The 144,179-nt window shown below is 37.0% G+C and overlaps 1 protein-coding gene and 2 pseudogenes across 4 annotated transcripts; 2 read left to right on the top strand and 1 right to left on the bottom strand.

Moving 5' to 3' along the window:
* The first annotated feature begins 28,421 nt into the window (after window positions 1–28,421).
* LOC138142411 (spermatid perinuclear RNA-binding protein pseudogene) lies at window positions 28,422–30,162 on the top strand (annotated as a pseudogene).
* Window positions 30,163–32,324: 2,162 nt separating this feature from the next.
* On the bottom strand, window positions 32,325–140,382 carry BCLAF3 (BCLAF1 and THRAP3 family member 3). 4 transcript variants are annotated; one of them, XM_069063452.1, is made up of 13 exons: window positions 140,366–140,382; window positions 139,279–139,389; window positions 110,221–110,295; window positions 106,942–107,520; window positions 105,908–106,567; window positions 97,431–97,549; window positions 92,594–92,708; window positions 91,443–91,506; window positions 87,010–87,128; window positions 78,000–78,114; window positions 74,165–74,266; window positions 64,655–64,810; window positions 32,325–32,722 (listed from the first exon to the last, which is right to left on the bottom strand). In XM_069063452.1, the coding sequence occupies exons 2-13, from the start codon at window positions 139,320–139,322 to the stop codon at window positions 32,693–32,695; spliced, it is 2,178 nt and encodes a 725-aa protein (XP_068919553.1). In that variant the 5' UTR covers window positions 139,323–139,389; window positions 140,366–140,382; the 3' UTR covers window positions 32,325–32,692. The 4 variants fall into 4 exon arrangements, with proteins under 4 accessions (XP_068919553.1, XP_068919556.1, XP_068919555.1 ...); XM_069063455.1 differs by lacking the exon at window positions 140,366–140,382 and adding an exon at window positions 140,043–140,332; XM_069063454.1 differs by lacking the exon at window positions 140,366–140,382 and adding an exon at window positions 140,043–140,177 and having other exon boundaries at window positions 91,443–91,503.
* LOC138142371 (small integral membrane protein 15-like) lies at window positions 68,251–68,561 on the top strand (annotated as a pseudogene).
* Window positions 140,383–144,179: the final 3,797 nt, after the last annotated feature.

Genomic DNA, 144,179 nt, shown 5'->3' with positions numbered 1-144,179 from the left:
ATCTTAATTATACTGCATCAACATACAGGCATGGGCATATTCCTTAAATATCTCAGAGTATATATTTTATGATCCAATCAGGACTATAACTGCTACTCTGTGGAACATCCTATGACTAACAGGTACACTCATAAAGCTTTTCCAAGATGGGTCAGAAGAACTTTTGCCATGCCAATTATTCTCCATTTATAGTTCCAAAAGCTGGTTTGGAGCCAACCCAAACCTACCTCGATTCAGTCTCTAAGAGGAGTCACTAATCTCCTTTGGGTTGGCAATATCTCAGTTTAATCCCTAACAAACAGCTCAGAAAAGGATGAAATTGGATTATCTTCCATGTCCAAAGGGCAATCAAACTGCATACCCTTTGATCCAGCAATACCACTACTAAGTCTGTGTCCCAAAGACATCATAAAAAAGGGTAAAGGACCCACATATTCAAAAAATTATTTATAACAGCTCTTTTTGTGGTAGCAAAGAATTAGAAACTGAGGTGATGCCCATCAATTGGGGAATGGCTGAACAATTTATGATACATGAATGCAATGGAACACTATTGTGCTATAAGAAATGAGGAGCAGATGAACTTCAGAAAAACCTGGAAACACTTACATGAATTGATGCTGAGTGAAGCGAGCAAAACCAGGAGAACACTGTACATAGTAACAGTTACACTGTGCAATGATCAACTATGATAGACTTAGCCTTTCTCAGCAATACAATGATCCAAGACAATTCCAAAAGACACATGATGGAAAATGTTATCCATATCCAAGGAGAGAACTGATGTAGTGTGAATGAAGATCGAAGCATATTCACTTTCTTTGGGTTTTTGTGTGCGTTTTTCCCCTTTTGTTCTGTTTCTTCTTTTACAACATGACTAATGTGGAAATATATTTAAGGGAAGAAAAAAAGAAGAAATTTGATCTTCTTCCAAAGGAAACAATGTGAATTAAACAACTTCACCTGTGTTCCATATTGTGCAATATATTGGGGACAACTAAGCTGGTTATAGGGTGAAAGTCAGGAATGAAGAGTGTTTTCTCTAGAGGTACAAAATTATCGGTTTTCTGAGAAAGATTATTAGAAGGATTTTATATCTGTTTCATGTTTTAGAGTTTTGTCCCAATTTGAATGACCATCTCGAATTACATAGTGGCAATTGTACTTACTGTTTTGGTCTTAAATTTTCTTTGTTTTTGTCAAGACCTTTGATTTCAGCAGCAACAGTTATAACTCCCCATGTGGAAACTCTCTGCAACATGGAGATTCGTATCTTATCTTGAACAGTTACACAGTGTACTGAGAAGTTGTGGTCACGTAGCTAGTAAGTGTTTGAGGCTGAATGTGACCTGAGGTCCTCCCCAAGTCCAGGTCTACCCCTCTATTCACTGTGCCTATATCCTATTACCTATATCCCTCTTAGAGAAAGTAGGAGACAATAGCTATGGTTTTCACCAGAACACTTGTAGAAATGAGTTTCCATAAACACAGGAAGCAAAGGGAATAGTCCAATAGAATCTTGGAGAGATTGCTATATTTGCTGCATAGTAGACAAAGTGCTAGATTTAGATGATATCATTTAGAATTCTACCTCTGACACTTACTGTGTGATCATGGACAAGTCATTATATGAGCTTCATTTTCCTCATCCATAAAATGGGGATGATACAACTCTTGGTTGTATGGTACCTCTCTTATAATGTAAGGCTTGAATAATATAATGCATGTAAAGTGCCTTACAATCCTTAAAATAATATATAAATGCCAGTTATTTTTGCTGTTATTTCAAAGCCAATTAATAATTGTATAAAGTGTCCCAAAAGTCTTAATGCAGCTTTAAGCTTTGATAACAAAGAGTATAGCTGCTACAGAATTAATGTAAAAAAATAATCTGAAAGTTTACTTACTTGAATTTCTTGTACATTTGTTTAGTGTAGAAGATGGAGCACCCTCACATGCAATGCATGTGTGACAGTTTCTGAATGACACTTTCTCAGACTGATGGATCATGGTTAAAGGAAGTCCTCTTGCTGGGTCACTTTGGTCACATGATCTATCTCCAATAGACCTTTTCTTATGGATGGATGGTGTTATTTCAAACCTGTCATACATGCATCAAAAACTCATTCTTTGGATGATTTTAATTAAGGCTAGGATTACAAATGCAATTCCTTCAGCCATAGACCAACAGCTCATCAAAGTTTTTACAAAGTTCAAAATCAACAAGAGTGATGCATAACACATAATGGTGGTTACATTGAATTTTTATAAGAATTAAATCACTGTTTTAAAAATTCAAATAATCTTTCAAATGTCTTTTTGTAAGTTTGTAGCATTTATACTTCTGAAGTTATTAAAGTTTACAACTTCTAAGACTTTTGGGACACTGTAAATAAGTTTTTAAATGGCTAAATATAGATACACACATGAATCCAAAGTTCAAGTTGGTTCCCCTGCTTAAGGAGAATGAAGTGTTCCTTAAAAGACAAGACGAAGGTTGGCTAGGTGGCGCAGTGAATCGAGCATGGCCCTGGAGTCAGGAGGACCTGAGTTGAAATCTGACCTCAGACACTTAACACAAAAACTAGCCGTGTGACCTTGGGGAAGTCACTTAACCCCAATTGCTTTACCTTCCACCCTCCAAAAAGGGGGGGGGGAGACAAGATGAAATGCTTTAAGAGGAAAAATGGGCAGGGGGGAGGGGGAGAGGAGAAGAAAATATTGAGAATTTAATGAGACAGAGGAGAATCCAAATCTGTGTTAGGAGGATAGAGAGTAGAAGAAAGTAACAAAGTAAAGAAAAGGAGAGGACTACTAAACTATTAGGACTACTTTATAGATTTGAAATTCAAGAACAGTCGCTTCAGGGATTAATGATCATAGCTGAGGTTGTTATTGCTGCTGTTTGACCTTTGCTTTCAAAAAGGACAGTGACACCTTGAGTGATGTCTTAACTTGTTCATGAATTGGTTTGAGTCAGAGTTGCACAAAGTCATCAGATTCTTTTCCAGAGTCATTAAAGTCTAGTGGCAAGACAAAAGTCAAGACAACTGGCAATAGACTGGGCTGCAGTAGATGACCATGGTGTCTTCAATGTCTGACCATGCTCTAAGCACTCACACTAGCTGCTTCAGCTGTCTTCATGGCCATTGGAACAAAATGTTCTCATCTTCCATCAGGGGAAGTCTTTATATGCTTGGGATAGCCACCCTCTAGCTAACCAATGGGTTTGAGGTCCATTGGTTACCCTCAATTTGGTTTACCCCATCTACTAAGATGGTTTTCACTAGTGCATGACCACTACACATGCTATAGTTTCTTGGAGCCATAGGTGAGAGCTGAGTGCAAAATACACCAAAGGTGGATGAGCAGCCCTGCAAAGGGCTCAGCAAGCTCTTATAACTAGCAATGCTAATCTTCCTTGAACACAGTCTGCACTCCCATAGCTGTTGCCACATAAATGCAAGTTGAATATTTACAAAGCACTTAGCATAAATGATCTCATTTGTTTTTTCTCCTTAATAGTATTTTCCCCCAATTACATGTAAAGATAGTTTTCAACGTTCATTTTTATAAAATTTTGAGTTCCAAATTTTCCTCCCTTCCCCCTCCCCAAGACAGCAAACAATTTGATACAGGTTATACATGTACAGTCACGTTAAACGTATTTCCACATTAGTCATGTTGTGAAAGAAGAATCAGAACAAAAGGGGAAAAAACCATGAGAAGTAAAAACAAAAAAACAAAGCAAAAATAGTATGCTTCTAACTACATTCAGACTCCATAGTTTTTTCTCTGGATGTGGATAGCATTTTTCATCATGAGTCTTTTGGAATTGTTTTGGATCACTGCATTGCTGAGAAGAGCTAAGTTAATTATTATGTAATGTTTCTGTTGCAGTGTACAATGTTCTCTTGGTTCTGTTCACTTCACTATGCATCAGTTCATGTAAGTCTTTCCAGGTTTTTCTGAAATCATCCTGCTTGTCATTTTTATAGGACAATAATATTCCATTACATTCATATACCACAACTTGTTCAGTCATTCCCCAATTAATGGACAACCCCTCAATTTCCAATTCTTTGCCACCACAAAAAGAGCTGCTATAAATATTTTTGTAGATGCGGGTCCTTTTCCCTTTTTTATGATCTGTTTGGGAAACTATCTCATTTGCTAAAGCAGTCCCTCACACAATCTAAATGGAAGAGTGAGTCTATAAGATGGTGAGATGGCCCAGATTCTCCTGCTTGCAGATGACATTATGTTTATTGCACAAAGCTATAGAATTTGAGGAGATCCATAATTTTTCAAAAGAGCTTGACCTAACTATCTACACGGGAAAAACCAAATGGATGAATAAGATCTATTGTCCAGATTATGATATGTGCTTAGATGGACACCCCACAGAGCTAATTCATCAGAATGTATTTCTACTTGAGATAGATGCTGCTAACAGCCAATAAGTTGGCCCAGTATTGAACAGAAGGAGGTTAGAAGGGTGGCTTATCATTGGAAAATTAAAAGTTCTCTAAATGATGTCCAGCGTCTTCTTAAAAACAAAGGCACATCTGTTAATGCTTTCCCTCTTATTTTGCACTCACTAAAATCTAGATTCCCCCAGAAGATACTATGTTCCTAATTATCTTACCCAGTACTGGTTGCATTCTTTTTCTTGCTCTACAACATGCATTCCTGGAGTGAAAGTTAACATAATCCTTTTTCTTCCTGGCAAACTAATGAGAGGATGTGGAGGGTTCTATCAATGAAACCAGATGCCATGGGGTCTGATGAACCCAGAGGGACATTTTATTTCTGAAGCGGCTGTGGTGAAAAAGGTACTTTCTTCTTACCTTGTCTTAGAGTTGCAAGGAGAAAGCAAGGAGTAATAAACACTCATAGGACATAAGCCTGAGTCACAGTAGGAGTCAGGGTTAGCACACAGGCAACCTGTCAGTCAGTCAGTCAGTCAACATGAAGTTATTCCATGTGCCAGGCACTATGCTAAATGCTGAGGATGCAAAAAAAAGGGGGGGGTCCTTCTTTTCAAAGAGCTCACGGTCTACTGGGGGAGGCAACATGCAGACAACTACGTACAATCAAGGTATATCCAGGACAAAATCAGGATGGTCTCAGTAAAGGCACAAAGATTACGGACGACTGGAAGATGGGGGGACTTTGGCTGAGACTTGAAGGAAGCCAGGGAAGGCAGGAGGCAGCCATGAGGAGTGTGTTCCAGGTGTAGGGTATGTTCCAGGCATAGCCAGTGAGAACCCTCAGAGTCATTAGATGGAGTGTTGAGTGCAAGGAATAGCAAGGAGGCCAATGTCACTGAATCACAGAGTACATAGAGTGTAGAGAGTTGTAAGAAGGCTGGAAAGGTAGTAAACAGCCAGGTTATGGAGGACTTTAAAAGCCAAGGAGAGGACTGAGTTTATATCTGATCCCAGAAGTCATAAGGAGCCACTGGAGTTTATTGAAGAGGGGAGAGGGGCAGAACATATTCTGACCTGCATTTTAGGAAGATCAATTTAACAGCTGAGTAGAGGACTTAAGCCAGTTATTGCAATAGTCATGGCATGAGGTAAAGAGGGTCTGCACCAGGGTGGCAGCAAAGTTAGAGGAGAGAAAGGGGCATAGAAGACAGAAGTTATGAAAGGAGAATCAACAGGACTTGGTAGTTGACTGGATATTGGGGAGGTAAGAGAGCATATGGAATAGAAGACAACAGCTACGTTGTAAGCCTGGGTGCCTGGAAGGATGTGGTAGCCTTCACAGCAACAGGGAAGTTAGGAAGAGGGGATAGTTTGGGTGGAAAGATAATGAGCCTGGTCCTGAGCCATGATAGGAGACAAGTACCCCTGTAGCGCCACAACCAGGTAGCATACACACTGATGAGAAAAAGTCAGGGCAGCTTGGGGCGGCTAGATAGCCCAGTGAATAGAGCACTAGCCCCAGAGTTAGGAGGACCTGAGTTCAAATCCTGCCTCAGACGCTTAACACTTACTAGCTGTGTGACCTTGGGCAAGTCACTTAACCCCAACTGCCTTGCCTTCCCCCCTCCAAAAAGCAAAAGCAAAAAAAAGTCAGGGTAGCACCTGGAAAGCAAAGTTCCGAGGGACTGATAGAAGGCCCTGCCAGCACAAATAAAATCCGTTTAGAGTCTCTCAGGCTTGCAGTAAGGGATGGAACCAAGTCTGTTTACAGGACTTTCATGGAAAAAGAGACAGAGAAAAACCTAGGCCAGAAGCTAAGTAGAACCACAAAGACTAAGCCAAAACCCAGAAATTACTTACATAAGATGGTACCTAGTCTTAGTCACTATATCCAGGAACAAACAGGGAAATGTTCAAGTACCCAAGAGGACAGGAGGGAGCAGTGTCTGACCTAACCACAAAGGCCTAATTCAAAAACTGAAGCTGGAGTAAACAGAAGAAAATGTCTAACATAGTTAGGAGATATTATGGACTGAGAGAATCCCAAAAGGTAAACCTAGTCCAAGTAGAATCGCAGAGAAAAGAATAATTTATTAAGCTCTATCAAGGGCTCCAAGTTAAAGAAAAAAATACTGAACATGGGTAAAAAGTCAGAGTTCAAGTACCAAGGGGCCAGTCAGGATCAGCCCCCAGATAGGAATGAAGAGATTGAAATATGAGATGACAAAGGTTTATAAGAAGAATAACTTACTGGCAAAACTATTCCCACAGGAGTAAAAAAGGAATCTTTAATGAAATAAAGGACCTGAAAGCATTTCTGGTATTTTTTTTTAAGTCAGAACTGGGTAAAAATTTTGAAATTCAAGAGTTAAGAGAGAAAGAAAAGTCAATAATTATCTGATTTTTGGAGGAGATTGTGAAATCATGAATTTTTTACATTATAAGAGAGGGAGAAGAAGCAGACATTCCTTTAGAACCCTTAGCGTCTACAAGATTCACAAAGAAAATTAAATAAGACAGACAATGGGGCTGGGGGGGGGGAGGTTGTTCTATTTTGGTGATTTCAGGAGAAGAAAATGAGAGGGAATGGTGAACATGCTGTGGAGGAATGAAGAAATAAAGGGAGGGAACTTACTATTTCATATAACAGGGATTGCACAACATGAAAAGTATGCAAACATGGGGGAATCAATAGGGTAAATAGGCATCCCGTGGACTTCACTTTCACCTAAACTGAACAAAGGTTGAACAGAGAGAGACAGAAACAGAGACAGAGAGGGGGGAGGGGGGAAGGAGGGAGGGAGGAGAGGGAGAGAGAGAGTCTAGTGTAGAAACATAAAGCTCAAAGGAGAAATAGGTGGCAATAGGCTCAGTATGAAAACAGTCATGGGCAAAATGAAACACACTGTAGTATGGAACATGAAGGGGAATTTAATAAGAAGATTCTTAGATCATTAGAGTTACACAAACTCCCACTTTACCATCTTCTTTGTAAAGTGGGGGGGGGTGTAGTAAATAGAAAAAAGTACATGAAAACAGGAGAGAGATACACAATTAATAGCTATAACTGTGAATGTGAATAGTTTAAACTCACCCATAAGAGAGGGTAAAAGAATGGATTACAAAGCAGAATTCAGCAGTATGTTGTACATAAGGAACACATTTGAAACCAGAGATTCGCATTCTAGAAGGGTCTAGAGCAGAATCCATTCTTTCTTTTTTTTTTTAATCTTTTTAAAAATTCCATTTTATTTTATTCTCAGTTCCAAATTTGTTCCCTCATCCTAGCAATCCCTGATTTAAACTATACTACAAAGCCGTAATCATCAAAACAATTTAGTACTGAGTAAGAAACAGAGAAGTTAATAGTGGAACAGGTGAAGTACACAATAAACAGAAGTAAAAGAAACCAATAACCCAACATGTGATAAACTCAAAGATCTCGATATTAGAGCAATTAGGACAACAGAACAACCCACTCTTTCTTATTCAATACCAAATTGTTTTGATGATTACAGCTTTGAAGTATAGTTTGAGATCAGGTTCCTTGTCCTCCTTTGCACTTTTTTTTCCCATTAATTCCCTTGATATTCTTGACCTTTTGTTCCTCCAGATGAATTTTATTATTTTCTTATCTAGCTCTATTCAGGAATCCTCTGGTAGTTTGGTGTGGCACTGATTAAGCAAATTAATTTAGACAGTATTGTCATTTTTATCATATTAGTTTTGCCTACCATGAAAAAATTAATATTTCCCCAATAACTTAGAACTGTATTTGTGTACAGAGTATTTTATAATCATGATCATATGGTTCCTGTGTGTTTCTTGGCAGGTATATTCTCAAGTATTTTATACTAACTTCAATTATTTTAAATAGAATTTCTTTCTATCTTTTCTTGCTGAATTTGGCTGGTAATATACCAAAATGCTGATGGTTTGTGGGGGTTTATTTTCTATCCTGGAACTTTCCTGGGATTTTTGGATGTTTCAGGGAGTTTTTTTTTTAGTTGACTTTCTAGGGTTCTCTAAGTAAAACATTACATCATCTGCAAAAGGTGAAAATTTTGTTTCCTATGTTTATTTCTTCAATTTCTTTTTAGTGTCTTATTACTGATTGTTCAGGTTTTGATGTCTCAGAGGGAGCATGAATAGCAATTATTTCCACTCTGGCCAGAAACTCTGAGGGTCTTCCCCTCCCAGATTGATTTTTCGAAGTCAAACTAGGCCATCTTTTGCCTACATTCTTACCTAGACTTTAATTCCTGAATGGACGTAGTTACCTCAGACAAGCTGAGACCTGGGAAAGACCTTAGGTCAAAAAGGTCAAGATCTCTCATTGAATCCAGAGCCATCACCAGTTGTCCTGACCTGTGTTTCACCACTGGACTCCAATGACTCTGAAGGGGAGAATGAGGGTGATGACTTTGCACAGCCCTGTCTCACTTAAATCCAAATCATTTGCAAGTCAAGACATCACCTTCCTGATGCCATTGGTCCTCTTCTAGAATAAAGGACAAACAACAAGAAGTGTTATTGCCATAGCTAGCATTTATAGCCCAATATTGAATAGTAATGATGATAATGGACATCCTTACTTTACCCCTGACTTTTTTTTTCTTTTGGTAAAGGTCTCTCCCTTATTTGTATTACATGTAATTCTTGCTCTTGGTTTTAGATGTTGTTGTGTCTAACTCTTTGTGATCCTGTTTGGGTTTTTCTTGGCAAAGATAATGGAGTTTACCATTTCCTTATCCATTTCATTTTACAGATGAGGAAACTGAGGCAAATAGGTTAAGTGACTTACCTAGGGTCACACAGCTAGTAACCGTCTGAGGCCGAATTTGAACTCAGAGAGTTGAGTCTTCCTGACTCCAGGCCCAGTAAGTACTCTTACCCACTTCACCACCTAGATGGTTTTAGATAGATACTACTTATCATTTTAAGGAAAGCTCCATTTATTCTTGTGCTTCCTAATGTTTTTTAAGAGGAATGAGTGTTGTATTTTGTCAATAGCTTTTTTCTTCATCTATTGATTTAAACATGCTTTTTGTTGTTTTTGTTCTTACTAGGACCAATCATGTTTGTAGTTTTCCTAACATTGAAGCTGTTCTGCATTGGTATATATCCAGTCTGCTCAGAGTATATGTTCTTTGTAATATATTGTTGTAGTCACTCTAGTCTCCCAGGAGGATCCCTGGAAATATGACAGGTAGATGTAGCCTTCCTCTGTTTGGAGGAGTGAAAACAAAGCTTGTGAAGTGTTGATGTGCCAACCCCATTAGAAAACAGGACCCATAAGAATGGAGATTTTGTCAACTTTCAGCTTAGCGCAGTGCCTGTCCTCTAATAAGAACTTAATAAACGTTTGTTGACTGACATGACAATGCCAGTGTAGAGTTTAAATATAGAATGGCTAATTAGGCAGCTAGGTAGAATAGTGCTGGGCTTTGACTCAGGAAGAGCAGAATTTTAATCCTGCCTCAACAATTACTAGTTATTGTTACCCTGGGCAAGTCACTTAACTGCTCTTAGCCTTAGTTTCCTCATCTGTAATCACAGAAAATTATAGCCCATACCTCACAGAGCTATGGTGAGGATCAGACAGGACAACTATGTAAAGAGCTTCACAAACCTTAAAAAAGCATTATTTAGATGCTAGCTATTAGCTATAATAGTCATTAGCAGCAGCCTTGCAAACTGTGGTCTACTGAGGCCTATGTAGTGGCCTCTCAGCTGACTATACAAGAAGGAATAAATTAGGTTACCGAACAATTGTTTGTACTGTGCGATGTTATTGCTGTGATCTCTGTGGCTATCATTGTTTCCAAGTGGAAATAAAAGGAATGGAGGGATTCTAGAGAGGTCAGGAGGAGGTACCCTAGCCTAGAGCCAAAGATGAATTTGTTCCTTAAGAATATAAGATGGGGGAAAATAAAGAACCAAGGAGCTTAATATCCTTGAGTGCAGGGACTAGTTTTGCTTTGTTTTGTATTTCCAGTGCTTAGCACAGAGCCTGGCAAATAGTAGGTGCTTAATAAATGCTTGCTGACAGACTATTGAGAAGTCAGGCAACCCTAGAACAATAAACTCAGGCAAATCACATTGATACATAAAGGATAGGAAAGGCAAGTTACCCTCAAATGAGTGGTACTCATCTAGCAACTGTCCTAGAACTATACAAAGGGAGGCTTCAGTGGAGAGATCCAGAAATGAATCATATAAAAACAAAAAAGCATCAACAAAACTATTAATTGAATGAACAAACAAAATTTGTCAAAAATAGGAGACATGATATCCCAATTTGTCCATTAGATGGTGCAAGAAATCCTTAGGAGTTTGTAACTGGCTGCTGAAGAAAGCAAATTATACAGAGTGTATAATACCAGAATGACTCAGAGTAAGTAAGCAATCTCCTTTGCATGAGTAGGATTAAAATCTTCTCATCTGAGAGGTGTCTAGAAAACATCTAGGAGAGGCTATAATGATGTGTCTCAGTGTTTCACAACCTATAGTCAGAAAGTTTTCCCTAACACCTTATAAATCTCTCTTGTTGAAATGTAGCCTGATTTTTCCTTGGTTCAAAATTCAGTGGAACTGAGGAATAGTGAGACCTCACCTTCCACATATTTTCATATACTTTTTTATATTTTTGAATTGTTATTCAAAATACTCTATTATTATTTCTCCTACACTACTATTATTTCTCTAGGAAAAATAAATAATCATTATAATTCAACAAACATTAAGCATTCATGCTTCCCTCTCTTGCTCCATAATATTGGAGGTATGTACAGGTCAAATTCATGTTAACTCATCCCAACTGGGTCCTCACTATTGCAAAAATTAATGTTATAAATAAATAAATGAATGAATAAGCAAATAAATAAATGGATGGTAAATTTTGTGGCATCATAGATATCCTCCAAAAAATTACTAGGAAGGACCAATAATATAGCGAGTGAGGGATGACCAAGTGTTGCACTGGCACTCAGAATGAAAATGGCCTAAGGAAAGGCCACTAGCATATTGGGTGAATCCCAATGGGAGTATTTGGACAAGATTCACTCACATAAGCTGAGTAGCATGGGTGGGATGGTGTAATCAGTATCTACAGAAGGACTGGTCATATTCATGGCTCTTTTTTCTCTTTTTTCATTTTTCCTGTGGTTGTAATTTCACTGGTATTGAGAGCTCCCAGTAAAGAATTTCCTGTACCAACATATCATCATCTCTGGAATTTAGTCTTAGAGAAATGCCTGATGCTTTGAGAAGTGAAATGATTTGCCCAGAGTCACACAGTCAGTCTGCATCAGAAGTAGGACTAGAACTTAAGTCTTCTGATGGCAAGGTTGCTTCTCACCCTGCAATATAGGGGTAATAGCAATACTTTCAACTACATAATGATTATACAGTAAGAGGACTTTTAAAAATGTAACAGAACTCACACATCCAAGTCAATATTATTTTTCAAAATAATTAGCTTGGGAAAATACACACCCATGCTAATGACAACATTGGTCGAAGCAAAGTAATTCTAGAAATTCCTCTCTTAAAACTGCTCTTGGAACCAGTCTTGTGGAAAAAAGAAAAGAAAAAAGGTACATTACTTAATTGTCCTTCCAGTTTTGGACTTGATCACATACTGTATTATCTCTGGCTCCTAATGACTTTTAATTTTATAGAAATAATTGAAACCAGGCTCCCAGGAAAAAGAAACTGCTGTCACTGAGGCTATTTGGTAATTCTATTAAGATAAGAGGTTCCAGGGCTGCTAGGTGGCTCAGTGAGTAAAGCACCGGCCCCAGAATCAGGAGGACCTGAGTTCTGTTGGATCTGGCCTCAGACACTACACACACACACACACACACACACACACACACACACACACACACACACACACACACACACACACTAGCTGTGTGACCTTGGGCAAGTTACTTACCCCAATTGCCCTCCAAAAAGAAAAAAAAAAGATAAGAGGTTCCAAAAATGCTTGGTAAGCCTTCCATGGTAACAGAACTAATTTTGACTTTTTTTCATGTTTGTTTAAAAAATGGTGGCCTCATTACTTATATTCTCACCTGATACAGTGTCTGAATCTGTGAAAAACAGTCTTTTCTTAACAGAGGTCCTAAGCTAATAGTAGACCTGAGTTTCAGTCTGGTTTTGCCACTTTCTGCCTTGATGGCAAGTCTCTTGAACTCTCTAGACTTTAATTTCTTCCTCTATCACATGGAGGTAGAAATGCCTGTCTGGCCTCCTGTACTATGAAGATTCATTTTCCATTTGCATAGTTTTATATAAGTAAGAGGTGTTAAGTCATGTAAGTGGGGGGGACTGACCTAAAAAAATCAATGTTTTAGGAAGTATGGCTTGTTTGGCAGAGGGAAGAAGGGACCCTCTCAGAGCCTGGTTTTGATTTTGTTGTTTAAAGTCTAAAATATAAAGGGACAAGCAGTAGATTAGAATAGAAACACTGGGCATGTGGAGGAAAGGACAGAGAGGGCAGATGTCCCAAGGATTCATGAACAGCAGATGGCAGCAGAGTGACATGGAATGGAGGGAACAAGCCAGCAGGGTCAGATTCCTCTTTGAAGTCCCCGACAGCAAGAACACTGGGGCCTTTAACAGAAGGACGTTCAACTGGGGAACTGATTAGGGTAGGAAGAGAAATTCAATTTTAAACAGGCTAAATGTGAGGATCCATCAGAACCTCCAAGAAGAAGAGGCATTTTGAAATGCAAGGTTAGAATTCTGGTGAGCTGCGACAGCTTTTGTTTAGACTGAACAAAGATTTGAGAGACATTAATGTAGAAATAATTCATGATCCAGGATCAATTTACCAAGGGAAAAGCACATCAAGAGAAGGTCAGTGTTGCCCTGAAGTTTGAAAAGTTATTAAAGCACCAGCTTAAGCAGTACTGCCCTATTTTTGTGCCTACCAAAATTCAGACTGATGCATTTCTCTAGATCTTTGTCTTTGAAGCATGCAGGATGAGCTAGACTTGAATGATTTCTTTCACTCTGCCAACTAGGCCCCATCCCCATCTCATTTTTTGGTACCTCTAATAAAGTCTATCTTTAATGTCTCATCACTATGTGTGTGTGCGTGTGTGTGTGGAGAGGAAAGGGGAAGGGTGACCCTTAGATCCTCATGACTGATTCAGCCCAAGTCTAATTATGCTAACTTTATCACCTGGAACCTAGACATTAGGTGATTAAATTTTTTTTTTAAGCCTATGGCAACTCATGAAACCATCTACTAAAGTATGGAAAGGTTATGATTTAAATTGGTGGAGGATTGACCACCATGTATCATTTGAAATACTGTAGAATTATATATGCTCATATTGAGAAGTATGGTGTAGATCAGTAGTGTCAAACTCAAATAGAAAAGGGGCTCACTGCATAAGGATAAAAGGGGTCCAGTACATAAGGATCCCTGTGGGAAGCATACTGACTTAGAAAACTGAACATGTTTATCTATTTCTTTTTTTATCAGATAAGGAAAGAACTTCATTTTAATCTGGTTTAGGCCATATTCAAGAGTGTGGTACTGCCCATGGGATGCATATTTGACACCTTTTGTATGGGAGACAGAGTACTGGGCTTGGGAATACAGAACGCCTGGGTTCAAACACCAGTTATGGGACTTTAGGGGAAGTCGTTTAACCTCCAAGCCTTAGTTTCCTCATCTGTGATAATTACATCTACTTCACAGGCTTCTGGAAACTTTAAAGCACTATAAACATTGATGATAATGATGACCATTTTCTTGTCCTTCAAAAATATTCTCAACCATAACATTTATTTTTTCTTTATTTTTTGTCTTTTTGGAGGGAGGAAGGCAGGGCAATTGGGGTTAAGTGACTTACCCAAGATCACATAGCTAGTAAGTGTTAAGTGTCTTGAGGCCAAATTTGAACTCGGGTCCTCCTAACTCCGGGGCTAGTGCTTTATTCACTGTGACACCTAGCTGCCCTCATAACATTTATTTTTTAAACTGAATTTTATTTTCACATCTGCATTCTTTCCTTCTCCCTCCTCTCCACCCCACCCCCAAAAGAGAAAGCAAGAAAAACAAAATCCCTGCTACAAACATACATAGCCAAACAAAACAAATTCCCGAATTGGCCATCTCCTAAAACAAAGTCTCAAGCTGTATTCTAAACCTATCATTTCTCTATCAAGAGACAGGTAGCATGTTTTATCTTGAGTCTTCTGGAATTGTGTTAGACATAACATTTCAAAGACAGACATGATCTCAAAATCCAACTTCATTTTACAGATAACCAGAAACATGAGGTTCTATACTAACAGTGTGCTTTTCCCATTATATCCATTACCAACAATTAATTTTGAGCTTATTAAAAATACTGATGTTTCCCATAATTGCTACCAAAACTATCTTCTGAAACAAAATGGAAGCTCATTAATTGGGGAATGTCTAAATAAGTTGTGGCATATGAACATAAAGAAATTACTGTGAAGAACTGATCAATCTGATGAATACAGAGAAGCATAGGAAGATATGAAATGATGCAAAGTAAAGTAAGCAGAAACAAGAAAACAAGATGCACATTGACCACAACCACGTAAATGGAAAAAACAACAAAACAGAAACAAACAGAAATGCATGAAATTATCATGACCAAGCTTAGCCCCAAAGAAATAAGAGAAAACACCTTTGTTCACTTCTTTGTAGAGGTATATGTCAGGGTCTACTGCATATAATGTCAGACTTTTTCAATATGTTGTTATCATGGCTGTCCTTTTCATCTTCTTTGTTATTCTTTATTATAAGGGGTGGCTCTTTGGAAGAGGATGATGGAGGGACACAGTGGGAAATATAAATGTATTCACTTGTTTCATCTGTGTCCCACTTTTCATGACCTCTTTTGGGATTTTCTTGACAAAGATACTGGAGTGGTTTGCCATTTCCTTCTCCAGCTCATTTTTACAGATGAGGAAAATGAGACAGAGTTAAGTGACTTGCCCAGGGTCACACAGCAGGTAAGTGTCTGAGGCCGGAATTGAACACAGGAAAATGAGTTCTAGTTTTCCTGTGGGAAATGTAGGTTATGTAAAAACAAAATATGTCAACAAAAAAATTTATTTTAAAAAAAGTCTAGTTTTCCTTATCCCACGACTACGCATTTGATTTTTGGAATTTAAATGCAAGACTTGATACCTGTACTTGTTAAACTTCATTTCCTTGATTCCAGTTATATTTTCAGTTGGTAGACTTTTTTGAATCCTGATTATGTCATGCAGCGTAGTGACTATTTCTCTCAGCTTTGTTATCTATTAAAATTCTCCATCAATAGTTTATCATGGTATAGAGGTGACCCGGATTGTCAGGCAGAACACAGTCCCTTGCAAGTTCGACCAAACTCTGAAGGTTTTAAACAGAGGCCCAGTGATGGACTATTCTGATATCCAACAACTACACTAATTAAGTCTAGAGTAGATCATCACCAGTCTGATGGCATGTTAATTTTTTTTTGGTCATAATAAATCTCAAATACAATCTACTCAATTATAGTGTTGTATTTGGCACTGATAGAGCATCTTCACCAATGAGATTAGATTCCTGAAGTAATCTGTAACTGGAGAATTGGATAACCATGCCTGCTGTGCTTTTACCCAGGGCCCCAACAGGTTCCAGAAACTACAAAATTTTCTTAAGGCTTACACTAATCAGATAATCAACTTCACTTATTTCAATTTTGCCTCAGGTTGTCTCTATCCTTAGTGAGAAGTCCCATGTTTAGATTAAATAAAATATTCCCTGATGATGTAGGAACAAGTGGAATGGATCACAACTATTTTGTCTTTAAAAAGAGAAGCTTGGATAGAATAATTGTAAAGATCCTTTCCAGTTCTAAATCTTATGATTTCCTAATCACAGACTGGGAATTCTCTAAGAGCATTGCAAATTTTTGCCATTGGACATGAATTTCCAGTAAGATATATTATAAGAGATCTCTCTTGCCCAGAAAATATTTTATTTGAAAAGTAGTTGGACAAGAATATAGAGGAATCAAAGGTTAACAGACTGCCCATCCAAACACCTCAAGGAAGGTCTGTAATCTTATAGAGCACTTATGGGAGAACATGAACAAGAATAATCCAGACAAATGTATGAAATATGTCTATCATTAAAAAGACACCTTTTATTTGTTTTTCACTACATCTTGGATTTTTTTCCCAATCAATTAAAATCTGCCTTCTTCCCATCCCACTTAACAACCTGCTTCCCATGAGAACTAAGGAAAACAAGAGACTTGTTACAAACACATATAGACAAACAAAATGGATTTCTGCATTGTCCATGTTAAAATATCTATATCTATCTGCCTGCCTACCTATCTATCTATCTATCTATCTATCTATCTATCTATCTATCTATCTATCTATCTATCTATCTACCTATCTATCTATCATTCAGTCCTCTGAGTCTTTACCCTCTCTTTTTAGGAGGTGGGTAGTAAGTTTCACCATTAGTCCTCTAGAATCATGATAGGTCTTTACAATGATCAGTTAGCTAATTCTTTCAAAGTTACTTGTCTTTACCATACTGTTGTCTGTAAAAATTGTACTATTGTTCTGTTCACTTCAGTCTTCATAAATTCATGTTTTCACAGGTTTCTCTTAAACTATCCCCTTCATAATTTCTTTTCTCTTTTTCTTTTGGAGGGGGGAGGGCAGGGCAATTGGGGTTAAGTGACTTGCCCAAGGTCACACAGCTAGTAAGTGTTAAGTGTCAGAGGCCAGGTTTGCACTCAGGTCCTCCTGACTCCAGGGCCTGTGCTCTATTCACTGCACCACCTAGCCTCCCCCCCGCCCCTTTCATCACATCTTACAACACAGTAGTATTCTGTCACATTTAAGTACAGTAACTTATTCAGTCATTGTCATCCTCTAAGATTTCTATACTTTGCTACCTCAAAAAGAGCTTTATTTTTGTATTTTTAAATTAAATTTTATGTTTATTTTTCGTTTACATCATTCATTTCCACAAGATTTTGAGTTACAAAATTTCTCCCCATCTTTCCCCTACCCATCACCCCAAAACAGAGATCCCACTAAATACCCCCTCCCCCACTCTGCTCTCTCCTATATCCTCCCCCATTCCCTCTTTGACTTTCCAGTAGGGCAAGATCATTCTTTATATCCCAGTGCCTGTATATCTTATTTCCCAGTTATACATAATAATAATAATATTTTTTTAAACATTTTATTTTAAAACTTTGAATTCCAGATTCTTTCCTTTCCTCCTTCATCACCCACCCTTACTGTGAAGATAAGCAATTCAATATAGGTTGTACATGTGTAGCTACACAAAACATTTCCATAGTGAATATATTGTGAAAGACTGACTATATTTCCCTCCATCCTATACCACCCCCACTTGTTCTATTCTCTACTTTGACCCTGTCCCTTTTCAAGTGTGTGCTTCTAATTTCCCTATCCCCAATCTGTCCTCCCCTCCATCGTCCCCCTCTCATCCCCTTCCCCTCTACTCTCCTGTAGTTTGAGATACCCTATTTAGTGGGTATTTCATTCCCTCCCTAAGCTAAATTCAATGAGAGTAAGGTTGACCCATTCCCTTTTGCCTTCCTATTCTTCCCCTCCATTGTAGCAGTTTTCCCTTGCCTCTTCTATATGAGATAATTTGCCCCATTCTGTCTCTTCCCATCTCCTCTCATTATATTCCTCTCACCTCTCAATTTCACCTTTAAAATATCATCCTTTCCTATTAAATTGGTCCTGTGCCCTCTATGTATACCGGTACACATACATACACACATTCACATATGTATTCATATGCCCATATACCCTCCTATGTAGATATACATGTATACACACATTTCTATTCCCCTCAATTATTCTCACACTGAGAAAAGTTTCATAAGTTACAATTATTGTTTTCCCATGTAGGAATATAAGTAGTTCAACTTTCATAAGTTCCTTATGATTTCTTTTCCCTGTTTACCTTCTCATGCTTCTCTTGCTTCTTGTATCTGAATGTCAAATTTTCTATTCAACTCTGGTTTTTTCATCAAGAATGCTTGAAAATCCTCTATTCCACTGAATGACCATATTTTCCCCTGAAACATGATACTCAGTTTTGCTGGGTAGGTGATTCTTGGTTTTAATTCCAGCTCCTTTGACCTCCAGAGTATCATATTCCAAGCCCTTCGATTCCTCAGTGAAGAAGCTGCCAGATCCTGGGTTATCCTGATTGTGTTTCCACAGCATTCAAATTGTTTATTCTTGGCTGCTCGTAATATTTTCTCCTTGATCTGGGAACTCCAGAACCTGGCTATAATATTCCTAGGAGTTTTCTTTTTGGAATCTTTTTCAGGAGGTGTGATGGGTGGATTCTTTCAACCTCTATTTTGCCCTCTGGTTCTAAAACATCAGGGCAGTTTTCCTTGAGAATTTCTTGAAGGATGATTTCTAGGGTTTTTTTTTTATCATGGTTTTCAGGTAATCCAATAATTTTAAAACTATCCTCTTGGATCTATTTTCCAGGTCAGTGGTTTTTCCAATGACATATTTCACATTGCCTTCTATTCTTTCATTTGTTTGGATCTGTTTTGTAGTATCTTGATTTCTCATAAAGTCATTAGCTTCCATTTGCTCCAATCTAATTCTGAAGGATTTATTTTCTTCAGTGAGCTTTTTATTTTCTTTTTGGAGGGGGAAAGGTAGGACAATTGGGGTTAAGTGACTTGCCCAAGATCACATGGCTAGTTTTGTGTTAAGTGTCTGAGGCCAGATTTGAACTCAGGTACTCCTTACTCCAGTGCTGATGCTCGATTCACTGTGCCACCTAGCTGCCCCTTCAGTGAGCTTTTGAGATTCTTTTTCCATCTGGCAAATTCAACTTTTTAAGGCATTCTTCTCCTCATCAGCTTTTTGAGCCTCTTTTGCCATTTGAGTTAGTCTATTTAAGGTATTATTTTCTTCAGTCAGGTTGTTGACTCTCGTTTCATGATTTTCTTGCATCATTCTCAACTCGCTTCCCAATTTTTCCTCCACTTCTCTTATTTGGTTTTCAAAATCCTTCTTAAGCCCTTCTATGGCCTGTAACCAGTTCATATTTTTTTTGGAAGCTTATGGTACAGGAGTTCTGACTTTGTTGTCTTCCTCCTGTTCCATGCTTTGATCTTTTTGTCCCCAAAATAGGAATCTAAACTCGATTGCTGTGCTTGCTTTGCTTCCTTTGCTTGCTCACGTTGCCACTCAATTACTTGACTTTTGAGCTTTTTGCCACAGTAGAACTCTGCTTCCAGAGAGGAGAGCTTGGTCCCAAACTGCTGGGATTTTCACAGCTGCTGAAGTTGGGTGCCCTCTCTGAAGCCTCCACCAGCTCTGGCACCTGGTCACACACCTCAAGACCTCCACCCTAAACAGCAATCTAGATCCAAGCAGGTTAAAACAAGAGTGGTTACTCCTCAGAATGGTTGGTTGGTCCCCCTGCAATCTGCAGACCAGGAGCTCTGAAGCAGCCACATGGCGACAGCCACTGCACCTCAGCTGCTTCTCCCTCTAGGGGCAGAGGCCAGACCATACTCCCAGACCCCTTGTTCCCAAAGTCCACACCGACCTATCACTTTGTCTTTTGCATTTATTGATTGATAATTCTGGAAACCGCCATAGTTGCTGGTGATTCACTCTCCTGAAGTCCCTCCAGCTGTGGGTCACTGGTTGTGGCTGCCTTGAGGCTAAAACCATGGGCTCATGTGGGGCTGGGCTCTGCTCCCAGCCCCCTGCAACGGACCCTTCTGTCCACCTGCCAGGCAGCCTTCAGTGGGAGATTTCTCTCTGTCACTTTGTGGGTTCTGTAGCCCTAAAGTTTGTTTAGAATGATTTTTTATGGGTATTTGAGGTGGTTATGGGAGGAGCACATGGAATTTTCCTGCTTCTATGCCACCATCTTTGTTCTGCCCTATTTTTGTATTTTCATATCTTCAAGGTTTGTTTTGCTTAATCTATCCTCCTTCTAATTCTCTCTTCTCTCATCTCTCCTTTCTTTCCATTTTCTCTGTTGAATGAAATCTATTTTTGTATTCATCTGCATGTTTGTGTGTTTTTATGTATGTATTTATTCTCCCCTTTTTTTGACCAGGTCAGATGAGATTCACGTGTCACTCCTCCCTCCCCCTCCTTCCTTTTTTGTAGAGATGTCTACTTACCTACCTTGATTAAGTGAGATATATTTCTTTTCCTTCACCCACCCTCCAGTATATTCTTCTTCCCTTCCCTTTCTTCTTTTTTGATCATCAAGACATAACAGAACTACTCCCAGGCCTTCTAATTAGACTATCTTTATGACCTCTGATAATGATAGGGTTCAAAGGGGACACACATATTATCTCCCCATATTAGAATATAAGCACCTTGTCCTTCTTTAGTTGTTCATTATTTATTTGTGCTTACCTAGTTATGATTCCTTTAACTCCTGTGTTTGAACTTCGGAGTTTCTATACACCTCGGTTCTTTTCATCAGAAATGCTTGGGGGGTGGCCAGGTGGCGCAGTGAGTAAGAGCGCTGACCCTGGCATTGGGAGACCTGGGATCGGTGCTGGCCTCAGATACTTGGCACCCACACAAAATAACTGGCCATGTAACCTTGAGCAAGTTACTTAACCTCAATTGCCTAAAAAAAATGCTTGGAAATCCTCTATTTCATTAAAAATTTATTTTTTTTCCCTATAAGGTTATATACTCAGTTATGCTGGTCAGTATTCTTGGTTATAAGCCTATATATCCTCTGCCTACTGGAATATCATACTACAAGCACTCTAAAGCTCCTTTGGTGGATGCTAAATTATGTGTGGTCCTGACGGTGGTTCCTCAGTCAGTACTTGAATTCTTTCTGTTTGGATACTTGCAGTATTGTTTCTTTGATCTGGAAGCTCTAAATTTAGGCTAGAATCTTCCTGGGAGTTTTCATTTTGGAGTTTCTTTTGAGAGGTGAATGATGGATTCCTTCTATTTCCACTTTGCCCTCTAGTTCTAAGAGATCTGTTATTATTAGCTCTGAAATTTTCTTCATCTGATCACAATCTATTGTCATTTCACCTCTCCTTCTGCCTTGCAATCCCAGAACCTGTTCTCTATCTGTGACCCCCAATATTTCTACTCCTCAGTTCTTTCCAAGGGCCTTTAATATCTCCCCTCTACTGCCTGCTTCCCTGCTACCTCATTCTTACCTCTCCCCCATACTCACAGGCTAACCTCTTTGAGAAGGCTATCTACAACAGGTGCTTCCACTTTGTTCTCACTCTCTTAACCTTCTAACCCTTAAGGCTTCTAACCTTCTCATTCAAGAAAAATTGCTCTCTCCAAAAGTTATTAATGCTCTCTTAATTATCTAATCTAATGGCCTTAAACAATCCTCCTCCTTCTTGACCTCTCCATAGTCTTTACACTGTTGACCACCCTCTTCTCCTTGATGCTCTCTTCTCTCTAGGTTTTCAGGACATTATTCTCTTTCCTGGTTCTCCTCCTATTTACCTGACCTACTCCATTTCCTTTGCTGTACCTTCATCCAGATTATACCCACTAACTGGGGGTGCCCCACAGGGTTGTGTCCTAGGTCCTCTTCTCCCTTTATCCTGTTTCACTTGGTGATATCATTAGCTCCCATAGATTGAATTTTCATCTCTATGGTGATGATTCTCAAATCTCTTTATCTAGCCCTAACCTCTCTGCTGACCTCCAATCTCACATCTCCAACTGCTTACTGGACATCTTGAACTGGATGTCCCATCAATATCTTAAACTTAACATGTTCAGAACTTAACTCCATCTTTTCCCCAAACTGTCCCCTCTAACTTCTGTATTATTATTGAGTATACCACCATCCTTCTAGGCACCTAGGCTCTGTAGAACCATTGCAATATTTACAGTGCCCATGATGATGATAAAGACCGTGACTATAAATATCGCATGACGTTTGATCACAAAATATACCAGATTCTCCAGGTAGAGGACAGAACTGAAGCATTTATTTAGATACCAGAAAACCAAATCCCCAAACCAGTAAGCCAATTCCATCACAGTACCAAAGATATTCAGAAGCCATAACACTGAGAGCCACAGCATCTTTCAGCCTTCCCACAACCAATACAAGGTCAATATCTACTCAGGAGCTTATTTGACTCCTTGCCTGAGCATCCTCTCTCCCCCAACATCTTGCTAGCTCTAACTACCAGCTTCCTTGTGGGCTCTGCTTCTCTTAGCAAACTCCTCCCACCACAGGCTCCATGGGATTACATTCAGCCTACTGGGGGGCCCGAATTTACTTTTAAAGCAGGGGAGGTCTTCAAATTCCTCCCTAGGTCTATTAAGAGGCAGGGAAGATCTTCAAATTCCCATTCTCATTACAGGCTCACAAGCTAGGTTATCATCTTCAGCTCCATACCTTCTCTCACCACTACCCCCACATCCAATCTGGTGCCAAGGTCTGTTAATTCTACCTTTGTTAATAATCTTTGCATATACCCTCTTATCACCTCTGACACTTCCACTCCTCCCTCATTTGTTGCAATACTATGCTGGTTTGTCCTAAGTCTCTCTCTACTCCACTACATCTACTCAGTCCTCAAAATGATCTTCCTAAAGTCCACCTAACCACATCAACCTCTGCATTCCCCCACTCAGACTCTAGTGGCTCCTTATCACTGCCAAGAACAAATATACAATCCTGTTTAGTGTTCAAGGACCTTCATGAATGGTCTCCCCACCCTTACCTTTTCCCTAAGCTTTACACTCCACCAAAAGCTCTTAGTGTGGCCTCTTCAATGTTCTCCAAACAAAATACTCCATCTCCCAACTCTAGGCATTTTCCCTAATGCATTCAATGCTCTCTCTTCTCATTTCTGCCTCTTGGCTTTCCTGATTTCCTTAAAATCACAGCTAAACTTTTGCCTTCTACTGGAAGCTTTTCCTGATCTTCCTTAATTCTTGTGCCTTCCCTCTGGTTATTATTTCCAATTTTATTTTCCCATTTATTTATCATTTGTAAGTAGTTGTTGGCATGTTGTCTCTCCCAGCAGACTGAATTCCTTGAAAACACATACTTTTTCCTTTCTTTGTGTCCTTAGCACTTAGCTCAGTACTTATCTGGCAAATACTTGGTGTTGATAATAAATGTTGTTTGATTACAAAATAAAATTCATACCAGCCTTTAAGACCCTCCAAAATTTGCCTCCCATTCTCCCATCCCCAGACTTACCTTTACAGCATTCCCCTTTGCATACATTCCAGTTGATTCGAACCAGCTGTTCTCCTGCTGAATGTTAGTATCCATGCCTGGAAAAGCCACCTTCCTCTACTCACATTCCTCCTTAGTTCCAAAGTCCAGTTGAGGCATCATGACTTTTGATCCAGAGGGCCACTTTTTTCATTCTGCCTCACATTTTTCTTGCTTCTGACGTGTTCATTTTATTCAAGCTGTTTGTCTTCTCTGAAATGCCCTCCTTTTTCTTTAAATCTTACCCATCAATTCTTTCAAAATTCAGTAAAAAAAAAAAAGCCTGTTTATTACTAAAAACCCTCTTGAACTAACTCCAAACTACACTGAATTTTTTTTTGCCTTTTTTTTTGGAGGGCAATTGGGCTAAGTGACTTGCCCAAGGTCACACAGCTAGTTTTTTTTGTGTGTGTGTATGTTAAGTGTCTGAGGCTGGATCCAAACTCAGGTCCTCCTGACTCCAGGGCTGGCATTCTACTCACTGCGCCACCTAGCTACACTCCCAACTACACTGATATCTTAAGAAATCTTTGATCAATTTAGGATAGCACAAAGCATCTTGCCATTGTTTTGGTCATTCATTGGTTCATATGTCTTACTGCCCCCAAAGAAAGAAAAGTTGTTTATTGGTCAACAAAAAGCTTTTCTACTCTTTTAATGCTCAACTCAGTAGTACTTAATTGGTAGTGCTGTGCACATAATAAAATGTATGCTGAACAAATGAATATAATGAAAAAAGAGACTTTAAAAATATTTGGGAACGTTATTAATCTACTTAAAGAAAGTTGAATAACTGCAGTTGTATGTACAGCATCCACTGAAGAGCACCTAAAATATTTCATCAGCCTTAAGTGCTGAAGAGAAATTTTTAAAAATCAAGACACTTCATGGCAACATATAAAGTGATTTTGGGGGGAAAGGAGGCAATGACACCTTACTTTAAAACTTATTTTAGCTTTAGTTTTCCTCCTCGTCTCCTCCCACTATCTATCTCTTGCTTTTAGAATTCCAGACCAGAGTACGACTAGAGCTGTGATGGGGAGGGGTTTGGGGAAGGAACACATAACAAGTAGCCTGTGCCTGCCCAAGGGAAGACCTCTAATTTCCAGCTGTATTCTGATCTTTGTCATTTCTGAGCAGGGGCAAGAGACTAGTGATCCCTGAAAATGGATGTTTCTAGTCTTGGAGATGAGCTATTTGATAATCTGGAGTTGAAAGGCTCCCAAGTTTCAGAGTTGGGCTCCCAATAGAGTAAGATTTCCTTAGCATATTTCTAAGAGGAGGAAGGCAGGCTCCTGCAGAGAAGGGCCTTGATTGGTCAGTCTGGAGCATAAGGTAAATAGGAAAGATTTGTTTAGCGATTCCACATAGTGCTTATTCTCTGGGGAGTGCGCTAGTGAATCTAACATGATATATGGGTGGCCTGTTACTCTATTTGTTCATAGGTATCTGTGAATCTGTTAAGTCTTATGACTTAGAGTCATACCTAATCTTGATGTAGATTTTCCCTGAGCTTCTGAGCTGGGAGAATAATCTAGAGACAAATTGATGCCTTTAGATCAGCCGCCAGGATCATACCAAGGTCTATGTGAACCCAGTCCTTTGGTGGATCCAAGGCTACAAAGCCATTTATTTACCTTTCCTACAACAGTCCAATCTGTCATCTACACACACAGACAGAGTAGCACTCTCCACAAGCAGTCACCCAAGTCATTATACCACTGGATTGACAGTGGGAAATTTTTCTTTATGTCAAATCTAAATTTGCCTATTGGCTTCCAGTTCTGTCCTCTTGTACAAGTCAACCCTTTCAACACCTGAAAACCTTTCTCATGGCTCTTTTGGTTTTCTTTTCTCTAGGCTAATGATATCAATTCTTTTTTTTTTTTAAAGCCATTGGAGTTAAGTAACTTGCTCAAGGTTCCACGGTCAGTTATTTCTGGGTGTGGTGCTAAGTATCTGAGCCTGGATTCGATCCCCAGGTCATCCCGACACTGGGGCCAGTGCTCTTACTCGCTGAGCCACCTGGCCGCCCCTAAGCAACTGGGGTTAAGTAATTTGCTCAAGGTTACACGGCCAGGTGTTTCTGGGTGGGTGCTAAGTGTCTGAGCCCGGATTCGATCCCCAGGTCATCCCGACACTGGGGCCGGTGCTCTTACTCGCTGTGCTATCTGGCCGCCCCGATATCAATTCTTTCAATGAATCCTCATATGGCCCAGGTTTTTGTCCACCCTCATCCTAGTTACTATCCTTTGCCAACATTTTTTAGGTTACAGACCTTCCTGAATTCTGGTGTCTAGATCTGAATACAATACTTCAGATGTAGTTCAGACCAGAACAGAGTAGGGGCACTTGTTCAGTCATTTCAGTGGTGTCTGACTGAGTCTGTGACTCCACCTGAAGTTTTCCTGGCAATCATACAGAAGTGATTTGCCATTTCCTCCTCCAGTTCATTTTACAGAGGAAGAACTGAGGCAAACAGGGTTGTGACTTGCCCCGGTTCACACAGCTAGTGTCTGATGCCAGATTTGAACTCAGAAGGATGTCTTCCTGACTCCGAGTTCAGTGCTCTATCCACTGCACCACCAAACTGCCATACAGAGGGACAACCACTTATTTTCTAAATGAAGCAGCACAGGATCACATTAGCTTTTGGAGCTGCTTTATATAAAGGATGACTCAGAGAACCTGCAGCCCACTAAAAACTCCCAGAATGTTCCCCATGCGAACTGCAGTCTACCCACATCCCTGTTATCTTGTATTCTTGAAGCTGAGGTTTTTGTTGTTTTTTGCCTTTTTGGAGGGCAATTGTGGTTAAGTAATTTGCCCAAGGTTACACAGCTAGTTTTTATTGTGTGGGTGTTAGGTGTCTGAGGCCGGAACCGAACTCTGGTCCTCCTGACTCCGGGGCCGGCACTTTTACTCACTGCACCACCTAGCCACCCCAAAGCTGAGTTTTTCAGTATGTGGAATATGCAATTATAATTAGGAAGGGATTGCTTTGGGAAAACTTCACAGGATCACAGATTTTGGGCTGGAAAGGGCCTTACATGTCATGTAGTCACTCTCCCAACTTCACAGGTGAACAAAGAGGCCCAGGGAGACCAAGCTGAGCAAGCTAAGGTCACTGAGAGTAAATAGCACGGACAGCATTCATACCCAGGTCCTTTGACTCCAAGTTTAGCCCTCCTTTTGCTATACTGGGATCAGAGATCAGAGACTTTGAGCTGGAAGGGATTGTAAGAGAGGATCTAGCCTAATCCACTCATATTACAGATCAGGAAACTGAGGTCAAGGGAAAGAAAGTGGCTTGCTCAAGCCCATGCTGGGGTGTTCAGCTGCACAGCCCGCTTATTAAGTCTCTTCCTGCCAAGTCCACCCCTCATGACTTTACCACATGTCACTTTTCAACTGAACCACTGCAGTAGCTTCTGGGGGGGGGGGGGGGTCTGCCTGCCTCAGGCTCCTCCCCACTCCAATGCCCAAACAATTTTCCTAAAGCACAAGTCTGATCACATCACTCCCCCAATCCAATAAACTTCACAGATTCCCCATTCCCTCCAGAATCAAATACAAAATCCCGTGCCTGGCACCTAGTGTTTCACAACTTTCTCCTTTCCCCATTTTTGCTTTCTACATTTTATCTACCTGCACGTATTTCACAATCCAGCAAGTTTTCTTGCTTTTCTTTGCATAATGCCCCATGTCTGGTCGTCCCATGCCTGGAATGCTCTGCCGCCACCTGCATGTTTCCCTACTGTTCTTTAAGACTCAGTTCCAATCCCGTTTCCTGCAGGCTTTTCCCAGACTTCCCCTGGCACACTAATGACTTCCCTCTTCTCTGTACGTATTTTGTATGTTACAGCTGTTTGCACGTTTTCTCCCGCATTACTATGTGGGCTCTTTGAGGATAGAGACTGCTGTTTGCCCTTCTGTGCTTAACAGTGTATGGCACGTACTAAGCTGAAACTTCACGCATAAACTGGCTTCCAACTCAAAAGTATTCATCAAGTCTGCCAAACTTAGGAGTTGTTTTAATAGAATTAACTTACAATGTTAAGAGACAGACAGCTGAAAAAACAAACTATTGGGAGCCTCTCAACCTACACTTTATCTCCTCTTCCAAACCACCTTTCATACAGTCATCAATTGAGATTCCTCCAGTACCAGTCTCACGATGCCACTCTCTAGTTCATGGCACCATGGTCATGGTTCTCTTTCTTGCATCCTTTGCTCAGATTTTAAACCCTTCATAATCTGGTTGTCTCCCTTTGCAGATTTACTGTCCACCATAATTCAAGTGACCTATTATCAAGTCTCCATATATGACATTCAATGTCTCCTCTTCATGTCTTTTCAGAGGCCATCAGTCTCCCAGTGTAGAATCCCCAACCTTCTTCAAAGCTTCCCTTCATCACCTTCCCTGGAAGTCTATCCTGATTCTCCCCCTCAACTTGTTCATGCCCTCTCTCCAGAGATTACTTTTTCATGTATTTTTAATTATTTATGGACACATTATTTAACTCAATAGATTATAAACTTCTAAGAGTAGGCATTCCATTTTTATCTTTTTATGCTCCAAGTCTAGAAAAGAGCATGGTATGTAAAAAGCACTGAACTACCTATTGAATAGACTATAACGGGAGGGGTGGTGAATGGCAGGTGCTGTTTAAATAGTTCATTAAAGGTCACAAAGGGTTTCACCACAATCACGAATGGTAAGTGTAAGCATTGTTTCCATCTTACAGAAGAAACCAAAGTTCAGAGAGGTTGACTAGCTTACACACAGCTGCTGTCAGAAGTAGGATTTGAACCCAGGTCTGCAGGACTCTCTTCATGCCTCTATATTGCTTCTCCAGAGTTAGGAAAAACAGTGCAGGAACTGAAGCATTATTTAGCATAGTTCCTTGCATGTAAGTAGGCACCCTCTTTTCTGAAGGTAGTTATCAGAGTAGAGGAGAAATTCCCTATTGCTTAAAAAAAAAGTTGAGAAATCTACTCCTGGAGCTTGGGAGATCATTAAGGACATTTGAAAAAGACACTCAAGGAAGTTGTTCTGACAAGGGTTATTTCAGATAGGTGCCTTTCCCTTCTATTCCTCCTCCCTTTCTCTACAGTGTATGGTCATATTTTATAGAATGTTTTCCCTTTCTTGTTTCTGCCCTCAAAGAACTCACTTTCTGATACAACATGCATACAACTATGTTTTGTTTTTCTTTTTTGGAGGGGGGAAGGGCAAGTCACTTAGAGGAGTTAAGTGACTTGCCCAAGGTCACACAGCTAGTAAATGTTAAGTGCCTGAAGTTGGATTTGAACTCAGGTCCTCCTTACTCCAGGGCCAGTGCTCTATTTCACTGCTCCACCTAGCTTCCCCCATGCTATCCAACAGGCTCTGATGCAGATATTGAATGTATGAGCTCTGATGAAAAGTCAGATAATGAAGGCAAAAATGAAATGGTGTCTTCAAACTCAAGCAACAATACTGGAAATTCTACAACTGAAACCTCCAGTACCTTAGAGGTAAGAACTCAGGGCCCTATACTTACAGCAAGTGGTAAGAACCCTGTCATGGAGATCAATGGAAAAAAGAAGAGGTCTTAAATATGAACTCATCTCTGAAACAGGTGGAAGCCATGATAAGCAATTTGTTATGGAGGCAGAAGTAGATGGACAGAAATTCCATGGTGCAGGTCCAAATAAGAAGGTAGCAAAAGCCAGTGCAGCATTAGCTGCCTTGGAGAAGCTATTTTCTGGGCCCAATGCAGCAAATAAGAAAAAGATTATTCCTCAGGCTAAGGGTGTAGTAAATACAGCTGTGTCGGCAGCTGTCCAGGCAGCTCAGGGGAGAGGAAGAGGAACCCTTGCAAGAGGAGCTTTTGTTGGCGCTGCAGCTGCCCCTGGTTACATAGCTCCAGGTTATGGCACACCCTATGGCTGTAGCACAGCTGCTCCGGCCTATGGTTTACCCAAGAGAATGGTTCTGCTGCCCATTATGAAATTCCCAACCTAACCAGTTCTCCACTACTCATTCTTTTAGCAAATGGCTGAAGCTAATTCCTATTGATTGAGCAACAATCCAGTCCAGTCCCGAATATTAGAAGAGAGAACAAGCCTTTTTATCCGGTTTCCTTTGAACATATAACTTGCACAAAAATGATTTGTAAAGAACATCTTTTCCTACTTTTTATTTTTTGATTTTAACAAATGCAAATTTAGTTCTCTAAAACTTGAAAAAAAAATACACAAAAACCTTCCATTCCCTTACCCCCAACAAAAAACCTAGTTCTGTGAAACGTTACCTCATTTTCCCCTTCTGTTCTAGGGGACAAACTAGCCACTCAAAGCTTGTTTTAAATGAAGTCTCAGATTATGTAAAATTAAATTTGTGAAGGATGTATAGAGTATAAAACAAGGATCACAAATAAACTGTTTTTGTTGTAAAAAAAAAAAAGAAAATCAGTAAGCTTTGGATTTAGAATATCATTGTAGTCGTCTGAAGATAAACCCTAGCCACTAATTTGCATTTTACAACAATGTAAAAGGGGATGGTGACATTTTATCCAACTAAACATTTCTAAGCAATTAAGACTATCTTATCAACAAATATTTAGTCTATTGTTTTACCTATTATATAGGACAACTAGAACAAAAGTTTAAAAGTTGGCAAAAACAACCCAAAAACTTGATCAACTATTCATTTCTATATTAAATATGCAAGGCCGTTAACAATCTCTAAGTATCTGCAAGTGTCTGAGACTCTTCTTGACTAATGTAAAAAAGACTTCATTAAATGCAGCTGAAAAATCAATTATAAGAAATCCTTTAAAGTTCTGATACTTTCCAATTAGTTGCCTATAAATATCCTCAATAGTTGATTCCTGTATCATAACATGAAAAGCAGCTAGGTGATAAAACGCTGGGCCTGGACCAGCCTAAAGTCCTGAGTTCAAATTCAAATCCAGACACTTAATATGTGGATGTGATCCTGGGTATATCATTTAACCTAACTCAGTTTCTGCAACTGTAATATGGAGGTGATAATAACACCACCATGCTGACTGTGAGAACTGAATGGGATATTTGTAAAGTGCTTAGTACAATGTACTAGGGTACATAGTAGGATCTGGATAAATGATTATTTCCTTCCTTACTAGATAGGTGATACTAAATATATTAAAGAGTATAAGAAAGGATAACATATTTATATTTATTATGTGATTAACAACAACCTAAGAGTTCTCTTCTAGTAGTGAAGGACTCAAGTAAACAAGTCAGTTGCACTTTTCAAAGTATGTTAAAAGTAAAATATTGTTATATGTAACTCAGTCATCAAAACTTTAAATCTCATATTTGCAAAAAGAATCAAGGTATTTGCCCTATTGTCTTCAGTGGGGAAAAAAAAGTATTAAGTATTTACCTTTATATGCTCATGGTACTCTATTTCTGAAACAGTGCATGTTTGTTTCTTTTTTCTTAAATACACTGCTTTGGGTTTAAAAGCAAATGTATTCCTGTGTCTTTAATGAAGAAATAGTAATAAGATCTCTAGTTCAAATACAAATCTTAATTTAATAGAGAACTGACTCTGTAGAATCAAACAGCTATGAAAACTTAAAATAGTAGAGGAAGCATGGCATAACGAATAGAGATAACCTTACAGAATCAGGGAGGGTTCAAGCCCTGTCCCTCTCTGTCTCTCTTAGACTGACCCTGGGCAAGTCACTTGAACTATCAATGCCCTAGGAAATTCTCTAAAATTATAAATCTAAAAGAAAATGCCACTTTGCATTGACAGAAGTTTATCTTGGGGAAGCACTTTACCACTAATGAAATCATTGATCCAGTCAAAAATGAAGTAAAACAAAAATCATGAAGTAATGGTACTGAAATATAAACTTTTGTCTTAAACTCAGCTGACATCTTACACTGGGATTAGCTTTTTTTAGATTTTTTATTCACCATCATATCAATTCAAAATAAATGTGCTTTTAAAACTTAATGGATAAAGACGGCACATTAAAAATTTACCTAATGGGGGCAGGCTAGCTGGTGCAGTGAATAGAGCACTGGCCCTAGAGTCAGGAGGACCTAAGTTCAAATCCAGCCTCAGACACTTAACACACAAAAAACTAGCCGTGTGACCTTGGGCAAGTCACTTAGCCCCAATTACCCTATCTTCCCCCCTCCAAAAAAAAAAAGGAAAAAAAAATTTACCTAATGTACCTGATTGTGAAACATATGTCAGAAAAAAATACCCACCTAAATAATATAAATTTTACAAAATTTTTTTTCCAGTGACATGCTGAAATCTGACAAGAACAAATATTAGTCAGAAAAAAAAAAACAAAAATCACCTAATATACAAACATGAGTGTTTTTAAAGTTAGATACAACTACCATGAAGGTTTGAAATGGTTTTCTAGGTTTCTTGTAGTATTTACAATGTAGGATGTGTGAACTGTAAAGTCAAAATTCTCAAGACACTTAGGAAAATCTGAAGTCACAAGGTAAGCCACCACAGGGAAAGGAAAAGAAACACAACATAAATTTCAATGCCTTTAGGCGGTTCAAGACTTAATCAGGTACAAACTCCAATACAATTCAGAAACACTTCAAGGTTTTCTGTAGGTTTTTTTTATTACATAAGCAATAAACTTTCAACATATAAACTTTTAGATATAACAACTCAATAAGGTCTATCCATAAACCCATGCTCAGAGAAAATGTTATCAATAAATAAATCCCCTTCGAGTGATTTCTTGAGGCTTTTTCAAGAGAACCATAGTTACAACTTTCAAATTGAATGCTGTAATTTAAAAGCAATTGTTAATTGTAAAAAACTTGCAGCATTCCACTACTGAAAAATAAAGTTATTTATCAAGAAAGTTACAGTATTAGTTTCAATTCTCTATTAACTCCTGACAAAGAGATGTTGCCAAGCAGAAATCCTCATATAATGTTCACTCCTAGCTGTTACAATCGCAGGTTAGGTTTCAGTAGTGATGTCCACATACTCCTATTGAGAGAAAACACACACAAAAAATCTAGTAGTCAAAAACAGAGCCAAATAAAAGCTAATAGTTAACCCACACCCTTGTTTATGCCATAAATCTTCATGACGAATATTCAATTTACAAAGTACCATCCTGACATTTTTGAAAAAAAAAAAACAGGGCACACAAAAGAGGAAAAACACCATTTAATAAACAAACTAAAAATATAGTATAAGACAGGCTGGCAAGACTGAGAAAATACTAAGGTCTCTACTAGATTGTATTAATAAGTTAATAATAAAAAAAAGGACTCTGCCATGTGGGCCTCATGATCAACCACATCACCAGGAGTCCAACTAAAGTTGCTGAGGCTTGGAAATATCCCTGTCATATAGGAATTACTTCCTGAATCCTAGTCTTATATTTCAAGCAAGAAACCCAAATGGCACTTTTCCATCCTACTATTGGCACCTATTACAGAAACCGTGCTCTTATTCCCAAGGAATAAACAGCCAGAGCTCTAATACTGTTTTTTTTTCCCTCCTTAATATCATTTTTACTGTAGTTCCTCATTGGAAAAAGATGATTGGGCAAGCTGCTTACCTATATATTCCAGTTTCAAGATGCTCTAGCAACTAATATACTAGTACTAATAAAAAGACTGGCTGTGAGTGATGGGCACAGGCACACGTTTGTGTCTCACCTACTGTGCCACCACAGTGTCTGGAATTTTTTAAAAATCAAAGTTGTGACAAATTTCTCTTGGACAGGTAGAAGTGGGGGGTAAAGGAGGTAAGGAATGAATGACGACCTCTGACAAAAGCCAGGGGGAAAGGTACAGGTCAGTTGGCTCTGACAAGAGGTGATAAGGCAAGCAAGGCTGCCATGGATTGCAAAAGCCTTAGCAACAGATGCTCAGGATCTCTGAAGGTATCATTAAAGTGGATGAATTGTAGTACAGGAGTGCCATTAATGAAGTCTTATCATTACTATCCCACTATTTAGAAAACAAATATTCATTTGGTTTTATTTGTCACATTGTCTTTCTTCCCCCACCCCTCCCAACTCAAAATAAAGATTTTACAGTAGACTGTTCTTGATGACTGTTTCAATATTCTCTGTGGCTCGGCATAGCAGTACAATTATTTTTCTCATATTAAAGTCTAAAAATGTCATGGAACATCTAACCTGACTGAAGGCAAAGAAGCTCCTAAGGGAACACATTTTAAATGTTTGTTAACAATATATTATGTGTACTTGGATTATAATACAAAAGAAGCTTTCAGTAAGAAAGACGTCAGTTAACAGAGCAGAATTACATGAATGAGACCATGATTCAAGTATAATGAATATGAAAATCTACACTACGATAAAAGCTGAAATACTAAATTGCTAAAACACGAGTTGGAGACAAAGTCACGCAACTTAAACAAGTGGAAAAAGTGGAATGGCACATTTTTTGGGGACACTTAAAAAATTAAGAACGCATATCCTTACCTGTATTACTAGCACGCACCTTACATAATTACAACTGAAAGAAATTTAAAAGTTGATTGATTTTTTTTTTTTTTGCCATTTACCTGTCTGGAAAATTTTAATTTCAAATACAATGATGGTGGTTATTATCTCATTTTTATCATTTCTATATGAACTAAAGACATTTTCAGAATATAGACTTTACATCTGTATAGCAGACATTGTCATCTTTATCCCTCTAAATAAATATGATTTTAATGTCAAAGGACTACAATGCATTTGATTTATTTGTTGGTTATAAAAAATAAATAAGCATTTTGCTTCAGAAAACAAAGTCATTTTTTTCACTAGAAGTCATTTTAAAAGTTAATTCTAAAAAGGATCTTAAAAAAAATTAGTTGGATTAGTCCTTCCTATGCATGGTCGTGCTTCTACTGTTAACTTCATCACACTGCCCATTTTACAATATATAACTTACCAAATGATTTCTACCTATGTGTATATGTACATATGGATATATATGCAATATATTTACATTCTTTCTTAGCAATACCTGAAATTAATTCCTTTCCCCCCACTCATTCATGAAACTCTTATCTCATCACTAATTGGCCACAACCCCATGGTCTCCACTACTCTTTGTATTAATTCACATTATTTCACACCTCAATTATGGTGATTGACTTCTAAATCTGACTGTTCTTTCTCCTTCAAATCTCTCTTGGTGCTGCCCCCCCCCCCCCATGTATCTACCACCCACCTTCCTCAGGTTAATACAATTAAAACATTATTTGCCACATGTCATTCCCTGGCTTAAGGCTGCTTACTACCTAATCAATTAAGCCCAAATTCCTCAAATGGCTTTCCAGATTCTGGATAATCAGACTCCATTGTAGCAAACTTGATTACTGCCTAACATGGAAACTTGGCTCCCAAACTCTGTATATCTTTCTCAGTATCCAAAGTTCAGATTAGTTTTCACCTCCTCAATGAGTCCTTCACTAATGACAACAGGCTACTAGGATTTCTCCCTTCTATGAAGTCTCTATGCATCCATTATCTATATTGCAAAATTTAGAAATTAATTATAGTCTTGTTGACTATTTTACACATCTGTTCCACTGAGGCACAGCATATTATAGTGAAAATAAAGTTGGACTTAAGATTCAGGAAACTTAGGTTTGAATCTAATTCACAAATCACAATCTTAGAGACTCAGCCTCCTGAACTGTAAAACTGGGATAATAATATACATACTATCTACTTTGAAAGGTTGTACATCTTAAAAGCACAACATGTGCATTATTGCCATCATCATTTTCACACAGAGTTACCAAATATGCTCTTACAATAATGGGGGCAAATTTTTAGAACAGACTGCTTATCAGAATGGAAGCTGACGCTGGCTTTTAAAGGTCTTCTCAATATAAATTCAGTCCTTAAAATAATAAAGACCTCCCAAGTGCTTCCATGAAACCTCTGAAGGAGGGATATGAAAATTCCCTCACCCCATAACTCTTTCTGACAGTTCACAAACACGTGGAACAGACACCTTATGTTTATTTTTTACCTCTCTTAAATTTATCTTTTGTAGATATTAAATTTAGCCAAGCCTAGGTTCAAATTCAACTTTTATGCCTTTCAGAAACATACAGTTACATGTTTTATATGAAAAAAAAAATGTCTCGGGAAAATAGCACTCAGTCAGTAGCTATTCCCAAGTTTTTTAGGCTGCCTGAGCATTTATACAGTAAAAATGAAATACTTACCATTCTGACCAAATCCATTTTCTACAAAGGTGGCAAGTGGGTAATTATATAGAGCTATGTACATTTGATATATGGGAAGTTAGAAAGCACCAAAAAAAGCCCTAAAAATAAATTTTTTTAGGAAAAATTAATATAGATATATTTTTTTAATTTAAAGATTGTTTTCTTGAGAAATGCAATTCAAAACAACTCTGAGGTACCACATCTCACCAGTCAGATTGGCTAAGATGACAAAACAGGAAAATGACAAATGCTGGAGAGGATGTGGGCAAATTGGAACACTAATGCATTGCTGCTGGAGTTGTGAAATGATCCAGCCTTTCTGGAGAGCAATCTGGAATTATGCCCAAAGGGCTATAAATACTTTCATACCCTTTGATCCAGCAATACCACTCGTAGGGTTATATCCCAAAGAGATCATAGAAATGGGAGAAAGACCCATATGTACAAAAATAGCAGCTCTTTTTGTGGTAGCAAAGAATTGGAAATTAAATTCCCCATCAATTGGGGAATGGCTGAACAAGTTGTGGTATATGCATGTCATGGAATACTATTGTGCTATAAGAAATGAGGAGCAGATGGCCTTCATATTTACCTGGAGAGGCTTATACAAACTGATGCTGAGTGAGAAGAGTAGAGCCAGGAGGAATTTGTACACAATTATAGACACAACATATGTGTGATGACCAACTCTGATAGACTTGACCTCCTCTCAGCAATGCAGTGATATAAGTCAATCCCAAAAAACTCATGATGGAGAGAAATATGTGCATCCAGAGAAAGAACTAGAAAGAACTGAGTTTATATCCAGATGGAAGCAAAATACCTGATCTTCTTCCTTCTCTTACTTGGTTTTATGTCCTCTTTACCATTTTTCCAGCTGGTACAATCCGTCCTTATAACCTGACATGGATAATGTGAAAGTATTTACAGATCCTATACTTGACTATATGCCGCCATGGGGGGAAGGGGAGGGAGGAGAACAAAATGTGAAAGTCAAGGAATTGTGGAATTGAATCCTGTAAACTAAAAGGAAACAAATTAATTTTAAAAAATGCTAATAAAAATAATAATAATAAAAAAAAGAAAACCTCATTTGGGGTTTTCTTGGCAAAGAAAAAAGATTGTTTTCTTGGGGCGGCTAGGTGGCACAGTGAATAGAGCACAGGCCCTGGAGTCAGGAGGACCTGGGTTCAAATCCGGCCTCAGACACTTAACACAAAAACTAGCTGTATGACCCTGGGCAAGTCACTTAACCCCAATTGCCCTCCAAAAACAAACAAACAAAAAAAAGATTGTTTTCTTAACTTTGTACCTTCTTTTAATTTAAAACAGTACCCTCAATGTAAAGGTGAGACTTACTATCAAGTGTCAAAACAAACCAAAACCTCAAACTAATATTACAAAACAATTCAGGCTTTTTTTTTTTTTTAATGTTGAAAGGTCTTGGTGCATTAGCTTATTCCATGTCTAGTTCTAATTACTTTCTAAGCCTGCTTATACTACATTTATAATGGTGGCTTGGTTTCTGTGTTACAATACTTACAAGAACTAGATTAAGGCCAAGTTCATGTCATCATTATGATGATGGCTCATAACATTAATGACTTTTGATTTGAAATATATTTACAAGGGATATGTAGTTGAACTCCACCCCCCCCCCTCACCCCCAACCTCTTCCCACTACCTTCTGGTCAAGTATTTCTAAAACAAAATTCACATCTTACTAAAGGACTCATTTCAGTCATATCATTATGTTATAGTAACAGAATTTTTATAGAAACAAAAGTACAACAGATTATACAGTGCTATCACTTATGAAATGGTCTTATCTTTTTTCATTTACATAAGGTGATTTTATATATTCCTAGATTTTCTAGGAGACAACTTAAAATTTAAAAATACAACTAAAATAAAGAAAGTAAGATCAAGATGATAAAACCACAGAATAAAAGATTCTATTTTAGGGGAAAATAAAAAGATTTTAAAACTTAGCCTCTATTGAGTGAGAATTTGGCTAATTAATATAAAACTTATTCTAGTGAATGGGAGAAAATTTGGGAGTAATGATAACTAAAGTCAAAGGATAACAGCAATTTTAACTCTTCCAAATACAGCATTTACTGAGGACCTATTAGGCACAAGGAATTCATGCTAGGTGCCAGGAATACAAGGAAAAAGTAAAAGAAAACATTTATTAAACTCTATGTGCAAAACACTTTGCTAAATGTTGATAATGCAAATAGATATGTCTGTACTCTCATTGAGCTCACATTCTATTGGGGGAGACAAAACAGAGGTTTCAGATACAAGACAGTTGGAGACAACTAATGGCTCTCAGGGTAGAGAAACAAAACAGACAGCAAATTTACCTTTCTCAATGTCATTTCCATTCATAAAACCATTAAGAAAGATTTTATTAAGCTCAGCAAGCTTACAATGGAAAGGGGGGGCAAAACAGGGGGCCACTGGAACAGAGGGAATGAGGCAGGACACTTGTGTAAGACTATGTGGTTATCCACTAAAAGTGAGAGAAACAGTCCCGCATCCAGTTCCAGTTCTGTGCCACCAAAAGTCATTTGGGACAGGGACCTAGGCTAGCTAACCAGGAACTGCCCAGCTTGGAACAAGGCTGAGATGCTTTGCGATCAGAAGAGAGGGAGACAAACATCAACACTTTATGAAGACCAACTTTGATAGGCTTAGCTGTTCTCGGCAATGCAATGATCTAATGATCTTAGACAATTCCAAAAGACTCATAATGGAAAATGCTATCCAAATCCATAGAAAGAACTATGGAGTCCGAGTGCAGAACAAAGCATACTATTTTCTTTTTTGTTTGATTTTTGTTTTTTCTTTCTTGTGGTTTGCCCTTGTTTCTGATTCTTCTGTACAACATGACTAATGTAAAAATATGTTGACAGAGAGAGAGAGAGAGAGAGAGAGAGAGAGAGAGAATAATTAATGGGAAAACATGAAAAATATTGAAATGACCAAAGATTTCAGAGAGAAGCAATCTCATAGATCTTGAACACAAGCAGATAAACCAACAGAGAAGACGTTAGAAACAAAAGGAAATACAACCTCTAAATCTAGTAAAAACGTTCAAGCCCCTGTAAATAGATACAGCCTAACAAGGGAAATTGATTCAACACCTGAAGAGACAGAATAGGGGGTAGATTTTTGAGAAGACAACTACAGCATACTGTTCCTAAATAGTTTTAAAAAAAAAAAACAGTAAATGCCTTCATGTAACCTGAGACTTCACAAAAAGACAGGGAGATGTCACAGTGAGGTCCAGCCAGGAAAGTCAGCAAGGAGCTCAGAGAAAAAGGCTAGAAGACATAAAGCTGTATCTTGATCAGGAAAGCTATGCTGGGGATGAAACACCACAGCAGCAGCTGAGCTGAGGAAGCCTCAGAAAAACAGAAAACCATGATAGCACCCTAACTAGAACACTGCAAAGCTCTGACCTGGGACACTGAAGCCTGGGATCTGAACCTCATCGAAAAGAAGGAAAAATAACACACCCCAAAACGTTCTAGTACTTTGTATACACAGTGAATAATCTCTTTTTTGGGGGGGAGTGGGGAGGAGACAAAGCAATTGGGATTAAGTGACTTGCCCAAAGTCATACAGTTAGCAAGTGTGAAGGCCCCATTTGAATTCAGGTTCTCCTGACTCCAGGGCTGGTGCTCTATTCACCAAACCACCTAGCTGATCCAATAACCTCTTTTTATTGGTATAATTTTGGCTTCATATAAAACAAAATTTTAATTGTAAAATATTAAGTGCCATTAGAAAATTTACAGGGCATATCTTTGTTGAATTATATTTTACAATGTTTCACAGAATTACATTTTCAAGAAGAAAGTCTTTATAATGAAGATGTTTATTAAAAACCTTTGAATAATGTGCAAAAAAAGGTGGGACAGCTAGGTAGCACAGTGGATAGTGCACTGGACATGGAGGCTGGATGACCTGAGTTCAAATCTGCCCTCCGACACTTACTAGCTATGTGACCCTGAGCAAAAGTCACTCAACTTCAATTGCCCCCCCCCCCCAAAAATAGAAGCCCAGAAAATTGAGTCCATGAACAAATAGGGTCTAACCACTTAATGCAAAACTGTAGAAGAAGACAGATCCTGGGCTTGGCTCAAAGCCTTAAATAAGCAACTGACACAATCAAAATGATTAAAGAGAAGAAGATGTCAAATATGGTGAAGAAATATTATGGATCAAAAGATGCCTCAAAGGAAAACCCAGCAGAGAGTATTTCCACAATAAACAGCATAAAAGCGGAGGGGAGAAAACAAAAAGCCTTAGACACAAGGACTATAAGTCTACTTGGAAGAATAAAGCATGAGGTAAAATTGAAATAAGGGCTCTGGAGGGAAAAATACAATGGAAGCAGAATGAAGAACTTGGAACTCCTAGGAGAAAGAAAACCTTCCCAAATAGGGAATACTCTGAAAATTAGGAGGAAAAAAAAGAGACATGACAAGACAGATAAGAAAAATATTGATACTAAATGAAAACCTGCCTCAGACAGGAAACTTCTTCCTTCCCCACCCCCAAATATTTATTTTATTTATATTTAGTTTTCAACATTCACTTTTATAAAATTTTGAGTTCTAAATTTTTTCCTCCTCCTTCCCCAAGACCACATGCAATCTGATACAGGCTATACATGTACAATCATATTAAATATATTTCCACATTAGTGATATTTTGAAAGAAGAATCAGAACAAAAAGGAAAAACCACAAGAAAGGAAAAAAAAAGAGAAAATAGTATGCTTCAATCTGCATTCAGACTCCATAGTTCTTTTTCTGAGTGTGGATAGCATTTTGTATCATGAATCTTTTGGAATTATCTTAGATCACTGAATTGCTGAAAAGAGCTAAGTAAGATGGGAAACTTCTTAAGACTTTTCTTCACTTAAGATACTCTTAAGAGGATTCTAGGAAGATGACAAAATACATCAGAAAATTCCAAGCTCTCCAGATTTCCCCCACATACAAGGTAAAATAGTGCCACAGGAAGAACACAGAACAGTAAAAAACAAACAAGAGAGCTGGGGCAAAATAGTAGTCTTCCCAGGACAAATTTAAGAAAAATCCCAGGAATGAGATTTGGTTCCTGTTAAGTATAACCACCTCCAGCTAGTTGTGAAAATAGCAAGCAGTAAGTACTAGGGGTAGCTGGGTTGGGAGGTAACATGGGCCCCAGTCACAGGAATTTTCACCTCTTGAACAGTGTGGGGAGTTGGGCATCTGAGAGGAGGAAAAGTGAGGGAACCTTTCTACTGATAAGGGATTCCACCCCCAGCTGTGCTGCCAAAACATGGCCCTCAGTGAGAGGAACCAGTGCATGCTTTAATGCTGAAGCTACAGGGTGGGGACTCTGTGGCCTGTGGACACTTACAGGAGGCTGGAGTTCTTGGTTTTGCTTCCAGGGAAGAGGGGAGAACTGAAGGAGGTTCTGGGATCAGAGGCCCCATTCCCCATATCTCAGGAATAGGGGTGATGACAACAAGTTGCCATTAAAAAAAAAAAAAAAGGGCAGGCAAAACCCAACCATAGAAAGTCACTAAGAGAACAGACAAGACCATGGTTCACTTTCAGAGAGGCTATTGAAGTAAACGAAGCTTCTCTTGCCTCCAAAACTGAAGTCAAATGGTAAGAATTTATAGAAGAACTTAAAAAAGACTTGAAAAATCAAATGAGACTAAGAAAAACTAAAAAAGAAAATAAGGACAATCCAAGAAAAATAAGAAGGTTATGAAAAGCAGCTGTGGTGGTCCAGAATTATCAACACATAGATGCTAAGGACAAAGTGAGAGGTCACAGCAGTTTGGACTTTGGGACCCAAGTTGGGAGTGAGTCGGCTTTTGCCCCCAGGGCCAGAAGCCACTGAGGGCTTGTAATGGGAATGTAAATTTAAAGATCTTCCCTGCCCCTAGGCTAAAGTGCACCTGGAGCCTGGGGTGTTTTTCAGTAGATACTTCTTGATTGGCCAGTGAGTCAATAAGGTTGTTACATTCTCTGAGCCTGGAGAAGGGTATATAAACCCTGATTTGAGGCTTTGTTTTCGGGCTCACTTTGAGAAGTGTTCTGTGATTTGATGAAACTCTGGGCTGGCCGTTGTCCAGAACTCCCCAGCTTTGAAACCCTGATGTTGTTTGGTATGGATGTAATGGTTGGACAGTTTGGGAATCTGTCTACTTGATCTGTTTCTGTCTTGATAATTCTGTCTGTTGTATATTCTGAAGTTCGGGGTGCTGACCTTTTCCCCCTGAACTAGGTAAACGATACATATGTTTGACTGATTAAAGTAAGCTTGTTAACCCATTTTGAGTTGCTTTCCTTTAACAAAGCAGATCTAAGAACCTGTGTTGGCAGACACTCTGAGGACGCTTGGGGTGCTTGCTGCCACAGGGCTGCAGCAGCTGCCGCCACAGGGCAGCTTCAGCTCCTGGCCTGCAGAGTGTAGGGAGACCAAGCGATCAGTCTGAGGGGTAATAGCTCTTGCTTTAACCTGCTTGGACCTGGATTGCGCTCTAGGGTGGAGGTCCTGGGGTGTGTGACCAGCTTAACAGACTGTGTGGAGGCTTCAGAGAGGGCACCCAATTAAAACCTCCAGCAGCTGAGAAAACCCCAGCACTTGGAATGAAACTCCCCGCTCTGGTGGCACAGTCCTACCATGGCAAAAAGCCCAAAAGTCAAGTAATTGAGTGGCAAAATGAGCAGGCAAAGGAAGCAAACCAAGCAAAGCAATCCAACATTAGACTCCTATTTTGCAGACAAAAAGGATCAAAGCATGGAACAGGAGGAAGACAGTGAAGTCAGAACCCCTGCACCAAAAGCTTCAAAGAAAAATACGAGCTGGTTACAGGCCATAGAGGACCTTAAGAAGCAGATAAGAGAAGTGGAGGAAAAATTGGGAAGAGAAATGAAAACGATGCAAGAAAATTACAAAATGAGAGTCAACAGCCTGACTGAGGAAAATCATACTTAAAAGACAGACTAACTCAAATGGCAAAAGAGGCTCAAAAAGGCAATGAGGAGAAGAATGCCTTAAAAAGCCAAATTTGCCAGATGGAAAAAAGAATCTCAAAAGCTCACTGAGGAGAATCATTGCTTCAGAATTAGACTGGAGCAAATGGAAGCTAATGACTTTATGAGAAATCAAGATGCTGTTAAACAAATCCAAACAAATGAAAGAATAGAAGGCAATGTGAAATATCTCATGGGAAAAACACCACTGACCTGTAAAATAGATCCAGGATAGATAATTTAAAAATTATTGGACTACCTGAAAGCCATGATCAAAGAAAGAACCTAGAAATAATTCTCCAAGAAATTCTCACAAAAACTGCTGATGTTTTAGAACCAGAGGGCAAAACAGAGGTTGAAAGAATCCATCAATGACCTCCTGAAAAATATCCCAAAAAGAAAACTCCTAGGAATATTATAGGTTCCTGAAATTCCCAGATCAAGAAGAGAATATTACAAGCAGTCAGGAAGAAACAAGTTGAATATTGTGGAAACACAATCAGGATAACATAGGATCTGACAGCTTCTACACTGAGAATCAAAGGGCTTGGAATATGATATTCCGGAGGTCAAAGGAGCTGGGATTAAAACCAATAGTCACCTACCCAGCAAAACTGAGTATCCTGTTTCAGGGGAAAATATGGTCATTCAGTGGAATAGAGGACTTTCAAGTATTCTTGATGAAAAAACCAGAGCCGAATAGAAAATCTGACATTCAGATACAAGAAGCAAGAGAAGCATGAGAAGATAAACAGGGAAAAGAAAACATAAGAAACTTATCAAAATTGAATTATTAATATCCCCTACATGGAAAAAAGATAATCGTAACTTATGAAACTTTTCTCAGTATGAAAATAGTTGAAGGGAATAGAAACACACACATATGTCTATATCAGAGAGTATAAGGGTGTATGAATACATATGTGAATGTTTGTATATATGTTTACAGGTGTACTTAGATAAAGGGCACAGGACCGATTGAATAGGAAGGGATCATACTTAAAAGGTGAAATTAAGAGGTGAGAGAGGAATATAATGAGAGAAGATGGGGAGAGACAGAATGGGGTAAACTATCTCATATAGAAGAGGCAAGGGAAAATGGTTACAATGGAGGGGAAGAATAGGAAGGCAAAAGGGAATGGATCAACCTTATTCTCATTGAATTTGGCTTGGAGAGGGAATGAAATACACACTAAATAGGGTATCTCACCCTACAGGAGAGTAGGGGGGAAGGGGATGAGAGGAGGGGTGATGGAAGGGAGGGTAGGCTGGGGGGGAGGGAAATTGGAAGCACCCACTTTTGAAAAGGGATGGGATCAAAGTAGAGAATAGAACAAGTGGAAGGTGGGATAGGAGGGAGGGAAATACAGTCAGTCTTTTACAATATATCTACTGTGGTATTGTTTTGCATTAGCTATACATGTACAACCTATACTGAACTGCTTATCTTCCCAGTAAGAGTGGGTGACAAGGGAGGAAGGGAATGAATCTGGAATTCATAGTTTTAAAATCAAATGTTTAAAAAAAAAAAATATATATATATATATATATACACACACACACACTATTATTAATACTATTTTCCATGCAATTAGGAAATAAGATATACAGGCAATGGGGCATAGAGATCCACCATGCCCTACTGGAAAAGTTGAAGAGGGTATGGGAGATGATGTGGGAGAGAGCAGATTGGAGGAGGGGATAATCTCTGGGACTGTTACTTTGGGGTAGTGGGTAGCGGAAAAATGGGGAGAAAATTTGTAACTCAAAATCTGGCGGAAATGAATGATGTAAATCAGAAGTTAATAAAGCTTTTGAAAAAAGAAAAAAAATTGTCCTGAAGCATTAGAATAAGGGGGAAAGTAGAAACAGAAAAAAATCTATTGATCACTACCTGAAAGAGATCCTATGAGAAAAACCTACAGGAATATTATAAATTCTGAAATTTCCAGTTCAAAGATAAAATATTATGAACAAGGAAAAAAACAATTTATATAAGGAGGTGCCACAATTAGAATCACACAAGAACTAGCAGTGGCAACACTAAAAGACTGCAAAGCATGGAACACTATATACCAAAGAGCAAAAGAACTTGGGCTTCTAACCAAGAATATCATACCCTGCAAAGTTAAACACAATCCTAAATGAAAAAAAAAATGACATTCAATGAATTACCAGATTTCCAGGATGACATTCATTGAATTACCAGACTTCTAGGATTTTGTTGCAAAGAACTGAAATCAACAGAAAATTTGACATACAAGATCCAAGAAAAATGTAAGGTAAACATCAAAGACTAATTGCACCAAGATTAAGAGGGAAATGGAAAATTTTTACAACCAGTGTCTCTGATAAAAGCCTTATTTCTAAAATATACAGAGAACTGAGTCAAATCTTTAAGAATACAGGTCATTAAAAAAAGTAAAAAAAAAAAAAGAATACAAGTCATTCAGTTTTCAGAAGAAGAAATTAAAGATATCTATAAGCACATGAAGAAATGCTCTAAATCATTACTGATCAGAGAAATGCAAATCAAAACAACTTTGAGGTACCACATCTTACCAGTCAGATTGGCTAAGATGACAAAACAGGAAAATAACAAATGCTGGGGAGGATGTGGAAAAACTGGAACACTAATACATTGTTGGTGGAGTTCTGGACTGATTCAACCATTCTGGAGAGCAATCTAGAACTATTAAGAGCTATAAATAAGTGCATATCCTTTGACCCAGAAATACCACTTCTAGGGTTGCATCCCAAAAAGATCACAGAAATGGGAGGAAGACACATATGTACAAAAATATTTATAGCAGCTCTTTTTGTGGTGGCAAAGAATTGGAAATTAAGGGGATGCCCATCAATTGGGGAATAGTTAAACAAGTTCTGGTGTATGAATGTAATGGAATACTATTGTGCTATAAGAAACAAGGAGCAGATGGACTTCATATTTACCTGGAAAGACTTATACAAACTGATGTTGAGTGAGAAGAGCAGAACCAGGAGAAATTTGTATACAATTTCAGACCCAACATATATGTGACGACCAACTTTGATAGACTGGGCTTTTCTCAACAATGCAAGGTTATAGACAACTCGGAAAGAAACATGATGGAAAGAGATATCTACATTCAGAGAAAGAACTACAGAGTTTGAATGCAGATTGAAGCAAACTACCTGCTCTTTTTCTTGTTTGGTTTTGTTTCCTCTTTCCCGTTGTTCATTCCATTGGTTATAAACCTTCTTTATAACCTGACTACTCTCTAATGTGAAAGTATTTACAGATCCTATAGTTGACTGCATGCTGCCATGGCAGGAGGAGGCAGGGAGGGAGGAGAGGGATGAGGAGAAAATTTAAAACTCAAGTTGTGGAACTGAATCTTGTAAACTAAAAGTAAAAAATTAATAAAGACCCAAAAAAAGAAAAATAAATAAATATTTGTTGACTTAAAAAAAAAAAGATTACAGGCGACTCAAATTAGGCCAGACTGTTTACTTTTTATATAAGAAAATGTATGTTAAACATAAATCATATGTCTAAGACTGTTATTAGTAATTGGGTAGCCTGAAGGAAAGACTTGGGTAGAACTAAAGTGTAAACCATCTAGGAAAAGGTAAAAAGAGTAATTATCTTACACAAATGAGATGCAAGAGGAATAAATGACACAGAGGAGTTAGATGGAGGTGCACTGGTAGTTCCAGAACCCTATTCTTATCAGGAGAAGGGTCCAAGAGGTAACTATCTATCTATATCTATATATGTGGGTATAAGCTGAGAACAGGAAGATAATGGAGTAATCCTTAGAGGGGATGGGTTAAATGATAGGGCAAAGTAGTGGGCAGAAGTAGAGGAGGGAAGTCAGGAGGGATAGGAAATAAGAGATACATACAAACAAAATAAAGAAGAGGAGTAGAATTTATGGGGGGGGGGGGGGGGAAGAGGTAGTAATCATCATCCCAGACAAAGTTAAAGCTAAAATAGATTTAATCAAAACAGAAAAGTTACACTATGTCAACCATGTTAATCAATATTGTTTTAGACTATTTGAAATAATTAGGCAGTATAAGGTTGTAATATTATTGTGGAGTAGGAAATTATAAATATACACAAGTATTATAAGTATCTATGTAAGTGTATGTTTATGCATAATGTATATATCTATAATATCTCTGTGTATGAGGATATACATGTATGTTTGTATGTCTATATATGTATGTGTGTGTGTGACACATAAATACATCTGCACTTAATTGTAGCCTTCTTGGGGGTGGGGGGGGAGAGGAAAAAAACAAAGTAAAAAGAACAGCAGAGAACAAAAGAAAATGTACAAGGAAGCAAAGAAAGATGGATAGCTGTGAGCACAAGGTATAGTATTTATTATGTAGGTTTTCTTGAAATGGAAATTTATTGCTGTATTTTGAATCGTATGTTCTATTGTGTACATGGCAATGCTTTTTTCTTTTCTCATTTCGTATTTAAGTTCTAAAATTTAAATTTAAGGTAAATTTAAAAAAGGTATTCTCTTAGCATGACCATTCTACCTACAAGTGCTTTTAGTTGCTTCAAATGGCTACTACCTTACAAGAAAATAGAAATCTTCCTTGTCTCAAGTAAGATATGTCCTGCTTTCAAGATTTCCTTGTTGTTAACGTCTTTCATATACCATTCTAAATGCTTTGTGTTTGAGCCCCTGCTTTACCTTGACTGACCTGCAGCTCTCATTTCAGGCTGTCAAAGTCTGAGAGCAACTGGACTTATCCAGCCCAGCCAAGAAACACAGCACTAGGACTAATGGGTAGAAGTTACTGAGAGAAAGACGGAAGTTCAATACAGGTAAAAAACAGCTGAAGAATTTATATCTGTCCAATAACAGAATGGGATATCTTGGGAATAAGAGCAATAGCTAGCATTTCCATAAAATTTTAAGTTTTGCAAAGAACTTTGCATCCGTTATCTCACTTACCCCTTACCCAAACCCAGGGAGGCAGATGTAAACAACTAGCTGCATTTTTCAGGTGAGAAAACTGAAGCAAAAATAGGTTGAGTGACTTCCCTAGAATGAAAAGCTAATAATTACCTAGGGTAGAATTCAAATTTGGGTCTTCTTGACTCCCAGTCCACTTGCATGAACTTGCAAGACCACTGCCCAATGCATAAACTATCACCTATTTCCTATTGGGGAATAGTGAGCTCCTCATTATGGGAAATCTTCTAGCACAAATGATGGAAGACCACTTACCAGGGAAGTTTTAAATGTAATTCATTGCTCTACATGTGAAACCAAATATGACTTATGAGGCCCCTTCTAATTCAGTGCCCATGGTTCTGTTTCCTAATATCTTTCACTTTAATTGAACCATGACCAGTGGCCTACTTTGATCTCTGGAAATGGTACAGTATCTGGCTCATTTCTGACTTGCTATCTTACTCTGACTAGCCTCAGGTATTTGTATCTTGTTTTGGTTCCTGAACGCTTGTTTGAATTGCTGTTACAGATTACCCTTTACCTCTACCTTATGAATGTTTCTTGGCCCAAATCCTCTTGCTCCCTTTTGACTCCCCATTCCTCCTTTACCAGCCTCTACAAAATGCCTACGTAGCTAGACTGCACAGAGGACAGAATGCCAGGCCTGCAATCAAGAAGACTCTCATCCTGCAGAATTCAAATCTTGCCTGACAATCACTATGAGACTCTGAGTAAGTCACTTCACCCTGTTTGCCTCAGTTTCCTCATCTGTAAAATGAGCTGGAGAAGGTAATGGAAAGTCATTCGAGTATCTTTGTCAAGAAAACATTAAATGAGGTCACAAAGAATTGAACTTGACTGAAAAACAACTAAAGTGAACAACAGACTGAACAACATAATTTTTTTTACATCTGTCTTATTCTTATGCCTAGAACTGGCAAATGAACTCCTAATTCTTCCACTATTTCACAATCTTGCCTTTTAATTTATATTCCGATATTGATGATGGGTCTGTGATGTACTGCTATAAAGTACTGTACAAAATCCGTCATCAGAAACAGCAAATGTATTGTCAAGAAAAATACTCTCATTTGCCAAATCTTTGTCTGTACCCTAAATACATCATTTGCAAGAAGGTAGGGAATATATTTTATCAAGAAGCCTTATAAAATTGTGGTTGGTCTTTGCATTGATGACAATTCTAAAGTCTTTCAAAGTTGCTTTTTTAATACAGTAATAAATAACATGTAAAAACATTAATATACCGAAATGGGCTATTTGGAATTACTAAGCAATAAACTAATATTGGGTACAAAATGAAGTTTTCTTCACATTTTCCTCCCGAATATCATCCAGTTATATGTCCTAGGCCAACCCACTTTTGTGAACAGCATGTTACCTATAGTGATTTCAAATGAACAATGTATGTAAAAGCATCTATTTCATACTAAGATCAAGATGAATGATCAATATTTGTGAAAAATCACTACATGCCAACTTTTTTCTTTTTTTTTTGACCCAGATTTATGATTCATCAGTATAGGAAACTCCTAGTACGGAAACCCTCTCCTGCAGTACAGATTACAAGCTCCTCTATAGCTTAAAAGACTCATAGAGGGCTGTATGGATAACTAAGAAATAAAATGATATGTCCATGGTTAGAATGTACATGTTAGAAGTGCCCACACAAGAGACTTCAAGACCAGCTCTGCAATTTAATATACCACGCAACTGCCTCTCACCATCTTTCATACCCACAGAAATAGCAGGGCAACATCTGAGTATGGTGAATAAAATGCCATTTAAGAATCTCAAGGAAGTATTCATTGAAAACCTCAAGCTCAAAAACCCTGAAGGAGCAAACTGGCAGAGTAGCAGCAAAGGAAGAATAGAAGGTTCCAAAATTCTGATTTTTTTTCTTTTCCATAAACACAAATTTGAGCTATATAGCACATCAGATATGAGATCCTTGTCCAATGGCCTACAAGTAAACTTGCTGCTAGAAAAGCTGAACTGTATAAATCTTGAAATTCGTCTATAAATAGAACAAGAATAAAACTGTAGTTAAATGGAATAAAGACTCACTGGTAAGTCACTGGTACTTCTAAGGGAAAAAAAGTAGTTGATAGTTTATTTTATTATATGTGCAAAGACTAAGAAAATAGATTTTAAAAATCATTTTCATTTTATTTTCAGTTCTCAATTACTTCCCTCTTTCCACCCTCTATAGCAACCACAGAAAAAGCAAAAAAGAAATACTCATTAGATATGAGGTCATAAGACATTTCAACATTAGTCATGTTATGAAAAACAAAAACGAAAAATTTTAAAATGCTTCCACAAGAACTAAATCATTGGTTCTCAATGTGGAGGTCAGTAGCATTTTTCATCATGAGACCTTTGGAATTGTGACTGATCACTGTATTAAGTAAAGTTTTTCAGTTGATTATAATATTGCTGTTACTGTTAAAATTATTCACCTGGTTCTGGTCACTTCACTTTGTAGCTGATCATTTAAGTTTTACTTCATTTAAGTTCATTTCTCAGGTTTTTCTGAAACCATCACCATTTCTTACAGCACAATAGCATTTTACTCAGGTTTAGCTACTTATGCTTCTTGAGTGTTGTACCTGAATATCAAGTTTTCTATTTGGCTCTGATTTTTTCCACTGTCAATGCTTCAAAGTCTTCCATTACATTAAAAATCCATTTTCCTCCCAATAGGATTACACTTGGTTTTACTGGGTAGGTTATTCTTGGTTATTAGCCTAGTTCTTTAGCTTTTCAAAATATATTACACACCCTCTACTTTATCAGGGTAGGAATGGGTATTGTATTTTGTGTGGTCTTTTCTGTAACTAATGAGGATAACTATATGATTTTTGTTCTATATATTACTGATATAGTCAATATGCTTATAATAATTTTATGCTTAATATTTTTCTAACACTGAATCAGCTCTGAATTCTTGTTATAAATCCCACCTGGTCACAGTGTAGACCTTTGTGATATACTGTTGTAACTTTCTCGCTAGCATTTTTTAATTAATTATTTTATTTTTAGTTTCCACTATTGACTTCCATAAGATTTTGAGTTTTGAGTTTTCTCCCCATTCCTTCTCTTGCCCCACCCTAATCCAGCATGCAATTTGATACAGGCTCTATGTATATATTTATATTAAATTTATTTTCACATTACTCAGATTGTAAAGAAGAATTAGAACCAATGGGAGAAATCATGAAAAAAAAAAACAACAAAGAAAAAAAGACATAGCAAATAGTATGCTTCAATCTGCATTTAAACTCCACAGTCCTTTTTCTGGATGTGGATAGATAGCATTTTCCATCATGAGTCACTTGGTGTTGTCTTAGATCCTAAGTAGAAAGAAGTCTATCAAAGCCAGTCATTGCACAATGTTACTGTGCAAAATGTTCTCCTGATTCTGCTCACTTCACTCAGAATCAGTTCATGTAAGTCCAGGTTTTTCTGAAATCTGCCAGCTCATCATTTCTTATAGCATAATAGCCTTCCATTACATTCATATACCACAACTTGTTCAGCCATTCCCCAAATGATGGGCATCCCCTCATTTTCTAATTTTGGAACACCACAAAAAGAGCTGCTATAGATATTTTTGTACATGTAGGTCATTTTCCTGTTTTTATGATCTCTTTGGGATACAGACCTAGAAATAGAATCGCTGGATCAAAAGGTGTGTGCAATTTTATAGTCCTTTGGACTTAGTTCCAAATTGCTCTACAGAATGTTTGGATCAGTTCACAACTCCACCAAAAATGCATTAGTGTTCCAATTTTCTCACATCATCTCCAATATTTACCATTTTCCTGTTTTGTCATGTTAGCCAATCTGGTGGGTGTGATGTGCTACCTCAGAGTAGTTTTGATTTGCATTTCTCTAATCAATAGTGATTTAGAGCATTTTCTCATATGACTATAGAAAAGTTCTGAAAACTGCCTGTTCATATCCTTTGAACATTTATCAATTGGGGAATGATTTATATTCTTATGAATTCGACTCAGTTCTCTATATATTTTAGAAATGAGGACTTTATCAGATATTGCTTGTAAAAATTCTTTCCCAGTTTTCTGCTTCTCTTCTAATCTTGGTTGCGTTGACTTTGTGCAAAAATTTTTCAATTTAATGTAATCAAAATTATCCATTTTATATTTCATAATGTTTTCTCATCTTGTTTGGCCATAAATTCTTCTGTTCTCCAAAAATCTGATGGGTAAACTATTCCTTATTTTACCAGTCCGCTTATAGTGTTAGCTTTTATATCTAAATTGTGTGACCATTTTGACTTTATCTTGGCATATGGTGTAAGATGCTGGTGTATGCCTAGTTTCTGCCATACTATTTTCCAGTTTTCCCTGCAGTTTTTGTCAAACAGTGAATTATCAGATGCTGGAGTCTTTATCAAACAGTATATTACTGTGGTCAATGACTACTGTGTCTTGTGTATCTAACATATTCCAGTGATACACCATTCTATTTCTAAGCCAGTATCAAGTAGTTTTGATGATTATTGCTTTATAATACAAAAGGCCTACCACCTTCCCTAGCATTTTTTTTCATTCATTAATTCCCTTGATATTCTGGATCTTTTTTCTTCCAGATGAATTTTGTTATATTCTCTAGCTTTATAAAACAACTTCTGGTCGTTTAATTGGTATGGCACTGAATAAATATATTAATTTTGGTAGAACTATCATTTTTATCACATTAGCTTGGCCTATTCCTAACTCATGTTTTTCCAATTATTTAGATGTGATTTTGTGTGAAAAGCATTTTGTAATTGTGCATGTATAATTCTTGGGTTTGTCTTGGCAGGTAGACTCCCAAATATTTTATAACGTCTACAGTAACTTTAAATGGAATTCCTCTATCTCTTGCTGTTGGGCTTTGTTAGTAATATACAGAAATGCCGATGATTTCTGTGGGTTTATTTTATATTCTGCAACTTTGCTAAAATTGTTTATTATTGCAAGCAATTTTTTACTTGATTCTTTAGGATTCTCTAAGTATACCATCATATCATCTGCAAAGAGAGATAGTTTTGTTTCTTCTTTGCCTATTCTAATTCCTTCAATTTCTTCTCTTATTCCTAAAGCTAACATTTTTAAAAATACAATAGTGAATAACAGTGGTGATAATGGACATCCTTGTTTTACCCCCAATCTTACTGGAAATGCTTCTAGCTTGTCTCCATCACATATAATACTTCCTAATGGTTTGAGGTAGATGCTACTTTTTCATTTTAACAAAGATTCCACTTAATCCTATAGTCTCTAAGGTTTTTAATAGGAATGGGTGTTGCATTTTATCAAGTTTATTTTTCTGCATCCATTGAGACAATTATATGATTTCTGTTAGTTTTGCTGTTCATATGGTCAATTATGCTGATAGTTTTCCTAATATCAAACCAGTCCTGCATTCCTGGTATAAACCTTACCTGATCATAGCATATTATCATCCTGTTAAGTTGTTGTAATCTCTTTGCTAATATTTTATTTAAGATTTTTGCATCGATATTCATTAAGGAAATTGGTCCATAATTTCTTTGTTTTGGCTTTTCCTGGGTTGGCTATCAGAAGCATATTTGTATCATAAAATGAATTTGGTAGGGCTCCTTCTTAGCCTATTTTTACAAATAGTTTATATAGTACTGGAATTAATTGTTCTTTAAATGCTCGATAAAGTTCACTTGTAAATCCATCTGGCCCTGGAGATTTTTTTCCTTAGGTAGTTCTTTAATAGCTTCTCCAATTTCTTTTTCTGAAATGGCGTTAAGTATTTTATTTCCTCTTCTGTTAATCTGAGCAATTTATATCTTTGTAAATAATCATCCACTTCACTAAATATATTACAACTAAGATTGTCAAATTTGTTGGCATACAGTTGGACAAAATTGCTCCTAATTATTTTCATTTTCTCTTCAATGGTAGTGAATACACCCTTTTCATTTTTGATACTAGCAATTTGGTTTTCTTCTTTCTTTATATAAATCAAATTAACCAAAGATTTATCTATTTTATTATCTTTTTAAAAAATATAACTAGCTCTCAGTTTTATTTATTAGTTCAACAGTTTTCTAAATTTCAATTTTGCTAATCTTTCCTTTGGTTTTTAGAATTTCTAATTTGGTATTTAACTGAGGATTTTTAATTTGTTCTTTTTTAGCTTTTTTTAAGTTGCATGCCCAATTCACTGAATTCTTCTTTCCATATTTAATTCACATAAGCATTTAGAGATATAAAATTTCCCCCTAAGAACTGCTTTCACTGGATCTCATAAGTTTTGATATGTTGTCTCATTGTTGTCATTCTCTTGGATGAAGTTACTGATTGTTTTTCTGTGATTTGTTCTTTGACCCACTTATTCTTTAGGATTAGATTATTTAGTTTCCAATTAATTTTTATTCTATCTTTCCATGGCCCTGTATTACATGTAATTTTAATTACTTCACGATCTGAAAAGGATGCATTTTTCTGCCTTTCTGCATTGGATGGTGAGGTTTTTATCCCCTAATACATGAAAAATTTTTGTGTAGGTACCACACAATGAGAAAAATGTACATTCCTTTCTATCTCCATTCAATTTTCTCCATATGTCCACTATATCTAACTTTTCTAAAATTCTATTCACCGTTAGAATTATCTAGTTCTGCTGTTTATTTCTTCCTGTAATCCCTTAAGTTCCCCCTCTAAAAATCTGGATGCTATGCCACTTGGTGCATGTTTAGTCATGAAACTACTTCATTTTCTATGGTACCTAAAAAGCAGGTACCTTACCTTTTCCTTCCTTCTCTCTTTTAAATTAGATTACTTTTGCTTTTTCTTTGTCTGAGTTCAGAATTGCTACCTGGTTTTTTTTGTTTGTTTTTACTTCAGCTGAAGCATGCTTTATTCCACTCCAGCCTTTTTTACCTTTACTCTGCATTAAACCCTCTGTTTCAAATGTATTTCTTGTAAAAAAAAAAAAAAAACATATTGTAGGATTGTGGTTTTTAATCTACTCTGCTACCTGCTTCTGTTTTATGGGAGAGTTCGTTCCATTCACATTGACAGTTATATTATTATCTGTGTCTTTCTCTTTGTTCAATTACCTCTTCCCCCCATGCTTTTCTCTCTCCTTTCTCCCTTTCCCTCCTCACTAGCATTTTGCTTTTGACCACTGCCTCCCTCAATCTGCCCTCCCTTCTATCAGACACCTCCCCTTTTTTTTTGGAGGGGGGAAGGCAGTGCAGTTGGGGTTAAGTGACTTGCCCAAGGTCACATGGCTAGTAAGTGTTAAGTGTCTGAGGCTGGACATGAACTCAGGTCCTCCTAACTCCAGGGCTGGTGCTCTATTCACTGCGCCACCCAGCCGCTCCCTTTCCCTTTTCCCCTACTATTTCTTCCCTCCCTTCTCCCTCCCCTTTCACTTCCTATAGGGTAAATTGGATTTCTAAACCTGAGTATGTTATTCCGAGTCAAATCTGATGACAGTAAAGTTTAAACAAAGATCATCTCCCACCCTTCTCTCTACCATAATAGGTCTTTGCACCTCTTCACTTAATGTAATTTACTCCTTTCTGCCTCCGCTTTTCTTCTTCTCCCATTACCAATCCCTTTTCACCACTTAGATTTATCATTACATCCGAGTGAACTTAAACCAATACCCTTTGTCTATATATATCCCTTCTAAATGTCATAATAAAGATACAGTTCTCAAGAGTTTACAAGTATCATATTTCCATGTAGGGATGTAAACAGTTTGACCCTATTGAATTACACATTTTTTTTCTTTCCTGTTTACCTTTTTATGTCTCTCTTGAGACCTGTACTTCAAGATCAAACTTTCCATGGAGCTCTGGTCTTTTCATCAGGAAGGTTTGGAAGTACCCTATTTCATGGAATGTCCAGCTCCTCCCCTAAAAGGTTATGCTCAATTTTGCTCGCAATTCAAGCTCCTTTGCCTTATGGAATATAATATTCCAAGCCCTCTGATCTTTGATTGTAGAAGCTGCAAGGTCCTGTGTGATCCTGTCATTCCATGACATTTAAATTGGCTGCTTGCAGTATTTTCTCCTTGACCTGATAATTCTAGAATTTGGCTACATGATATACCTTGGCATTTTCAATTTGGGATCTCTTTCATCAGGTGATTGGTAGATTCTTTGGATGACTAATTTACCTTCTGGTTCTAGGACCTCAGGGAATTTTTTTTCTGAATGATTTCTTGAAAGCTGCTGTCCAGGTTCTTCTTGATCATGGCTTTCAGATAGACCAATAATTCTTAAATTACTTTTCCTGTATCTATTTTCCAGGTCAGTTATTTTTCCAATTAGATATTTTACATTTTATTCTATTTTCTTCATTCTTTTGATTTTGTTTGATTGATTCTTGATGTCTCAGAGTCATTAGCTTTCACTTGCCCAATTCTAAATTTTAATGAATTGTTGTCTTCAGTTAAGTTTCTGTACCTCCTTTTCCATTTTGCCAATTGTATTTTTAAAAGAACTGTTTTCTACAGTCAATTTTTGTCCTTCCTTTTCCAAGCTGCCAACTCTCTCTTGCATACTTGTCATTTCTTTTCTCAATTTTTCTTCTACCTCTCTTATTTGACTTGAGCTCTTCTCAAGATGGCTTTTTGGGCTTGAGACCAGTTCATATTTTTTTGGATTGGATATATTGGCAGTTACTCTCTTCTGAATTTTTGTTTTCATCTACTCTGTCACCATAATAATTGTCTATGGTCGGTGTTTTCCTTTGATGCTTTTTGTTCATGGTATTTGCCTTTCTCCCAGCTTTTAAAATTGCTCTCTGCTTCTGGGCTACAAGGGGCACTGTCCTCAGTTTCTTGTGCGGTGGGTAAGGGGCCTGGTTACTGGCTTTGTGTGCTGGGTCCTCAGGTGCTGGCAGCTGAAGGTTGTAAGGGTCTGGTAGCTTACCTGGTGCTGATCTAGAGTTGGTGGTAGCGGATGGTGGGTGCTCGGGCCAACTGAGGTCTCTGCATTTCCTCATGGCTACACTGAAGTTCACGAGGTGGGGTGTGGTTAGTCTGGCCACTGTTGGACACCTCCTCACCAGGGCTACTATAACATGGGCATGTTCAGTATGACACAAATGGTGGTTCTCCAAGTTGGAGTCTGGCGGTTCCCCTGGCTGTGCCCAGGCACGCAGGGGGTGGGGTGTGGAGTGTCCTTGTATTGCTGTGTGCCTGCTCCACCACCCTAGGGCTCAGGATCTCCTGCTGGTTTGCTAAGGTGGAGCTTGCTGGGACACCTCCCATCCTGTACTGCTCTCCTTCCACTACAGCGATAGAGACCTTTCCTGTTAATCCTCCCCCTAGAATCCCAGGATAAAAGACTGCTGCACATTATCTTTCTACTGGCTATGCTGTCCCAGGATTTTTCTTGGGACAACATTTTGTGGAGTTTGGGGGGTCAATAAGGGAGGGTGGGATGACCCACTGTTTATTCTGCCATCTTGGCTCCTAGAAGTCTTTCTAGCATTTTATTTAAAATTTTTACATTAGTATTCATTAGAAATATATGTCTATTGTTTTCTTTCTGTTGTTGCTTTTCATAGCTTAGATATTAAAACCATATTTGTGTCATAAAAAGAATTTAGTAGGACTCGACTTATTTTTTTCAAATACTTGCTACAGTGCTAGAATTCGTTATTCTTTAAATGTTTGGTAGAATTGGCCTGTAAATTCTTCTGGCCCTGGGTTTTTTGTTCCACCCTTAGGGAGCTCATTTATTACTTATTAAATTTAGTTTTTCTAAGATAAGGTCAAGTATTCCCATTTTCTCTTCTGCTAATCTGGGCAATATATATATTTCTGTAATTATTCATTTCATTTAGTGTCAGTTTTATTGGCATACAGTTGGGCAAAATAACTTATGATTGCTTTTTGAATGCTGGTAATTTGGGTTTCTTTTAAATGAGTTGAATTATCAAATGATTTATCTATTTTGTTGATTTTTTAAAAATAAACACAGATTTGTGTTATTTATTACTTCATTTTTTTTTGCTTTCAATTTTATTAATCTCTCTTTTGATTTTCTATGGTGATGTTTAATTAGGAATTCTTCATTTGCTGTTTTCTTAGTTGTTTTTTCTTAGTTGCATGCCCAATGCCTTGATCTGTTCTTTCTCTTTTTTACTGATGAAAGCATAGAGGTAAATTCACCTCTAAATACTTCTTTGGCTGCACCCCACATGCTATCTCATCATTATCTTTAATAAAATTGTTTCCACGAATGTTTGGGATTTTTTAATCTGCTCAGTTGTTAAAACAAGACTTAGTTTTTTTTTTTTTTTCCTTCCAGTTTTTAATCTAAACCAGTTCAAATTTAGAGCAAAGTTCAAGAAGTGCCCACTTCCTACCCTCTCCACTGTATAACTTCCTTCCAGGCCTCATTTATGAAATAATTTCTTCCCTTCTCCCAGTGCATGCCCTTTCAATCTTCTTTTGAAATTCCAATATAATAAACTCAAAACCCATTCCCTCTAAGTGTTGTTATTCAATTGTTTCAGTCCTGTCTGACTTTTTGTGACCCCATTTTGGGAGGTTTTCTTGGTTAAAATAATGGAGTGGTTTGCTATTCCCTTCCCCAGTTCATTTTACTGATGAAAAGTTGAAGAAAACAGGCTTAAGTGACTTGCCCAGTGTCATAAAACTATTAAGTGTTTACGACCAGATATGAACTCAGGAAGAGGAATCTTCCAGATTCTAAGCCCAATGTTCTATCCACTGTGCCACCTAACTGTCCCTTTAAGGAGACTCCCTCTAGCAGCCCCAGTAATGCTAAGTTCTTAGGAGGTTACATGTATCATCTTCCTATATAGAAATGTAAACAGTTTAACTATTTCCTTATGATTTTTCACTCATTTACTCCTCTTTATGTTTCTCAAGTACTGTGCATAAATGGCAAAATTTTCTATTTAGCTCTGGTCTTTTAATTAGGAATTTTTCAAAATCCTCCATTTCATTTAACATCCATTTTTCCCCCTATAAGATGACACTCAAGTTTTGCTGGGTAGGTTATTTTTAGTTGTAATCCTGACTCTTTTGCCTTTTAGAGTATCATATTCCAAGCCCTTTGCTCTCTTACCATGGAAGCAGCTAAATTCTATGTGATCCTTACTGTGACTTCACAGTTTTTGAATTCTTTCTTTCTAGCTGCTTCCAAGTATTTTGACTACAATATTCTGGGAAGTTCTCATTTTGGGATTTCTTTCAGGAACTAACAGATTCTTCCAATTTCTACTTTGCCCACTGGTTCTAAGACATCAGGACAGTTTTTTTTTATGGTCCCTTTAAGTTTAATGTCTAAATTAATTTTTTTTGTTGTTGTTCATGGCTTTCAGGTAATTTTATAATTTTTTTTTTTTTGCTTTTTGGAGGGGCAATTAGGGTTGTGACTTTCTCAAAGTCACACAGCTAGTAGTGTCTAAGATCAGATTTGAACTCAGAGCCTCCTGATTCTAGGGCCGGTGCTGTATTCACTGAGCCACCTAGTCACCCTAATTTTATAATTCTTAAATTATCTCTCCTTGATATATTTTCCAGGTCAGTATTTTCCTGAGAGATTTCATATTTTTAAAAATCTTTTATCTTTATTTTATTATTTCTTGATATCTGGAACCATGAGTTGGACCAATTCTAAATTTTTGGGAGTTATTTTCTTCAGTGAAGGTTTTTATGTCTTTTACCAAGCTGTTCATGCTTTCCTTAATGGAAATGGACAGTGGAAACACTACACATGGACCCTTATATCCCAGTCCTGAATGTGCTTATTAAAGGTAAAAATGGCACACACCAAAGACAAGAAAAGCAACTGGACTGGCCCAAATATGCATAGAGAAGCTACCTTATGAGGGAGGAGACATAACTGTGAGAGCCTTAAAAACCCAATATATAAGGTATCTGAAAGATAGGAAGATACCAAAGAAGTAGAAATAATCTTGGACTTCATTAGCAATAAAAAAAGGTGACCAAGAAAAACATCAACAACTACTTGCCTATTTACTTATACAGTATCAACTATACACAAATGAAGGTACTTCCACTGATATTGTCAGTGACCAACTAAGTAGTTTTTACATACAAATGCTCAAAAGTGGATGACATCTTTACCATATAGTAACTGAGGAATGATGTAGTGAATTCTATGATCCTTTTTTTTTAAATTATAGAGTAAAATGTCACTTTAAAGGCTCTTTTTCAACAAGATGTCTACCATTCACCCAACAAAACAATTTAAGTTTCCTTGAAAGACATAACAGAAATAACCATGTTCTATTAATAACTCTCTAATCATTAACTTAGGTGAAGTACTGATAAATGTGATATCCAGTGCAATGGAGAAAAGCCAGAGAGGGTCCAAGATGAACAAGTATTCTCTATGGATAGTGAAATACTCCAGATATTTCTGTCTGAGAATGACACTGAAAAATTACATCAAGATTTGGAACAGTATACTCTCCTAAAAGAGATTTATAATCATTTAAGAATTTGGCTTAACCATTCAGAGAGAAAAAAATCAAGTAAACAGATGAAGAATGTCTATGGCCTATGCTACAACATGCATCTGTATGAACATATGACACTTAGTAAAGATGGAGAATGAATTGAGCTTAGGATTGAAGAGTCAAGAAACAATTATTAAGAGTCTTCTAAAAGGGGCGGCCAGGTAGCACTGTGAGTAAGAGCACCATCCCCAGTGTGGGGATGACCTGGGGGATCAAATCCGGGCTCAGACACTTAGCATCCACCCAGAAACACCTGGCCGTGTAACCTTGAGCAAGTTACTTAACCCCAATTGCTTAAAAAAAAAAAAATCTTCTAAGTGACATGCCACAGTGCTAAGGGACAGTAACACAAATAAGAAAAAGACAGTTCCTTAGTTTACCTGTCAAAATCTATGGAGAAGGGAAGAATTTATGACCAAATAAAAGATAGAGAACATTATGAAATGCAAAATGGATGCTTTGAAATGGAAAGTTTTTGCACAAACAAAGCCAATGCAACCAAGATTAGAAAGAAAGCACAAAGCTGGGAAACAACATTTACAACCAGTGTCTCTAGGCTAAATTTCTAAAATACATAGAGAACTGAGTTGAATTTATAAGAATAAAAGTCATTTCCCAATTGATAAATGTTCAAAGGTTATGAAAAAGCAGTTTTCAGGGGAATAAATTAAAGTCATGTGAAAAAATGCTCTAAATCACTATTGATTAGACAAATACAAATTAAAACAACTCTGAGGTACCACATCACACCTATCAGATTAGCTAATAAGACAAAACAGGAAATTATAAACGCTGGAGAAGATGGGGGAAAATAAGAACAATAATGCATTGTTGGTAGGATTGTGAACTAATCCAACCATTCTGGAGAACAATTTGGAACTATGCCCAAAGGGCAATAAAATTGTGTATACTCAATAATACTACTTCTAGGTCTATATCCCAAAGAGATCATAAAAACAGGAAAAGGACCTACATGTACAAAAATATTTATAGCAGCTCTTTTTCTGGTGGCAAAGAATTGGAAATTGAGGGGATGCCCATCAGTTGGGGAATGGCTGAACAACTGTCAGTGTATGAATGCAATGGAATACTATTGTTCTATAAAAAATGATGAGCAGACTTCAGAAAAACCTTGAAAGATTCATATGAACTGATGCTGAGTGAAATGAGCAGAACCAGGAGAACATTGTACACAGTAACAGCGATGACTGACCTTCATAAGACTTAGCTCTGCAAGGATCTAAGACAACTCCAAAAGACTCATGATAGAAAATGCTATCCATATCCAGAGAAAGAACTTGGGAACTTGGGAAAGAACTTCAAATGGAAACATACTATTTGCTTTCCTTTCCTTTCCTTTTGTTGTTTTGTTTCTTCTTTTTCCTGGTTCTCCCCATTAGTTCTAATTCTTCTTTACATCATGACTAATGTGAAAATGTTTAATATGAATGTGTAAGTAGAGCCTATATCAGATTGCACACCGTCTTGGAGAGGTGGGAGAGGGAGAGGGTAGGAGAAGAAAATTCAAAACTCAAAATTTTATGGAAGTGAATGCTAAAAACTGAAAATAAATTGATAACGTAAAAAAGAGAAATAAGTTGGATCTGTATGGTTAGTGTTCAAATATTCATAATATTTTGAATAAAATGTATGTTAACCTGAAAAAAAAAAAAGAGTTCCTGACCTCAGGTAGCTTACAGCCTAATGGGAGAAGACAACACACAAAACGAAACTGAAAAGATGGGGTTATCTAGGTATTTGGAGGTATGGAGGATGGGAACTTTTATGTAGTCAAAACCAAGCCGAGCAGTTGGTGGAAAATAAAAAATTGGAAAATCTGAACCTTCTATAAAGGGAAGGCTTTTGGAGGAAGGTTTTGTTCCACTATCCCTCCGCCCCAATAAAAGGAAAGTTTACTAAGGTGGTGTTGAGTACCACAGTTTAAGCAATCTCCATGATGATGACATTTCTGATGATGACCTTATTCTGGGAGAAGCATGATATTAGTAGAGTTGGAGAAATCAAGTAGAATAGCTGGTAGGAAATGGACAGAAAGAGGAGAACAGGCTGGAATAAATTGGGGAAATTTCAATGTTCTTTTAATGAACCCTCCAAGCTTTCTATGGAAACAAATGCCAATCTTTTTAAAAGCAACATTCTACTAGTATTATTTCAACAGTCTGTGAAGGACCAAAAATTAAATATCATGCAGAAGGTGACAAAACATATAAACAGTTTAGAAGAGGAGTAAATGTTATTACCAAGGAAAAATACTGCAGAAAAAAGATGAGCTGCTCATATGGGGAGGGATGAAATCCAGAGTAATTCACTGTTGTTCTCATGATGTCAGAAAAAAGCAACAAAAACCTCCAACAAGTTGGGTGGACCCACTGCCTACTCAAACATGGGAAGCTCTAAACAAAGAACCACATAGGACTGGATGGCAGAAGTGGGCACACTACACTGCTTCATTCCAGGCCCCTCTGACCATCAGACAGCAGAATTTAGCTCTGGGATGGAATTCATCTAAGTTGATGCAGTAAGTGCTAAAGTATCCTAAGTTACATGGGTCTCAGTCCCTAAAAACAGAGATCATATAATGGAGAAAATTATTTTTATTACTCATTATGTAGGAAATACCCTCCATGAGGGATGGTAGTTCGATGGGAAGTTCAATCATCAGGCATATAATGGCTAAAATCTGAAGGACAAACCTGGAAAGATTCTGGAATGGATGCTGATTCAAAATCTGTATTTTTTTTTTAAACAAAGCATTAATGTAAATGAACCTACAGAAAAAAAGCAGGTAATCATTGGGGAAAATGGAGGCCTTTGCTGGGCCTCTCATGAGAAGGGTTTGTACTTTAACCTATCAAGAAATCACCTATCCCTACTGTGCCCTGAGGGTTTCTGACACACTAAGCAATAGGGCAGGCATCTATCTGATGACTTAAAGTCCATGTTGTTTTCTGATAAACACCTGATGTCAGTTTATTGTTCAGGTGGACCACAGATAAAGTAGAACAAAGATATAGGACAGTAACCCAGAGCTGGGAGAGCCAAGACAAAGGCTAAAAATGAATTAGAACTATGTAGTAGGACCAAACAGACCCAAAAGAAAACAAAGCAGTTGTAGCAACATGTAAAAGGAGCAGACAGTCAAGCAGAAGCCAAATCAAAACAGAATGATTCTAATCTAGGCAGGGATATGAGAAAACAATAGCAAGGAAGCAACTAACCAGTTAGTCAAATCCAAGAAGCCGATGAAGAGAGCAGAAACTCACAGAACTACCAGAAACATGAAGATCTTGAAACTGCAATAAAGCCTGCTTCAGATAAGGAATCTTTAATATTGATGTGGCAGTAACAGTTACTCTTAACTGGCTTCCTTTGACATGCCATCGCGCTTATGGCTTGAAAAATTGCCCACAATCACCTCAAAGCACAGGGCTTATAGGTGAAAGGCTGCTGAAGTGCAAACTACTTCAAATAGTAAGGATGAAAAGCATCTTCCTCTCAGCTCTGGCAGATCATGGCAGTAATAGGGTAAAGTAGAAAGAAAAAATTAAATTCATAAGCCATGAAAAAACTATTCTTATATCCCTACTGTGTGCCAGGTACTGCACTAAGTGCTAAATAGTCAAAGAAAGGTAAAAGACAGACTCTGACCTCAAGGAGCTCACAGTCTAACAGGGAAAAGACAATATATTAAAAAAAAAAAAACTGGGCAGAGTACATGATGAAGACCTTCAACTGACTGGGTTTCCAGGAATTCTTAATGTTTTGAAAATACGTTGAAATCATGTACTATTATGTTATGAATAATGAACAAAACTACATTTTAAATGCTATTTACCATTTATCCACATTTTGTACAATTTAATTTGTAATCATAATAGGTATCAGAAGATCTAAAGTAGGTTATTCTGTATTTTATTAACATGAGTTGGGAGTTTAAAATATTTTATGCTTAAATATTCTTATTATTCTAACTACCCCTTACATTTACACATTTACAAGAGAAAAAAGTTGCTATATTCTGAAATTTTAATTAAAACCAAATAAATTCTTCAAGATGAATTCTAATAAACTGAGATCTTTAGAAGTACTTAAAATTTTTAAATGTGGCTTTAATCAAACTAACCTTTTCTCTCTTTAGAAATTCTTCTCTGAATTTATTAGTGGTAAATCCCCTCGAACCAGTAAAACGTAAACGCTGGTACTTAGCTTGAACATACAAACCCTTCAGTACTAGGCCCGATTTATAATGGGGCTGGAATCTGCCATCTAACAAATTGTTCTGTAAAGAAAAAAAAGACAAAATCAGTTTTAAACTATTAGGTTCCTGATCATACTTTACTGACACAATGATGGAACTATCATTTTAAAATGTGAGGTATGCAATATTTTAAAATACATAAAATGTTAATTTTATCTTCAATAATACCTCCACTTCATCTTTAAAATAATATTTTCAGATATAGCTTTGACACAGTTATATTTGTTACAGCTAACAGCAGTAATTACAGAAAAATTCATTATAGAATAACTCTGGAAATTAAGTACATCAGATATTCAAAGAATGATAATAAGGGTAATAAGGAGATGCTGAGTTCATTAAAGTTAATTAAAAACAACTTGCCAGGTTCTGTGCAAATAAGCTACTACTTTGCTGGAAAAATTGTCCAAATTTCAACTATGAATGAAAAAATAAAAGGAACTGGCTCGCATGCCTTGGTATCTTAAAAGTCATCATTTTATATCCCTATTATTATATCTATACTTGGTTAAGCTCAAAAATAAACTTTTGATCTCTAAAAAGAGGTGACCTCAAAAATCCAACAAACTTTTCTATGTTAATGTTTAAGAATATATAATGACTTTTCTCCCAAAAAAATCTAAATGCTGATATCTAACATTTTAAAAATTTTAAATAAAATACTCATTTGAAAAAGATGCATCTTGTTAGGAAAGAAAACATAATCAAGCCATCTCCTGAACTGTGATCATACTGCCAATCCAATGTATTTCATGGAATGAATTCCTTCCTCAATATATATCTCACAGAATAACCCTCTTCCTTCAAGATGGTTATTCCTCCATATGCAGGAAGTAGAAGGATGGCTTCTCTATGCAGGATTTAATAGAATGTAAACTATCTTCGAGGGCAGGGAATATCTCATTTTTATATTCCCATCACCTAACACAATGTCTTTTATGTAGAAGGTAATTAATAGATGCTTATTCAATTTCATTTATGGGAAAATATTATTAATAAGAATTACACAGAATGATAGAACATAAAGCTCTGTGTGTGCTCAGATGAATTAAATTAAGAATCTTTATAATTCTTACAATGCTGGTGTCAAACTCAATAGAAAGGGAACCACTAAACAGTACATATGGATCTCTGCGGACCACATGCTGACTAGAAAACCACACATGTTCGTGTATTTCTTCTTTTTTTTTTTTGTCTTTTTGGAGGGTGGAAGCAGGGCAATTGGGCTTAAGTGACTTGCCCAAAGTCACACGGCTGGTGTGTTTGTGTTAAGTGTCCGAGGCCATATTTGAACTCAGGTCCTCCTGACTCCATGGCTGGTGCTCTATTCACTGCACCACCCAGCTGTCCTTCATGTATTTCTTTTTATTATTAATGCATCAACACATTAGAATCAGATAGGAATTATATTCCAAGTTGGTTCAGGCTGCATTTGGGAATATTGTAGACTACAAGCTTGACATTTCTGTCTTAAAATATTCATATGAGATAAATACACCCTAGGTATCATTCCTAATTTTCAGAAAAGGGGATTGAGAGATTAAGACACTTTTTCAGGGTAACACAGCAAATAAATATAAAATAGCCAGGACTAGGGTTTAATTCTCAAATGCCACCCAAAATATTTAATTTCTAAACACCAGGCATACTTCCAAAGGAACTAACAATTCCAAAATAACGGAGAAGGTAGTATTATTCTCTCCCCACCCCATACTGCCTATCAAATGCCACTCACCAACTTCTGTTCCCTTGTTTCTTATAACAGAGATTGCCTGTCATTGCCTTCAGACTAATTACATGAATGAAGTAATAAACAAATAAAATGAAAAGATAGACTACCTCTCTACTTCCTTTGCATATTTCTGAAAAACAATAAGCTGTATATTTTAAACAGAAGAAAAATACTAGTATAACTTATTTTATATAATCTATGAATTCCAAAGTTTGCTGAAAGGTGACTTTCTATAAAATGATTTTGTTCTTGTTGGTTTCAATGATAAAATCAGATCGTGTATCCATAGAAACAAACTCTCAAATAGAGTGCTGGCTGGGAAAAAGGCTGAGACAATGACTAATCACAGCACACTCATGGAAGGAAGAAGGAAGGAGAAAAGTTCTGAAAAGCTTGAAAGGGACAAAACCAAAGAGTTTGCAAAAGCAAACACTGCTGTAAGTAAGCATGCCTGCCCAAAACTACTAACAGTGATACCTGATAAGAAATATTTTTCAACTCCATCTCCAAACTAGGTAGAAGGGTATTCTACTTAAAAAATATCAAAGACAGTACTAAAAAAAAAAAATAGTCAACACACCTGAATTTGTTGGCATGTCAAGGTCAATGAATTTTTGAGCCTCGTTCTCTACTCAATTTTCAATATCACTTAAGAATTACAGTGACGTTTGGGCGAGTTATGAACTCAAGTCAACCAACAGTCATATATTAAACTTACTATGTACCAATGCTAGGGATACAAAGACAGACAAAAGACAGTTTCTACACTCAAGAGCTCACAGTCAAATGGGGGAAACAATATGTAGGCAACTATGTATAAACAAGGCAAAAAGGGAAGACACCAGAGTTAAGGGATCTCGGCAAAGGCCTCCTACAGAAGAGTGGATTTTAGATGAGATTTTTAAGGAAGCCAGGAGATGGAGATAAGGAAGGAGAACAAGAGCTTCCACAAGTAAAAATGCCCAGTCAGGAGATAGAATGTACTGTTTGAGGAATAGCAGGAGGTCAATGCTATTTGATCGTAAAGCAGCATGTGGTAGGGTAAAAGATGTAAGACTAGAATGAGTAGGAACTGGGGGGTGGGGTGGCCAGTTATGAATGCCAAACAGAGGATGCTGAAGTGACAGAGAGACACTGGCATTTACTGAGTAGGGAGGTGACATGGTTGGACCTGTACTTTAGCAAAATCACTTTGATGGGTGAGTGATGGATGGACTGGAGTGGGGAGAGACTTGTAACATGAAGACCAATAGACCAGGTATTAAATAATGAGGGCTTATACCAGCAGCATGGCAGTATCAGAGGAAAGAAGGGGGGCTATTTTACAAAATCAATAGGTCTTGGCAACAGATTGGAAGGGTGATGGTACCCTTGACAGTAATAATAAAGTTTGGAAGGGTGGACAGTTTCAGAGGATAAAGATAATGAGTTCAGTTTTGGACATGTTGACTTTAACGTGCCCAAAGAACATCTAGTTCTACATATCCAACAGGCAGCTGGAGATTCAAGACTGGAAATCAGCAGAGGTTAGGGCTGCATAAGTAGATAAGGAACATCAGCATAACCAAGAATCTATAGGAACTGATGAAATCACGAAGTGAAATAGTATAGAGGAAGGGAAAAAAAGGGGCCCAGAACAAAGCTTTGCAGACCACCCAAAGTTAATGGGTGTGACATGGATGAAAATCCAGCAAAGGAGTCTTGGGGATGAGTTGGAGTACCACAATGAAGTGTAAAACTTCAAGGTACTCAACAGTGTCAGGAATGGTCCTGTTATAACATCTTTGGAAAGAATTTTTCCAGGGACAGCTACAGAGATGACTGATGTAAAAGCTTGGGCTGAGTATGCTGTGGAGTGGGCTGCAAAGAATCCATATGGTTTCCTGACTGCAGTGATTCTGGGCTCTGACTCCACTTTTGCTAGCAAGTGCAGTACTATCTCAGAAATGGGCAATGATGATTGAGGCCAGCGAAAAGGAGCAGAAGAGACAGAGACATCAAGAAAACACTGCAAAAGCCTAACTGCTAAAGAAGGGTTGAAAGAAAAATTAGGTTAAGAAGAAAACTCAATTAAAAGAAAAATCATTCACAATTATGCAGTTCTTGAAGAAACACTGGGGGTGCTTTTGTTGTATTTTATAACGGTGTTATCTTATCCAGCTAAGTTTGATCATGTGAGAAAATTTAACCTCCAACCTCAATGCTATAGCTAGTAACTTTTCAGCTTGGGTACAGGAGCTTGTTGGTGCTTGTCAACTGATATTTATACTGAAAATTCCTTATAACTCATTTTGCTGTTGATTTTTAGTAATTCATGCACTAACAATGTGAATTATTGTCTAATACTGGCTTAAGTTTGGGAGCCTATTTATGAACAAAGATTTAGAATATTAAAAATTAAGATTTGTTTTCTCCACTGGGGGACAGGAAAAATATTCTTCAGCTATTTCTTTAAAAAACAAAACACTATGGGGTGGCCAGGTAGCACAGCAAGTTAAGAGCACCGGCTCCAGTGTTGGGATGACCTGGAGATTGAATCCCGGGCTCAGACACTTAGCACCCACCCAGAAACACCTGGCCGTGTAACTGTGAGCAAGTTACTTAACCCCAATTGCTTAGGGGCAACCAGGTGGCTCAGCGAGTAAGAGCACTGGCTCCAGTGTCGGGATGACCTGGATCAAATCCGGACTCAGATACTCAGCACCACACCCAGAAATAACTGGCCGTGTAACCTTGAGTAAGTTACTTAATCCTGATTGCTTTAAAAAAAAAAACACCATTCATGACACTTGGGTAAATTTATGATTCACTGGATTGTATACTTTACTCCACTAAGGCAGATCACTTCCCTTGCATGTTTTCCTCATCTTCTGCAATTGTTTTGATGTCATTCCATAAATCTTTCACAAGATCCACTGAATGGGATGTCTTCCTCTAGTTCTTTTAATATTGGTGCTAACTGGTTCAATTAGCCTTGAGCTGTCATGTCTCCTTTTCACTATAAAATTAGCTTGCCTCCTTTTTGATCATGCATGTCCATATGATGTACTTTATGCTATCCTACAGTTCTTATTCACATTTGTTTCTTGAATATGGAATCATTTCTGGGAGCGAAAGCAAATCCTGATCAAGTAACAGTTCTGATTTCTACACTGTTAATGTCAACTACGTTTGGAAGATACTGGCAATGTGACTGTAAGACATTTCATATTTCATTAATTTTAATACACTGTAGAATTGCTCCATACTTTCTTTTTTGAATGCATAGCATATTATATATCAAGCAAACAGAATTATGTGCAATTATAAACACTGCTATCCTACTATAAGAATCACCTGCAGAGAAAAACTTAGGATTGCTGTAAATATACCAGACTTAGTAGGATCTAGCTTATTCATCATATTGCAGGTAAGAATGAAATGATTAAAAAAAAAAAGGTTTTGCCAGGTGATTCTTCAAATACATTTTTTATCCATTATTTCATTTTAACCTATGTGGTAGAAGTCAGGTAACTATGTTTAAGGTCAGTTTCTTGAGGCAATTAAAAACAAATAACCTGTTTCCATTCCAATTTAATTTGTATACCTCATTGTCTTTCCATCCCATCACAGCAAATGAAAAAGGGTTTTAGTTTTTGTCTTTAGGATTTGTTACTTGATCAAGATTTGCTTTTGCTCCCAGAAATGAATGAAAACTGTAAGAACTGTAGGATAGCATTCAGTGTAGTTTCTCTATTTCAAGTCTATTTTAGCTTTAACTTTGTCTGAGATTATGATTATTACTCACCCCCCTCTTTCTTTTACATAATAAAATCTTAATCCTGCCATTTATTTTATCTCTGTGTGCACCTCTCATTTTTATTGTTTCCTAAAAGCAATATATTATTGAATTCAAATTTTTAATTAGCTATCCATTTCCAAGTTTTATGGGTAAATTCATCCCATTCACATTCTAAGTTATAATCACCTGTGCATTTTCCTCCTTATTTTTCTTCACTGTCCTTCTTGCCCTATTTACCCTATCCCTACCCATTCTTCTAATTTACTTCTACCTACTACCTTGACCTTAACCTACCCACCCTTCTAAAAGTCCTTCCATTATCCTCTTCCCCTGCACTCCTATTTCTTTCTGAATTTAGAAGACTTTAATACATATATGCATATATACACACATACATATGCATATACATGTATCTGTGTGTATATATATGTATATGTATAAGTATAATGCCTTCCTTAACCAATTTCCAATGAGGGTAAGGTTTCAGCTCTACCCGTCTTCCTCCCTATTAGCTTCTTCTCTATCAACCCGTCCTTTTATGACTCATTTGTACTCCTTTTTATTTCTCCCTACAGGTTTTTTTTTTAAGAATCACTCCATTATAGGTAGTAGCTCAGTCCAAGTCTTTCTGTCAAATTATCCAAATAATGAATATGAGTACAGATAATATTTTCACTTATAAGAAGTAATCAATTTGACTTTACTGAGTCCCTTATAATTGGTCTTTAATGTTTATTGTATATTTCTCCTAAATCTTCTATGTCTAATTTTCCATTAAGTTCTGTTTGTTTGGGGATTTTTTGTCCCAAATACCTGAAAATTCTTAGATCATTATTTTTTTTTTCATCCAGGATCATACTTAACTTTGCTGGGTAAGCTACCCTTTGCTCTACAGAACATAGCATTCCAAGATCTATGGTCCTTCAATGTAGTAGCTGCTAGATCTTATGTAATCCTTATTGTAGCTCCATGATACTTAAATTATTTCTTTCTTGTTACCTCCAATATTTTATCCTTATCCTCTCTTTGAAACCTGACTATGCTAGTCCTGTACTTTCCTTCTAGGATCTCTTTCAGGTGGTGGTAGGTGGATTTTTTTTTTAATTTCTGCCTTGCCTTCTTATTGTAAAACTTCAGGGCAGTTTTCCTTGATGATTTCTTCTAATAATGTTATCAAGATCCTTTTTTTTTTTTAAACTCACAATTTCAGGTAGCCCAACTCTTCTTAACATTATTTGTCTTTAAGCTGTTCTCCAGATCAGTTGTTTTACTGATGAGATCTTCTACATTCTTCTATTTTTTTAAAATTGTGTTTTATTATTTCTTTGTGTCTCAGAATGTCATTAGCTTCCCCTTGCCTGATTCTAGTTTTCAAGGAGTTACTTTCTTAAGTTTTTGATTCTCTATTTCAAGTTGGTTAACTTTCTTTTCATAATTTTCTTGGATAGCTTTTATTTTTTCTCCTAATTATCCCCCCATCTCTCTTATTTGATTTTTTTTTTTAAGCAATGGGGTTAAATAACTTGCTCAAAGTTACATGGCCAGTTATTTCTGGGGGTGGTGCTGAGTATCTGAGCCCAGATTTGATCCCCAGGTCATCCCAACACTGGAGCCGGTGCTCTTACTAGCTGAGCCACCTGGCTGCCCCTTCTCTTGTTTGATTTTTAAATTCCTTTTAAGGTTCTTCCAAGAACTCTTTGTGCTTGGGCCCATCTGACATTTCTCACTGAAAAAGGAGTAGCTTTTTCAGTTCCATTATTTTCCTCTGACCTGGTCTTCCCTATCCCCCTAACTATTTATGGTTGGGCCCTTTCTCCTTTGCTTGCTCATTTTTATTTTTCATTTTATTTTGTTTCCAGCAGCTATTAGTATGATCAGGTTCTAGTCGCAAGGTATGGGGAATGATACCCCAAGCCTCAGGTCCTTCTTACTGTTTGGGGCCCAACCTTAGGTTTTCTTTTCCACTTCTAAGTCACAGCTAGGGCTCCCAGTCATGCTGTCCAGCAAATGCTCTTGGCTCCCTGTGGTCCCCTCTGGTGGCTGCAAACTATAGTTGTTCTCTCTGTCCTGGAACTGAAACCAGGGACTCTGCTCTCCTGCAAGTTAACAGGGTCCCTGCCCCTCTGCTACTGTACTCATCAGGTATGAGCTAGCACATGAGCTGCCCAGGATCTCTTTGGTCAGGACGGTCATACTTAGCATCCCTTAACAGTGGAAGGTACTTCAATCTTCACCTATCTGGCCTTCTGATCCCCACCCTGTTCCTAGGGTGAAAACTCCTAAGGCTAACAATGTCTCCCAATTCAGCTACCCCCTCCCCCCGACTTGTTCCTTATAAATTCTGTACAGCTGCCTGGAGTCATTTACGAGTCACTCAGGTCTGTTCCTGCTAGAGATACAGTCTTTCCTGGGGACTCCTTAGGTTGTCTTAAGAGGACAACTGCTTTACCCCAACTTTTGTTTATTTCTGCTGTTCTACATTTGCTCTGAGGTGATGTTCACCGTCTTTTTTTGTGGAGGAAATCTGGAGAACTTAAAGTTTTCTGACCTACTCCAGAATCCTCTATAGTTTGTTAATTTTAGAAAAAAAAATCTTTCAAAATCTCTCTGCAGAGAGGAGGAGGAACTATTAAGATCCTTGGAGAAGCCTAAAAATACACTCCACTGAATGACGAAGAAATATATATTCTTGTGAACAACTACAAACAGCAAAAATCATCATGGATTACAAATCCCCATTAATACTGTACCTGGCAGCTAAGAGCAATGATCATAGCCTGCAAGAAGAGAGCAAGATCATTCATACCACCCAGATGGCCAGATCTGTCCTAACATAAGACTTTCAGACAGCTTCTTTCCATTCTTGTCTGCCCCCTTCCAATGTTACAACTATTCATCCATTTCCAACTAGGAAAAACTCTGGACTGAAACTTAAATCAAAACAGAAATAAAGTACACACAATACCAAAAATTATAAAAGCAGGAAAATTTTTTAAAATTTTGGAATGGAATGTTCTGGATAATTAAAAATGTGAAATTCTCAGGAACTGTGAATTCATCAGTGTATGGTAAATATTCTCTCCAATAAATATTATAATATCCTCTATAATTTGGAAGTTGGTATGCATAAATTCCTATAGCTAAAAAAATTCATTATTTGGTACCTAACCTTCAGGTGATGACCTTCCTCTATCCTAAGCTAGTTTAATTCTTGGAATATAAATAGGTCAGTAAAACCATCTAGTGTGAAAAACCTTCTACAGGTTTTGCCTATGAGAACCCAGAATAATCTGAGTCATGTAAGCAGAATTTTAATGGTAACAAAATAAATTGGTTAAAGGCAAGGTACTATGAAGCACAAAATTACCATTTTCAAATAATTCTAATAAATTATATGATAAATTTATAAATAAATAAACTGAATTTATAAATAAATTTAATATATATTGCACAGAAAATTTTTGCATTTGACAATTTTTGCGAGTACCTCAACATCATCTTTAGAAAACTTACTGGGGCGGCTACGTGGTGTGGTGAGTAAAGCTCTGGCCCTGGAGTCAGGAGGACCCGAGTTCGGTTCCAGCATCAGACACTTAACACGCACACAAAAAAACTAGCCATGTAACCTTAGGCAAGTTACTTAACCCCAACTGCCCTCCAAAAAGCAAAAAAAAAAAGAAAGAAAACTTACTAACATAATACATATTCAAGGATCCTGAAAGATAAATTTTTCAGTTGACAGGCTATCATACAAACCATTTGTCATGTCTTAACATTGGAAATGAAACACATATTCAGAAAACTATACCTATACAGAATCATTTTATAGTCAAAACTAAAAATATAAACAGATAAGCAATACCTTAAAAGGTCTTCTAAAGGTGCCTGGGTTTTGAAGACTGTCTCTAATTCCAAATGGTCTGTCATTAATGATGTCTTTTGTTTTTGAGGTATGATATGCATTCTGAATAGAAAAAAAGCAGAGGTACTTTGCTGTGCTTTTTTTTAAAGTTCATTCTAACCACAAATTATCTAATATCACATGTTTATGGTCTTAGTAACAAAAGAAAAATGAATGTGTCTCCATTTATATATATGCATATGTACACAGGCACACACGCACACACACATACCCCCACACAAAAACATTCTATCCCCCATCACAGCTATCATACACTAGATTACTTTCCAATGGTATTGTCATCTAATAAATTGAGCACAGTTCAGAGATGCAATACAAATTTAATGTAAAATCACACAGAATATTTATAAAACCGTAAGAGCAATAACTCTGGAAATAGTTGAAAGGAGAAGGAAGAATGAGAAGCAAACAGATGAGAGAGGGAGGGAAGGAAGGAAGAAAAAGGAAGAAAGATGTCTGTGAAACTTCTTTTTCTCCTAATAAGAAAGCTCAGGAGATGGAGCTGTGATGTGAAGGATAAATGCTGTATGGTTATGCTGTATTTTAAGAAGCCTAAGGATGTCCAGTCCAACACATCCAAAATTTGAAATACACTGGAATACCTAGGAATCATCTGCACAGAGATAATGAAATCCTTGGGACCAAGGATACAGCAGAGGTAGCTGTTGGCTGTTCTTTCCTTTCTGAGGACTTCTCACTCTGGAGGTCACTCTACCCACCCCACAACTTGTTCCTTCCTCTGATAGGTCAGTTCCTCCAGAAATCTCAATCAGGCTCACTCATGTGTTCCTTTCCTGATCTCTACTCTAGATTTCTCTTGATTGACTTTTTTTAGATTAGTTTTATGGGTTGTTTTCCTCCATTCTTATTTCTTTTTGCTTTTATTTGCATTTCCAGTAGTTAGCACAGTGTCTGGCACACAGTGAGGGCTTAATAAATGCTTCATTAATTGAATTAGAAAGAAGAGGTCAAATTCATAGTGAACAGCCTCCATTTTTACCCTGAATCATGATGCAACATTCCTCAACTCAGAAACTGAGAAGACATACCGTTGAAAACTGGAAGTAGTGTGAAAAGGTTTACAATGACTGAATTGATTATGGAGGGGAAAAAGGATTGCCTTGCTTCAAGGAGGGCGCAATTCAGATTAGATAACATTTTCAGAGGACCCAGTTAGAAGGGTTTTCTAAAAAATATCTTGTGGAAATGAACACTGAAAACTAAAAATAAATAAATTTTAGAAAATGAAAAATTTTTTTTGAAGAATAAATATAATTAAAAAAAATACTCAAGGGGCAGGTAGGTGGCACAGTAGAGCACCAGCCCTGGAGTCAGGAGGACCTGAGTTCAAATCTAGTCTCAGACACTTAACACATACTAGCCGTGTGACCTTGGGTAAGTCACTTAACCCCAACTGCCCATACAAAAAGCAAAAAAGAGAGAGAGAGACAGAGAGAGAGACAGAGAGACAGAGACAGAGAGAGAGAGAGAGAGAGAGAGAGAGAGAGAGAGAGAGAGAGAGAGAGAGAGAGAGAATGTGTGTGTGTGAGTCACTAAACTCCAAACACAAACATGATCTACTGTAAATGTCAAAAGACATACCATAAACAAATTAGAGGAACAAAAGAGGAGATCCTTTCTTAACTATGGATAAAATAATTTTTGCCTAATCAAGGGATTAAGAAGATCAATAGGAGATAAAATAGTCACTCGACATAAAACTGGAAAGCTTTCGAACAAACAAAATCTATGGAGTTAATGTAATAAAATTAACAGTTAAGCAGGGAAAAAAATCTTTGCATCAAGTAAAAGTCTGATATCTAAACTACATAGGGAAGGACTCACTATTTTACAAAAACTGTTGGGTAAACTGGAAAGCAGTTTGGCTGGGACATGAGAACACCAGCAATACTCAACTCTGAAAATCTTAGGAACTACAATCAACACAAATGACCAACTATAATTCCAAAGGCTGCGTAATGAAACATATCCACATCTAGAAAGAAAAGTGACAGATGAAAACATATATTCTTTCCTTCTCTCTCTCTCTTTTTTGGACATAGCTAATGTGGGAACTTGTTTTGCATGACTGTACATATTTGTAATGGGGTTTGTTTTTCTTGCCTTCTTAAGGGGAGGGAGAGGTGAAGGGGAAGGAGAGAATTAAGAACTGGAAAAAAAAACCTGACAAACTTTTTAAAAATAAAATAAAGGCACAGTATTACTGTTGGTGGGGCTGTAAATTAGTCAAATCATTCTAGATAATAATTTGCAATCATAAGAAGAAAGTGACTAAAATGTTCATATTCTGACCTAGAGGTTCCACTACTAGGCATAAACCTCAAGTAGTTCCATGAATAAAAAGTAAGATCCTACATACATTGAAACATCTGTGATAGTACTATCTTTGTAGCAGCAAAGAACTGCAAAACAAGACAGATTCCCAGGGGAATGGAGAATGGCTGAAAAAGTAGTATTTAAATACAATGGAACATAGGTTACTTCTATTATAAGAAATGCTATATAAACTGATGTGAAGTAAAATGAACCAAGAAAACAAGATATACAATGTAAATGGAAGGAACAACAAAATCAAAATTGAATGCCGCAAAATCTTATGACCAAGTCAGGTTCCAAATTAACAATGAAAAGGCAGTTCCCACTCTTCATTGAAAGGATAGGGGTAAAGAAAGAAGAGGGAGACAGCTTATAAGTGTGGAATAGCATTGTTCTGGTTAGTTCTGCTAAACTGTTTTTCACTTTTTTATTCTTTCTTATAAGGGATAGAATTTTTTTTAAGGCTTTATTCTTTTAAAACTACCAACCACTATGATCCAACTTTTAAAGTTATTACAAAATAAAACTTAGTAGCATTTACTTGCTGTCCAAGAGGAAGAAACAGCAGCAATTATCCCATCTGCCAATGTCTGTCCATCCCCATTAAACCTCACTGTGCAAGTGTAATGGCAAGCAAAGTAGTACTTTGCTGCTTGTTTGTGTTTTATTTCTCACTCAAAAGCCTTATCTGTTGATTTGTGTTACTTTCTCAGACAGAAAGTGAAATGAGATGATAGTGCCAACAGTGTGTGTAAATATTGTTGCAGCCCTGTTAAGCAGTATTTTTCTAAAAACAAAAGCTGCAAAGAGCTTGGAGTGGAGCTGTTCGCATAAGCCGAGACAAAGAACCAGAGCAGAGAACTGCCTACTTGTGAATCCAAGCAAGAGTTGGATGAATCCAGTAAGAGCTGGAAGTGGTCAGCCCATGGAAGAGGAGCTGAGGGGTTTGGAAATAAGTCCTTTACTCTGGTATTAGAAATATAATTAGAAATAAAGACAATTTTATTTGGGTATCCTGTATTGACTGATGAGATTGTGACTTACTGTGACCAAGGGTGGATGGTGTTTGTACTTTCTACTACCCCCTTGAGGATGACTGGCTTAAAGATGATTGGAAGCTAGTCTTGAGTCACCATGAAAGAAGACTTTACTTGGATACTGCATATTGATTGAGGAGATTGTGACTTATGGAATGATAAGTTTTAAGACTATGTGGCCACCTTGGTAATAAGTTATGTTGTATTGTTCTGAATGTTGTGCTTTGCTTTCTTGAATGTTCTGCTTTAGTTCATTGGTGAATAAATCTATACTATGCGATTAGATACTTAAAAAGTTATTCACAGCAGCAGTCTTCAGGAGAGCTGCTCCTGATTGACTTTACAATGAAGCAGGAAAAGAAAAATATTAACAATAAAGATTTTGCTTTTTGTTTTCTTACCTTGTAAGATTTTCTAATAAATTTCCTGAAATATGGTTTAATAAATCTTATAGGCTTTTGGAATCCACCTGTATGGACATTCTGCAATTTTGAAAAACTGAAGTTCTGATCATTCCTGGTCAAATAGAAGAAAGAAAAAATGTTTAGCTTATTTCAAAACACTTTTACTCTTACATCAAGGTAATCTTATCCCAAACCAAAAGTAGACTCACAATTTAATACAGTAATACTTTGCTTCTCGGACATACTCCCAGATGCTTAATAAATATGTGATCAACAAACTAAAGTAAATTTTTCAGAAATTAAAATTTACTATTTCAAACACCAAGTTCTTAATGTTAGCCATTTTTTTTTTAAGCAATTGGGGTTAAGTAACTTGCTCAAGGTTACATGGCCAGTTATTTTGTGTGGGTGCCAAGTATCTGAGGTCGGAACCAATCCCGGGTCTCCTAACGCCGGGGCCAGTGCCCCTAATGTTAGCCATTTTTGATGAAAATCTTCCTAAAACATTCCTAAAACTTCCCTAACTTCTTAGTATACTGAACAAAAATGTAACCCCCTTTTTTTGAGGACTCAGTTGTCATCATTATGGTATCAACTATTACACTTTGCTAAAATGGTGACTGAAAGCATTGTTTACAACTAAATTAAATGTCTTAAGACAGCTCAAATTTTTAGTTTTCTCTTTCCTCACTATCAGGCTGTCAAACACTACTTCAGAGAGTCAGCAGAATTCCAACTACCCACCCCAATCTACCCATCTCAATTTTTTAGGATTTTTTAGTCAAATCAAAGTAAATAAGCTTGGTATGAGAACACAAAGGGATCTGAGGAAAACAGGTAAGCTTTGGCATGTCAATTTTCAGATCCTTATAAGGTGCTAAAAGCCCTTTTACTTTCTGGTTCTCCATGATTCTACACAGCTGAAGTTGCAAGAAAAATGACCTTGGGTTAAATTTAAGTATTTCTATAATTGGTAATAATGTGTCAAATTGGGACTAGACACAAACTTTCAATTTGATAGTTCTTCTACTGATCAAGTAGGAAATGGCTGGTGGTAGTATTTACAGAAAATACAAATACATAGTAAAAATTATTAAAATAATGAGTTGAATCCTCTAGGGTTAATATACTACTTTAAATATACATGTTCACATAGCTACCTCTACTAAATCCTGATTTAAATTATTCCATTTATATTTCTAGTACCAGAGTAAATCATAAAATTAGCATCTTTCCTTCAATCTTAAAATATAAGACAACTGAAAATTTTTAAAATCATGAATTATGAACAGTTAACTTCCACATACTTTTAAATTCACTACTAAGCCTGCAAATCTCAATTTTATCAGATTGTGCCATACCCAAATTTTCATCCTACCTAAAATCCATGTAATCCAACTGAGAGCTTAGCAATAAAAATGAACAATCTCCATTTTTAAAAAAACAATCAAACATTCATATCACATAAACAAAACTTAACATTTAAAAGTTGTAATTTTTATTCATTTAACTTAAGGATAAAATTCACTTTTTATAATATTTCAAATAAAAATTTCTGAGGTCTCCAAATACTAAATGAGAGTATTCTTTATTAAAAAAAAAACCACAAGGATTTATTAAGCATCTGTTGTGTCAGGCACTGAACTAAGCACCTTATTATCTCATTTGATCTTGACAACAACCTTTGTAACTCAGGTGCTACTATGATTCCCATTTTACAGCTCAGGAAACTGTGGCAAAGGCTAAAAGACTTGCCCAGGGTCACACAACCAGCAAATGACTAGGTTCAAATGTGAATCAGTCTCCCTGCCTCCAGGTCCAGTGCTCTATCTACTACCCGTGTTTCCCCGATAATAAGACCTATCCCGAAAATAAGCCCTCCCCTTACTGTGTAAGATTCCTCTAAAATAAGCCCTCCCCCGAAAATAAGCCCTATTGAGATTGCTACTGTAGTGAAGGTGATCCCCTGCGCTACACACTACATTACGGTACCCTCGGTATGCACCGTCCCCCCCCCATGAAATGCATGCCGCGCTCTGAGCTGCATTCAATCAGAGTTGCAGCAGTGAGTGCGTCATCCTGTTCTTCCCCAGTGATTTGCTTATTGAATAAAGGTACACTTTTTTTTCACATTTACCTGTTTATTAAAATTGCTGTCAATGTTCATTAAAATAAGCCCTCCCCTGAAAATAAGCCTTCTGGTGTTTTTCTGTCCAAAAAAAATAATAAGACATTGTCTTATTATCGGGGAAACACGGCATAACACCTAGCCACATACAATTCTTAGGACTGTTAGAGCACCTTAATGTGTCATTACAACTCATTTGATAATGGACTTTTCTTTTCATAAATTTATTTTTAGTTTTCAACATTCACTTTCAGAAGATTCTGAGTTAGAAATTTTCTCATCTCTCCCCCCCCCCCCAAAGTGGCCTGCATTCTAATTACCCTTCCCCCCTATTCCCCCTCCCCTCCCATCCCCCCCCCCCCCACTCTTCTCTTATCCTTTTCCCATTTTCCTGTAGGGCAAGACAGATTTCTATACCCCAATGCCTGTATATCTTATATTCCAGTTACCTGTAAAAACAATTTTAACATTTGTTTTTAAAATTTTATGTTCCACAGTCTCTCCCTTCCCACCCACCCTCACTGAGAAGGCAAGCAGTTCGATATAGGTTATACGTGTGTAGTCATGCAAAACACTTCCATAACACTAATGTTGTGAAAGACTAACTATATTTCCCTCCATCCTATCCTGACCCCCATTTATTCTATTCCTTCCTTTGACCCTGTCCCTCCTCAAAAGTGTTTGTTTCTGGTTACTCCCTCCCCCAATCTTCCTTCCCTTCTATCATCCTCCCTAATTTCCTGTAGGGTAAGATAAATTTTCATAGCCAATTGAGCGTATATGTTATTCCCTCCTTAAACCAAATCCAATGAAAATAAGGTTTATTCATTCCCCCTTACCTCCCCCATCTTCCCCTCTGCTGTAAAAGCTTTTTCTTGCCTCTTTTATGTGAGATGATTTACCCTATTCTACCTCTCCCTTTCTTCTTCTCCCAATACATATTTAATTTTATTTTTTAGATATCATCCCTTCATATTCAACTCACCCTGAGTCCCCCTCTCCTCTAGCATATGTACATATTCCCTCCAACTACTCTATTAAGGTAGGTCTTATGAGTTAGAAACATCATCTTTCCATGTAGGAAGGTAAACAGTTCAACCTTAATAAGTCCCTCATGATTCCTCTTTCCTGTTTACTTTTTCATGCTTTTCTTAAGTCTTATATTTGAAAGTCAAATTTCCTATTTAATTCTGTTCTTTTCATCAAGAATGTTTGAAAGTTCTCTATTTCATTGAATATCCATTTTCCCCCTGAAGGATTATACTCGGTTTTTCTGGGTAGGTCATATTCCAGGCCCTTCAATCCCTTAATGAAGAAACTGCTAAATCTTGTGTTATCCTGATTGTGTTTCCACAATACTACAATTGTTTCTTTCTGGCTCTTTGCAATATTTTCTCGTTGATCTGGGAACTCTAGAATTTGGTTACGATATTCCTGTAGGTTTTCCTTTTGGGATCTCTTTCAGGAGGTGATCAGTAGGTTCTGTCAATTTCTATTTTACCCTCTGGTTCTAGAATCTCAGAGCAGTTTTCCTTTATAATTTCTTGAAACATGTTGTCTAGGCTCTTTTTGTTGTCATGGCTTTCAGGTAGTCCAATAATTTTAAAATGATCTCTTCTGGATCCATTTCCCACATCACTTGTTTTTCCAATGAGATATTTCACATTATCCCATTTTTTTTCATTCTTTTGGTTTTATTTTATAATTTCTTGATTTCTCATAAAGTTATTAGCTTCCATTTGCTCCATTCTAATTTTTAAGGAATTGTTTTCTTCAGCGAGCTTTTGAAGTTCCTTTTCCATTTAGCCAATTCTGCTTTTTAATAAATTCTTCTCGTTGACTTTTTGGACCTCTTTTGCCATTTGGATAAGTCTATTTTTCAAGGTGTTATTTTCTTCAGCATTTTTTAGGTCTCCTTCAGCAAGCTGTTGACTTTTCATGATTTTCTTGTTATCACTCTTCCCAATTTTTCCTCTACTTCTCTCACTTGATTTTCAAAATCCTTTTACTCTTCCATGGCCTGAGACCAATTCATATTTTCCTTGGAGGCTTTTGATGTAGGAGCTTTGACTCTGTTGTCTTCTTCTGGTTTTATGTTTTCATCTTCCTTCTCAGCAAAGTAAGATTCTATAGTCTGACTTTTTTTCTTGTTTGCAATTACTTGACTTTGTAGCTCTTTGCTAAGGTAGGACTCTGATTCCAGTGTGGAAGGTATACTGTCCCAAGCTTCAGGGGTTTTGTGTAGCTGTTTTCTGAGATATTTCTAGGGACCTGTACATTTTCAGTTCTTCCAAGATTTATGATCAAAGGAAAGGTGTTTACTCCTCTCTTGGTCTGTGCTGTGGTCTGTGAGTGACCACAAGCACTCTTTACTGCTTTGGAATTGTAAGGACAATCCTTCCTCCACTGCCACCACAAGCTCCACCAAGCCAGCACAACTCGTTGCTACTGGGCTGCAACCCAGATCCAGGTATGTGCAAAGCAAGAGAATCTTGCCTCAGCAACAGCAAAGAGATCCCTGTAATCCCCCTCTGATCAGGCACTTGTTCCCCTCATAGTCTGCGAGCTGAGATCTCTGGAAGCAGCCTCTGCCACAACCCCAGGGCTGGGGCTGGACGGCACTCTTCTCTCACCCAGGTCTGACAGACCTTTCCTACTGACCTGCTAAGCTGTCTTTGGTGTTTGTGGGTTGAAAAGTCTGGAAGATGCCAGTGATTCAGTGCCCTGAGGTCTGCTCTGGGTTTGCTAGGGTCCATCTGTTCTGGCAAAGCCCATGCTGGACTGCATTACTCTTCCAAACTGGTGCAAAAGACCTTTCTTGTCAACCTTCCAGGTTGCTCTGGGCTGGAAATTTGTTTCACTCTAAGGGTTCTGCTGCTCTAAAATTTGTTTAGAGTTATTTTTTCAAGTATTTGGAGGGATTTGAGGGAAATCTCAAACAAGTCCCCGTTTTTACTCTGCTATCTTGGCTCCACCCCTCCTACATTCACTTTTCTATAATCATACTGCCACAACCCCAGTTCAGGGTCTTCCATCACCTCTCACCTACACTACTACAGTACAGAGTTGCTAAAATTGTTTTTCTATAATATAGGTTCTAATGATGTAAACCCTTTCAATGATTACTTACTACTTTTAAGACCAAATATCAAAGTCTCTGGCATTAAAAGTTATTTGCAACCTGGACCATTTAGATCTTTTCAGTCTTCTTACATTATATTTCCCTCCACACACAATGATCCAGTTACACTAGATTACTTGCGTTTCCTCTTATATGGCACTCTGTCTATCTTTCCACTGGCTGTCTCATAGGCTTGAAATGTTCTTGGTCTCTTGGTTTCCCTGAATTACTTCAAGGTTCAACCAGAAACCTACTTTTTGCAGAAGGCCTTTCCAGTCCTGCTACAACAACTTCCTAATACACACTTCAAACCAAATATCACAGAGACATCTCCAACTTAACCAGTCCAAAAGAGAACTCATTACCTTTCCCCTAAAACCACACCTCTTCCACACTTCTCCTATTTTTGTAAAGTACACCATCATTTGTCTAGCCTTCCACTCTCCCTCACTCACACAGTTTGTCTCTACCTCCACTCTCTCCCTCAGATCCTACCACTTTGCTCTACTCTGAAAAGCCACAACTTTAGTTTAGGCTCTCATCACCCTTCACGTAAATAATTACAAGAGCCCCCTAATCAGCCTCAAATCCCTCCTCACTCCAGTCTATCCTCTATATAAATGGTTAAGTGATTTTCTTTATGGGCAGATTTATGTTACTACCTCTATTTAATAAATCCCAGTGTTTCCCTAGTTTCTCTAAGAGAAAATATATACTCTTCTGTTGAGTTTTTAAAGTCCTTCACAAATTGGCCACAATCTTTCACTGGTCTTGTTTACTTCTCCTTCCATTCCATTCTTTACATATAACCTTCCATCACCTATCCTTGTTCCTTTGCACTGGCTGTCACACCCCTCCTCCCAGCTCACACACCTGGCATGATTTTCTCCTTGTAGAACCTTTCTTCTTTCAAAGTAGAATTAAATTAAACCTTATACATGAATTCTTCCCTGATTTCTCCAACTGCTAATGCTTTTCTTTACACACCACCTTGTTTTGTTCTTTATATTTGTTCAGTAAATACATATACACAGACACAGACACACACACCCTCTCCCTAATAAGAGTTCAAACTCCTTGAGAGAAGAAACTTTCATTTTTTGTCTTTTATTTCTACCAGCACCTAGGCAAAATATCTGGCATTTATAATAATTGCTGATTGAGAGTACATTTAGTGCTCCCTGCCCATGGTCTTCTATGTACATAATAAAGGGATGGAGCTATATTTTCTCATCTTTTTCTGGGCTAATGTTTTTTTTTTTATCATTTCCCAGCATTCAATTTCTTTTTTGTTTCTTCTTTTCATTTACACTATTGTAGTCATCACATACATTATTTTCTTGGCTCTAATCTGCATCAGTTCCAAAAGTCTTCCCATGATTTTCTAATTTCTTAGTATTCATTGTTTCCTATGGTGTAGCAATATTCCACCACACTCTCGTACCACGATTTGTCCAGCCATTTTCCCATCAATGAATATCTACCTTGCTTTCAGGTTTGTGCTACCTACTCTAAATATTGGTGTGCTTTCTAACTCCTTTGGTAAATATGACTAAGAAAGGGATCTCTAGGTCAAAGGGTACAGACAAATTCATTAATCTCTTAGTAATTCTAAATTGTGAAACAGCCTCACCATTCTGGAAGGCAGAGGTAGTATTTACTTTTAATCTATAAAGGATTAAAAAGTGAATTATACATTCAAGCAAATATAGAGGCCACAATCATCTTTTAAAATCACTAAATGATATAGTACAATATATTAACATTAGATTTTCTATCACATAAAGAAAAAATTCCATATGATCTGTCCAAATATTAAACTCATTGCTTCTGGTTCCTGCTAATAATAAAGAAGTTGAGTGACTTGAAGTAGTCCAGTATTTTCTATATAATTCTTAAAGTCAATAACAAGCATTCATCCCACTTGAACATTCAACTTATATTTTCAAAAAATTGATGCTTTTTGTTTACATCAGCCATTTATGACTATCGACTTTCTCCCAGTAAGCCCTCCTTTGAGAATTAAGCGAAAGTAATCAACTCAACGACTTTCTTGTCTGAAAACCTAGGCAACATTCTATACCCCACTTCATCTCCAATGAGAGAGGAGAGGCACATTTTGTCTTCTCCAGAGCTAAGCTGAGTCATTATATAATTACATGTAACTAGCTTTCCTTTTATTGTTGTAGTCGTCATACATAGTGTTTTCTTGGTTCTACTAATTTCACTCTGAATTCATGCAAGTCCTTCGATGTTATTTCTGAATTCCTCCTATTTGTGACTTCTTATGAAGCGATGATACTCCATTACACAAAGATTCCACCACTTGCTGAGCTCTGCCCCAAATGATGGGTACCTCTTTTGTGTCCATTCTTTTGCTACAATACAAAGTACTGCTATACATATTTTGGTATATATGGGACCTTTCAGTCCTTGACTTTTATAGAATATATACCTAGTAAAAGATCTCAGAATCACAAGGCCTCTAAGGCGGCCAAGTGACAAGCATTTATTAAGCAACTGGGATACAAATATAAGCAAAAAGAAAGACAGTCTCTGTCTTTAAGAAGTTTATATTCTAATGAGATAGAATCACAGAAAAAGGAGCTTAAAAAAGGGGTAAAGTGTGGAAGAATGGAGGTACAGTACAAATCTAAAGAGTCAGAAGCAGAGCCAGGAAGAGAATGAAACATGGCTGGCATGGGCCTCTCCACAAAATGAGAGAAACTCACCAATGGAAGAAAGGGGAGAGAGGGCAGGAAATGTTCCATGATAAGAAGACCCCAAGCAGCAGAGCTCTTCCCAAAACAGAGGGATATTAAGGTTCCTTTCCAGACCTTATGACATTAAGTCACATTTTTGCAAAATTCTAGATTGTTTTCTAAAAAGGTTTAGACCAATTCAGAGCCGACCAACAATACTATTGAGCCTATCTTGCCACATACCCTCCAACATTGATTATTTGTCCATCAACATGATTGGTCATTTGTTGTACATGAAGCAAAACATTAGAATTGTTTGAATTTGCATTTTTTAATAGTGAGATGGAACAAAATTTTATATCCATCCACCTTTTCAAAACTATTACGCCATTCAATCCAACAAGATAAAGAAGCAGGAAGAATAAAGGACGTAAAGGGTAGCATGGTATAATGGAAAGAACTCCTGAACCTGAATTAGAAGAAAGGTAGCTATCCAAATCTTGTTTCTGACACTTACTAGATAAATAATCATAAGCAAGTTATTTAACTTTTCTGAGATTAGTTTCTTTAGCTCCAAAATGGGCAGAGCACTACCTGTAGCAGCCACATAACAGAGATATTGTGAAGGTCACAAGAGGCAATGTTTGCGAAGCTTTTTGCAATCCTTAAGGTACAATAAAAATATTAGCTACTGTAATTAAAAACTTTGTTGATTACAGAGTGGAAGTCACATTGGTAGGCATTGAGAGAATATAAAAATGAATAAAAGACAGTTTCTATCTTCAAAATGTTTACAATCTAGTAGGTAAATAAACAAGCAAACAAGTACTATGAAAGATGCAAGGAGAGATCATTTCCAGCTGGGGAGACACTTCCTAGAAAACGCTAGAGCTCACACTTGAAGAATTATAGAATTTTACAAACTTTACAACTGTAAAGCATTTCAAGGTCACATTCCCAAAATACTGGAAATCATCACCATAAAAATCCTCATTCTGAACAAATATTGCCTAGATAGTAAAATCTATTTTTTTCACCTAAAAGATAACTAATTACCTTCCTATAGCTCCACCTAGATGAAAAATCCGTTCATCTTCATTCTGTAATCGTTCTTTTCTTCTTCTCTCAATGTCATGTCGGAGATCATTGGGATCTTCTATTACTCTGAGCAAGGCCTGAGAAATGATGATTATGAATTATGAATACGGTCCATTTTATTACTATTTCTTTTGTAAAGGAAGCCACATCTAACATCAAAAGTGCTTTATAATAGCTCATTTTAAAATAATTTATCCAATAAAATTAAACTATCACCTAAAAGATTAAACATTAATCTTAATAATTTCACGAATTCAAAATTTTCTTTTTAGAATCCCTTCAGAAATGTGGCAATAACTAAGCTATCTACTTCCTTATTCAGAAAACTAGAAAAGCTGTTGACTCCCTCCTCATTACCCAAGTTTAATTCAATGTTCTCTTCTACAAGGAGAAAAGCATATAGTAAGAATCTTTTCACTCCCTGGCTAGTAAAGTTTCTTTTTTGAATGTTTAACTTAAGTTCTATGTGTTTAGTTTTTAAATTACAAATATTACAGATCACTCCCATTTTGTGAGCGGTCTTGTGACAAGGTCAAATCTTTAAGTAAAAATAATATTAATTACATTGACTTCGTGTTTTATATCTACAGCACCCATACAGACTTTGTAATAAAAAAAAAGTTAACAGAAATCTATTTACTCTCCCTCTCATACTCCTTCCCACTGGAGGAAAAATTGTTTTAAAAAATATGATGTTAAATCCAATTCCCTCAATGGTATAAAAATAATATATATTTATATACATTATGTTTCATTCTGCACCATAATACATCAACTGTGTATAATGGATAGGATAGCATGTTTCATCCTTAGTAGTCTAGAATCATAAATGGTCTTTGTAATGATCACTGATCTTAGAAGATGCTTGCTTTCTGCAATGTGAACGTGTTTACATATATATGCATATATATATATATATATATACACACACACATATATGTTGTTCTCCTGGTTCTGCTCATTTCATCAGTTTATAAAATTTCTCAAAATTCTTCATTCTTATGATACTGTTGTAATAGAAATTGTTCTGATTTTGCTTATTTTACTCTTTATCAGTTTGTATGTCTTTTGATGTTTTTGAAATTCCATTTCATATAATACAATGGTACTCATATCTATATAAAATACTTATTCGTTCATTCCTCCACTGATGGACATTTACTTAAATTTCCAGTTTTTTTCCATAACAAAAAGAGCTGATATAAACATTCATGTTGCCCAACCGATTAAATGGTCAAAGGATATGAACAGGCAGTTTTCAGAGAGAGAAATTAAAGATATCTATAATCATACAAAAAAAAATGCTCTAAATCACTGCTGCTTAGAGAAATGCAAATAAAACAACTCAGGTACCATATCACACCTGTCAGATTGGCTAACATGACAAAACAGGAAAATTATAAATGCTAGAGAAGATGTGGAAAAATTGGAACACTAATGCATTCCTGGTAAAGTTGTGAACTGATCTGAACCATTTGGATAACAATTTGGAACTGTGCCTAAAGGGCTACAAAAATGTGCATACTGTTTGACCCAGCAATACCACTGTAGGGCTGTATCCCAAAAAAGATCATACAAATTGGAAAAGGATCCACATGCATAAAAATATTTATAGCAGTTCTTTTTGCAGTGGAAAAGAATTGGAAATTGAGGGAATACCCACCACTTGGGGAATGGCTGAATAAGCTGAATATATGAATGTAATGGATACTATTGTGCTACAAGAAATGATGAGCAGGCAGACTTCAGAAAAACCTGGAAAGACTCATATGAACTGGTGCTGAGTGAGGGGAACAGAACCAGGAGAACATTGTACACAGTTATAGCCACACTGTGTAATGACTAACTTTGATAGACTTGGCTCTTCTCAGCAATGCAAGGTTCTAAGACAATTCCAAAAGGCTCATGATGTAAAATGCTATCCACATCCAAAGAAAGAATTATACAGTCTGAATGCCGATCAAATTACACTATTTATTGTCTTCTTTTTTTGTTTTGTTTCTTCTTTCTCATGGTTCATTCCATTGGTTATAATTCTTCTTTACAACTTCACTAATGTGAAAATGTTTAATATGAATATATATATATATGTAGAGCCTATATCAAATTGTGTGCCATCTTGGGAAGTGGGGAGGGGAAAGGGGGATAAAATTTGAAAACCAGAAGCTTGTGGAACGAAATGTTGTAAATTAAAAATAAAAATTTTAAAAATAAAATAAAAATGAATATGCATATTAAAGGACCTTTTCCTCTTTCTTTGCTCTTTTTTGGGCACAGGCTTAACAGTGGTATAGCTGGGTCAAAGAGCATGCAAAATTTAATAGTGCTTGGTGTGTGATTCGTAATTGTTTTCCCAAATAAACGTACCCATTCACAGGTCCAACAAAACTGTATCCATCTGCCCATTTTCCCACTAACAGCTAATAGCCCCTTCAGTTATTAGTATTTCCTTTTTTTTGTCATCTCTGGCACTCTGAGTATGAGGAGAATCTCAGAACTGCTTTAATTTCCATTTCTGTAATTAGTAATTATTTGGGGAATTTTTTCAATCTGAATTTCATCTCTGTTCAAACCCATAAAGTCATTTGTCAATTGGGGAATGGCTCTTTTTCCAAATATATTTGAATCAGTTCCTTATATATCTTGGAATGAGATCTTTATCAGAGAAAACTGCTGCAAAGATTTTTCTCTAGTTAAATGTTCCCTTTTTCTTCTTAACTTTTTTAGATTTGTATGCATAAAAAAATTTAATTTGATATAATCAAAATTATCCATTTGATCTTCAGTGATCATCTATTCTTTTGTTTTGTCATTAACTTTTCCCTTATCTATAGATCTAACAAGTAAAATTACTTTTTCCAACAACAAAGAAGTGGCAAAGATTCTGTATTACATAAAATATGAATAAATAGATAAAAAAATTAAATTTTATATGCAATAATTTGGTAGTTTACACTCCACTGCATTTTTCTCAATTTATTCAGTAAAGAATAAAAAGAAATTTAACTCCATTTTAAAGTATAATTTCACATCTGATTAAAAAAAATCACCAACTATATTTTACCTAAATGTCTGAAATTCAAAACTTATACTTTTTTTTCTTTTTTTTAAAGCAATCGGGGTTAAGTAACTTGCTCAAGGTTACATGGCCAGTTATTTCTGGGTGTGGTGCTGAGTGTCTGAGCCCAGGATTCGATCTCCAGGTCATCCCAACACTGGAGCCAGCGCTCTTACTCGCTGTGCTACTTGGCCGCCCCAAAACTTATACTCTTAGAAAGAATTATATGGTTCTGATTTTATACACCATTTGCAATATTTTATGTTCCTAGAGAATACTTACATGATGAAATATTCTTGTCTATCATCTTATTACAGTTTATATGCCTGTGCTATATTGAAGCACACTTTAAACTCAAGATAATAGAACTGTCATAATTAGCCTAACTCTAAAAACAACTTAAAATGGCATACATATTTGCTTTTGCTAGTATTTGTGGTAACTAATAATGAAAATATGAGGTTTATGTAAATGTAAAAATAGGCCAAGAAATAAAAATAAATATTTAAGTAACAACATAATGACAAGTGCTTCAGTTTCAAATTCTTTTGTTCTTCTATTATGTTTTGTTTAAAGGGTCAAAAAGCTGGCTAAACATGTAAGCCTATGTCTAATGTGAATTTTGACAAGACTGCATTATACTGAAAAAAATATAACTTAAAAAAAGAACTTTAAACTAAGAACCATAAAAGGACTGGGAGTAAAAAAGGTTAAATTTGATTCTCATGTCAAACAACAGAAATTTGGAATAAAAAAAGTAATAGCTATAAGATATAGATTAATTAAAACATAACCTTTTACCTCCCCATCCCTTCTCCAAGGGAAAAAAAATGTGGGTGTTTGGACATTGGCAGAAATAGCTAGAATGAATGAAATGAAGGTATAAATTCATTCCTAACAACAAAGGAATGCTACCCATCCCATGTTACTCTTATCTGGACTTTTCATGATAAGTTAGTATACATAGAAAATGGAGGGGAAGGGGGAAGGAGGTGTTTTTTATGTGGTTCCAGCTCCTTTTGTCTTCCTATCCAGTCTAACCACCTCAAGCCAGACAGAATCAATTTGTAGTTGTGGGCATAACTGGTTTCCTGGGACTATCATCCATGCTGCTTTATTTCCTAGAGCCAGAACACTTAAGACTTAGGTGTATTTAAAAGACGCTGGACACATGTATACTTATCCCATTTTGAATTTTTAACAATGAATCAATCACGTACATAATCCCCACAGTTAAATCAAGTGAGTGTGGGGCTCTTCAAAATCTCTTGACAGATTATATCAATAATAAAGTACTATTATTTTCCCCTAATTAAGAATTATATCCACCTACCTGTCCTGGTTCACACTTCACAGTCCGTTCATTGGGCAGTTCTGCTAAAGACATATCAATTCTTCTGAAACAAAGATATGACAATGATTAACAACTGTAAATCATACACTGAAACGTTTTCATAACACTATATGACCATATTTAGAGTAAAGGTGGTCTATTTCAGATCCCACCCAAGAAAATTTAGGTCACTGAAGCATACAAGGACTTTGCTATGAGACTGTTTTCATGACATGGCAGTTCTTTGGCAGGGACCTCGAGGACAGTAATAAAGTGAGGCAATGACACACTGATTTATTAATCCTTAGTCAGTCACACTAATAACTAATCACAGTTTAAATCTCAACTTTTGTGGTGATTCTAGTAGTGTTTCAATCCTAAAGTTTCTCAGCCACATCGAACACTTGATCTGGCAAGTGCAATTAGACACAGACTCTTGCCTGCCTTCAGTGCTGCCTCTATTTCTATCTAGACCACTACAACTTCAACTACATTCTGAATTCCTCACTAATGACTTCAGCAGGCAAATGATATAGAGAAATAAATAGAGAAGGAAGGTCTTCTGAGGTGACTGCAAAATTCTTTGATACTAGGCCAATAGTTTCAAAAACAAAACAAAACATCATTCCACCTGGATAGATTATACTCTGTTTCTGAACAAGCCACTGAGATTATTGCTGTATAGTGTATATCCTTATAAACTAGCTTATAAGAGAATATATTTTGCCTGATTCTTTAGCCCTGGAACCCCCTTCTAATAAAAGGATAAGAAGAAAGAGGGCTAGAGTCAATATGAAGGATCAAATGCCAAAGGGCTTGCCACAATGGGACAAGGATATGTTTTCAAGCATCCAGCGACCACAACTCTACACTACTCTCTCCCCCAACTTCAAGAGGGCTACTTTGGTCTGGCCAATGACAAACTGTCACCTCAAACCCCTAGCACCAATGAATTCTCACAATAAAATACAAGAAGGCACATAAAGTTGTGTAGTTCTATTCTTTTCCTGTCAAAGGAAATGTAAACAAGTACAGAGACCCAGAGCGAAAAACAAAAACAGGGGGGAAGATGCTCAGCAGCACTTTCTCCTGGATTTTTTTTGCATTTATTCCCATGAGTTAAATGGGAATAGTAATATTAAGTTATTTACCTGTGAATTTCTGGATCTGAATTCATTTTTATTTCATTTATATCAGGAACTTGTGTATCTTGCATTTTTGAGAAACGTTCATGTAGAGTAAGATCAGAAGATGGAAAATAATTTGCTGGAAAAAGATAAGTAGTTTTATCTTACTATACAACTGACTGCACTTAAAAGATTAAATATAAACATACAAAAATCGGGCTCTGAAAATAACAAAAAGAAATGTCTGTTTCTTCTTGAGATTTATGAGATCTAAAACCTATCAGCGTCCAGAGCAGAGCAGGTACTCTATTTGATGAGTACTTTACAAATGAATTGGCAGTGCTGATGTGCTACCTAAATTCCAATTCAAACAAAATAAAATGTCCCCTTCTAATTATCCCACGGATCTGTAACAGAATTACTACGATACGTGCCTATAGAGGGAGTAGTTGTCCCAAGAGAATCTGATTGCTTTTCTTTTTTATTTTTTTTTTTAAGCAATTGGGGTTAAGTAACTTGCTCAAAGTTACATGACCAGTTATTTCTGGGTGTGGTGCTAAGTATCAGAGCCCGGATTCGATCCCAGGTCATCCCGACTCTGGGGCCGGTGCTCTTACTCACTGTGCCACCTGGCCACCCCGTGATTGCTTTTCTTAAGCATAAAGACTATCCAGATCTTGGAAATAAAGACAAACCTAACTTTCTTTTCCATCTTTAGATAGTTTTTGTCATACAAAATCCTAATGAAAAATACCAAATCTTCAAATGGTTGTCTAAAATGAGGCACAGAAATAACGACATCTTTTGATAGTTACAATCTTTTTAACTGGAAGTAAAAAAGAAAAAAAAAAGATACCTCCTCTAAATGCTAATAACAAAATGCTGTTTCAGTACATTTTCCTAGAACTCAAACTTTCAACTCTGGAACCACTGACCCAATATCACTGCTACCGCGTTTCCCCGATAATAAGACCTATCCCGAAAATAAGCCCTCCCCTTACTGTGTAAGATTCCTCTAAAATAAGCCCTCCCCCCAAACTAAGCCCTATTGAGATTGCTACTGTAGTGAAGGTGATCCCCTGTGCTACACGCTACATTATAGTACCCTCTATATGCACTGTCCGTCCACCCCGCCGGGTGAAACGCACGCCGCGCTCCGAGCTGCATCCAATCAGAGCTGCAGCAGTGAGCGCGTCATCCTGTTCTTCCCCAGTGATTTGCTTGCTGGTACATTTTTTTGTTCACATTTACCTGTTTATTAAAATTGCTGTCAATGTTCATTAAAATAAGCCCTCCCCTGAAAAAAAGCCCTCTGGTGTTTTTCTGTCCAAAAAAATAATAAGACAGTGTCTCATTATCGGGGAAACACGGTATTACTAGCTCCCTCTATCCCAAGATCTGACCCCCACATTCTGTCTTAGAGGATGACAAAGTAAAGAAGCCTCGAGTTTGTCACTATTAGTATGAGTCAGAGAAGGCCTATTAGAATCAGTACTCTTATCTGTCTTACAGTACAAACACATATAATGTATTGGCTTAATATCAGGTAAAAAGGCTTAATTTTATTTTTAAAGATGATCAACAGAAACAATTACTTTTTCATTTATGCAAAATTCGTGGAGAATGAGCTTTGTTCCATTTAATTTCCCAAATGACTGAAATAAAACACTAGAATTTAAGAAAACTTCTAAGAACCAAGCTGCATCAACTGACACAGTGCAGTTTTCTAACCAAAGAAAATAGTGCAAGGGTGAATTTTTTTTTTTTGGTGAGGCAATGAGGATTTAAGTGATTTGCTCAGGGTCACACAGCTAGTAAAGGTCAAGTGCTGAAAGTTACGTTTGAACTCAGGTCCTCCTGACTCCAGGGCTGGTGCTCTATCCTCTGTGACACCTAGCTGCCCCTGAAAATTTTTCTTTTAAAGTAAAATTAAAATAAAATTTTTGCTTCAGTCAATGTGCCTGATCCTTCTAGTGTTTAACGTTAGTTTGTTTAGATGACTTATGGAAGTATGGTTAAAATGAGTAACGCATCCCTCTGCATTTCTTTTAAAGATATTTTTCTTTCCCAGACATGTGATTTCACTAATATAGGGAATTCTCAGTGAGGCAATTCCCTCAACCAGTGCTTATCAGCAACTTTTCCCAGGAACCAGTGAGGGGTTAAGACATAGATCAATCAATAATTTATTCATCCAGGTCTTCCTGAGTGTCTTTCATATATACATATAACACTGAGTTGTAACATATAACCCCTTTCCTTTTTAACAAAGAGGACTAACATAATTCAACCTATTTTTGATAACTCAGGATCAACACTGAAAATATAACATAGTAGAAAAAAGCATAAGACTTGGAATTAGGAAAGACTTAGGTTACAATAGGCATTATGATGAAATAAAGAATACTGGCTCCAATCACAGGACTTGGGTTCAAATCCCATCTTTGATATGGACATTGGCCTCAGTTTCCTCTTCTATAAAATGAAAAGAGGTTGGACTAGAAAACCTCTAGTTTCCTACTAGCTTTATATTTATTATCTTATGAACTTTGATCCTGCCTCTAACCCTTAATATGTGTGATCAAAAACAAATCTTTCACTAACGATAGCCATCTACATCAATTTATAGTCACTGCCGTGACCACCTCCCACGCTCTGTCATCTCCTAATCTGGCTTCTGAACTCAGCACTTGAAACCATTCTCTACAGGACTATCAAAGATCTAGCTTCTAAAACTGACAAACTTTTCTTAATACTCATCATCTTTTTCAACCTCTTCATAGCTTCTGACAACTCTTGACCATGCTGGGCTACACTTTCTCCCCTTAATGTCTGTAATATTTCTCTCATGGTTCTCCTAGTCTCTGACTGTACTTACTCAGTCTTTACAGTATTACCACACCATCCATCTCCCATTCACTAATAGTGCATGTCTCTCAAATCTCTGTCCTGAACGCTATATATGGTCAACTGCCAGCTACATGTTCCCACCTGGATATACCAAAAACATCTGTAACTCAACACATCCAAGAGTCCTCATTACCTACTGCCACAAACCCAGCTCTGATCCCTAAAACTTCCTTTATTTTGATGAGGCCACCATCATCCTTGCAGTCCACATGAGCAATCTAAAATCTTCCAAATCCTCACCAATTGCTACATTTTTTTGGCTGTCTCTGCAACATCTCAGATCTACCTTCCATTCTCCATTTCTCATACAAAACTTTATCACCTCAACTATCAGAAAAGCTTACTAATGTTATTGTTATTCCTGCTTCCAGTGTCTTAGTTCTCCAATTCAGCTGCTACAAAACCACCAAAAGAGTTTTCATAAGCTTCAACAAGCTCCCTATTATGTCTGAGACAAAATACTAACTCCTCACCTGGGCACTCAAATACTTTCATCTGGCTCTTGTCTACCTTTCTAAATTTATTTCATACTATGCCCTTCTTCCTTAACACACTCTAACTAAATTGCTGTTTGTCCAAATTTGGCATCCCATCTTCTGCCACTACCCAGGCCCTTCTCTCTTCCTGAAATGCATTCCTCTTACACCTCAATTCAAAGTCTTAGAATGTTTAGCTTCCTTTATGGCTTGTCTCAGGTATACTCTTCTATGGAAAGACTATACTAATTTCCCAACTGTTAGTGAGCTTTCCTTTTTGAAATAATATTTTATTTATTTACCTGTATAAATGTATCCTTCCAGGAAAAAGTAAACTCCTTGAGGACAGAGGTGGTTTTTTCATTTTGTCTTTGTATCCCTAGCATCATGCCTTGTACAAAGTAGGCACTTAATAAATGTTCAGTGAATGAGTACCTTCAATTTCATTAGTAATAAAATGAAAATAATACTTGTATTACCCACCTCACATGGCTGTGACAATGAAATAACATGCAAAAGTTGCTGTCAGCTACTAGTAATTTCATCACTATTAATGAAAACGCATTTATAAAGTGTGTTCCACACATCAGGCACTCTGCTAACCAAAGGTACAAATACAAACAAGTAGGAGAGTCCCTGCACAAGATTACATTCTAATAGATAAGGACAACATGGAGTTGGGGAGCAGAGGGAGCATCTGTGTATGGTAGCTTGGTTTGGAATGGCTAGGAATCTTATGTAAGGCTGGGTTCCTAGCAGGGTAAGATAGTCACCTATCAAAGTCATGTAACTTGGGACAGAGTACAACTTTCAATGGGAACAGGATTATAAATAACAATTTTTATTGTACTGTAATATACTTAGAGTCAGACTTCTATATCTTTACATTTTTCCCCATCCTCTATCACTATCAGAATGTCTCTTAGCTATTAATTCTTGCTTATTTTGTGTGCCCATCTCCATCATCCCTGCCCTCCCAAACCATTCTGAATTCCAGCTTCTCATCTGTTTTGAGATGGAAAATCAGATAACCACGCTTGCTAAAATCCTATGTAAAATGTGAAAAATCAGTCTCTGTAGGAGGACTTGAGGGACTACCCTTTAAACAAAATACATGATTTTAGCATGTGGATTTGGTTGAAGGCTTTTTATTCTTTTCTTTCTGGTTCTAAGTCGTGTTCTGGGTTCCTGGCTAAGTAGCCCCCAGAAAAAGGAGGTCACTCTACACAAAGTTACATACACCAAATACATTCACGTTTTTAAAATTGTTACTTTCAAAGAATATGCATTTTGGGAGCTCTGTGATATGGGTAATTGCCTACCATATATATTTCTTACTGGTTTTTGCAGTTAGAATATTGGAGGATAATAATTCACTCAAACTCATTAGTTTGAGTGAATGTGCCAGACTGTATAACTTCATGAAAGCCAACAAATACTCCCTGTTTTAGTAAGAGAATATAACATGCACTAACCTTTAACTTGATGGATTATTGTGATGATTTCCTGAGTAAATTCTCCCGATGGTTTGTTTTTGACATTTTGTGTTGTGGAGTCAAGATGTTCAAACACTGGATGGAAGTTTTCCTTTTTCCTGCCAACAGCAACCAAATCATGTGACATCTGTTTCTCTGTGGAAAGGCTTAAATCAGCCCAACTACAATAATTTGCTTCTATATTTAACTAAATTTGAAACTACTTTTCTGATCAAAGCACTTGTTTTAAAAAACTAAGCAAAAAGTTTCTGTTATAACAAAAAGATCTTCCCTTATGATAAAGATTGGTCATTATATCATAAAATAAAGATGAAGAATTGGGAAAATTGAACCATAGAAAACTATTCTTGGCTTATTTCTTTAAGGAGATATCACCAATACTTTCTACCTATAAGCAAACATCTCATTAAATTTTTATTGCCAAATGAAAAAAATCATATAAAGTAATTAAAAGATTCAACTACAAATTTTAGTTTTGAGTTTCCTGCTTTCAAATTCTGGTTCAATTTCAGCCACTTTGCATAATATCTTGAAAATAATTAACCAATTCAATAGGCTTTTTTTCTTTTCCAATAGGCTTTCATAAAGTACCTACTATGTACAAGATATTAGGGATACAAAAACAAAAAATAAACAGTTACAGTCCAGGCATCTAGCAGGGTATTGAGAGTAAAAAATATGTACTTTTAAAAATAAATACAAAATACATACAAATCCTAAGTAATAAGTGGGGAAGGACACAATATTAACAATTGGGGAAGGGGTCAGGCAAGGCCTCACGTAGGACCTGACACTTGAACTGAGCTTTGACCTCCAAAAATCAGAAGTGCTTTGACCTCCAAAAATCAGAGCACTCAAGGGATGAAGGACAGCATTCCAGGCAAAAATAGCTAGTTATTGAGAGCACATCAGAGGAGTATAATGTGAAACCAGTCTAGAAAACTAAGATTATTGTACTGGAAAGCCAGATTATGAAGGACTTTGAATACCAAAGAAAATATTTTATATTTTATCCCGGAAGCAATAGGAAACCCCTGACACTTCCTCCTAAGGAGACACAATCATACCTTGCCTTTAAGAATTTCAATTTGGCAGCTCTGTGGAGGATGGTTTAGAGTGGGCAAAGATTAGAGGCAGGGACACCAATCAAAAGACTATTGGAATAATGCAGGCAAAAGCAGATGCTAGCCTCCATTAGCATAGAGTATGAATGAAAAGAAAGGAACAAATGTATAAAATATTTTGAGGTAGAACCAACAAAACTTGTCAACTGACATGATGTAGGAAATGACAGCAAGTGAAAACACCTGGGTGCCTAGAAAGATGACAGTACTCTCAAAAAAAAATTTTAAAGAGGGATGGAATGGGGGTGGGAGGAGAAAAGAATCTTGTTTGGAACATACTGAGTTTAACAAATCTATGGTTTCTGGAGATATGCAACTACACATATTTTATTTTTAAAGTAACATTTCTAATGTTATTTCTTTGACAAAGTTCATTTAAAAAATTACACAATCTTTTTTTAGCAACTGGAGGGAATCTATTACAGCCATTTAAGTGAAATTCCATAAGAATTTAATTTGATTACCTCTGAAAATTATCAAGAATATTCTACTAATTTTAGAAGTTCCAAGATTATCATAAAATATCTACTGATCACAATATTCCCTGATTAATAGAACTACAAGAAATTGTTTTAAATTTCTTTAAGTGTCCCTAAAGTCTGGACACATAGGAAATTTCATTAACCATGCATATCTCAAGAAATTAAATGAATGAAATTTTCAACATTTTCTTTAATATGCATAAATGAGATTTCATAGGAAGACACAGGAGACATAGAAAACCTCATAAATTAAATTAGTCTCATTAATATGGAAAATAGTCCCCAGTAGCTAATGAAAGCTTTTATTCCATATGAAACTGTCGTGGCTAAAACTTATGCTAATTAAATAAAATGTTGCTGAAAATTTCATTCATTTCATTTCTTGAAAATATGCATAAAGTCCTGTAGTTAATTTTTAAAATAGCAACAAGTGAACAACCTCAGCTGTAATCAAGATGGAAAATTTACTCTTCCTGATAGCTAATGACAATTGTAAAAATTCTACCTGGTAATGTAAGTGATATTTACAATCACTTCATAGACTTGAGTTTCAAACTGTAATAATTTATTCACAGGTGTCTAAAAAAATGAAAAAAGTCTGGGGAAGTACCTCAATAAATTTACTTATGTGGAAGGAAATTGTGACCATTAGTATTCATGAAGTTACTTGCGTTTTCCTCTGTACATGATTTAAAAGGTAGGAGGGCATCAAATAACAGCTGTCAAGTGGAGACTGCATTATATATGACAAACAATATCTTCTGAATCAAAAATCTATGTGGCCTAAACAAAGGTTATTTCTTTTGCAAAACTTTCACTGGAAAGCACATTATATTTTTTTAAAACTGAACTGTCCTAGGAAATTTGGGATGTAAGCTAGCTGTATGAGGATGGCATCCTCATCTCAATCCAAAGATGTGGTTGGTAACAAGTTTTACTACCAATGTGTTTTGCATTAAAAATAGATCTATTAAATTATTAAATATTAAAGACTACAAAAATGTGAAAAATTAAATAGAAACACCTAGTTAGGTAGCTAATCCTTTACTGTTATAAAATCATTGTTTAATCTTACTCCTTTCCTCATTATCAGTCAAAGGTCTATAGTTTGCCACAAAAGGAGATGTTCATACCAATGTGCCACAGTTTCTGAAACTAATTCCAAAAGAGGGATTCAAAAAGTGTTTTAGTGATGATTCACTGTTAGAATAAATTTAAAGGGAGTGTTGCTAATGTGAGTAATTTGAAGAGGATAAAAATTATTTGAATGTATTAATTCAGGCACAGTTCTAAGTCATTACTTAATATCAGGTCAGCAAGGATTAGTATGGAATGAAGCAAAATGTCTGACTGGGGACTACATGAAAAATTTTGAAAATTTGGACTCAAATTTCTAGGCAAACAAGCTTATTTTCTGTCTGGTCATGAATCATCAGTTATGTTTGTCTTTTACTTGGTAAAAAGCACTGAACATGAACTATTTATTATTTGGTAAATGCAGAGATCTCACTACATAGACACTAGAATTATACCCAATAACCCTAAAAAAAATGTATTTGATAGTTCTCAAATAAAAACTGATAATGAAAAAAAAATGCTATCAAGATCAGGCCTGAGGTTTGGGTATAGCTCTGTATCTGAAACTCTACAGTATTTCTCCAACTATAAGATTTACTTTCTTTTGAAAATCAGCTTTATTTAGCTTTCTGTTTATCCAATAAGGCAAGAAAAGAAACAAGGAGACGCTGAGAAATAGGGAGTTTAAAAGGGAAAGGGAGCCTTTTCTCTTAAGTTTTAAGTTCTAACTACAGGATTTTATTGCCCTTGACAAGACAGCTCTAGCTACCTCCTAAAGTTTTATAATTTACAAGTAAACTTCAAGGCAAAGGTTCCCTTTCCCTTTTAAGTCCTCTATTTCTCAGTCTCAGCTTCTTTTCCTGATTTTGGGATAAACAGAGAAAAAGATTACACATCAGCATGAAGCCACTGATCTCTGTGAATACCTGCAGTTATTGTTTCTTCAATGAGAAAGGGGTCACTTTCTCATCTTTCTACTTAATTCAGTATAAGTCTCTACTTGCCATTTCCTATCTGCCCATTTTACATTTAGCCATGACTTTCACACAACATTAAGAGTTGCAAAGAACAAATATCATCTAGTAAATGAAAAGAAACCGTTTAAGAGAAACCTGATAAGAATTGGTATGAATTCAGGGTATGAATGCAGGGTGAAATAGACAGAACCAGGAGACTAATTTATACAATAACAACATTCTAAAGACAAAGAATGAAAGACTTCAGAACTCTGATCAATACAACAACCAACCACACTTCCAGAGAGATGATGTTTACCACTTCCTGACAGAGAAGGGACTGAGGGTGCTGAATGATACAGTATTTTAGGAAATGACCAATGCAGGAATTTTTTTTTTTTTGCTTGATACATATCTGTTTCAAGGGTTTTAGTTTTTGGTTTTATCCCCCCCAGAGAGAATAACTGAGGAGAGAAAATATTTGTTCATTGAAAATCTAGTATAAATAATCCCCTTATTTTACAGATGAGGAACTGTGTCCTAAGAGGTAAAGTCAATTGTCTGAAGTCACACAACTAATTACTGACAGAATCAAGTTTCAAACCTAGGTTCTTAGTATGGTACAGTGAAAAAAAAGCATTGGATTTAAAGCCAGAAGATCTGGTTAGAATCCCAATTCTAGAAGTTACTAGTTGTGTGACCTTGAACAAGGTATGTAAAAGTTACCTCTTTGGGCCCAGGTGGATTTCCTTACCCAGTATTATCAACGAAATCTCAGAACCCATTAATAACGTAATAAGAATCCTCCATAATACCTCCCTCTCTCAACCCAAAAAATGGTAATTCTGCCTTCTCTTAAAGAACTCTACCACCCATAGCAACTGTGGACAGCTCTAATACAATTAATCAATTCAACAAAAAATTAATGTTAAATACCTATTAGATGATCTGCTAAGGTCCCTGCAACTTTAAACCTTTGATCCCATGATTCAAAAACCAAATTTTTCCCACCGCACTATTAAGCATCCAATTGTCTCTCAGCAACCATCACTAAAACACAGTGATTTTATTGAATTTAAAACTTGTTCTCTATATCAGTCAAAAAAAAATCACAGCCAATCTTAACTTTTAGAAACATTTCAAAACAGGGTTTTAAACAGCAATTTACTAGTTTCTTAAAAAGGCTAGGCTCCTTGTCAAGAAACCAAAAATTGCCTCAATCCACATAAAACCTAAGAATAACTATGCTGTGAAAAATTGAAAGCTTATACTAGTAATTTGTTAAAAATAACCAAACCTTTTGCTCCTCTCAAAAAAAAAAAGAGCACTGTGATCCAAAACTGCATTCGACAATTAAAAATTCATTTTTAAATTATGAAATTCAAATTACCTTATTCTAGAATCTGGTTACTGTCAAATTTTGAATGAGAAAAACAAATACTCTTGCTAGGCTATGATCTATTTTTTTTTAGAAGATATATTAAAAATACACATTAAGGCTGCCATGGTAAAAGCAACCTGGAACCCTTCCAAGAACAAACCTATTATATACTCAGTACAACTTACCCTTTTTCTAATCTAATGTTTATAAAATAATTTAGTAAAATTATTAATAAAAATTATTTAGAATTACTAAATTAATTAGAAATAATTTAGTAAAAAAACAAATATACCAATAATTAAATCTGATCTATATGTAATTTTCATCTGCTTTTATTATTCATAACAAATAATACTACTGAAGAGGAGAAGCAGCAGGCAGGGCAACCAACGCATAGGCCAGAGGAGCACCCTTTGCCAATCAGGGAGATGCTATAGTATTTCTCTCACTTGATTTAGCCAGAGCCAAGGAGGAACAGGCAGGGTGACCCATGCCTGCAACCCTTCTTGGTCAGGTAACAACAACTCCTAGGAGACTGTAAACATTCTTATTCATCTTCTATTCTCTCCTCTTCTATGGCTAATAAACTACTCTGTTCTTATCCTACTACTGCTGGTCACCTAGGAGCAAATTATCCCCAATCCCTACCTCCCACTATTTCAACCTCACACATCTCAATTTACTTTACACAATACTCAATAGGTATCCAACCCACCCCAGAGTAAATAAACATTTCCTCATCCCAGATTATTGTATCCTCCTGGCTTCCCGTACGGTCATGTAACCACTAGTGATTCACTTTTGAGGTATCTATCTTCACTCACATACCACCTTCTACATGAAATCTTTCCTGATCACCTGAACTAAAGCTTTCCTCCTCTCTGCCTTGTATTTATTTCTATTTATTCTGTCAACATTTAAATTGTCTATGTATGTCTGTGTATATGTGTGTGACACACTTGTCATTTTCCTATTTTAACGTATGCTCCTTGACAGCAGGAATTGTTTCCTTTGTATATATATTTCTACCACCTAGCACAGGGCCTGAAACAGAGTAGGTATTCATTAAATCTGTTGATAATTGACTCATCTGAACAGACTGCCCAAAGCTGCCTTTTATAAAACAAGAAACAGTATGAGTTATAAATAGTATTATTTTTAAGTACATACCTACAGTTTTTTTTTCCTTTACAAGATCATATTTTAGAGATGCATGTATAAAAGTGTCATATTCTTACTAAATGGAAGTATACATTATGATTTGCATCTACTCTAAATTAGAAGATGTTAATACTTAATAGAATTAAGAGGTAAATCTAAAATAAACCTTCACACAAAATAACAAAAAACTGCTCCTTTTAGGATTGTATAATTAGTATTCAAACAACAGAAACAAATGTCTCAAAAACTAACATAGAGTCAAAAATGCTGGTTCTAATATAAGCCTGCCAGTGGCCACCTCTATCCTATGTGTCCACCAACCCCATTAGCTGAAATTAGCTTTTTTCACTAATGACCTTCTGGAATATTAAAATATAGCTTAAATAAAAAGTAAATAAAATACAAATACTATACTTAATTTTATCTGATATTTATTTAGTACCAAAATGAATTAGGCTAGGCACCACTAATACAGATATATTCCATATCTGTTGGGAATTTACATTCTAATAAATCACAAGGATAGTATAAAATTTTTCTTTTCACTATTTTCTTTTTTATAGGAAAAAAATTGTTTTAAAGGAAATAGGGAGAAAGGAACTAATGTTAAAGGTGTTAAAATCAATTCAAATGCTTTTAATAGTTGCTCATTTTTCTACTTCTTTTAATCATACAAGAATACCTGGAGATACTTTATATATTGACACCTAATTACACAAAAGAAGGTGACAATTCATGCAAATTAGGAGAAGGTTTCAAGATAGGTAAATGGAAAAGGTAAGAGTTGATATAAGATCTAGAAACCCAAAGAATTAATGATATCTCCATTAAAGATTCGTCTGGAAAAGTATTCTTTAAAATAAACTTGACCATACTGTGTTTTTAAAAGATAAAATGCATACATGATAGAACAAAGCTGCCAACAAGCAGCCATGCACAAAAAAGTATTTTTCTGCTTTCCTCTTCCCCCCCCCCCTTTTATTTGTTTCTATTCATTTAAAGGTGAGCAGGATTATAATTTACCCTTTGGATGTCTTCAAAGGCAGTCTTAAAACGTTTTAAAGCAGTGTTCTGTATTTTAGTCCAACTTTTCTGAGACCCTTTCTTCACAGAATAAGGGTTCCCCCCTTCCCTAATTCAAGCATGTCCCTTATTGCAAAAATCTTATATCAGTAACTTGATGGGTGATTTAGTTTATGTTATCCCAATTAATATTACCATTTTACACCTTTTATATCTAACTGATCAAGAAAGAGCAAATGAATCAAAAACCAAATCCATTTCTAGGATTTCTCAGCATTCTTTGGGCAGTTAGGTCTTAATATTTAATTCAATTAAAATCTCTTTTGGTTTAAGGCTGGATCTGAAAGTAAATCTAATTTAGTTCCTTCTGGCTAAGTAAGAGTAAGTAGGGAAGTCCAAAGGAATAACTTAGGGTCTTTTTTCTCCCACTATTGTCACTTGCTCCCCCTGGAGAGAATTTTTGGTTTTAATGTTTGCTGTTTTTTTTGGAGGTGTGGTAAGGTGAGGAAGAGTGATAATACAAAAGTCAATCTAGCCCCACTTAAGCCCTTAAAAGACCTATTCTCTAGGGGCGGCTAGGTGGCACAGTGACTAGAGCACCGGACCTGAAGTCAGGAGGACCTGAGTTCAGATCCGACCTCAGACACTCAACACAAAAACTAGCCGTGTGACCTCAGGCAAGTCACTTAACCCCAACTGCCCTCCAAAAAGCAGGAAAAAAAAAGACCTACTCCCTGGTACTCTCTGGGTAAAAAAAAGCAGAGTCCATCATGCCAGCTTTTTTCAAGCTCCACAAAATTTCAGGTCCACTACTATAGAACTAACTCCTCTACTTCTTCCCTTCTCTGACTGAGTCTCCAATACCTAAAATCTCAACCCAATTCTTCCCCTCTCCCCATCTCACTAACTCAGATAAAAATTATTTTCATGGATACTTGACATAATTTTAAGATGTATTTATGTTATTTTTCTGTAAATACAGAAAGGAATCTCATGACTCCTTTAACATCTTTACCTGTAATTAAGAAGGTTCTAACAAAGGATATAAAGAGCTGAGATAATCAGCAAAATTTGCACAGTTTTTATAAACTGATATGTACTTGTCACTGACAAGCCACCACCATCATTACAGGACTTTCTGGAAAATCTGCTTGTCTACTTTAATATGCTTCTGGATTTTCATAAGCCAAAAGTAAAGATCAAGCAAAAATTTTTAGTAGACTTCAAAGAAAAGCAGAGAAAAGATAAATACCTGTACTTATCTATTGTCTTCTTCATATCCACTTTAACTGTAAGCAATTTCTTCTTCAGACTGACATTCGAAGATTTCCCATTTGAATGTCTATGTGTATCATGCTGGCTACTGGAATTATCTTGCTCTTTTTTCAAATCAATTTCTTTCTTTACTCTTTCCTTCAGTTTGTTATTAAAGAGTCTCATATCAACATCATTTTTATAAGGATTAGCACAGGCACTACAGGCCTTCTGAGGATATTTTAAAGTATCAATGCTCCCTTCCTCAGTCTCTCTCACTCTTCCACTACTACTAAAACAATCTAACTCTCTATTTAGAGAACCCTTTGGAGAAGTGTATTTTCTTTCTTCTTCCTTGGAATACTTCTGCGTTCTTCCATTAGAAAAGGACTGTTCCTCATCTGAGTGCTTATAACGTTTGTGTCGATAGCGATAAGATAACTTTGCTAATGAATTATCCTCTAGGTACTCCCTTTCCGCAGATCGATAGATTTGGGGTTCAACACTCCTTCGTCCTTTCTTCTCTTGGTAAGATGGTAAAGAGTGTTCTGGCTTCCATTTAGGATTCCTGGGTAGCTCTCTGCTTTCATATCTTTCCATGTCTTTAGTTCTTTTTGATGTATGTCCATATTCTCTGAAATCACCATCCTCAGGATACCTGTGTTGACATAAAGCAGTTTACACTTGCACTAGAGAGAAGAAAGTGAGAATTTATATGTGTAGAATGTTGTACAGAATGGCCTTAAAAGCAGAATGCAGAAGTTAACCTATAATCCACAAGCCTGTGCAGAGAGGCACAAAGTAATTAAAGAAAAATAATAATCTTTTTAAAAAATATTCTAGCCATCAACATGATTTACCTTAAAGATAAATACTTCAGAACTCCCAAAAGCCCATAACAAAATTACAATTTTAAAAAATGTTTTAGACAAAAGCCTTTCAAGGTGGTTCTCTTCAACTATAATGTAAAAAGAGCTATTTTTCGCTGGAAGCTTTACACTACATTACCCAGGTTTAACGTTTTTCCTGTACCTCTTCTGAAAAGAGCTCCTTGTCACAAGTTCTTCAGGACCTCTACGAGGTGACTGAGCGTATTTGTCTTCCTGTATCCTCTGGTACCTCAGCTCATCTTCATGCCACTTTCCTTCAAATTTAAAAAAGTCTGCTGATCTATGAAAAGGCTTTACTTCTTTTCCAATTCCAGTAAATCTGGTATCATCAGGCACATACCTTCCTTGTACTTTTTGTGAAGAATAATGCCATTCATGTTCTTTGTAGGGTGGTATATCTGAGTATTTTGGAAAATAATGAAATTTTTGACTACTATCACCCCTTTCTGGTGAATATCCCCGATGAGGCTTATACATGTAAGTATCTTCTAAAGAATTCTTCCTTACACTTGGGGAAGGTGATCTGTGCTCATAAACTCTGTGATATACATTTCCGTGAGAAGAGATCCTTGCATCATTTTGTTCATATTTCTCACTGTCCATTCTCCAAGGCATGGTCCTTTTGGCATCCTTCCTGAACCCCTTGTATTCATAGTCATAATTGCTATGGGGATATCTCTGTCTGTAGTGTTCAGGATTCCTAAGTTCTGGTGATAAAGACCTGTATTTAAACAAAAACAGAAAAGGTGATTCTATGTTAAGAGAAGTAGAACAAAGCCTCACATTTTTAACTCTTCTAAAAGCATTTGAAATCAACCCTTTGAATTTAAGCTACTGTAGACAAAGCTGAGGATCTTCAAAATTAGAATTTGTAATAAGCAAAAAAAAAAAAAGAATTTATAATTACTTGATTATACTCTCAATCTTCCCTTAAATAATCTCATGCCTCCTCAAATTCCATAAAAACATACATATACCTTTTGTCAGTGTGATTATGCCAAAATTTTAGGTAAGCAAACACTGAGCACTCACACATACACACACACGCACACAAAATATATTTTTGTATTTCTTCAGTTATATCCTACATAAGGCCACTCCTCTTATAAGGCAACTCCTCTAAGTAGACCAGTGCAGTCAAAAAGACAAGTGAGGTTTTTTGTGTGCTGATTTTTAAGAAGCCTCTATATATTAAGGCAAAGCCTTACCGTAAATTATTGACACTATGCCTCAAAAGTCTATTTTGATAAATTTATGCTTTATTTTTAAATGTCACTTCAAGTGAACATCCTGTCTTCAACTGTGAGTCTTTATGCCAACATGCTGATTACTGAATATGCTATTTGAGAATCTTACGATCAAATGGGAAGTGAAATGGATTTTAAAATACTCAAGATAGCAAGATTATAGCCAACAAGGTAAGCATATTCACAGAATCAGCTTCAAAAAAGTATCCATAAATTTCTATGGTCAGGATAAGAAAAGACCTGAATAAGGGATGGCATAACAATACCAGTAACTATGAAGAAGGGATTCTTGCACTGAGCAGAGGATTAGACAGGATCATTTCTCAGAATACTTCCCATTTTGAAAACAACATTTTTCTAAAGATGGATCTTTTTTTATTTTTTCTTTTTGGAGGGCAGTTGGGGTTAAGTGACTTGCCCAAGGTCACATGGCTAGTAAGTGTTAAGTGTCTGAGGTCATATTTGAACTCAGGTCCTCCTGACTCCAGGGCTGGTGCTCTATTCATTGCACCACCTAGCTGCCCAATGGATCCATTTATATATTTTTTGGACATGGCTAATGCAGAAACTTGTTTTTCTTGACTTTCTATATTTGTTACAGAAGCTTTTTCATCTCTCCCTCCACTCCCTCCCACACTGGGGATAGGAATTTTTTGTTGTTGTTAAATGAAAAAAATTAAATTAAAAAAAAAATTTGATGTTTAGTGAGCACTACAAATTTTTCCAGAAGGCAGCAGGGCACAATGGAAAGAATATTGGGTTCATACTCCAGCTTTCACACCAATTAGTTATGACTAATGCAAAGTCAATTAATTGCCCTGAGTCTGATTTCTAAACTATATACAATGAAGGTGTTAGACAAGGTCATGCTTACAAGTTTTTTCTAGCTCTAACACCACTGTGCATCCTTTCTCTTATTGGTGCTCCCTTCCACAGTGAGAGACTGGTCCTAAACTACAAAACAGTAACTGTTTTAACTTATATCAGCAGTTTACACCCCATGTTACACAGAGAAAAGTGGTTAAAGTGGCTATTAATTAAATCAAAACTCTTAGCTTCTGTCCTTTTGATCCTTCTACATTCATTTAAATATAAAAAGGGCTCCTATTAAAATGAAGTATTCTGTATAGTAAAGTTAATTTCTATTTCCCAGCAGATTGCTCCTAGTAATGGTGCTCTCTTGGCCTAGTTATGAAATTTCTACATATACTGCTTACAAAAATCTATTAATTCCAATGTTTTTGGTGACCTTCCTAAAGCACAGGTCATTCCTTGCCCATTCACAAACTTCCATCCCTATTACCTCCAAAATAAAATATAAAATCATATTTTGCTTTTTAAGCTCTTCAGAAACAGGCCCTTTTCTATCTTTCCAGTTTTATCTCCCTCCACATACTCTTTGATCCAGCAACACTGATCTTCCTGATGCTATTCTCACAAAATACTCCAGCTCTGGGCCTTTTTACTATCTCCCATATGTACAGAATGTTCTTCTCCTCCTCATCTGTCTCCTGTTTCTCTCAAGTCTCAGCTCAAATGGTACCTTCTACAATAGGACATTCCCAGGACCCCTCAATACTATTGCCTTCCTTTTGAGATTAACTTTAATTAATACTCTGTTATCAATCCTGTGTCTACACATCTGTTTGCATGTAATTTCCCTCGTTAAGGGAACTAGTCCCCCAGAGAAGGAAATAAGAACTGAAAAGAGCGATTTGTCCAAGTTCACACAGGTGGTTCAGGTAATAAAGCTAGAATTTCAACCCAGGTCTCTGATTCCAAATGCAGTGCCCTTTTCACTTTCCCATTTCAAACTTCTGCAATCAATCTGCAGTCTGTTTGTTTTTTAAAGAAAGTAAACAAAGAAATACTCCAGGATTTTTAAGCAATTCACTAAAATAGGCTAATGCATATCACACATTTTCCCCCCTTTCCCCCACTGCATTCATAGCACTTTTCACTTCTTAATTCTAAAAGGCAATCACACCTAAATTTCATCTCCCACAGGCCAGAAATGATATTAAACAGGTAAATCATTAATATTAGCAAATTCCATTACAATAATCTGTATATTCATTCAATTAGGATTTTACTAGTACCAGCCTACTTAAGCTATAATCCATCACAACTTCAACTAAACTAACACTGAATTTCATAAAGAAGGAAACATTTACCTCTGTTTCCACCTAGGTGATCTGGAACGTGATCTTGCCATCTTTTGACATGTGTACCATGATCCACTTTTTAAACTGCAAAAAAAATTATCAGTAAGATGCACAGACAACAATGGATTATATATGGCAAAAACAGTATGGCTGCCAACAACTGCTAGAAGTACAGCTGGCAAATACCTCAAATCACCTAGTCCAATGCCTTCTTCGTACACTTATGGAAAATAAAGTCCCCAGAAAAGTGACTTCCCCAAGAACGCAGAGGTGTTGAGTCTCCAGAATCACAAAATTTCAAAGTCAGAAGAGACTTTTTCAAGGCCAAAAATTCTTAACCTGGGATTTTGTGCACTTTTAACTCTATTTTAGCATAACTGGTTTCCTTTATAATTCTATGTAATTCATTATTTTGTTTTATGAATTTAAAAACATTATTGAAAAGGAGTCTGTAGGCAATACATGACTACAAATGGGGTCCATGATACAAACAAGGTCAAGAATCCCTCAATGTAGTCCAATTTATGCATGAATAGCAATTCTTTCTCCTTATCTTTACTTTCTTGGGGAATGGGGATTCCTGTGGAAAATGAACATTAATCAATAACATAGAACTAAAATATGATGCTCTATCTACAGCACTGATTCGTTAAAAAAAAATTCCATTTTAAATACAAAATGATGGGCTCTAAAACTGGTAAATTAGGATTCCAGCTTCTGTACACAAAACCTTCCTTTTCTATTCCAAGGTTAATCCATTTCAAAATGCCAAAAAGCCAATCAAACAAAAAAAAACCCCACATTTTTTATCAACGTGGTTCAAATTAGGAGAATAAAATTTTTATCTCTGCCACTTTATTTAAAAAAAAAAAAAGTACATTTCACTAAAAACCAAAACATTTTCCAAGGTAAAGTTGATATTTTCCCTACCCAAAAAACTGTACTTCCAATTTAATAAGCTAGAGTATTCTCAGATTTCATTCTTCTACTGCCTGTGAAGAGTTCAAAAGCTAGATTACAGAAAAACTACAGGGGCGGCGCAGTGAGTAAATCACCAGTCCTGGCGTCAGGAGGACCTGAGTTCAGTTCCGGCCTCATACACTTAACACCCACACACAAAAAAATAAACTAGCCGTGTAACCTTGGGCAAGTTACTTAACCCCAATTGCCCTCCAAAAAGCCAAAAAAAGAAAAAAAAAGAAAAGTAACACCCATGAGACAGCAGATAACTACAGTACTTACAGAAAATGAGAGGTGAAAAAAGGGTATTTCTCCCACTCCCCAAAAAGGAATCCCTACTACCAGATCTCAAACTAAACTACAAAGCAAAAATCATTAAAAAGATTTGCTCGTAGTTATAAAAGAAAGCTCAAAACCAACCTAGAAGGGAATAGTACAGTTTGGTACTCCAAAAAGTACCAAATCAAGTCCCCATCATGAAATTCTGGGGAAAAAAATCATAATGAGTTATTCTTCTAATGCAAATTAGCCCAGAGATGGACACTGAGATCTGAGAACACTAAGGATGGGGTCTAGCTAGTAGTGCACTATGCAGAGCCTTTCAATTATAGGTACCAAAGAATGTTTTGCCAATAGCTATACACACCCAGGTAAGATTCAGATCTGGCAAAGGGGCCTGGTCTGTGTAGGGAGCAAGACCAGGTATCAAGTAACAGCTATCAATCACCCCCAACTACTAGATCACATATTCCATGCAGACGGAGGAAGGGACCACCAACAAGGAGTGGTGATGCAGGGCAAGGGGCCAGATATAGGCTGTATAATGAGTAAGAAGAAAGTACAGTCCGTTCTGATACATGCAAATTTGTTTTAACATGACTGATATATTAGGGAACAATTTAAGCATAACATGAATTTTGCATTTCCATATGTGCTTTTATCAGGGAGTATACTAGCCCAACTGAGTACAAAACACGCATGCACATGTGTGCTCACATGTCAAACATCTACCAGCTACATGTCAAACATCTACCTCAATACACCATCTTGCAGAGTTGTATAACACCACTTCACAAAAGCTTACAAGCAGCAGCCATTACTATGCCTACCTCCACAATTAAACTTTTATCAGGCTTTTTCAAGGTAAAGTGACAAATTCATTGTTTATTCCCTGCTGCAAGAGAATCCGCAGAGGAAGACTGGCCCACACCCAAAGAGACCACCCCATCCCACCTTCTGCAGCAAGCTCTCCCCCTTCACAGGGGTGCCGTCCACCATGGTTTGATCCTCTCATCCAAAACAACTGCACTTTGCCAACCCAAAATTGAGGTACAGGTCAAATAGCAGCCCTAGGTTGCAGACACAGTCAACTACTGGAGAATTCATGTATTTTTTAAACCATTTAACAATTATGAAACTGTGCTACTGTTTTTATACACTTCCCATCTTTTTTTTATGTGTCAATGACAGAAGTATTTTAAGTGTTGTACTCTTAACCCCATTTTTCCCATATGCCATGGAATTTTATAGAATGATTTTGCATAGTGTGGTGACTTTTAGAATAGCATATACCACATTACGGTAGAACTGACTGCATTGAAGCAAGCAGGAGCTGTGTGACTCAGACACTGTGAAACACACAAGATCACAGAATCAGTCCCCAAGCAGAAACCTATAGCAGAAAAATCAGGGCAGAGAGTCCAAACCAAGGGGGAATCTATAATTCTGTCACTCCCAATCTACAGAGTTTTTCACCTGGCTAATAGCAACCAGAAACAAGCTTACAATTGTGTTGCTAAGACACAAGAACAAGGCAGGAACTTGGTTGATTTCTGGAACAGACTGTTTTTGAAGCTCTGAAATCTTGAAGATTCCTCAGTCAGACCTGAGAAAAACTATGTAGCAGAACCCAACAAGTTACACAAGATCAAGCATGGCTCAGACACTGCCAACCTAAGTGTACGACTGGCCCTACCACAAAATCCAAAGTCAAGAAGGCTGGAAGAATAAACAAAACAAAACAAAAAATACCACCATAAAGAATGGCATAGAGATTTTCAAAAAACAAACTTAGAAGAAAATGCCTCCAAAACATCTACAAGCGAAGCCTAGGGGTGGCAGAGCCAAGATGGCAGAGTAAAAGCAGGAAACTGCTTGAGCTCGCTCCCCAACCACCTCCAATACCTGTAAAAAATGACTCTAAATAGATTTTAGAACTACAGAACCCCACAAAATGACAGCGTGAGATACATCTCCAGCTAAAGTCAGCCTGGCAAGCCAAGAGCAAAGGTCTATCGCACCAAGCTGACTGTGAAGGGCAGTCCCACAGAGAATATTCAGGGGACTGAATCACTGTGGCGGTTTTCAGACTTCTCAACCCATAAACTCCTAAGAGAAAGTAAAAGGTCAGTGGGGAAACTCAGACCTGGGTGAGAGAAGAGTACAGTCCAGCCCCTGCCAGCAGCAGGGAAGCTGCTTCCAGAGGTCCAGGCCCACAGATGGTAGAGGAACCGAGAAGCTGATTAGAGGGCAATTGTAGGAATCTTTGCTGGTGCTGAGGCAGGATTCTCTTGCTTTGCCCTGCTTGGATCTGGGTCACAGTCTTGGGTGGCAATCCTGGGGTGAGGAGGAGCGCTTGAGTGGCAGAGCTTGTTGAGGCTGTGGAGAGGGAATCCTCCTCACAGTTCTGAGGCAGGTGCCTAGAAGAAGCTCTGACAACAGCTGCGCAAAACCTCAGAAATTTGGGACACGGCATTCTCCACTCTAGAAGCAGAGTTCTACCATGGTAAAGAGCTCAAAAGCCAAGTAATTGGCTGGCAAAAACAGCAAACAGAGGAAGAGAAATCAGACTATAGAATCATTCTTTGGTGACAAAGCAGATCAAAACAAAGAACCAGAAGAAGACAACAAAGTCAAAACTCCTGTATCAAAAGTCTCCAAGAAAAATATGAATTGTTTACAGGCCATGAAGGAGCTCAATAAGGATTTTGAAAATCAAGCATAATAAGAATTGTGAAAATCAAGTAAGAGAGGTAGAGGAAAAATTGGGAAGAGAAATGAGAATGATGCAAGAAAATCATGAAAAATGAGTCAACAGATTGCTAAAGGAGACCCAAAAAGATACTGAAGAAAATAGCACCTTAAAAAATAGACAACTCAAATGGCAAAAGAGGTCCAAAAAGCTAATGCGGGAAAAAAAAAATGCCTTAAAAAGAAGAACTGGCCAAACAGAAAAAAAGGAATTCAAAAGCTCAGTGAAGAAAAGAATTCCTTCAGAATTAGAATGGAGCAAATGAAAGCCAATGACTTTAAGAGGATTCAAGATATTATAAAACAAATCCAAAAGAATGAAAAATAGAAGACAATGTAAAATATCTCACTGGAAAAATAACTGACCTAAAAAATAGATCCAAGAGAGATAATTTTTAAATTATTTGACTACCTGAAAGTCATTATCAAAAAAAAAAAAAAAGCCTAGACATCATCTTTCAAGAAATTCTCAAGGAAAACTGCCCTGATATTCTAGATCCAAAGGGTAAAACAGAATTGAAAGAATCCACTGATCACCTCTTGGAAAATATCCCAAAAAGAAATCTCTTAGGAATATTATAGCCAAAGACCAAGAACTCCCAAATCTAGGAGAAAATATTACAAGCAGTCAGGAAGAAACAATTTTGAGTATTGTGGAAACACAATCACGGTAACACAAGATCTAGCATCTTCTACATTAAGAGAATGAAGGGCTTGGAATACGATATTCTGGAGGTCAAAGGAGCTAGGATTAAAACCAAGAAATACCTACCCAGCAAAACTGAGTGTAACACTTCAGAGTCATTCAATATGGTCATTCAATAAAGACCAGAGCTGAACAGAAAATGTGACTTTCAAATACAAGAATCAAGAGAAGTATGAAAAGGTAAACAGGAAAAAGAAATCATAAGGGACTTATTAAAGTTGACCTGTTTACATTCCATACATGGAAAGATGGTATTTGTATCTCATCAGACTTTTCTTAGTATTAGGATAGCTGAAGGGAATGTGAGTATGTATGTATATAGGTATATATAGACAGAGGGCATAGGGTGAGTTGAATATGAAGAGATGACATCTAAAAAATAAAATTAAGGGGTGAGAGAGGAATATACTGGGAAAAGCAGACAGGGAGAGATAAAAGTAGTTACAATGGAGAGGAAGAGCAGGGAGATAAAAAGGAACGAGTCAACCTTAATCTCACTGGATTTGGCTAAAGGAGGGAATAACATACACACTCAATTGGGTATTTTACCTTACAGGAAAGTAGGGGGGGAGGGTATGGGGGGGGGTGATAGAAGGAAGGGTAGATTGGGAGAGGAGGTAGTCAAAAGTAAACACTTTTGAAAACAGAGAGGGTCAAAGGAGAAACTAGAATAAATGGGAGGTGGGATAGGATGGAGGGAAACACAGTTAGTCTCTCATAACTACACAGGTATAACCTATATGCAATTGCTTATCTTCTCAATGGGGCTGGGTGAGGAGGGAAGAAGGGAGAGAATTTGGAATTCAAAGTTTTAAAAACAAATGTTAAAAAAAATTGTTTCTACATGCAACCAGGAAATAAAAGAGATACAGGCAATGGGGTAGAGAAATCCATCTTGCCCTACAAGAAGGTAAGGGGAAGAGGGGCAAGGTGGAAGATGGGGGGGGGGGAGCAGAAGCAAGGGCAACTGGGGGAAAGGGTAATCAGTATGCTTGGAGTGGGGGGAGGGGAAAGATGGGGAGAAAATTTGGAACTCAAAATCTTGTGGAAATGAATGTTGAAAACTAAAATAAATTTTTAAAAAAGCAAAGCCTTAAAGAAAAACTAATTTGGGCACAAGCTCAAACAGAATTCCTAGGAGAGGAAATACAAAAGACAAGCTAAAATGACTTTATAAATGAGAGATCTAGAGGAAACAAGTGAAAAATAAATGAGAGCTATATAAGAAAGAAGTGGCAAAAAAAAAAGCTTCTGACAAAATACAACACCCATTTCTACTGAAAACACTGGAGAGAATAGGAATAAATAGAGCCTTCCTTTAAATGATAAATAGCATCTACCTGAAACCTTCAGTAAAGCATTATATGTAATGGGGATAAGCTAGATACACTTCCAAGGAGATTGGTGGGGGAGGGGGCAGCGAAAGAAGGATGTCCATAATCCATAATGTTATTCAATATGGTAGTAGAAGTGTTAGCTTTAGCAATAAGAGAAGAAAAAGAAATTGAAGGAATTAGAACAGACAAAAAAAGAACTTAAGTTATCACTCTGAACTTAGAGAATCCTAGAGAATCAAGTAAAAAACTGCTTGAAATAATAAACAACTTTAGCAAAGTTGCAGGATATAAAATAAACCCACATGAATCATCTGCACTTCTATATATTACTAACAAAGCCCAATAGCAAGAGATAGATAGAGAAATTTCATTTAAAGTTACTGTAGACATCATTAGATATTTGGGAGTCTACCTGCCAAAACAAACGCAGGGACTACATGAACACAATTACAAAACACTTTTCACACAAATAAAGGCAAAGCTAAATAACTGGAAAAATATCCGTGGGTTGTTCTAGTGGGTTGCTTGAGCTAATATAATAAAAATGACAATTCTACCTAAATTAATTTAATTATTCAGTACCATACCAATCAAACTACCAAAAAATTATTTTATAGAGCTAGAAAAAATAATATCAAAATTCATCTGGAAGAACAAGAGGTCCAGAATATTAAGGTAAATAATGAAAAGAAATGCTAGGGAAGGTGTAGCCTAACCATACTAGATCTTAAATTATATTATAAAGCAGCAATTATCACAACCACTTGGTACTGCCTAAGAAATAGAGGGAGATCAGTGGAACAGTTTAGGTACACAAGACACAGCAGTCAATGATTAGAGAAATCTACCATTTTATAAACCCAAAGACCCCAAATTCTGGGATAAGAACTCACTGTCTGACAAAAACTTCTGGGAAAACTGGAAAAGAATATGGTAGAAACTAGGCATAGGCCAGCGTCTAACCATATACCAGAATAAAATCCATAAACTACTGTGCTATAAGAAACGAGGAGCAGATGGACTTCATATTTACCTGGAGAGGCTTATACAAACTGATGCTGAGTGAGAAGAGTAGAACCAGGAGAAATTTGTACACAATTACAGACACAACATATGTGTGATGACCAACTTTGATAAGCTGGACTCTTCTCAGCAATGCAGTGATATAAGTCAATCCCAAAAGGCTCAGGATGGAGAGAAATGTGTGCATCCAGAGAAATAACTAGAAAGAACTGAGTTTATATCCAGATGGAAGCAAAATACCTGATCTTTTTCCTTTTCTTGTTTGGTTTTATGTACTCTTTACCATTTTTCATTCCATCTGATACAATCCGTCTTTATAACCTGACTAATGTATAATGTGAAAGTATTTACAGATCCTATACTTGACTATATGCTGCCATGGGGGAAGGGGTGGGAGGGGGACAAAATGTGAAACTCAAGGAATTGTGGAATTGAATCCTGTAAACTAAAAGTAAACAAAAAAATTAATTAAAAAAAAAAAGAAATATACCTTGACACAATGAAAAAATCTCTGGATTGGGAGTCAGGAGACTTGGGTTCAGGTTAAGCCTGCTGTTCTCTTACTGTGTGATTGTGGATATGTTACTTTCCTTAAACCATGCCTTGGTTTTCTCCTCTGCAATATAAAGGGGGTGGACCAAAATGATCTTTAAGATACTTTTTAGTTCTGAAATCCTTGAAATTTTAAGACTTAGGCTAATATTTTAACATTTACATAGCCTGGATAAGTTTTCAAGGTTGTTTTTCTTTACTGGTTGGGGGGGGGGGGGTGGTAGGAAGTAAAAAAATATTTAAATTGAAGCCTTTCTAGATAAGCTTGCTATGAATGGGCCAAGGCTTTGTTGGGTTCATAAGCCACAGAAAAATGACTTTGTTCAAAAGAACCAAACTATTCTCCAAGTTCTGAATCCACCAGAACTTTCCTCATTTCATTCCTTTAAATAAAAGCCAAAAGCTTATGGTCAAAAAAAAAAAAATAGAGTAACTCAAATGACAAAAGAGGCTCAAAAAGCCAGTGAGGAGAAAAATTAAAAAAGCCGAATTTGCCAGATGGAAAAGAAATTTCAAAAACTCTCTGAAGAGAATGACTCCTTCAAAATTAGGTTGGAGCAATTGGAAGCTAGTGGGTTTATGAGAAATCAAGATAGTATAAAACAGATCCAAACAAATGAAAAAATAGAAAGCAATGTGAAATATCTCATTGGAAAAATGACTAACCTGGAAAATAGATCCAGGAGAAATAATTTTAAAATTATTTCACTACTTTAAAGCCATGATCAAAAAAAAGAACCTAGAAATCATCCTTCAATAAATTCTCCAGGAATTTTGCCCAGGTATTCTACAACCAGAAGGCAAAATAGAAATTGAAAGAACTCACTGATCGCCTCTCGAAAAAGATCCCAAAAAGAAAACTCCTAGGAATATTATATCCAAATTCCAGAGTTCCCAGGTCAAGGAGAGAATACTGCAAGCACTCAGGAAGAAACAATCTGAGTACTGTGGAAACAGAATCAGGGTAACACAAGAACTAGCAGTTTCGACATTAAGGGATCAAAGGGTTTGGAATATAATATTCTGGAGGTCAAACGATCTAGCACTAAAACCAAGAATCACCTACCCAGCAAAACTGTATATAATGCTACAGGGGAAAAGATAGTTATTAAATCAAATAGAGGATTTTCAAGCATTCTTGATGAAAAAACCAGAGCTGAACAAAAAATCTGACTTTCAAATACAAGAAGAGTAGCATGAGAAGGTAAACAGGAAAAAGAAATCATAAGTTACTTATTAAAGTGGAACTATTTATATTCCTACATGGAAAAACAATAATTGTAACTCATAGGACTGTTCTCAGTATGAGGATAGTTGAAGAGAATATATGTTGAAGAGAATATATGTGTGTGTACGTATATATATGAAAAAACATGTATGTATGGGAGGGAATAGGTGTATATAAATATATATGTAAGTATGGGCATATGTATGTTCATGTATACATAGAGGGCACAGGGTGAGCTTAATATGAAGTGATGATATCTAAAAAATAAAATTAAGAGATGAGAGAGGAATTTATTGGGAGAAGGAGAAAGGAGGAGATAGATAGGGTAAATTATCTCATATAAAAGAGGCAAGAGAAAACTGTTACAATGGAAGGGAAGAACAGAAAGATGAAAGGGAATGAACAACCTTATTCTCATTGAATCTGGCTTAAGGAGGGAGTAACATACACACTCAATTGGGTATCTTACCCTAAAGGAAAATACGGGGGTAAGGGGATAAGAGGGGGGATGATAGATGGGAGGGCAGACTGAAGGAGAGGGTAGTTAGAAGCAAACATTTTTGAAAAGGGATAGGGTCAAAGTAGAAAATGGAATAAGTGAGGGGTGAGATAGGATGGAGGGAAATATAGTTGGTCTTGCCCTGCTAGAAAGTTAAGGGGGTGATTGGGAGAGTATATAGGGGAGAAGGGATTGGGGGAAGGGGTATTCAGTGGGCTTGTTGTTTTGGGGTGGGGAATAGGGGAAAGACGGGGAGAAAAAATTATAACTCAGAATCTTGTGGAAATGAATGTTGAGAACTAAAAATAAATAAATACATGGGTTTTTTTTAAGTCAGTAAGGTAATTGAATTATTCAAGAATCAAGACACATACATCATATACTTTAAGCCATCTAATATATTCATATGAGCAACAAAATAAATTGGGCATTTTTTACTATTTATAAAATACAATTTGCACTGTAATGGACTAATATGTATTATATGCAAATATAATAAGTATTATATACTAATATAATACATTATATAATAATAAAATATAATATTAACATACTAATACATAAACTAATATGTAATACTAATACCAATACTACTTGAAATGGTTACTTCTAAATGTGACAAAAGGGACATCAGAAGGAATCACAAGCAGGACAGTTTTGAAGGCTACATGCTGAATTTATGTGCTTAAAATGAAATCAGTTAAGTATTTGTGAGGTCAACCAAGCTGTTCATAAAATAAATTTGAAATATCACATGATTTTATTTTTTTTAATATATAAATGCACATTTTATTTGGTATTTAAGTACAGAATAAAATCAAAATGAAATCTTCTGGTTCCCTGTAGCCTCACTCCCAGAAACTTAATAAGTGTTATTAGTGTCTCCTCTGGTTCAAAGTACCCAGAAATAATTAAATGAGCATACACATAAAACTTCCTCAAACTTGTTTCATGGAATTTTTTCTATTTTTTTCTTAGATTCATAACAGAATTTATCATTATTACTTAAAAGAAAAAAAAAGTCATGACCAAAAGTTCACCAAGAGATTGTTGTTATTGCTTTTCCAGGTCAGTAATAATAATAATAATTCTCTATGCCCTTCCTATTCCCAGAAATGAAAAGACTTAGCAGAGGTAACACTTTCTATCACTTGAAAGGGTGGGAATATACTCATTTCATAAATATTTCTTGAAATACAGTAATAAAATAAAAACTGAAGACCAACAATTTTTAGTAAGAAGAAAGCCGAAGACCCAACTAAGGCCACATGTAGTACGAACTCTGAAAAGGGTACAGGCAAAGACTAACCCTAGGAAGCATTGTAAAAAATATATTACTAACGTTAGATTTGACCTGTCCCCACAAGAAGTTATCTTCCTTTAGGATCACATGGGCATATGCTGAAAATAAAATGAAACAGAGTCTTGGGAGTTCAGAAGTGAGGGATGTTCTTCTGAAAATTAAAACTGATTAAGATGCTAGTTTTACGAACAAATCCTTGCACATGAAATAGTTTTATGAACAAATCCTTGCACATGAAATTTTTGATCATACATATCAATAAGTAAAAATAGATGTAGAAAAACTCTTTAAAAAGTTTGAAATTTAAGTTGTATTTTGCTTTAAAATGACTTATATTCTATCTAATTTACCTAGGCCAATTTTAAAGTTAGTTTGCATTCACTTAACATTCACTGAATTAAGGCAACAAAAACTGAAGGTAGTAGTTAAAGGGAATGATAAGACTGAAAGGAAAACTGGCTGACAAAAAAAGGAATTACTATAGTTTGTTACAAGCAGTATGGAGCACACAAGTCAGAGAAGAAACAAAGGTGGAAAAAGAAAATCTATTTAGAAACTTAGAGCTTTAAATTTTATTATAATGGGTTAGGCAAATTGGGGCCTATATTTCCTTGCTACCTTCCAGTCATCATAGATGACATCTACTGTCCAAGGGCCAAGGACAGAGTATTTGACTGTGGCACTCATCTATAATTGGAGGTTGGCAGCCTAAGCGTGAGAGAAAGACAAAGAAGTAACAGAATCCAGAATCCTGGTAAAGGTTGTGCTCAGTACACAGAATGGGCAGAGAAATCAATTTAAAAGAATAATGTAGGTTACTGCATTCGGTTGACAAGCCAGGTATGTTTATGTAAGGCAAATAACTGTCATTTAAATTTATCCATGTATTTTATCCAGCTTAATTTAGGAAGAAAGAAATCATTTTGTAAACAAAAAAAGTTATATTTTAATAATGATAATATCAATGAAGTATACCAATATGACGATCCTTCAGCTGAAGGCTGTAAGGAAAAGGATATAGCATTCATAAAAAAATGAATACCCAAAATATTACCATTACTTTGTATTAAATTTTTGCTTAAAAATTTTTCAACTTTTCTTTTTTTAAAGAAATAATTAGCTATCAAACCACTAAAAATCACAATATTATCAGTCTCTATCCTATCTTGTGAAGATAACGAAAGAATAAAACATTATGATACCTTCTCACATATCTTTCATGTCTTTGATGTCCACTTGATTTACCATAGTAGTCGGAATGTACAGAGTATTTTCCCTATAGGTTTGTGGTGCAGTTACCATGACAACTCACCAAATTCTATGCTCCCCACTCTTCATATTCACTACTACACAAGAAATGGAGACATATTACTATACTGCTTTTTTGTTAAATGGTATTTATTTTTTAAACATGCAGTTCACATGGGTTATACAAGTACAGCAGAAAAGATAACATATGGGGCGGGCAGGTAGCACAGTGAGTAAGAGCATAGGCTCCAGTGTCGGGATGACCTGGGGATCGAATCCCGGGCTCAGACACTTAGCACCCACCCAGAAACACCTGGCTGTGTAACCTTGAGCAAGTTACTTAACCCCGATTGCTTAGGGGTGGCCAGGTGGCTCAGCAAGTAAGAGCACCAGCTCTAGTGTTGGGATGACCTGGGGATCAAATCTGAGCTCAGATACTTAGCACCACACCCAGAAATAACTGGCCGTGTAACCTTGAGCAAGTTACTTAACCCCGATTGCTTAAAAAAAAGAAAAAAAAAAGAAAAGATAATATATGAGAATTGGATTTTGAAAGGCACTATAAGAAAACATACACAGGCTACTAATGGAAGAGAACTTTGTAAAAAGGCACTAAAAGCTTGATGAAAGCTTCATTTAACCTTAAAAGACTTTCAACCAGCTTCTTCCTTCTCCTGAAAGAATAATAAAGAATCCCCAGAAAAGGTAGAGAATCTATCTGCCACATGTTTCCTAGAAAAGCTATATTATCAAATCCTGAAAATGTCTTATTTGCATAAATAATAAAGCTAAGAAATGCTATCTATGTACAGTAAGAGTTCTTTGTCTCTATTATAGCAGAAAGGGAGCCCTCTTTCTAGGAAAGAAGTTGTAGAATAACAGCCTACGGGGAGCCAAGATGGAGGAATAAAGGAGAAGACTTGCCTTAGCTCTCCCAAATTCTCCCCAAACAACTTTAAAATAATGCCTCAAAAAGAATTTTAGAGCAGCAGAAGCTACAAAATGACGGGGTAAAACAATTTTTTTAGCCCAAGACAACTAAGGTTGGTAGAAAAGGTCTGTCTCACTGGGGTGAGAGTAAAGACAGTCCAGCACAGGCCCCACCCAGGGCAAGAAAGCAGTCAGCCTTGGGGGCTACTGAATGGGCAGCACAGCCAACAGATAGTAAAGGTATTGAAGAACTAGCCAGCACGAGATTACAGGGGACCCTTTACTAGTGTTGGGTATGGGATTCTGTTGCATTGCCCACATTCAGTTCCAGGTCGCAATACCAGGGTGAGGAGGAGTACTAGCATGAGTGGGAATCCTGGTAGTTCCAGGGTGGAAAAGAGTGTTTGTGGTCGCTCACAGGCCAAGGGAGCAGTGACTACACCTCTCCTTAGATTATACCACTTTGGAAGAACTGGAAACTTACAGACCCCCAGAACCAACTCTGCAAAAAGCAGTATGAAAAACTTGAAGCTTGGGACAGTGCCTCGTCCATTTGGGGAGCAGAGTCTAACTTTAACAGAAAGGTAAAAATTCAAGAAGAGCCTGGAAAAATGAACAAACAAAAAAAGAACCTGATCACAGAAAGTTATATGGCAACAAGGAATACCAAAACACAAACTTAGAAAAAAAACAATATCAAGATGGTTACAACCAAAGCCTCAAAGAAAAATGTGAATTGCTATCAGGTCCAACAAGAGCTCAAAAAGGACTTTAAACATCAAATAAGAAAAGTAGAGGAAAAATGGGGGAAAGAAAGAGTAATAAATGACAATTATGAAAAAAGTTAAAAGCTTGGTAAAGGAGGCACAAAAAAGAAATAACACCTTAAAAAACAATAAACAAAATGATAAGAGGCACAAAAATCCACTGAAGAACAACAAAAAAAAGCAAAATTGGCCACATGGAAAAAGATGTACAAAAATTCACTAAAAAAAGGCCCTCCTTCAAAAGTAGAACTGGGTCAAATAGAAAAGGAGGTACAAAAGTTCACTGAAGAAAATAATTCTTTAAAAATCAGAAATGGACAAATGGAAGCTAATTACTTAATGAGACATCAAGAAATAATAAAATAAAATCCAAAAGAATGAAAAAAATGGAAAAAATATGAAGTATCTCATTGGAAAAACAATTGACCTAGAAAACAGATCTAGGAGAGATAAATTTAGCAATTATTGGATTACTTAAAAGACATGATAAAAAAAAAGTGCTTACACATCATATTTCAAGAAATCATCAAGAAAAACTGCCCTAATATCCTAGAACCAGAAAGTTTTAAGAATCCACTGATCACCTCCTAAAAGAGATCCCAAAATGAAAACTCCTAGGAACATGATAGTCAAATGCCAATGCTCCCAGCTCAAAAAAATGCTGTAAGCAACCAGAAAGAAAAAATTCAAATATCTGGAGCAATAGTCAGGACAACACAAAATTTACCAGTTTTAAAGAATTGGAGGGCTTAGAATATGGTATTCCAGAAGCCAAACGAGATAGGATTATAACCAAGAATCACCTACCCAGCAAAGCAAAGTATAATCCTTCAGGGGAAAAACTGGATATTTAATGAAAGAGGACTTTATTACTTATATTAAATATTAAATTAAATTATTACTATATTATTTATTACTGAATAGAAAATCTAACTTTCAAATACATGATTGAAGAGAAGTATAAAAAGGTAAAGTAAAATGAGAAACCATAAGGAATTCAATAAGGTTAAATTGTTTACATTGCTACATGGGAATATCTGTAATTCCTAGAAACTTTATCATTATTAGTGAAGTTAAAAGGAATATACACAGACAGAAGGAACATGTGTGAGTTGACTATGATGAGATAACATCCAAAAAAATTAAATTAAGGGATGAGAAAAAGGGATGCACTGGGAGAAGGGAGGAGAGGTAGAAGGGGGTAAATTATCTCATTAAATCATCTCAATTTTATTACATAAAAAGCATGATAGATTTTAGAGTAGAGTGTAGGGGAAAATTGGCTGGGGGAGGGAGGAAAGGGGTGGTGGTGGTGGAGCGGGGGTGCATCATAATCGGCTGAAAGATGGAATATCATATACAGTCAGCTGGGTATAGAAATCTATCTTACCCTATAGGGAAATAGGAGGGAATGAAGATGGAGGGGGAGGTGTTGAAGGTGGACTGGGGAAGTGATGGTCAGAAGCAAACCTCTTTTGAGGAGGGGCAGGGTGAAAAAAGAGAGAGAAAGGGAAAAAACAGGATGATAAGAAGCACAAAAATCCACTGAAGAACAACAAAAAAAAGTAAAATTGGCCACATGGAAAAAGATGTACAAAAATTCACTGAAAAAAGGCTCTCCTTCAAAAGTAGAATTGGGTCAAATAGAAACACATATCAATAAAACAGTAAAAGCAGATCAATGAACTGAGAATGCAACTAAAAAAATATAAAAAGAACATATTTTAAAATCCCTAATTAAGCTAATAAAATCATAAGTTGGCTTTATGAAAAAAAAAAAAGGATGGAGGGAAATACACAATAATAACACTATGAATGTAAATGGAATGAACTCACTCATAAAACAAGCAGAAAGCAAAGTGGATTAAAGACCAGAATCCTACAATATGCTGTATATAAGAAACACACAAAACAGAAAAAAATACTCACACTCACAGAAAATAAAGATAAGGACCTAGAACAGAATCTATAACACTTCACCTAAAGTAAAAAAAAAAATAAAACAAGGGTAGCAATTAAGATCTCAGACAAAGCAAAAGTAAAACCAGGTCTAATCAAAAGACTAACAAGGAAACTATATTTTGCTCAAAGGTACCAAATACAGTGAAGTAGTATCAATACTAAACATATATGCACCGAATGATATATCATTCAAATTCTAAAAAAAAAAAAAGTTAAGTGAGTTAGGGGAGGAAATAGACAACAAAATAGACATTAGTGGGGGACCTCAACTTTCCACTCCCAGAACTAAATAAATCTAACCACAAAATAAACAATAAAGAGGTTAAAGAAATGAATAGAATTTTTTAAAAAATTAGACATGATAGACCTCTGGAGAAAACTGAATGGGAACAGAAAGGAAAATGCCTTTTTCACCATGGTACATGACACCTACACAAAAACTGATGATGTACTAAGGCATAAAAACTTCACAACTAAATGCAGAAAAATTAAAATTAAATAAATTAATGCATCTTTTCAGATCATAATGCAATAAAAATTATATTCAATAAAAGGCTTTAGAAACACAGATTAAAAATTAAGTGGAAACAAAATAATTTAATCCTAAAGATTTAGTAGGGGGCGGCTAGGTGGCACCATGAATAGAGCACCCGCCCTGGAGTCAGGAGGACCTGAGTTCAAATCCAGCATCAGACACTTAACACAAAACAAGCCATGTGACCTTGGGCAAGTCACTTAACCCCAACTGCCCTACCTTCCCAGCCTCCAAAAAGCAAGAAAAAAAAAAAGAGTAGGTCAAAGAACAAATCATATACTTTTATTAAAGAGGATAACAATAAGACAACACAACAGGATTTATGGGATGCAGCCAAAGCAGTACTTGGGGGAAATTCCTATCTCTAAACACTTATATCAATAAAACAGTAAAAGCAGATCAATGAACTGAGAATGCAACTAAAAAAATAGAAAAAGAACATATTTTAAAATCCCTAATTAAGCTAATAAAATCATAAGTTGGCTTTATGAAAAAAAATCCCAATAAAATAGAAGTCATTGGTTAATTTGATTAAAAAAAATTACTAGTATCAAAAATGAAAAGGGTGAATTCATCACCAAAGAAAATGAAATTGAAGCAATTATTAGGAGCTATTTTGCCCAATTATATGCCAGTAAAACATATAATCTAAGTGAAATGAATATCTACAAAAAACACAAATTGCCCAGATTAACAGAAAAGGAAATAGAATACTTAAATAACTGCATCTTAGAAAAAGAAATTGAATAAGTCATCAGTAAGCTCCCCAATTCTACCAAACATTTAATAAACAATTAACTCCAATACCATATAAACTATTTGGGAAAATAGGCAAAGAAGGAGTCCTGCCAAATTCCTTTTATGACACAAATATGGTGCTGATACCTAAACCAGGGAGAACAAAAACAAAGAAAGTCAACTGAAGACCAATTTCCTTAACAAATACTAAAGCAAAAATTTTAAATAAATACTAGCACAGAGATTACAGCAATATACCACAAATATTGTACACTATGACCAGGTGGGATTTATACCAGGAATGCAGGGGTGGTTCTATATTAGGAAAACTATCAGTTTTCCTAAAACTGTAAGTAACAAAACAAAAATCATGATTACCTCAACAGTTGGAGAAAAAGCTTTTGACAAAACACAACACATTCCTATTAAAAACACTAGAAAACATAGAAATAAAAGCATTAGCAAGCATTATCTATATTTGGGGATAAGCTAGAAGCCTTCCCCAAAAGATCAGAAGCGAAACAAAGATGTCCATTTTTACCACTATTATTAAAATATCGTGCTAGAAATGCTAACTACAACAATTAAAGAAGAAGAAATTAGAATAGGCAAGGAGGAAATAAAACTCACTTTTCAGATGATATGATGATACACTTGGAGAATGCTTGAGAATAAACTAAAAAAACAGCTGAAATAATGACTTCAGCAAAGTTTTAGGATATAAAATAAACCCACATAAATCATCAACATTTCTAAATATTATCAATGAAGTCCAACAAGTAGAGAAAGGAATAGAAACTCCATTTAAATGACTATAGACAATACAAAATACTTGGGAGTCTGCCTACCTGCCAAGACAAACCCAGAACTATATGAACACAATTACAAAACGCTTTCCAGACAAATAAAGTCAGTTCTAAACAAATGGAAAAACATTCATTGCTCATGAGTAGGACAAGCCAATATAATAAAAATGATAATTATATCTCGATAAATTTATTCAATGCCATATCAATCAAAATACCAAAAGAAAATTATTTACAGAACTAGAAAAACTAATGTAATTCACCTAGAACAACAAAAGGTCAAGAATATGAAAGGAATCAATGAAAAAAAAAAGCGAAGGAAGGGAGCCTAACAGTACCAGATCTCAAACTGTATTATAAAATGGGAATCATCAAAACAATCTCGTTTCTAGTTGAAAAACAGTGGTGGATCAATGGACTAGATTAGGTACACAATACAAAACAGTAAATAACCATAGCAATCTAGTGTTTGGTAACCCCAAAGATCTAAGCTTTTGAGACAAGAACTCACTATTAGAGAAAAAACTATTTTTCTTGGGCATTTTTTGTTTTGTTTTTGATTTGTGTTCTTTCACAATGAGACTAATATGGAAATGTTTTGTATGATTGTATACATGTAAAACCTATATCAAATTGCTTGCCTTTTCAATAAAGTGAGAGGGAGAGGGAGAAAAGGAGAGAATTTGGACTCAAAATTTTTTTTAAACGTTAAAAAGTTTCCACACATAACTGGAAAAAAAATTTTTTTAAAGGCTAAGAGCTACATGGATCCTATAAAATTCAGCAGGCAGGATAAGGCCACAGGCAAAAAGCAACACTCCTGTTAGCCATCGACAATAATATATTTCTATATTGCTCCAGCAGTAGTATTCACAATCAAACAAGGTGACAGCACCATGGGGCATATGGAATAAAGCTGTCATTTTTGACAGCTTCCATGTTAGAACTTTCCAACTGCTTGGAGATCCCTATTCCTCTTAGATTTCTACAAGAAGGCAGAATTTCAAATGATGTCTAGCTTAAAGGACAACAAATATTTAACTCTGAAAAAAAGTTACTAAAGAAGCTCTGATTACAAAACTTCTCAGAATTACACAATTCCATCAGTAGAATTTTCCAGTTTAAGACCATAGAGAGTTGGGGATAATTCTTTATAATGAACCCAAATGATGTGATCGTGTTTAGAAGTTTCAGGTGTACTGCCAACTGGACCAGATTTTATCCATTCGTTTTTACTAGAAATCACCAAAAATGTCATTTTTAGATTTCTTGGAGAAAATACCACGGGGGTAACTTCCATGACTGTCCATTCATTCAACTGAATTTACTGGAACAAATACTAAGTTTACACTAAGAAGAGAGCACAGCTCTATAGGAAAAGCACTAGATTAAGAGTTAGGGAACAAGAGTTTGAATCCCTTCTATTATCATCTCAGTGACCCTGGGCATGTCATTTATCTTCTCTTAAATTCAGTTCTCCTTAATATGAGGGGGTTAAGCTGGATAGCCTCCAAATACTCCTTCTAATTCTAAACCTATATGATCCTGTATTATGTGATTTCAAATTTTATTTCTATTACTAGTTGTAGACCAAGTCCCTTAATCTCTCAATCTGTTCTGCTATCAATAGTCACAGTCACTGTTACAATCAAATGAAATAGGATTACAATGCGGTCTAGTGCAGAATACTGAATGTGGAGTCAAAGGACTCTCTCTGTACACCTGGCTTTCAGTACAGTCCCAGTAACGGACTGTGTCTGCTTTCCAAAGACCAGTCCAACTAAACATGAAGCTTTTTACCTCGAGACTGGTCACTTGAGGGTAAATTGGCTGGCCATGACAACCAAAGAGGCAAAGAAAGCAAGAGATATCTGCAATAATTGCAAATTGGTGTCCTAACTTCTAGTCTCTCCACATTGCAATCATCCTCCACACATATAACAATGTTTATTTTTCTGAAGGTACAGGTCTGAATATGTCACTCCCCCCAATAAACTCCAAGGACTTCCTACTAACTCTAGGATGAAATATCATTTAAATATATACATATGGGGGGGGGGGTGTGCTTGAAAATTTTTAATTAATAGGATCCATAATGAAAAAAGTTTAGAGACTACTGGGATAGTGGATAAAGAGCTAGGTTCAAAGTCAGTAAGATCTGGATTCAAAACTTGCTTCTGATATATATAAGCTGTGTCCCAGCCAATTCTCTAAGATTAAAGTTTACTGAAGAGGTGAGAGGGAATTTCTTCACCAAGAGTTCCCTATACTAATGAAATCACAAGTGCAATTTTTAAAATGCTAAAACATGGGCAACGAATAAAGGAGTGGACATAGATGCTGATTTTAACAACTTAATACAGAAGTTTAACTTAAGTACATTAACTGCCTTAAAGAGGATACCAAACAAGCATAAAAACTGCCCTTCTCAACAAAGCTTTTGGATCCCCTTGCCTAGACAATATGGAAGCCAAAAAAAAAAACGACAAAAGAGGGAAATAATGTTGAAGCGGGGCAAGCACACTAACGCTACCAGTGGGTCTATGAATTTAGCCCAAACATTCTGGAAAACAATTTGGAAACATGAGAGAAAATGACAACAATAATAGCATTACATTGTGCTTTAAAGCTTGGAAAGTGCTTTATGTATGTTCTTAGTTCCTGGGGATTATCAAAAATTGAAAGAACAGGGGTGGCTAGGTGGTGCAGTTAATAGAACACAAGCCCTGTATTCAGAAGGACCTGAGTTCAAACCCAGCCTCAGACACTTAACACTTACTAGAAGGAAAGAACATTTTGACTCAAAAGACACAAGTTCAAATACTGGCTCTGGGATTTATTTTGTCTAACCTTGGATAACATTTTCCTCATTTTTGAATGAAGGGGTTGCAAACTGAGATATATGGATGTCCTGGAATATAACTTTGCCATTAAAAACAATGAATATAAATAATATAGAGAGGCATGGGAAGAGTTATGGGCTGATGCACGAAGTGAGCAGAATCAAGAAACTATGAGAACACCCAGATAAAGGCCAACAACAGCAACAACAAAACTAAACTATCATGATGATCAGATTTCATTCTGAGACGAAGAAAAATGTACCTTCTCTATTCTTTGCAGAGGTGGGAGGCCTGGGTGTGGAACAATGAATACACTGTTAAATTTGGCTAATGTGTTACTTCTGCAGAGTTGTCCTTTTTCCTCAGACATTTTTTTATTATTAAAAAGAATGGCTCTTTGGGAAGAATTTTGGGAGACATATCTAGAAATAATGATATAAAAACAAAAGCTATCAATAAAATTTCTAAAAGACTAGGTTGGAATGGACAACTCAACTCTTAGAAGTCCCTTCTAGCTCTAAATGTATGAACTTCTTACGGCAGAGCTAAATGTTATTTTTTGACTTGCACTTTTGAATTGACCTTTTTCTATACATGAACATCCTGCTAAACATTTGAAAACAAAATGGTACCTGCATTTTGTCTTTCCAGTAAAGCACAATGGAGATTAGAAAACAACTAAAATACATATTTATTATACTTTTTACAGTACAATCTAGTTTAATGACTCCCTGAAAGAGTCCCACAACCACCAAATCAAGTGGGGAATCTATCACTTGTACAAAAAGCTGTGGCATGACACAGTGCTCAGCTCAGATGCCACTCTACCCCCATTAGGCTTTCCTGAGTCACCTTAGGCAGAATTCAAGGTGTCAGAAGTTTACTGAGCACCCATTGCATGCTAGGAACAAAGAGCTGAGATGAAACAGTCTCAGCTGCTCATGGAGTTTACACAGTCCAGAAGTCCCTTATCTGAATTCTCTTATTCCTCAATTTATCTTTTTCATGCAGTTATACTCTTTATTATGACTTCTGTCCACATTTTCTCTTACCTACTAGACTGTAAGCTCCTTGAGAGTAGGGACTACTCTTATTTATTTTTCTAACAGCAGGCCTACATATGTTGGGTATATATGTATACAAAAGGCCCAGATGTGAAAACTGCCTCTCACAGAAATATGCATGGCAGAGCTGGGAGATTGAAACCCAAGTCTTCTGATTCCAAATCTAATGCTCTATATAAACTATAAAATGCTATGTAAATGTGAGATGTATTTATCCACATAACAGATGAAAATGTACCTATCATTTCAAAAACTCAAGTACCAGAAAAATTATAAACAGGATATTGACATGTTACCTTATTTGGGAAGATTAAGAGTTATCAAGTACCTCATTAAGAGTAATTAAGCAGAACTGAAGAATCTTAACTCAACAATCATCTGGTTTCATCAGTACACATTCACTGGACATCCTACAATGACCCTGTAAGTGGTCATCCAGCATCTGCTGGAAAATCTCTAGTGATAAAGAACCCACCATTCCCTTGGGACCACTCCAATTATTAACAAATTTTTCCTTGTGATAAACTAAAATCTTCATTTCTGCAATTTCCACCCACTGTTTTAGGTTAACATGGTCTGGAACAATAAATTTAATTCTTCCAAATGGCAATTCTTCCAGAACTTAAAGACAGCTATTCTCTCACCTAGATCTACTTTTTTTCAGGCAAAACAATTCAAACAATACTGTTGCCCTCCTCTGGAGGTACTCTAATTTGCCTAAGTCCTTTCTAATGAAGGATGCCCACAATAACACAAAACTCTTCAAGTGCTATGATCAGAGACCAGTGGAATTATTATCTCCCCCATGATAAACACTCTGGACAACCTGATGCAGCCTAAGTTCACACCCTACTTGACTCATACCAAATGCCACTAAAACTCTCCCATCTTTTTCACAGGAACAACAATCAAACTGGAAGACCAGTATTTGTACCAATGTTTCAGTTTACTAAGGACAAAAAATGCTTTGCAGGAATAAATTCAGAGATGGTAGTTTCTTTGCAAGAGAAGGCAGAGTGGTATGGTAAAGCTGCACAAAAACCTTTTAAAATCTGCTTTCCTAAAATCTAAAATACAGATTTAACTGTATCTGATTTTGATTTCTTTTCCTCTAAGATGCCTGACATTTTCTGCCAGAGAGAGGCTGTCCTATCAAAAACCAATTCATATTTTAAACCACTTGTTCAATTATTAAGATTTAAAATAGAAATTATCTCGCCCAATTATTTCATTTCACAGATGAGAAAATGAAAGCCAAATAAAATTAAGTGATTTGTCTAAGGTAACTTCAGGTAACAAGTAAGAAGGAAACAAGCATTTATTAAGTACCTATTATGTACCAAGTCCTATGATAAATGCTTTACAAGTATCTCATATGAACCTTAAAACAATTCTGTGAGGCTGACTCTCTCCATTTTACAGTTGGGGAAAGTGAGGCAGAGGTTAAATCACTTGCCCAGGGTCACACAATAAGTATCTGAATTCGAATATGACCTTAGCGCCACCACTTTATCCACTGTGTCTCTAGCAGAGAAGGCATTCAAATTTAGCCCTTCTAATGCTTTATAAAATCAGTGCCCTTTCTACTACACCCTGATTTCTCTAGAAACTTGTTATAAGACTTCTAATGGCAGTCTCTACTTCATGATTATTGACCTAGAATTTTGGAGAATCCAACCAGTTCCCCCTTTTTAAAAATCAGACATTTATTTGTTCAACTCCCATCTTTTGGCATATCTCCAACTTTCTTCCATTTCTGTCTCACAATGCTATGATGATGGCCTTTCTTGGAGTTCACAAAGTTCTCTGTACAGTAGAAAAAAAACTACACAGCAGGATAAAGTGAGCAGCACTTCTGACTGAATCCCACAGACTTTCTTTACAGTGTTAGAAATTTCTTCACCCTGGAAGTTCACTACCCCCTTGGATGACTATTCCCACTGGAAGCAGCTTTCACCCCTGCAGCCTCTCCATCTAATTAGCTGGTTCCCCCTAGAAACTGCATTTTAAGAACAGGCCAACTATGCTGTCATTCCTCTCCAGACCACAGTTTTACTTTCTCTACAATGCCCCACCCTGGCCAGGCTTCTTTCTTTATTCTCACTCCTCCTCCTTGAATGACTATTCCCACTAGAAGCAGCTTTCACCCCTGCAGCCTCTCTATCTAATTAGCTGGTTCCCCCTAGAAACTGCATTTTAAGAATAGGCCAACTATGCTGTCATTCCTCTCCAGACCACAGTTCTACTTTCTCTACAATGCTCCTCCCCTGGCCAGGCTTCTTTCTTTATTCTCACTCCTCCTCCTTCAGCTCATCTTCTCAGGTTGTCTTCCTTGATTACAATGCTTTTTCTTTTTGCTTGTTTTGTAGTCCTAGCACTTAGCACAGTACCTGGCAAAGTGCTTAAGAAATGTTTAGTGACTTGAGATTATCAACAGTAACTGAGGTAACATTTACAAGGTACTTCAGCACCTTGGGATGAAATACACTTGGGGTGACAGATGTGAACTCATTTAAGGCAACTAAATGCTTTCTTACTGTTTCATCTACTTTTGAGTTATAATCCTCTCCTATTTGCATTCTTTTACTCACTCCAGTCTGGGGACCCATTCTCTGGGTTGAAGAAAAGGAAAGGAAAAAGAATTGAGTAGTCTATTACCTATTATTAAGTCATCAGGCCAAACAGTGAACTTCTTCACTTTTGTAGTTGTTATAGGAATGTAAATTTTTAAGATCGTCCCTGCCCCTAGGTTAAGTGCACTTGGAGCCTGTGTTGGGAGGCTTGTTTTTCAGAAACACCCACACCTTGGTGCTTTGTGATTAGGCAGTGGGTCAAGAAGGTTGTTACATTCTCTGACCCAGAAGAAGGCTATATAATCCCTGATGTGAGGCTTTGCTTTGGGGCTCACTTTGAGAAGTGTTGTGTTATTTGACCAGATGAGATTCTGGGCAGCTGTTGAGACCGCCCTCCCCCCCCCTTTGAAAAACCCAGATGTTGATGCTTCCCTCTCTGGTAACTGTGATTTGGTATGGATATAATGGTTGGACAGTTTGGAAGCCTGTCTGCTTGATCTGTTTCTGTCTTGTAACTGCTGTCTGTATACTCTGAAGTTCAGGGTGCTGACCTTTTCCCCCTGAACTAGTGTAAGGGTTATGGGATTTAAAGATCTTCCATGCCCCGTTGGACTTGCTGACGTAGCAGGAAGGGGCGGAGCAACAGGAAGCGGAAGCCAAGCTAGAGTTCCTGGGGTGGCTGGCGGTGGTGGTGGCGGTGGCAGCAGCAGCAGAGGCAGAGGCAGCGGCAGCGCAAAGCCCTTTTTTGACTTAGCCAGAATTTCTGCTAAGGACTCCTGCTGAGGACTGCCAGGGGCCGGAGCTGCTGGGAGCGCGCTTCCCGGACGCTGGGTGGTTGCTGTGAGTGGGGAGAGGAGGACCTTTGCCTGAGGTAGCCTGTTCTGTTTCAAAGGCTTGAAAATGTGGGTGCTTTCTACTTTATCTACCTGTGCCAATATCATAACTACTCTGATGGCTTTCACTTTCTGGTTTTGGGACTCAGTCTTTTGGTATCTTAATAAATTTTCTAGTTTATTTCCCCATATGGCAAGCATGACGTATTTTGTAATGGATAATTATATCAGCATATTTGTAATCTCCATAGGCATTGCTGATACAACTAGGTAAACGATATATCTTTGATTGATTAAAGCAAGCTTGTTAACTCATTTTGAGTTGCTTTCCTTTAGAAAAGCAAATCTAAGAACCTATGTTGGCAGCCACCCTGGGAATGCTGGGGTACTTGCTGCTACAGTAGTTGGTTTCATGCCAAATATATTTAAAAACATCTTTTTTTTGTCCTTAGCATAGTGCTCAGTAACTCAAACTTTAGGCAAAAATCACCAAATCCAGGGGCTAGGTGGTACAGTGAATAAAGCAACGGCCCTGGAGTCAGGAGAACCTGAGTTCAAATCGAGCCTCAGATATTTAACCCGTACTAGACATGTGACCTTGGACAAGTCACTTAACCCCAATTGCTCTGCCTTCCTCCCTCAAAAAAAGAAATCACCAAATCTCTATAAGCTTCAGTTACCTGTAAAATGAAAATATCTATACTACCTACCTCATGAAACTGAAAAGTTCAAAATGAAATTAAGTATATACAGAACTCTGCAAACCTTTTAACATTATATAAATGTCACTTATTACAATTATTATTATTGCAAGCCTCAGCTCATTAAAGGCTCAAGTCTTCACATCCTATACTGGGAACACAAATACACAAAAGGGAAATAAACCCTGCCCTAAAAGAGTTTATAAACAAATAGGTAGAAATAACACATTTAAGAGAGTAGTGACGCAGAGGGGACCAAAGGATTGGTTTATAAAGTCAAAGGGGGGGGTGAGAGATACAGTCCTAATAGCACAAAGTTAGACTCACTTGATTAGGACTCTAGGATTAGAAAGGGAGAAGGCAAGGTGTTTGGAAAGATCCAGACAAAGGAAGGAAACAGGTATTTATCAAGAGCTACTAGGTGGCAGGCGATTAGGTGGCACAGTAAATAGAGCACTGGCCCTGAAGTCAGGAGGACCTGAGTTCAAATCCAGCCTCAGATGCTTAACATAAAAACTAGCTGTGTGACCTTGGGCAAGTCACTTAACGTCCAATTGCCCTACTGTCCTGTTCCCCCCCCAAAAAAGCAAAAAAAAGAGCTACTATGTGCCCAAACCTTGCTTAGCATTTAACATACTAGCTACTGATTCTTACAACCACCCTGGGAGATTTTATCTTGCTCATTCCCATTCTATAGTTAAGAAAACTTCTCCAGGGTCACACAGCTAGTATAAGGCAATATCTGAATTCTGGTTTTCCTGACTACAGGCCAGTGCTCTATCCACTGTACCACCTGGCTAACTAGGTACCAGAGGATATGTCGTTGCCAGATATGCTGGGATGAACAAAGTCAGGAAGCATGGTTGATGCTGGCTAGGTGGAATAAATCATGTGACATTCGTTGCCCCCAATAAGGGCAGTGAAGAGCCCAGAGTGAGAATTCCAGCCCAAGAAGGTGAATTTTTTTTAAAACCAAACATCAAATGTTCCTAAGCAATTAAGCTCATCCTGGCTTTTGTAGCTTACCATTTTACTCTCTTTGGAATCCCTAATGATTGTACAATTAACATTTCATTGACACCAACCTGGCCCAGTGGCTAGAACACTCCACCTGGAAGTAGGAAGACCTGGGTTCATAAATGGTCTGAGATACTTCCCAGTTATGTGACCCTGGGCGAGTCACTTAACCTGTTTGCTTCAGTTTCCTCAACCATAAATTAGAAATAGAAACTACCTCCCAGGGTTATTGTGATGCTCAAACAAGATATCTATAAAGCACTTAGCATAGTGCCTGATACATACTGGTGCTTATTACCTTTCCTTTAGCACCTCCCATCTCAGTATCCAGCCTTTATTTTCCCTAAAGTTTTAAAATCTGCTTTCCTAAAATCTCAAATATAAATCCAACTATACTTGATTTATTTCTTTTCCCAGCTGGTACAAACCACAAGATGACAGTAACTTTCTCCTGGTTACTAATATTAATGTATCACAAAACTGTTCTTTCTAGTTGGTCAGGATTAAATCCAAAATTCCCTTAGCAAAGAAAATAAAAATTCAACAGATGTTTTGCTTTTAGAGGAATGAAACTTCCAGCAGATGTCTCAAGAATTTAACTCCACCGCCAGAGTGGACGATTATATGGATTTTGTGATCTGTATTCGGAAAACATTCATATATACACAAACTGGTGTGAACTAAAAACAAAAATTAAGTTGACATATAAAATCAATATAGCAGAGGCAGCATGGATAGAAGTCATAATGTCCTGAGATCAGGAATAGTTGGGTTGAAATCCTATCTTTGAATTATTTGCCATATGCTCATAAGCCAGTCACTTAAGCACTCAGTTCTCTTACTGTAAGAAAGAAAAAAAAAAGAGTTAACAAAAAAAAATGAAGTTCCTACTTCAAAAAGCAGCCTGGAATAGCAAATAAAGAGCTGGCTTCAAAGCCAGGAAGCTCTGGATTTGAGTCCTGTCACTTATTTGTACTAGAAGTGTGACTCTAGGCAAGTCCCTAACCTCTCAATGCCTAGGGCATTGTGAAAAAAACATGTGTTTTTAAACTAGAGTCCTTGAACTTTAAAAAAAAAAATTTTGATAACCCAATTTCAATATGATTCATTTCCTTTGTAATATACTTTAAAAAACATTATTCTGAGAAAGGGTTCATAGGCCTCATTCAGGACATTACCAAAGGATACATAAAACAAAAAAGTTTAATAACTCCTTATTTAAAAGGATGAGATGTCAACTTGAACTGGTGGAAGATTTATCAACCAGGGAGTTCCCTTTACCAATGACATCAGAGATGCCTCCCATACTCATTCCTACCAATCTTTAAATGATTGCTGTGAAACTCAAAAAGATGTATATGTAAATGTATAGATGCATATGTAAAGAGCTTGACAAACCTTAAAGCACTCTATCAACCTTAGTTATTAGAAGGCACTCTAGTACACAGCTGCAAAGTACTATATTATCACACAAATACTAATCTGTCTAAATTTCTGCCTTGTTTTGATGGTTGTAGTAACAGATTTTTAGAGGAAAAGGATTTTTAATTGCTATACATACTAGAATATTAAACACATTAACACACTCTGACTCAAGGTTCAATGTAAAAAATGAAAAATTAAATTGCAATTCCAACAACCAAAATCTTTCCTCTCCTAGTGTACTCCTATGGACTTTGAAGCACTCAATAAAGTACTACAAATAAAATCCCAAGAGTGACTAATAAAAATTAACAAAATAAAATACTTCATGACCACTCAATTTTTGTTTATTTCCTATTTAAAAAATGAAGGCATAAAAAGATGCAGTTCATTTTACTTAAAAAAAAAATTGGGGGGAAAAGCTACAAAATCCCAGGAATATCTTCTCTTCTTGGTTCCCTTATAGTTTCTGTGGAAGCCCTTAAAATTCGTCAATATAACTTTTCTTTCTCTCACCACTTTTTGTTCCATATATCAATTACAGCACAAACTTTACAATAATCCATTCCCATCCCTCAGAATTATCCTGTACACTCACAAAATGAAATTTTAGCCATTTAAAAAATTTCAGGTGTTACCTTATACAATAGCATAATAACTCATAACTTAGGACCAACTTTTCACAAGCAGTTAAATGCTATGTTGTCTTTCTTGAGTAGAACAGCTTCTGACCACCCTCCTTTCAGTTTTATAATCTTTCAAAATTTTCAACATTTATACTTTTGTTGCTTAGTTGGGGATTTTCGATTTGTTCTCATCTTTTTAGTTGCACACCCACTTCCTTGATTCATCCCTTCCTTGGAGGGGGGAAGCTAATTTAGAGATAATTTTTTCCCCTTTAGAAACTGCTTTTAGCTTCGTCCCCCAGGTTTCTTATCTTGTCTTACCCCTGTCCTCCTGCCTGACCCTCCTCAAACCACCACTACTTACGATGCAGGCTCAATGCTGGTTAACTCCTCCAGGGACAAGGACATGCTCTCGAACACCGACGAGCTGCCAAAGCTGCCGAGCAAAATGTTCCCAGTCCTCGGGTACCCGGGGCTGCGGAGGAAGGAAGAACGGTGGGAACTCGCTGACCTCCAGCCGCACTCAGGCACCAAAACCCAGCGCAGTGACCACCCCACCCCCATTCCCCTGCGAGGAATTAGTAGTGATAATGACATAAACGCTTTAAGGTTTACATAGTAATTATCGGGTTATCTCTTGGAATCCTCAGCCCCCTATAGACGAGGCACAAGAGAGGTAAAGTGACTGTCGGAGGAGGGCAAGCAGAGCAAGTGTGAAAATCAGGATTTGAACCTGGTTCCAATTCAAGCGCCCGCTCTACTCACTGCGCCAAGACTACCACCTGCAAGGGCCGAAATTAGTCTAGAAGAAACTTGCCCGAAACTTCCCCACCCCCAGCGAAGGGAAAGATGAGGGGGGGGGGGGGGGGGGGGGGGGGGGTGCGTGGGGGGAGGGACACCCAGCACGAATGAGGGGAAAAAAACACACGCAACAACAATCACGTCAGTGTGATACACACACACTGCTACACCCCCAAGCGCTGCGCTGTCTGCGCCCTCCTCTATCCCTCCGCAGCCTCCACGCACCTCGCCCGCCCGTCCCGCGGCGGCTGGGGTCCCGGCCCTCTACCGGCCGCCGCGCCCAGCACCCCTCCCTGGACCCTGGCCAGCTCAGCTCAGGCGGCTCACCGCGAAGTCCCTGGGACCTGGGCGGGGAAGTCCCAGGAGGCCGCGGCCGCCTCCAGCTCCAGCTCCGCAGCGTCTTTTCTTTGGGCGCCAACGCCGCCTCCACCCGCTCCCAAGTCCGGGCGGCTTCTGAGGCTGCTGGGGCTGCAGCTGCAAGCCGTAGCCGCGGGAACCCGGAACCACTTCCGCCCCGAACCGCCTCTTCCTCCCCACCTCGCCTCCACAGACACTAGGCTGCCTCTACTTTCCCGTCCCTCCCGCGGCTGCCCCAGACGCAGGCTCGCACCCGCCTGCCTCCTGCCTCTTTCCCTGAGGCGTGCACTCACCTGGCACCTAGGGGAGGGCGGGCGGGGGCGGGCGGAGGGCTATTTGCGCATGCGTTTGCCTAGCGTTTAGCCCAGCGCGGGTCACTGGAGGCGGGCACGCTGGAAGGGGTCGCATGCGCATCCCCGCCCCCTAGAGCAGGGTAGCGACGCCCCCAGAGGGTTGGGGTGGGGGAAATTAAAAAAGGGGGCTACCCGGAAGTGAAGGATAACCGTGGCCTAGGGGTCATAACCGAGGCATAGCCTTCCAGCTTTGTGTCTTGCCCTGGAGTGGAGACACACAAACTTGACGCCTTCCCTCATCCGCCATCAAAGCCCCTCCTCCCTACCTCCCCCAAGAACCCGAGGCTCTGGCTCAATGAAATAATATGTGGAAAGCTCTCTGCCAACTTTAAAGCTATATAAATGCTAACCATCATCATTAGTATTATTCGTTAAGATATCTGAGCCTTGCAAGCCCTGCTAAGCTAGTCTTCAGGCTTTCTGACTTTTCCTAGAAAGAATAATGGGCAACCAGAGTCATAAATTCAAACACCCCACTCCCCTCTCAGCCCCAAATCTGGGGAAGGGTGGGCATCCCCTAGTTTTCACTCTGACTTTTGGCCTCCCAAATCTATTCAACTGAAGTGAATTAAGAAGAGCTATATGAGGAGTGTCTGTATTAACTAAGACGAAGAGTGAGTGGCTTGACATACCAACAATCCTTTACAGTGACCAAGAGTACACCCAGAAGGAAGCTCACACCAGCTTTTGAACAGACCCTGAGAGAGTTGGTGGTTTATGGACCTTCAAGAAATATCCTTATCTTCAAAGACTTTCCTGACTATAGATTATGGGATTCTTGGCCTCATCCTGTTTTATGGTTTGGGGAATTAATGTTGTCTCCAGAGACTCCCCTAATTTTGGTTATGGGCTCTCAGAATATCCTGTTTTGGGAGACATCTCCTTATTAAACCTTAAACTACGGCCTGCTTATCACCAAGAAAGTCTTCTGAATTGTGTATCAAAGAATTATACCTCAGACACCTGGAATTCTTCACAACTACCTCCCTTTGGAAATGGGGCTCACTGACTCACTAATTCCTTTCTAATCCCACCTTTCCCCTGAAATTCCTTACCTTCCTTTGTTTAAAAGGTATATAAATTCTTCCCATCCATTACTTGGTGTCTTATTCAGCACAGACCCATGCACATATTGGTGTTTTTTTTTCTTCTCTGCTAAATAAAAAAACCTTTAATTTCATGGGCATCATCTTCCTCTGGTTTTCTTCCCTTTGGGGAGAAGGGGGATTTAAATCTCCAGAACTGGCCTTTATATTCTCCACATAACTTTCCCTTTGGAGGAGAGATCTAATTTCCCTCAAGAGAGTGTCTGCCTCAGTTTACAAACCTTACACTCTTTTTAGTTTTAGGCACCTAGTTTTGATGATAGCCCATAAATAAAAAAAAATCCTTCAGATGGCAGTTGATCTTTTACAGCTCTAAATCTTTGATCCCCCAATAACCTTTATAAACTTCAATTTACAATCTGGCAACCACTAGAATGTAAACTTGAGGGTAGGGACTGTTGATTTTTATCTTTCTACCTGTAGTATCTAACACATCGTGTTTGCTTAAATAAATGCTTGTTGATTAAGTAGCAAGTTGTAGATTATGACCCTATGAAAGGGAAAACTTCCTACCAATTATCATTATTATTAATAGCTGGCATTTGTTCTATTTTTCAGTAATGTCCAACTCTTCATGACCCCATTTGGAGTTTTCTTGGCAAGGATACTGGAGTATTTTGCCATTTCCTTCTCAGCTCATTTTACATTTACAGATAAGGAAACTCAGGCAAACAGGGTTAAATGACTTGTCCTGGGTCACACAGCTAGCTAAGCGTCTGAGCTCACATTTGAACTCAGGAAGATGAGTCTTCCTGACTCCAGACTTGGCACTTTATCCACTAAGCCATGTAGCAGCCCCAAATGTCATTTAGATTGTGCTTTAAGGTTTGCAAAGCATTTTAGATGTATCTCAGAACCATTCAAATGTGGAAATGGGCTGCCTCTGGAGATAGTAGGTGAGGGAAGGGGGCTTATCACTAGAGGTTTTTTGAGCAGAAGATAAATAGCACTTGTTTGTAGAGGGAACTCATTATTCTAGTATAAATTAGAGTAGATGACTTCAGAAAGTCCCTTCCAATTCTGATATACCACAGGAAACACTGTTCTTTAACACTCCTTCTTTGTACTAAGAAGAACTTCCATGGTGGTTGTGGGAAGATGGAGGAAAATGAAGACATCAGATGATATGAAGGGAATGAAAAGGGAGGAATTAAATTGCAAAATTTCTTTTATTCCTGTTCTTCAGATTATTTCCTTGATCTTATGTTGCAGTCAGCTTGAATCTAACATGGACCTCTCCACTGTCCTCTACGTAATATTCATTTTTAAGTCTTACTTATATGCCATTTTTCATTGCCGTATATTAACACCATTAAATGCTGGCACTACAGTTATGGGCCTTTATTTTCATGGAAAACAGAGTTATTAAAAGAATTTTGTAATTTCCTGGAGGTAAACCAATCCATTCACCTCCTTTTGTGTGACACTGGGCCCAACTCTCCCATGTATACCACACAAACACACACACATATGTATTCATGGCCAAGTACTATAGAGTGTCCATCCAAATGTATTTTGAAATCTGGGCAACATTCTTCAATCCACTTGGTCTTTATGTAAATGATTAGAATGAACTCCATTGAGTGACTATAGATTTCTTCCTAGAATATCTAGAGTTTGATTCAATCAGCATAATGTTATTTGCGAACATTTGGAAGACCTCACCCTCTGCAGAGGACAATCATTCTTTGACCTGAACTGTTTCTCCTCTATCACAGTGCAAAACATTTTTGGAAAGCATACACCTACCTGTTTTATGCCTGATATTCATTATCAAGGGGTTTTTGAAGTGGGTTATTTCAGCATCATATATTCCAACAAAACTAGAATTATTGATAGGAGACATCTTGTTATAAAAGAGCCTTGAAGACAGTGTTCAACTGAATCAAAAAAACTGTTATAATCAATAAAACAACGAGCACGATGGGATCTTATATTCTCTTCAGGGAGCTCTAGCACTGCTGCTGTGAGGGCTGCTGAACATTTTTCAGGGTTCCTTATTTGCCCACCTTCACCCAACTCAGTGACCCCAAGAAGCTGTAATATGTGCAGCAGCCAATACCCCAGTAAAACCATCCTGGCAGATGTTCTAAACCAGGTTGAGGGTAAAGAGGGGTTTCATACCTGTTGGTCAGTTAGGGGGATGTCTACCCCAAGTGTGTGAAGACTTTCCCAGGCAGAATGGGCAGATAAGGACTATTTGTTTCAACAACTGTGAAGGCAGCTGAAGCAGGTTCTGTGGAGCTCTTAGAGCTTAGTCAGACATCTAAGACTTGTCCTGCTATTGGATTCTAAGATTCTGGAAGAGAGTGAGGCTGATGACTTTTGTGCAACTCTGCCTCACTTAAATCCAGTTCTTGAGAAAGTCAAGACATTAACCTGTGATGTCCTCTTAGAAAATAAAGAATGAACAGCAATTCTGAATATATGATCCATGGCTGAATGTTGCTTGAGAAAGCCTACTTCTTTCCTACTAAGATTCTTGTCAAGGATTCCCAACAGGAAGCCTTTCCCAATCATTCTTACTTCCAATGCCTTCCCTCTGTTATTTCCAATTTATACTTTATAGAGCTCGTTTGTACACAGTTGTTTACAAGTTCTCTCATCCTTTAGCTTGTTAGATCCTTGAGGACAAGGACTGTCTTTTG

The sequence above is a fragment of the Petaurus breviceps genome, unplaced genomic scaffold (genome assembly GCF_028583685.1).
Source record: "Petaurus breviceps papuanus isolate PSGF00001 unplaced genomic scaffold, PetGlider_PUasm1.0 90574, whole genome shotgun sequence".
Lineage (NCBI taxonomy): Eukaryota > Metazoa > Chordata > Mammalia > Diprotodontia > Petauridae > Petaurus > Petaurus breviceps.
Note: the sequence above shows the minus strand (reverse complement) of the source record. Positions and strands in the feature narration are given on the sequence as shown.

Coding starts and splice junctions, on each gene's coding strand:
- BCLAF3 (XM_069063452.1), bottom strand. CDS start 139,322: ATGTCCTTGTCCCTGGAGGAGTTAACCAGCATTGAGCCTGCATC. Junction 106,568..106,941: donor AGGAGCTCTTTTCAGAAGAG/GTACAGGAAAAA, acceptor ATGTCAACACAG/GTATCCTGAGGATGGTGATT. Junction 32,723..64,654: donor AATTTCTAAAGAGAGAAAAG/GTTAGTTTGATT, acceptor TTCTCTCAATAG/GAGTATGTGGACATCACTAC.